Source organism: Drosophila albomicans, chromosome 2R (genome assembly GCF_009650485.2).
Source record: "Drosophila albomicans strain 15112-1751.03 chromosome 2R, ASM965048v2, whole genome shotgun sequence".
NCBI lineage: Eukaryota > Metazoa > Arthropoda > Insecta > Diptera > Drosophilidae > Drosophila > Drosophila albomicans.
In genome coordinates, this window is record NC_047631.2 from 21965126 (window position 1) to 22090190 (window position 125065).

The 125065-nt window shown below is 38.9% G+C and overlaps 5 protein-coding genes across 25 annotated transcripts; all 5 read left to right on the plus strand.

Annotated features, from left to right (window-relative positions):
* The first annotated feature begins 10424 nt into the window (after nt 1-10424).
* LOC117574809 (uncharacterized) lies at nt 10425-11307 on the plus strand. 3 transcript variants are annotated; one of them, XM_034258774.2, is made up of 3 exons: nt 10425-10583; nt 10659-11052; nt 11119-11302. In XM_034258774.2, exons 1-3 carry the CDS (start codon nt 10514-10516, stop codon nt 11123-11125), a joined length of 471 nt encoding a protein of 156 aa, XP_034114665.1. In that variant the 5' UTR covers nt 10425-10513; the 3' UTR covers nt 11126-11302. The 3 variants fall into 3 exon arrangements, with proteins under 3 accessions (XP_034114665.1, XP_034114667.1, XP_034114664.1); XM_034258776.2 differs by having other exon boundaries at nt 10432-10583; nt 10656-11052; nt 11122-11307; XM_034258773.2 differs by having other exon boundaries at nt 10433-10583; nt 10656-11052; nt 11119-11306.
* Nucleotides 11308-23771: 12464 nt separating this feature from the next.
* LOC117574364 (probable palmitoyltransferase ZDHHC24) lies at nt 23772-24713 on the plus strand. Its single transcript, XM_034258198.1, has one exon. It carries the CDS (start codon nt 23772-23774, stop codon nt 24711-24713), a length of 942 nt encoding a protein of 313 aa, XP_034114089.1.
* Nucleotides 24714-49674: 24961 nt separating this feature from the next.
* On the plus strand, nt 49675-71969 carry LOC117574244 (very low-density lipoprotein receptor). 11 transcript variants are annotated; one of them, XM_034257971.2, is made up of 12 exons: nt 52005-52497; nt 56999-57139; nt 63705-63824; nt 63938-64054; nt 64858-64980; nt 66170-66396; nt 66814-68211; nt 68317-68515; nt 68655-68792; nt 70951-71084; nt 71149-71307; nt 71368-71969. In XM_034257971.2, exons 1-12 carry the CDS (start codon nt 52107-52109, stop codon nt 71398-71400), a joined length of 3180 nt encoding a protein of 1059 aa, XP_034113862.1. In that variant the 5' UTR covers nt 52005-52106; the 3' UTR covers nt 71401-71969. The 11 variants fall into 11 exon arrangements, with proteins under 11 accessions (XP_034113860.1, XP_034113862.1, XP_034113855.1 ...); XM_034257969.2 differs by lacking the exons at nt 52005-52497; nt 63938-64054 and adding an exon at nt 49675-49988 and having other exon boundaries at nt 71368-71968; XM_034257964.2 differs by lacking the exon at nt 63938-64054.
* A 1003-nt stretch (nt 71970-72972) lies between these two features.
* On the plus strand, nt 72973-121346 carry LOC117574242 (low-density lipoprotein receptor-like). 7 transcript variants are annotated; one of them, XM_034257963.2, is made up of 13 exons: nt 72973-73142; nt 74482-75151; nt 82991-83131; nt 105141-105260; nt 105334-105453; nt 109568-109690; nt 110363-110586; nt 111426-112823; nt 112886-113084; nt 113309-113461; nt 118598-118737; nt 118834-118989; nt 121159-121346. In XM_034257963.2, the coding sequence occupies exons 2-13, from the start codon at nt 74548-74550 to the stop codon at nt 121192-121194; spliced, it is 3414 nt and encodes a 1137-aa protein (XP_034113854.1). In that variant the 5' UTR covers nt 72973-73142; nt 74482-74547; the 3' UTR covers nt 121195-121346. The 7 variants fall into 7 exon arrangements, with proteins under 7 accessions (XP_034113854.1, XP_034113848.1, XP_034113847.1 ...); XM_034257957.2 differs by lacking the exon at nt 109568-109690; XM_034257956.2 differs by lacking the exon at nt 105334-105453.
* LOC117574247 (uncharacterized) lies at nt 89926-99645 on the plus strand. Of its 3 annotated transcripts, XM_052006581.1 has the most exons (3): nt 89931-90352; nt 99258-99300; nt 99344-99643. In XM_052006581.1, the coding sequence occupies exons 1-3, from the start codon at nt 90124-90126 to the stop codon at nt 99447-99449; spliced, it is 378 nt and encodes a 125-aa protein (XP_051862541.1). In that variant the 5' UTR covers nt 89931-90123; the 3' UTR covers nt 99450-99643. The 3 variants fall into 3 exon arrangements, with proteins under 3 accessions (XP_051862542.1, XP_051862541.1, XP_051862543.1); XM_052006582.1 differs by lacking the exons at nt 99258-99300; nt 99344-99643 and adding an exon at nt 90396-90647 and having other exon boundaries at nt 89926-90352; XM_052006583.1 differs by lacking the exon at nt 99258-99300 and having other exon boundaries at nt 99344-99645.
* Nucleotides 121347-125065: the final 3719 nt, after the last annotated feature.

Genomic DNA, 125065 nt, shown 5'->3' on the forward strand with positions numbered 1-125065 from the left:
TAAGTCAAAAATTAAGTTAAAATTGTTTCAGTTTCAGTTTCAGTTGGAGCTTCAGCTATTGTTGCTGGCTGCTGGCATCTTGAGCATGTCGGTGCACATGTCTGGTGAAGGCATTCAATCAACAAGCTGCCAGGTGTCGCTCTTTGTTAAGCTCATTTGCATGCAAGCTTCTTGCAACAATGTAGTTGCTTCATAAATTATGCACTTTGTCAAATGACTTTTGCTCCCTCCCTCTTTCGCTCTTTCCCTCAATTCCCCATTCTCAAGCTGTCATCTTTCCTTTTCTTGCATTTTTTTTCTCTCATGCGCGTCGTATTCACACTTTTCCTTGTGTGTTATAATCACACAAAACTGTCAACAATTTGCAGCTGTCATCAGTCTCTGACACACTCCACGTCAAATTTCTATCAAAATCTCATTAGCATCATCCGGTGTGTGTGTGTGTGTGTGTGTGTGTGTGTGAGTTTAGGGCGTGTCCTTAAACCCTGCCCTGCATTTGTACATTTGTACAGCGAAAAGCAGCGCGGCAACGAAAAGCTTCTCTAATTAGTTCAACGGTCTCGCGTTTTCATTTAAACAAGCGCAAAATGCCGCACCCTGTATTGTCCGACAAGTTGTAATTTCGATTCTAATTGCAGTTACCACCAAATCGTGGCTATTCAATTGAATTTCTATTACTGGTGCTTCACACTTTCATTGCATTTGAATTACTGCTGATTTTGGGTGTGTTTATGCTTCAGGCTATTGTTTGTATACCTGCTACCTTTAGAAGAGTAGAGTATTACCAATTTGTGCCTCTATGAAATGTGTGTAACAGGCAGAAGAAGGCTTCTGCGACCCCATAATGTATATATATATATATTCTTGATCTGCGTCAACAGCCATGATGATACAGCCATGTCCGTCTATCCATCCGTATCTGGATCTCAGAGACAATAAGACAAAGAGACATCATTTTGGACAGCATGCAGATCAACTTTGTTTCAAATTTTTGCCACGCCCCTGCCGCATCGATAAAATTCAAATAACAACAACAAATATTATAGTAACTACAGTATTAAAGATTTCTGAAAAATTTGTTGCAATCAGATAAAAAATGTAGAAGTTATTTAAGAAATTATTTTTATGGGAAAAACGCCTAATTGCTACGGGTCGTAGTTACTTTGGCTGACATTCTGATATTTCTTTCACTCTTTGGTATATTTTTAATGTAGTAATCATTAGCTTTTTATATAATTTCAATATTTCTGCGGTATATTATTTTGGTATTTTTTCAACATTGTGTTTGCTTTTGTTGCATATTTACATATTTAACATTAGATTTTCTTTTCTGAAAGCTGTGTTTCAACTTATAACTAAAGATAACCATATTGATTTAAATTCTTATAACATAAATATTTGAATTACTCCTGCTTCTAGATGTGTTTTTGCTACTGACTATTAATTTTCATAAGTAGTTTTTGGTTTACTTTTGTTTGACTTTATGTAGAAGCTCTGTTTATACCTATAGCAAATAAGAAGATTTTCCATTAGTAAACATTATTTATAAGACATTTGTGTAAGATTTGCCGATTAGTGTGGGTAAATGAAAATTTAAAAATTCAACAAAAGTAGCTGGCTGGCTGTTAAATGTCCATTCTCGTTGATTGTTGTGGCTAACTGTTGGATAGAAAACACGTGCTCTTCTGTGCTGTGCTCCCCATTCTCTGATGGCACTGTCTGTGATAGCATTTTTATTATGCGAAACGAAATTAAAAATTAAATTTTGCTGTTCGCCTGTGGGAAATGTTGATGCTGATGCTGATCTTTTAGCAGGTTCCAGTGCCTGGTCTTAACTACAGCAAATAATAGAAGGAGAAGCAGACGAAGACGGAGAAGAAGATGGTTGAAGGTGGAGACGGAGGTGGAGGTGGAGGAGCAAACAGAAACAGAAACAACAGCAACATAAGAGGCGCCATGGCATCCCCTTGAGCTCTGCGCAATTTGCGAGCCGCAAAATGCCTAAGGTAATCACTTGCCACAAATTGTTGTTGTTACTGCTTCTGCTGCTGCTGCATAGCGTTCTGCTCCTGCCCCAGTGTAACCCCTCGGAATTCAAGTTCAACTCGAGAGCTGTGTGTTCTTCCTTAACTTTTTCGTATTATTATTGTGCATTATACGGGAAATTGACAAAGAAACTTTTTGGCTGGAAAATAGCAAAGAAAACACACCACGAGCAGTGGAAATTCGCCTTGCCGAATGCCACTTGAGAATTTAATAAAAGTACCTAAAAATACGAAATGCGAGAGGAAGAGGCGGTTCCTTCATGAAGGTAGCGAATAGGAGGAGGAGTACAAGGACAACAAACGAATGGCAACTGGAATTGTTGTGCACAAGTGCCGGTTAAATATTTTAGGCAAATGCCTGCCCTTTAGCCCTCCACCTTATTCCATATCAGCTGGCCTCACTCTTGGGGATGACTTTGCTGGGGTAAAAATAAATCAGCTGGGGCGTAGGCACTTGAGTTGATTTATGGGCCAAGGGAATGGCAACAGCAATAGCAACAGCCAAACTCAAACTGAAAAGCGAAAGCAAAAGCAATGCCAGGTAAGGAAAGGCCATTCTAGTGACAGTATTTCCTCTGCATAATACAAAACCAAATTGCTTGAGCAAAGCAAAAGCTCTGGAGACGGGCCTTGGGGCGACAGCAATTGACAGCAGACAGCAGAATCACAAAGAGAGAGAGAGAGAGAGAGATAGAAAGTGGGGGGCTCAAGTTGTTTTGAAATTTGAGGCGAGAGCAGCTGAACATAAAGAAATCCAGAAAACTCTTTGTGACAGCTGCAGTTCATCAGCAAGTCAGCAATTCAGACAGTTAGACACTCAGTCAGTCTGGCAGTTAGTCTGACAGTCTGGTTTGCCTTTGTGACAGTTAGTCAATCGAGGCTCATGCTGAACCACTTGAAGCCAAAATTGCGACTAAAATCTTCAAAGTATCCGTACCAAGTTTCACCGTGATATGCTCCGGGATCGACATTGGCTGCTGTCTCTTACCTTTGGCACCTAACGCTGTCCGCGTTTTAATTACAAAGCCATTCAAAAGCAAAATTAATTCCCTAGCGCAGCGCAATGGGTGGCCAGCTAAGCTCACAAGCTGCTGTCGGCACGTGGCTGCCAATTGAAGCCCGACTAGAACAGACAATAGCAGAAACACATGCAATGAATAGCTGATGCTCTATGATAAAAAAATCAAATTTACTTAGAAGAGAAAATAAAAAATTGTCAACAAAAATACAAAGCAAGCAAATAAATCTCAGAAAAAATAATCTTTCAACATAATCATAATAAATCCTTATTTAAGACCTCGCATATTCCCCAACTGAAGTTAGCGTATACGTAATATTTATGGGCGCAATTAAAGTTGAATGTTTGCTGGGGCAGCCAAAAAGTAGGCAACACATTTTAATGAGCCATGCGGTAGACAAGAAAAACATAATTAAAACAAGTGAGATAATGTCCTAAGTAGATGCTCAAAAGCTTATTAAATTGATAATATTTAGGCAAACCAAGGTGCTTTGGCCATAAGCGCACTCTTCGACTTCAGCAGGAGTAATAGCAACAGCAGCAGCAGCAGCCACAATTCAGCTGACAAAGCCAACCACAATGATTGGCATGGTGCAAACAGTGTGAGAAAGAGAGAGAAAAAAAATTTCATTAGACTAATGTGTTGCATGTCACATCAACGTCAGTCGCAGTGTAACAAGCAAATGTGAAAATCCCAAACAAACAGATGCAGCTGCCCAGGATGCCAGCAAACCATACCCATAGTGACTACCAGGATACAAACTCACATACACGCTGCACTTGCATGCAGGACACGCTATATTCCTCTATATGTATGTGTGTGTGGGGGTGTGTGTGTGTCTTTCAGTTACAATTTCTCTCGACTTGTTGTCACTGCCACATGCCTCCCATTTCCATCTCTTCTTTTGCTGTGTGTTGCCAGTCATGCATCTTCGTCATCTCGTAGCACTTGTCAGGCTCGCAATACGATGCAAAATGGCTGCTGTACACAGGCTACTCTCGACTCGAGTCAGCTTCATGCATTCCAATACCAATTCGTGATCCACAACTCCGAACTGCATCATCGGCAGGTCCCCAAAGTGATGCATTGTTGTGAGTGCTACTTTTGCATCATTTGTAATCGAATGAAAAATTAGGCACTTGAGCGAACACAACTTACTCTTTGTCGATGTCAACATTATTATGTGTTATGTCTGTTCAGCAATACATATGTATATTTCAATTGCTAGAACGAGAATTGACATTCTTGCAGCTGGGGAATTAAAGTGACTTAAACTCTCCTTTTAAACTCAATAAACATTTATTTGAATTTAGGCAAGCAGTTTATCATATCAGATGAGAGAGCTGCAAATGAAATCTTTATTTTTACAACGCAATCTTTATTTTTCTCACATTTGTTAAATAAAAATAGTTTCAGTTGCCAGCAAAATATTTGCTATATGCAAATTCTCTTGGCTAAAAATATTTAGAATAAAACAAGCAACGATTTAATCGGCTCTCAGAGTTTAGGAGAATTTTGCACAAAAGCAGAGATAAACTATAAGTTTTTTTTCAACTACCTAGTCTCGAATATCTACACAATAAATATGAAATGGAATCTCTTGCCAATTAGCAGGTGCACTTAAACCAACTTAAAGTTTAGAAATTGCAACTAAAACAATTTGAAATAGACACTTGCTACACAGCTGCGAGTGTGCGAGTTCGAGTACGAAATGCGTTGCCTACAATATCAGTTCTAACCTGCTGCAGGTGGTGAGCAAAACCAGCCAATTGAAAACCAAACCAAAACTGACCGCAACAGCCAGCGCCACCACAACCGTTGACTCAACGGCAACAGCAGCAGCACCAACAACAACAGCACCAGGAGTAACCACAGAAGTAGTGTCTGTGGGGCACGTGGCGCCTTACCTTAGTTTGCTGGCTGTTATTTCGGGGCCAGAGCCACTTGAAGCCACGTGCACATGTTCCTGGCAGCCTGTGCCCCCGGGCCAGAGGTTCAATTGAAGCTGCTCTACTGTCTGTACGGATGGGCTGCTCACTGGATGGGAAATTCATGGCCACTTAAATACTATAAAATAGACCAAACGGCCGGCACTAAAATCCAAAAGTTGCGCCACGCTCTGAAACTTTACCTTAGCTTTGGTGTCTATTCTCTTGCCAAATACACATACTCCCTTACACACATACACTCGAACGTGCACACACACAGTCTCACACACACACACACACAGACACACCTTGTGCGCTTTTATGGTTCATCATTTTTTGGGTCAGTCATAAAAAGCATCAAAGTTAAAGTTGAACTTTTTTTTCGAGTTTTCTTTCGAGCGGTAAATCAGTTTTTATTATGCATAAATTAAAAATGTTCAATTAAAAGGGTTACGTGGGGGAACGCGGGTGGATTGAAAAAGGTGGTTGAGTCTCATGTGCACGTAAAAACTGTTTCGTTGGCTTTGCCATTAAACGAAACTTTAATTAAACAAATCGAAGGTGAAGCAAGTTCACTTCAGTTTCAAATTACGTCAAAAGTTTGCGGGTTCATTTAAAAATTGCTTTTGAAGTGACATGGGGCGTATGGGTTATATGCGTATACTTGTTATGTGTATTGGCAGCAGCATAAGTATAAAATGCGCATGCAATTATTTATGCATTTTATGCACATTAATGAATTAATTATTGTGTATTAATAATGCTAGGTAAATAAAAATAAAGTGTTCCATTTAAATTCTTCACGTTTTGTTTGATTTCTGTTAAATAACAATTGAGCGCAACAATTGATGTATTCGCGAAACATATTCATTATTAATTTGTGTGTGTTGTTCAACTGTAACAGCAATTTATTGCTCATTTTTTATGCTATATATTACGTATACGTATTTGTTGTTGCTGATGTTGTATATTCATTATGGTTTCATTTCTGTTTATTAAATGGCAAATGTGCGAAGAATAAATATTGATGTTATTTATTTATTAACAAGCGTGTGAAGTGAAACACGACACGGGATCTTTGCTATATTAATTTTTCAATGTAATAAAACCCCTCGAGGCATGCAAAATGCCAAAGAATTGTTAACAGATTGCTGGGAATGACAATAGACAAGCGCATTTAAATACTTTGCGAAAAAATGGCAATTTAAATTAACATTTTTACAATATGAGCGGTGTAATATCCTTTAGGCGTTTGTAAATTAATATAATAAAAGGAACTCTTTTAAATATTTTCTCTACAATGTCAAACTCAGTTTTGTTTTCAGTTATTTGCGTGGTATTACAAAAATTGAATAACATGTAAATTGCAAAGCGCTTGGTGAGGAAAGTTATTATTTAATTACAGTCCAGAGACATGACAAATATTTCACTAAAATATTTACTTATTATTAAGTGGCAGTATTTTATTACAATAAACGATTTTATTAACAGCTTTAAATATTTGTTTGTAACTACACTAAACAAATAGAAGACGATTAAGTTGGTGTGTTTGTGTATGAAGCGGAAAACCAACAACACTGTCGATATGCCAAAACTTTTGACACTTCTTTGACAACGAGAGCAACAACGACAGCTGGAGCAACAAATAGTCAAAGTACAAACTGAAAGGCAGCGTGTGTGTGTGTTGGTGTGTGTGAGTGTGTCAGTCAAACGCATGTCCCAAGGCGATAAAAATCAATTTCCCTATCCCAGACATGCAAACAACTGCAATGACAACGGAGGCAGCAACTTTGACAGAGGGACATCTCGGGGGAGATGTGCAAGCTGAAAAATTAAGAGACACATGCCAAGGCGCACGCAAAGTGCAGCGAGGCGAGAACTACGACAACGACATGACAGCGGAAGACTGTCGACGGGAGACAGGAGACAGTCGAAGGAGACAGTTGAATGGAGCCAAAGGAGTGCCAACAACAGCAGCAGTCGGAGCAGCGGGATGGCGGGAGCATGAGCCACATAGCTAAAGGAATGCAATGCAAACAGATTTAAATGCATTTGACGATGCTGTGATTTGATTTCGATATCCTTGATGCCACCTTCACCACCTTTCCCCGCATCTTCTTCAACCCACTTTCTCTTGCTTGCTGCTGTTGACTTTCAATTTCTGTTTGCGCGCAGTTTTCTGATTATAATTCCAATGTTGACGCGACCCTGTTGGCGCCAACGAACATTTTCTTGCTTCATTTTTACCATCATCATATTTTTTTTCTCCTTGCACATAGAGTATATATTTTGTATGCGCAAATTTCGATTTGAAGTTGGCAAAATGCTTCGCTGCAATTGAGGCATCTCGTGCAATTTTCCATGTTGTCCTTGAAAGCTGTCAGTCTTCGATTGATTGTCGTCTGCATTGAGGAGTAATGCGTATTTGGTTGAGCTGCTTGAGCTGCTGCTTTGCTGATTGCAGTTTGCGTCCAATGCGGCGTATGCGTAATGTTGCCCTGTCTTCGTCAAACGTGTGCAACTTAAACATCTTAATGCGTTTTTCGTCCATCCCCAAAAAGTGTGTCACCGACTCGCTTGCGGTAGAACAAAAAGAGGGAAAAAAGTGGAACTTTGTTAATTTTCGCCCGTGCATGCAATAAAGCAACGCAGGCAGCGTCACGTGCGCATTTAAGTTGCAAGTTACAACGGCAACGTGCGGCACTCACACACACACACACACACACAGACAGGCAAACACATACAGCTAGTTAGCGCATGTCAGCGTAAATTTAACACACAACGAAACCTGACGCCGCATACAAAACTAAACGTGGAGTAGAAGATAAAGACAGACGACTACCAATTCAACTGATCTCCTTTTCCCCACTTTGTCTCTCTCTCTCTTTCTCTTTCTCTCCACACACCTGAGCAACGTTGCTGCCTCTCTTACATTTTGTGGTTTATTTTTGCGCTCACGAGTGCAATAAAAAGATACCTAGGCGAAAAAGGAAGTCGCGGCAAGTTTTTGGCATCCACATTGCGCTCTGGCATAACTAACTGAGGCAGCAGCAGCAGCAACAGCAACAGCAGCGAATGTGGCATAAGCAGCGCTGCATAATCAGCAAACGCAACTGCAAAGGCGACAACGACAATGACAACGACACCAACAGCATCAGTAACAGTTACAGTAGCAACAACAAGAAGAGCGACAGCGACAACGACACTGACAACATTTATCATACGAAATGCACGTGCCAAGCGTTTGCCATGGTTGCTTCCGTTACAGCATGAACTGGATGCCCGATAAGTCAGCTAGCTTTGAGATATATTCTAGCGCTGGGATATGAACGAGTGCGAGGGTCGCCATGGCAAATTCAGCAATCAAATTTTGATATCAAATTGCATAAAGTGCGTAAATTTTTATTGACTTCCTCTGTGTGTGTGTGTTTCCTAGTTTATGATGTGCACAATATTTGAAACAGAAAAATCGCATAAATGTTATGGTAATGCTTCGGCTGGATTTAAAAGTTTTTACTAAAAATAAGATATTGGTTTGTTATTTGAAGTGTGTATAATTCTTAACAAAAAAAGAGAAAAATTGGGAACATTTTTTTGATATACTACTTGGTACTTATAAAAATAACTAGAGTATATAATTTCTGAATATTTGGTTGTCATTAGATAAAAATTAAAAAGTTAATAAAGAAACAATTCTCTATGGCAAAATCCCAATGACGCAGTTGACTTGGTTGACAATCTGGTGTATTTTATACTCTATAGTATATTTTGAATGTAAAAGTATATCGACATACCAAATATAATATTCGGAATATATTAGTATGTTTGTATATACGGTATATTTTGGAGAAAAAAAATGGATAAAATGGATAAGTGAAAATAATAAAAACTATATCAATGCGCTAGGTTGACAATATAGTATATTTTATACTATATGGAATATTTTCAATGCAATGGTATATAGATATACCAAATATAGCCCTCGGAATGATTTAGTATTTTTGAATATAAATACCAATACGTACATTTATATTTTATTTAATAGCTAATTCATTCCATTTAATAGTCCCACTTTATTGGCAACTTTTAAGCACCAACCTCGTTGAGCACACACACGTATGTGTTTAGGTGTTGTACAATATATTTACAGTCTGTGTTGCTACTGTTTGCCAATGCATAATTAGAATGGGTAAACTGTATGCACTTAGTTTAAATTTCAATGCATTAGCCAATGCACGGCTCGGCTAGTTGAGTTCTGTTATGAATAAAGTGGATCAAGACCATAACACCATATGAATAGTTCTTAAGCTCCTTGGCGTAGAATGACTATAGAGCAGCCAGCAGCCCGCAGCCAACAGCTAGCACTTTCGACTGGCTTTGACTGATTGCACAAATACGTTCGAATGCGAGAGCGAGCGCAAGTGCAAGTGCGAGTGCTCGACAATCGGTGGCAACAGACGGTGGCAAGTAAATGCTGCATAAACTTTGCTCCGCACACAAATTGCATTCTGCTGTCATGAAAGTTTCTACACCTTCAACCCAATGCAATTCAAGTGGCACATCGTTGTCGTAGTCGTTGTCGTTGTCGATGTCGATGCTGTTGTTGTTTGAGCTGCTTAAGTGCCATGCATTGAGTTGTTTTCCTTACACCCTCAACGCTTCAGTTGCTGTGTCTTGTGGGACGCGGCCCCATTCGCTTTAGAAAATCGATGCCCGGAGCGCATTGTTTTTGCAGCCGCACTTCAACTTGAAATTGTTTTGATAAACTAGCTGGCTATGCAAAGCAGCAAATAGAGAAAGATGCTCCCATCCCAAGGAACCCAAAGAACGAGCAAAAAGAAAGGGCAAGCGGAAACCTTAAGTAAACCCAAGGCGAAACTTTAAGCCAAATGCCAGTCAGCTGCAACAATAGCACAAAATTTGCAGGCAGCACTTGTCAAAACGCTTGAGTACCGAATACACACAAAAAAAATAAAATAAAAACCAACAAAATACCTCAAGAAACGAGCTTAACTAACGGACGAATAATAAATACACTTTACACGCAGTTGTTTCTTTTTTCTAACACATTGAAATGCAACGCGATATCTCCGCAAATACTTTCTTAAACTACTTGAACTGCCACTAAAACTGCTTCAGCCAATCCTTAAAGTGCATAGAACCCACTTTTAGAGTAAGATAAACACTGAAGTGGCGTTGGAAAACTTGTGACACTCGATGCAACTCGGACAACTGTCGAAAAACAAGTAGAATAAAATTGGTAAAACAATTGTCAATGCGTCAATTTAAATGGATTTACTTGAGCTGCAACAACAACAAGAAGAACCGAAAACAACGAAAATAAAATTCACAAGCGTAGCAAGTTGTTTTGACAAAACTTGCAACAAATTTGATCAGAGCAAAAAGTTTTTGGCAAGTAGCAAAAAGCAAGAACAAATTGTTTGAAGTAGCCTTTGAAATAATCAGACGACATTTACGACTACTCAAACAATTCACAAAAGTATCCGAAATCGAGCTCATCATGAAGTTGAATTTCAAACTAAACCTGATGATATTCTGCAGCTGGTGGGTGATCATCAGCAACTGTTTGGGTAAGTGCAAGCAAGCAAACAACTGCATCGCATAGTCAGCTCAATAGTTGTGTGTGTGTGTGTTTCACTCAGCAGTATGCGAAATTGGCGCTTATTGCCTTAGAGAGATGCCGAGGGCAGCGAAGGCGAACAGCGGCAGTAGAACACGCCACATGTGGCAGCCGCGGCATCCCACCGGCTTGGTGGCTCCTGCTGATGCTGCTGCTGCTGCTGAGACTGGCAGCTGCAATCGACCAACAACTTTGCGGCCGGCAACTGACAGCAATGTGGCAGCGTCCCAGCAGCTCAATGGCATTGGCAATGCAACAATCCAAGCAGCAGCAGCGGCAGCAGCATCTCCTGCGGTGACCCTGGCCAATTATGTCTATCAATGTGCCGCCAAGCGTGCGTCGAGTTCATCTAATTCTTGTGCCAGCAACAGCAATGACAACATATCTCAACTGGAGCAACAGTTGACTGTCTTGCAGTCGTGAGTTTGAATAAATTTCACGCTTTATACTATATATATTTTATTATTAAATGTTATTGATTCCAGAAGTTGAAGCTGTATAATCTGATTGTTTTATTGACTGAGTGACAGCAAAAAGCTGTTTGGAAGTTTCCAATGGCTGAGCACAATGCGTGGCTTATCGAACGCTCAACATTCGCAAATTAAATGTATTTGGGGCGAAATCCCTTTAAGCGCATAAGCTGCGAATATTCATGCCAATTATTAGCAATTGGATTTTACATAATAAATAGAATATAATATTTTTATTAACTAGATTATATTACATCATTTCAGTTCTCTTTGAAGAAATAGTTGTAACTGAATTTACTTGGGTGCTAAAATGCGGGATTTTTCTTTTCTGTGGTAGCAGACATCAGTTACATTTGAGTTAATTATTCTGAAACATGCGCGCTGCTAAATGACCTTCTAATGAAGTGAATTTTTGCTTAGAACGCGGCCATTTTTCATGAGCTACACATAACGTGCATATTTCAATTAGACAAGCTAATAAAACATAAAAGATGCTTAGTCTGGCAGCCAGGCAGCCACGCCGCAGGCATTTAGAGTGCGCTGTAAAAGCCGCAGCCAGTGGCAGCAACTGTAGCTGTAACAGTGGCAGTAGCAGTGGCAGTGGCAAGTAGATGTGGCAGTGGCAGCTGCCCTTTTGAATTATTAACAGAGCAAAGCGTGGTGCAAAATAATTCCGCAACACATTCAGCGGGGCAAACAAAAGCGCAACATATTTAGCCAACATGCCTTTTGATACAACCAACAAAGAGCAGGAGAGAAAGAGAGAGAGCGAAGAGAGAGAGAGAGAGTCAGAGAAAGGGAGAGAGAGCGAGGCTAGACGAAATAGTAACACATTTTTTGAATTGTTTGGCATTTTGAATGAATGAAAAGCCAACTGGGAGCTTGGTATGAATAGAAAGAATTTGCTGACGTGTTGCTGCTGCGATGTGTATGCGTATATATGTGTGTGTGTGTGGGTGTATGCGTATATATGTGTGTGTGTGTGTGTGTGCACACGCTCTAACGGTCTTTTGACTTTAGCTTAATTAAAACTTTGGTGTGCGCGAAATGCGCGCAAAGCAGTTGGAAAATTAACAAAATTGCTGCTTTGGGAGTTCGGGGAATGAAGCGGGGGCAGCAGGCAGTGGAGGTTTTCTGCATTGAAATTGCAGCTTAAGTCGTAACGCCATTAGGCTAAGCTGTGGCCCATTTCGAATTGCCTGGCTTATGCATTCATAGGCAGGCAGCAGCGAGGCAGAGAACGAAGCATGCTGCAGCTAAAACATTTTGCAAATCGCATCTAAGCTAAATGTTTTCTGTGTCGGTATATCGCTAATATATGTATGTATGCATATGACTATGCTTAGGTAAGCAGTTCTGGCTGCTGTTGCAACAAAAGGTGTCGCACATTAAAAGCAACGCCCAACATTTTATTGTCTATCAACTCAGCTTCTACTTTTAGTTTTTTTGTGAGTATATCCTGCGGGCACAAAAATAGAGCAAACTCACATACATAAACAATGTATTTAGTGTATTGACATATCGTGCATTCGTTTTGCCTTGAAAGTCAAAAATTCCATCTCTCTCTCTCTCTCTCTCTCTCTCTCTCTCTCTGTGTCGAATTTTAATTAACACATTTCTATTTCAGACATCTCTCTGGTTTCCAAGAATTTTTTGGTGTGGATTCTATGGTTAAAATAAATTGGCACAAAGCAAATAGAAAAGCAAAAACCCCACAAGCTGAAAACTAGAACTGTCTATGCAACTTTTGCTATTTTCATGAAGAGAACTGAGAAGCAAAGCATGTTTGTAAATAATAAACATCTCCAGGCCAAAATTGGACATTGTTTAATTATTCACAGACCGTAAGACAATATTGTGTGTTTATTTATTTGTCAATTTAGAATTTCATATTTTTAATTAAATTTGCTTATGTCTATGTCTTGTTGCTGCATCAGTTGTTAATCTTAATAAAGGCGAACCGACAATTTGTGGCCGAAACAGCAAAATCGAGTAAAAATATTAAAAAAGTTCACTCGAGTCGCTGAGTCATGGCCAAGATTTATATTCTTAATCCAAATAATGTCAAAAAGCCACAAACAAGCGACAGGCGCATAAAACAACTCAGCAAATGAGCACACACACACATACATACACACACCCCTAGACTAGGAGAAAAAACCGAAGAAAAATGTTATTTATTGTTATTACGAAAATAAATAAGCAACAAGAGCAACGAACAGAATAAGGGGCGTGCCACACCCACCCATCTATCTAGAAATGCAACAGAGAAAATGTGGCAAAATAAAAGCATAGAAATTAAACAACTGGACACACTGGCAAATAAACCAACAAGAACATACACACACAAAAAAAAAAACGAAGCACACATACACAAGTAAATGCCAACGGCAGCCATTTTATATGCCATTACAGTGTAAATAAAGTATTGTTTATGTGTGTATGTGTGTTGGCAAGCTGTGCCAGTTACATTTACTTAATAACCTGTGTCAAAGTTGTACTTTTATAGGTCAAGCAGTGAGAGAGTAACCGCCCCCATGGTCATTATCCGTTTCGAACTACCCAACAATAGGCCTCAGCACTTAAACAATGGGACAACAATAAAAATGTCCGCAAATTATTTATTGGTTTGATTTTACGAACATTTGCGCACAACCGAAATCTAATTACGGATTACCTTTAACGTCTCGCAAGTATTTACTTCGTCTGCTGAAAGTAGGTTCGACAAATATCCCCTTCTCAATTTTCTTTTTTACAGGATATACACATAATTGAGTTTTCATTTCAAACCACATGTGCGTATACTTGTTATTATTAAGCTAACTATTGTGTAGTGGAATACGAAATGAAATTCAACAGCTCCTAAAATTATGCAACACTTTTTACAAATCGTTGTCGTATTAAAGCAATTTTTTGCTGCATACTTTTACGGGCCTTTTGCGGTCGATTGACAGTCAAGCTGCTAAAATTGTAATTAATCTGGCCAACAGCGATGCCTGATGCCGGGTTATCAAGCCGATGCCTCGGTCAAGTGTGAGTAATTACGGCAGTTAGACAAGTTGAAAGCTAAGCACTGAGTATGTGTAGGTAGATATCTATGTATGTGGGTTGGTCTCTATCCTCTCATAGCTCGTCTATGAAATTTCCATGAGAGCCGAGTGCAGAGATTCTCGGGCTACACTACACTAAAAATAGCAGTCACCGGAGTTTTCATTTTTGCTGCCGCAGTTGTTGCTGTTGTTGTTGTATTTGTTGCCTTCATAGTTGGCAATGTGGTTGTTGTCGTCGTGATTGCATTGAGGCAAAGGGCAAGCTGCCAGAGAGCTGCCGCCGGCGCCTGGTGAGGTCAGCTACAGTTGACTAAACATTTTCATTTCGGTTAAGTGTAGAAGTTCGTATACTCATGCGCGTCTGTGTGTGTGTGTGTGTGCGTGTGTGTGTGAGCTTGTGTCGGAGCTGCCACAAGTCAATGAGTTGTGCCACATGGCGTATACTTGATATTGGCTGAGAGCGTTGCGTGCATGCCTCAACATTAGCTAAATGATTTCATTAAGTGTGAGCTCAAACAAGCTCAACAATCGATAAACCTATCGACCGTTTTCGACATCACAAAAACTTTTTAATCATGCCACTTGCTGCTTGACACTTGACACTTGAGGCATGATGACACGCCCAATGCGCCCACTGCGAATATGGCATAATTAGCTGTTGCTTTCTGCCGAGTTATTTACGCACATAATGTTCGCATTAAGCTCTAATTGAAAACAGATATTTGCATTTTAATTAATTCTCTAAGACGTCGCAAGACTTACAAATTTTTGTGCCAGAGCAACTTTGCTGAGAGTCCGAAAGCCAAACAAAGCCAAAAACGACCTCTGGCCCCTCTGGCACTCGTTGTGAGGCGTCAATGACATGACCAAAGCAATACAATTCCATACTTATAATAAAACTGAAATAGACAAAAGCAACGTTGAGAGAGAGATAGAGACAGAGAGAGAAGTGACTAAACAAAGGCAAAAGCAGAAGCAAAATCAAGCTGCAGCCCGCAGCGTGATGATGATGATGATGCGAGAGAGAGAGAGAGAGAGAGGGAGAGCGCAGACCTCCTGACATTTAATGAAAAGCAAACAAAGCATTCTTTTAGGCGCTCTCAAGCTGTTCAACTGTCTAAGTGTGTATGCGGACGTGTGTAAATGTATGTGTGTGAGTGACAGCCAAGTGTTGTACTCGTAGTATGTGTGAATCGAAACGTCCAAACAGCTGGAAAGTTCAAAGAACGCGGCACAAAATTAAAACGGATTAGTCTGGGGCAGAGAAAATGAGAGAAGACCACGCATCGGGACATGTGGCGCGAAAGGGTTAGATGCTCAAATTGCATTAAGTATTGGGGCGATTGGTGGGCGTGGCATCAAATGCGCAATAGATAAAACCCATTTGAAGGCTTATTGATCATTTATTACTGTTCAAACGAGTATGAAACGAGAGTTGTCTCAATACTCGATATGTGTTTGTGTCAATCAAGTGGCACTTGGAAATAAATTGAAATGTAACTTAAGTTAGTTATTTTAATCAATTGCATTTCAATGTAATCAAACTGAGCAATGATTGGCATGCGAGTATTGCTTGTATCAAATTAAATGTTTACTTCATCAAACTGTTTGCATTAACTGAAGATGAACTTTAATTAACAAACAACATTAATAAAGAGCTGTGTTTGCAACATATGTACATATGTGCATAATTGCCGTAGTAAAATATGCTAAGAATTTAACAAGATTTTGTATTTATTTTTAGATTGTGTCGTACTTCACATACGAAGCCGAAGGTAGGGAAAAAGTTATAGCATATTTCATATTAAAAACACAATATTTATTTATTCCACCCATCATGAGCTCATAATCTGTAAACTGGATTCCTACGAAAAATCAAGTTCTTAAAAATATTAAAGCTCATACTACTGAGAGAAATTTACTGCCCCGTTGAGGCGACTATTTTGCAATGGCAGACACTGTAATTGAAGTAAAGTTGTGTGCACTTAAAGCTTTCATTACCCCCGAAAATTTGTATGCAGTTTGCTTATCTTTAAATACATTTGCAATTTCATAAGCAATTACTACTTTTGCTTGAACAAAAGATTTAAGCAAAAGCAACAGCAATCAATTAAGAGCAACTGAATAAGAGCACACACAGTTTGTGCTCTCATCATCATTGGGCAGTTGCTGCTCTGAGCAGGCTGCACAAAAGCTTTGGCGAGAGCTTGCGTGCTCTCAGCACTCAAAAGGGATGCTGAGCGGAATTGAGTGAGTTCTCACAGCTCAGCCACCCTTAATCTCTCTCTCTCTCTCTTGCTCTCGCAGACTTTGAAACTCTCACGCTCAAAAGCTGAGTTGAGTGTGGACCACATGGCAAACTTTGTCGCATTGAGTGGCCATTGAGTCAAGTACACGCACTTGATTTGCCATTGCTTTCGCCTTTGCCTATGCTTCCTGCCACTCGTGGGACACAGCATTGCTTTTGTTGTTGTTGTTGCTTCTATTGTTGTTGCTGTTCAATTCGACTTGCTCTTGAAGACGAGGCCTTGTGTCCATAATATTAGCTCGCACATTTTCGTTCTCTCCTCTTCTCTTCTTATTTTATTTTAGGTTCGTTCGTTTTTTTTTGTTGTGTCGTCGCCACTTCATTTTGGCCCACACACACTTTCCATTTTTGCTTTGTTTTTATCATTTGGCATTACTCTGTTTGCCCTGCTCAACGGATTCCTCGCTCTTTGCTTATCTCTAGCGTTCCTTTTTTTTGTTGCTATTTTTGCCCTGCGTTTTTATTGAACAGCGTTTTCATTGTTTGATTTTTGTCAACGCTTCTTTATTTCGTTTCGTTTCTTTGCTTCCTTTTTTTCTAGAGCTCTCCCCTTTGTTGTTTCTTTGTTTAGAGCTGGGCGCTTCATCTTACTTACTTACATAAGTGGCTTGGGCATTGCTGGACGCTAACAGCAGAGGAGGAGCAAGGAGGGGAGGGAGAAGGATTGGGTGGACGAAAAGCTTCGCCATTTGTTTCTCCATTTTGCGTGTTTGATTTTTATTTTTATTTGGCATTGTTCATTTTTCGGTTAGTTGGTCTTTTAATCGTCTTTGCTTACTTGTCTCTCTACTCTCTGATGATTCCGTTGATTTTTATCGTCGTTCTTGTTCTTGTTGTCGTATTGCTTTGGCTTTTCAGCTTTAGGTCGTCTCCCAGTTTCAATTAGTTGAGCGTTGTTTAAGTGTCTACAAAGTCGGTCCGGCTGTGTTGTACTCGTAGTTAAGCGCTTTTTAGTCACAATTCCATTCGATAGTCATTTAATTGACATTCTGCAATTGAGAAGTTTTTTGCTAAGTTTTTTGCTAAGAATCTTGGCCATTCAATGCCTTTGCATGTTCCTTTCAAATGCAACTAATCTGGAATTTTACACAAGAAAAGGGTAAAATAGAGAAAGGTTACAAGGATTGTCTTAACTACTTTCACTTAGTGAAAGATTGCGTATTGATCACAATTTAATTTGCTTATCAGTATATGTATTGATTTCTATTTAATTAATATAACCTCATAATTCGCATTAACTTTTTCTAAACACTTCAGCGTGTAATCTAATTATTTGCTCGACCTTCTCTGGCGTGTTTGCAAATATATTTAGTAAAATAATACTCTAATCAAGTGTAATACCAACACCTTTTTCTCTCTCACGACGTGTTTTCCTACTCACACTTTCGTTCTATGCTCATTTCCAAATATTTTTTCAACTAATCTGTGTGTTGTTCATCGCAGCTCCCCTAGCTATTGATCCAGCTGATGTGCGCCTTTGTAACGCTATTGATACGCTAATTAGTTGCGATAATTTATCAAAAGCACCCACACACACACAGAGAGAGAGAGAGAGAGAGAACCTCCCACATACGTGTCGCTAACTACTGAAAATTCTGCTGCAGTAGCAAAAATTGCTACTTAATTACACGGCATTGGCATCCGCATGGCACAGTCACCTCGCCATCGCCTTCGCCTCAGCAAACACCTACAGCTAGCTACACAAGCTACACTAACACCTACACTCATAGATTTACCCCCCTCACTTCGCACCTCAACTTTGGCAGCCACCATTAGCTGCGCAAGCTATCCGCATTCTCATCCGCAGCGTCGTCAATGTCACAAGTGCTGCAGCGTAGCAACTTCCATTTCCTGCCAGTGCCTCGGGTAACTTCACAATTAACTACTAATTGCTCATACGCGACGTTGGCTGGCGACACTAGAACAAAGTCAGTCCACCCCATCTCTCTCTCTCTCTCTCCGCTCTCTCGTTTTCTCAGCCCCCTTTCAGTGTCTTGGCCGCCTCATTTCTGTCGTTGCCTTTTGCTCTAATTATCCGCCTTGTCACCCACCACCTGGCATTGCTGTTGCCGTTGTTGTCCTCTCTCGCCCAGGTATTTACTGAATTAAGTTTTAAATTTTTATTAAATGCTTTGCGCATTTTTGCGTGCTTCACCCCAAACCACAAACTGAACTTAATTCACCTCAATTTTCTGTCGCTTTTCGCTGCCGCATTTTCTTTTTGTTGCTGTTGTTCTTGTTGTTGTTGTTCCTACTTATGTGGAGGCTACTGTAATTAGTTTTTAATTGCTTTTCAGTTGGCAACTATGCGACCCGCGTCCTGTAAATAGTTGTGTCGCCTTTGTGAATTTCTCACTCGCCACTTTCCTCTTGGCTCTCTCCACTTTTCATTTGAACTTTTTTTGCCTTCCGAACTCAATCAGCAATTGAGCTTGGCCAACATCACAGGCATGTTAAATATGCCGAGGCATTGGCACCGAAAAAATATGAGAAAAAAAGAAAAGTAATCACAAAACTTTTGCAATAAATCTATGAATATAATGAAAAACACAAAAACCTAGCACTGGCTTCGCATACGACACGCCCACACAGCTAAAACGCCCATGCTCTTTGCGACTACAATTTCAATTTAACACACACATACTCACACACACACATAGACGTTGACACACTCACGACACAGACAGCACTATGAAATAGTGTGACATTTAAATGTTTCACATTTAAAAAAATCAATTGAACTAGAAAACCGCTCACAAAAATACAAAAAGAAAAATTCGATGATTGAATGCTCTTTAGAAAGATAAATTGGTGGGAATTCTAAAGCTGGCACAAAAACATGTTTTCGATCGATTGTCGCCATGCAGACTATCCACAAAAATGGGGACTGCATAAGATAAAATTAGTGAATAGCTTCTTTAACTTAACATATTAGTATATATTTCTTTTAGTAAATATTTAATTTTAACATAAGCATCTTTTAGCATAATTAACTAGTTCTATTATCAATCTGCAAAATCTGCTCGAAAAATAAAATAGAAAAATTTGATGATTGAATGCTCTTTAGAAAGATACATCGTTGGGAAATTCTATAGCAGACATAAAAACATATTTTCGATTGATTGTCACCCAGAAACTATCTACACAAAATTGAGAACAATATTAAGAAAAATGCATGACTAGCTTTTCGAAATAATAAATATATATAAATCTATACTTCTGACTTCAAGGTGATGTAAAATCTTAATTAATATATATTTTATCCAAAAATCTTTATTAATTTGTGTTATACTATATATAAAAGAAGCACATAATCAAATAACAAGTTGTATACAAGCATAATTAACTATTTTATTATCAGCAAACTAAAAGAAAACTTTTTAATTATAAGGTGAAACTTTGTTTTAGCATTTATCGTATCACATTTCATTGAAGTGTTACCGATATGATGTTCTTTCAGCTTAATCTGAATAACAAATGAAGTATGCCCACTTCAAAATCTAAAATACACTTCACGTTTAAGGGTATCAATCAACTGCAGTCGTCTCATTCTCCTCATCATTGCCAGCAACGTGCCGCACACACCTCTCATGCAAATGTCAAACACATGTCGAAGGCGCAATACACGAGAGCAAAATGAAAAATTTATGAAAAACAAAAAATGGAAACAAGCGTGCCACACACACACACACACACATACACTCATATAGACACACACACAAACACACGGCAGCATACTCCAAGTTGGGGAAGAAATATGCCGCGAATCGGTAAAAATATGTCGCACCCCGCAAAAGAAGATGAAAAGTGTGAACATTTCAAAACAAGGGAGGAGAAAAAAACTTTCGAGCACAAATGACGAACCATTTTGTTTGGCAAGTGGCAAATGTTTAGCATTCTCAACATATTTGATGGAGCGGCAGCAACAGCAGGAGCAACAGCAGCAGATGGTTTTGCTATAGAAAATCGCTCATACGCAACGTTGGCTGGCGTGTGCATTGAGCAGCCAGCAATTGCCGTTTGATGGTTCGTTAAAATTTCAATGGTATGCTGCATCAATCGACCAGTCGAGCACAATAAATCGAGTAGCAGATGTCGAGCATTCGTATTCGCATTCACATTCACATTCGCATATATTCAAATAAATGTATGCGGCATGCAGCTGGAGATGCTGCTGCAGCCTTTGAGCTATGACCTTCTGCCAAGCAATTAATATTCGCTACTGGCTTAAATAAATGCCAAAATAAATTCCAGCATAATAAGAAGTTTGTTTAAAGCTACACATTTCTGCCTGCACTCTAATTACCAGCACACACACACATCTCAGTCTCAAGTAGCTCTGAACCTAAAAAATAATAATAATAATAACAGAAACTGGCAGACAGCTAAAGACACGTGTTATGAGCACTCGTAAGGCGTGCTGAAATATCCTGCGAAACGTACAAATGTGCAAGAAGTAGCTGTGTGTTTATTCGTTTAATTATATAAAAGATAAAATGAATTGTTTGAATGCGCAAGAAGTTGTTGTGTGTTGATTCATTAAACTAATGTTGTCTTAATCTTAAAATGTATAAAAAGCAACTTGAATTTGTTGCCTCAATTTCCTTTCCAGATTTTTATTCGTCTAACCTTTATTCACCTGCCAATTCCTTGATTATTATTTATTTCTATACGGTTTCTTACAAATATTCTTTAATTTCAAATCTCATCTTTAATCAAATTCTTTGTTTTAATCTTAAAATGTATAAAAAGCAACTTAAATTTGTTGCCTCAATTTCCTTTCTAGGTTTTTTTCGGCTAACCTTTATTCACCTACCAATTCCTTGATTATTATTTATTTCTATACAGTTTCTTACAAATATTCTTTAATTTCAAATCTAAACTTTAATCAAATTCATTGTCTAAATTTATAGGGTATATTCAAGGCAAATCTTCATTTATTTTCAAATTCCTTTTCTTTTTATTAATTTGTATGCGGCACACGGAGCAAAGGCGCCTGTTACGCATTCTTTTTTTTTTTTTGTGTGTTAGCCTGATATCTAATTTTAAACATTTTTCAAACTCAATTACATGAGGAGCGCGACCATGAGCAAGTTCAGCCTCGCGGGTGGCAGGATTCGCTCAGGTAATTGCTTGGAAATGAGATACAGTGTGATTCTCGCCGCGCACCTTGATAAGACAAGAAGGCGCGTAAAACTTTCAGTTTTCTTCTCACATTTCGCATGGCTAATGAAATCAAACAAAGACACGAAAGTCGCATGAGGAGAAAGATTTGGAGTTTTGGCTTAAATTAGCAGCAAACGTTGCAATTATGCGAGAAGTTGGCCAAAAACAGCCAGTTGGCAACTTACTTTCGAGTGAATGTTAATGACTGTCAAGTGGGGCACAGTGAAAAAGTCAACGGCAAAGAAAATGCCAACGAAAAGAATGCCACAGGTTGACAAACATTGTGTTCAGTCCACAGTTCATCCCACGACTTTTCTTCTTCCAACTCAATTCCGAGTGTCGTCAGCTCACAGCTCGCAGCTTTTAAATGCCGGAAATAGCGAAACAACACGCGAGAGCGAAAGCAAAAGAGAGAGCGGCACAAGCTAAAATGGCTGTTTGTTTGCTTCCGGTGTGTGCAAATAACGCGCAAGCACATTACGCATCAAGTGGGTAACCGGCCACCCTCGATCTGAAAGCCAATTCTCTGCTCCCCCCTCAATGCAAATACAAACTTTATGCAAAAGCAAAAGCTGGAGAAAAAAATGAAGAAAAACAGGTAAAAAGCCACTGACATCTGAGTTTCCCACAAACTCTGTGAAATGGTAAACCGTGTGCTGCGCATTCCGAATACTTAGTTCATCTTAATAATTCATAAAAATTTATGCGAAATAGACAACATTTGTGTGCTTACTCGGTGTCAGTTTGCACACACATATAACACAGAGAGAGAGAGGGAGAGAGAGAGAGAACGAGAAAGCAAGTTCCTCTTCCTCTTTTTTGACTCTTGCCGTGCTCTAACTGGCCTCATATTGTTGTTTGCCTCGGCATCTGTTTCTGTTTATATTTCGAAAACAAGCATCAAGCTGCACATTTTATTATACCCTATATGCCATAAAATGCTTAACAAAGGGTATAACTTGAAAGAGCCTTTTACCAACGAAGCTGCAAATAATAGGCTCTTCATGTCCATAATCATCTCTTTATATTTTTTTACTGCCCAAGGCATTTTAAGTTCACATAGAATTTATACTTTGCAAATCGCACTTAACATAAAAAGCTTAACGAGCAATCTTTTCAGCTATTTGCAGGGTATCTTTTAAGTGAACAAACTCTGCTAGACAACTTAGATTTGTTTCCTTTTCAGAAGCTAATGTAGAACAACAGGCAGCTGCCATTTCTACTGCTGAAGCATTTGCATATGCATATCATGTGCTCTGTGGTTCATTGTTTTCCATGCGGTTCACCTATTTTGCAATTTGAAATGAGACGTGTGTGTTTTTATTTTAATGAAATTGTTAATTTAAATTTAAAAAATATACTGAGAACTAAGTCTTTATTCTATACTTATCATTCAATTATTTTGTAGATTTAAAAAACATTTATAAGAAACATTTAATTTAAAACAACTTTCAACGTTCAACTGAAAGTGCAAAAAATGACTTTTATTAATTTGTTTAAAAATTGTTAATTTATTCTCTATTCTATTCTATCCTCTATTCGATACTTATCATTTAATTATTTTGAAGATTTCAAAAACATTTATAAGAAACATTTATAAAGCAACTTTTTCGGTTCAACTGCAAGTGCAAAAAATGTTTGATATTTTATGGAAATTGTTAATTTAAATTTTAAAAAATACTGAACACTAACTCTCTTTAATATATTAAATTTTTCTTCATTTGTTTAATTTGAAGTTGTATACAATATTTCGACTTTTCAAAAGAAGTAATTTCACCTTTTTTTTTCAAATGAAAGAACATAAATTAAATTTGCTTTATTTTTAAGGAACTCGCAAATTTATATTTAAAAAAATACTGAAACCTAACTCTCTTTTCTATATTTTCCGATCCATTTGCATAATTTGAATTTTTAAAAAACATTTCGACTTTTCTAAGAAAGTAATTTAATTTTAAGCGGCTTTTTCTTTTCAACTGAAAGCACATAAATCTAATTTCGATTAGTTTGCCATTTAGACTGATGCGATTATCAGAAGCCATCAAATGAACCCTTCGAATTCAGTCAGTTTATTCAAATCAAATTAAACAACTTAAACAAATAGTCACAATCCGTCTACAATTCTTTCTCCATTCTCGAACCAAAGAATGGTTAAATTTCATGTATTACTCAGACGATGTTTGCGTCAAGTCTTCATCTCATCAGAGGCATTCGTATTGCGTTGCATCAAACATCATCGCCGGAAGATTGTCTATTCACTGCATCCAATCTCGGCCATCGTATTGCTGCTCGTTGTGGGACTCTACACATGGTATGAACTGCACTTTATCTTGCCGGAATTGTGTCAGAGGAATGACAAGTTCTATAAAGTGAATTGTGTACTGGCCATCTACATGCTGCACAATATCCTTGGCAATTTGATTTGTTGCTGGCACACGGATACGAGTTTTTTAGCTGTGGCCAAGGCGCGCCAACAGCCACTCGCCTCGGAGGCACATCTGTGGCATCTGTGCACCCACTGTCAAATGTTGGTGCCACCGCGCGCGTGGCACTGTCGACTGTGCAACACGTGCATGCTGAAGCGGGATCATCATTGCAATATTACGGCCAACTGCATTGGTCATGCCAATCAACGCTACTTTATCGCCTTGCTCGCCCATCTGACGCTCGGCAATTTGTTTGTGTTCGCCTACAACTTTGCGTACGTCTTCAAAATTCGTCTGCCCGTCTTCAGTGATCCGCTCATCTTCTTGGGCGTCGATCCGGTGAAATTGCTCGATTCATTCAAAGAAGATCCCAATTGGTTAATTATCAACGGAGCTGTGCTCAAAATAAGTGTCTTCAGCTTGGCTTTTGTTGCCTCCCAGCTGGGTTTTCAGTTGTATATGATCAGTAGGGGAAGTTGCATGTATTACTTTCAGGATCGCAGCTACGATTTGGGTTTCTGGAGCAACTGGCGTTTGGTGCTCGGCAAACGCATGTTCTGGACTTGGCTATCGCCGCTCATCAGCAGCCCTCAGGCCAGTGATGGCACCCAGTGGATGGTTACTGCGCACAAAGAGCCCAAAGAGTCCAAGAAGCCAGCATAAAACCCAGTCACGTGACTTCTTCTCATTCCATTCATTGAATTACATTTGCAGAATAAATACATATTCAATACAATTGTACGTTTGCAACCCAAAATCAGGTTTAACGCTTCATTTAATCAGGCGATTTCCATTCTTATTGCCAGCACTAATTACAAGCAACCCAACCACCAAGGACAATTCGCTGATAACATTGGTTAGGGTAAGTAAAGTATTAGCCAACTGCCTGGAAATGGGATAATATTCATTACAAAGCAGTGTGAATAAGAGTGTTGGAACTTCGTCTTAGATTTGGACACTTGTAATAGGCCGCTTGTCGTAGCTAAGCCTAAAAGTATGCAACATTTTTTTTCTTATTTTTCTGTACACATACATATTTATACCTATTATTTATTATATTATTTATTTATATGTTTATTGTCCTAGTTAATTTGTATTATTTAATTTGTTTAGTTGTATAAAATAATTTGTAATCTGAGAAAATGGTACTCAATGTCTTGTCATGTTTTGTGCTGAGAAGCGGAACTTTATTTACAATTGAGACTGAAAGCTCCAAAAATAGCGCCATCTATTGGTGGACCACGATACCTGCAAGCATGAATTGCTAGATCAGCTGATCGTGTTAAGTCCAGACCAAAATAGACAAGCGATTACCTTTTTGAGTAGGATTAATTGTCAAATTTCCGAAAAAAAAGGTTTTTGTTGTTGGTTTTGGTTGGAAGAAATGGTTAGCAGGTTATGTGCAGAACCTGAAAAAAATAGTGGAAAAGTGCATGTGCTTTAATAGAAAAAAAAGTACATCAGTGAAGTGGTTGGTGTAGTCAGATGCATAAAACGTACTTTGCACCTTGCCGTCCACTTGTAGCTGTTTGTCCACTATAGGAATTTGCCAACTGGCGTAAATAAACCAAGTGCCGTTTTCCAGATTAGGATTCGGCACTTCGTCATAAATTATAATAACCCAATCCTAATTTATATAATAACCCAGTGTGTAAATTATAATAACCAAGTGGTAGAATTTTAAATTAATTTAAAATGAAACTTCAACACACACAACTGCTTGATTAACGGCCAACCACCAAAAGCTCCAAGTCGCAGCTGTGCTGGACACATCAGCTGTCTGGGCCACGCAATCATATGAGCTGTTGCTAGCTGCAGACGCTCATTGAGCACAGGAGAATTGCTTCCCAGCAGGTGGTGTTTCTACTGCAAAACACCTGCGTCCGGCAGCCTTGCGATCTCCGTTGGCTATTTGCTCCGCACTTGTGGTGGCATCGAGGCCGAGTATCTGCGTCACCCAGGAGGAAGGCGAACGGCTGACTAACCGCTTATTTTTTTTTTTTTTGTTTGTTTATTAATGTTAATTTACATTATGTTGTTTAACTATGCATCAATAAGTGATAGTCCATCAATGTTGTAAGTGTAATATGATGTGGCGAGAAAGTTGAACCAACAACTTTTCTGGGTCCTTCATACTACAAGTACCACTGTACTATTGTATAAAATAGAAATGGCAATTATTTAAGAATGCATGTAAGGCAACCCCTATAGGCAAATTATCTTTGTAAAATTGAATTTAGTTATAAAAATTAATGTTTTTGTATTGCCTGAAAAGCATGTAAAACCATACTTGCATACATTTGTATGTATGCATGTTTGTTTTGATCGACGCTACCGGTCATAGCAGTCAGCTTTCATGCAGGCGCAAAAGCTCGCAATTATTATTATTCCCCACAGATACACCACAGACAGGCACCAACACAAGGAAAGATCTTTCTGCGTGGGAGTCTCTAATGTATGTAAGTCTGTTTCACTCTAACTAATTAATAATACATGAGCTATAGCTAAAGCTTCCCTTTTGCTGGTGGTCCATCGGACCATAGCGCTGCTACAGCTGTCTGCAGTCCCAGCGGTCAGTGACCTTGCGAGACTGGCAATAGCAAAACATTTCACTGAGTGACAGCCATCAGCTGATCCTCAATTTTACTTGCATCTAGTGTTTGCCTATATTCGGTGTGATGGTCTAACATTGCATTCCTAAATGAACCAAAACTAGTTCATTTTAGCTCATTTTTTCCTTCTCTTAATTTATTCAACATTTAAAGGCAAAAATAATTATTTATATTATAATTATGCTAGATCATATTTTATATTTATAGGTTAATTATTTTTAGTTTTTCTTTATTTATTCTTTTTTTTTTTTTTTTGCCTTATTTAATTAATTCCGCCTCATACACACTTAATATGTTTGTCCGTTAAATTATTTATTTATTTATTTTTCTTGTCATTTCGTTTGTAATGTTAAAATTCAAATCACTTTTCTTATATGTTAATAAATTAAGTATGTCCGCTTAATTGTTCACTTTTATTTGGAACCATGCCTAACGAAGCAGGAGTAGGTTAGCCGAACCACTTCTTTTAGGGATCCTGCCAACTTTTTAGTTTTTGGCATTTGAATGCAGGATCACGGTAGGGTGGGCGTCTGCACACAATAACAGCTGTGTTGCGTTAGAGAGTGGCTCCGTCTTCTTTGTTAACCTACCTTCCTCTCCTTCCCTTTCTCTTCTCTTTCACTATTGTTTCATGTAACCTTCCCATTGCACTCCTTCTCTGTTTTCCCATATGTACGCGAATTTTAAATGTATTATTGTTATAAGTGGTGCGTCCTATTAGTTGGCCCTTTCCTTGAACCCCATGCTATCTGAGCAAAGCCCGGAGAAGCCAGCGCGTACGCCACACTAGTAAACCTTCCACCAGCACCCGACGAATACTACTCTAGTGATTCGTTACAGATATAATTATAATTCAATAATATATTTTGGCGCCCAATCGTGTGGCCTGTTTTTTGGATAGAATCTAAACATGGCCTTTAAAAATATTATATATGCTCTAGAATCAATAACATCTAGTGATTCAAGTCTTTTTGTTGTCCTTATCCATATTTGTGTACTGGGTTAGTCTCTTTGTGTCTGTGTTGTTATCGAGGAAGTAATACCTCATAAGACCAGGGCAAAAGAACTTAATCAAGACGGTAGTGGTTGACGTTTTCGAAAATAATAGCTTTAACATGGCTTTATACTCAAACGATCAAACTGTCTACTGTCATTTATATGCTGTCGTATTTCTTTAGGTGTAGAGCTTACTTTGAAAAAGTTCGTGGACCAGATCTGCCTCTTGCGGTAAGCAAAACACCTAATGAAAACGATGGAAATAAATTAGTACTACAAAATTAATTCAGCAATGGACAACTAAATTCATTGACTGGGGTTGCATAGTCCCGTGGTGGCGCAAGTCAGCTTAATGTGTTTAGTATTGTTTATTGTCCGTCTTCATCAATCATAAAAGTTTAAAATGTAATATTACTAATTAGGCGATCTATTATCGACCGAGTATGGTTTGCATGCGCTATTACGCTATACTGGGTTTTGAAATAATTGCTCTTAAAGTTGGTATTATTAACATGAAGGAGCTTTATGAATGCTTATATTTTCCCCAATTTCTGTTCTTCCCTTTTAGTGGCTGTTAAGGCATTCACATTTCAATTAGTGTTTGAAACGGATCGTGGCTCAGAGCTGCTTTCTCGTCATACTAATTGAAGGTATGCTTATCTAGCATCTAGTCCTATCCATTCAGGTGGGTTAATTAGAAAATATGGAGGCTAACTTACACTCTGTGAAGTTTTGCATGGTTTCCAAATATCTTATGAATCGTGTTTGATTATCAGTTTTGTTGAAATTTGCATTTGTATTATTATTTATTTATCTATTTAGTTGTTCAGTTATTTTTGTGTGTTAATTATTATTTGGTATTTGTTTATTTATTTATTTATTTCATTTTTCTCTTATTTATTTAAATCTTTATTTATTTATATATTATTTTTTCCCATTATTATTATTTATTTATACAGTTGTTTGTAGAAAAATTTTTTTTTCCTTCATTAGCAGAAATTCTGAAGATTAGGTCTTACATATCATGCCAGGTCCAATAATTCAAGGTGAAACCATTTGTTGTGTTTGCACTCAGGAGGTCGAACATCCTGCTCAATTGTTAGCTACAAGGTGCAATCATTATTTTCACCACGCCTGCTTTAATACTCGCACTGACAATAGGAATTTGTGTCCAGTTTGCCGAACTGTGTTAACAAGATCTTCTGTGAATCTTGCTGAAGAATTGGAAGCAGCCAGTTCAAGTGCAAATATGAGAACTAGAGGGCAAGCGAAAGCCGCGGCGACGGTCGCATCTGCAAATCCCAATGTAGAAAATTCTACTGATATTGGTAGCAGATCTAGCTCGCAGCCAAGGCAGCCGACGCTAAGTCCACAAGCTCCGCAACCGGTTGTAGTCCAGACTCCAATAGCTCAGCCAGTGGCAAGTGCTATGGGTCAAGAGATACAACAGACAATTGCGGCTGCGATATCAGCAGCATTAGTACAGCAGACGCAGATACTATCGCAGGTGATGGAAAATGGTTTTCAGAGATTAGTTCAGCAACAGCTAGCTGTCAATTCTGAACCAATTCAATCTATTCCAAGACCTTCTCCACCAAGTCCACAGCATCAAAGCTTTGAAGAGTTGTTTGGATTACCAAATCGGCTAGAAACGAATCCGTTGGTAAATCCGAGAGCGCCGCAAGTTGGTGCCAACTCTTCGCCATTAGGTTCTCAATTGAGTAATACTCTACGACCCGACAGGATTAGTCAGATAATTGCTAATTGGAAACTAAGATATTCTGGACACTCGTCTATGTCTATAGAAGATTTTCTCTATCGAGTAGAGTCATTGACTCGACAAACTCTGGACGGAGACTTTGAGTTGCTAGCAAGATATGCGAGTAACTTGTTTGATGGTAGAGGGAGTGAATTTTTCTGGAGGTACCACAAAAGTGTGACAGAAGTTCGTTGGGCAGACTTATGCAAGGCATTGAAAAATCAGTTTACGGATGGCAGAACTGATTGGGAGATTCGAACAGCTATTTCGCAACGAAAGCAGAAAGCCAACGAGTCGTTCGATCAGTTCTACGAAGCCATTGTGGCATTAGTAGATTGTTTGAACAGCCCAATGAGTGAGCAGTCCATACTGGAGGTCTTGCGAGCCAATTTGCTCTCGGATATTCAGCACGAATTATTATATGTGCCAATATTCAGCGTTGAGCAGTTGCGTCACACTGTTCGTACGCGAGAGAGGTTTTTGAAAACTATTTCAATGCCATCAACCGTTCCCAGGGGTTTACCGAGACGGCATGTAAGTGAAGTCACGGTTCAAGCCACAATGGACGAAGAGGATGATGTTGAAGAATCAGAGAATCTGGAGGTAGATGCTCTAACACTTTCTTGTTGGAATTGTGGGAAAAGTGGTCATAGATACCAAGATTGTGTAGCCGTACGTAAAGTATTTTGTTATGGTTGTGGTAAGCGTGACACTTATCGACCCAGTTGCACGAAGTGTGCAATTCCAACTAGACCTGTAGGTGCGTGCACCGTTAACAAGTGCACGCAAACAAGTCTCAAAGGGTACCAACCCCGAGTATGTGAAGATAACAGTTTATCCAACATAGTTTCTGAAATTCAAATAAACCCGGCCAGATCTATTAGTTCGGATGTAGAGAATGTTTGCAATTCAGGTGTTCGCAATAAACAGCGGAAGGGGAATTGCATAATAAGCAATAAGGAGGAAAAGAGAGCTGTATTAGCGTCAATAGTAGACATCACTGGTGATCCTCGTCCTTATGCCCAAGTCAAGATGCTAGGCAAAACGATAACTGGGTTAATGGACACTGGCGCTAGTATTAACTGCATTGGTGGGAAGTTAGCTGAGGAAATACTAGCAAACAACACCGAATATACGCAACTATTGTCATCGGTGAAAACTGCTGATGGAAATAGGCAGCGAATTTGTGGGAAGTTGAGTGTTCCTGTCCAATTTAAGGGCAAGATACAAGCACAACGATTTTATATCGTACCGACTTTGTCGCAAGATGTATATTTGGGTATTGAGTTTTGGAGAGATTTCAAGCTATTGCCAATATGTTTGATGCACCCGGCTGACACTGACAGCATTGCCTCAATTACCTTTGACCATTCGCAGCAACTCGAGTTGACATCGGAGCAACAAACAGAACTGGCAAATTTCATGCGAAGGACCTTAAGCAATAATAGTGTATCTTCGCACCAGTGCTATTAAGCTACCTCCAAGCGGGTATCCCACTTTGTCGTTACAACGACTAAGTGTGATTTTGCCAGGGGGATGTGTAATAGGCCGCTTGTCGTAGCTAAGCCTAAAAGTATGCAACATTTTTTTTCTTATTTTTCTGTACACATACATATTTATACCTATTATTTATTATATTATTTATTTATATGTTTATTGTCCTAGTTAATTTGTATTATTTAATTTGTTTAGTTGTATAAAATAATTTGTAATCTGAGAAAATGGTACTCAATGTCTTGTCATGTTTTGTGCTGAGAAGCGGAGCTTTATTTACAATTGAGACTGAAAGCTCCAAAAATAGCGCCATCTATTGGTGGACCACGATACCTGCAAGCATGAATTGCTAGATCAGCTGATCGTGTTAAGTCCAGACCAAAATAGACAAGCGATTACCTTTTTGAGTAGGATTAATTGTCAAATTTCCGAAAAAAAAGGTTTTTGTTGTTGGTTTTGGTTGGAAGAAATGGTTAGCAGGTTATGTGCAGAACCTGAAAAAAATAGTGGAAAAGTGCATGTGCTTTAATAGAAAAAAAAGTACATCAGTGAAGTGGTTGGTGTAGTCAGATGCATAAAACGTACTTTGCACCTTGCCGTCCACTTGTAGCTGTTTGTCCACTATAGGAATTTGCCAACTGGCGTAAATAAACCAAGTGCCGTTTTCCAGATTAGGATTCGGCACTTCGTCATAAATTATAATAACCCAATCCTAATTTATATAATAACCCAGTGTGTAAATTATAATAACCAAGTGGTAGAATTTTAAATTAATTTAAAATGAAACTTCAACACACACAACTGCTTGATTAACGGCCAACCACCAAAAGCTCCAAGTCGCAGCTGTGCTGGACACATCAGCTGTCTGGGCCACGCAATCATATGAGCTGTTGCTAGCTGCAGACGCTCATTGAGCACAGGAGAATTGCTTCCCAGCAGGTGGTGTTTCTACTGCAAAACACCTGCGTCCGGCAGCCTTGCGATCTCCGTTGGCTATTTGCTCCGCACTTGTGGTGGCATCGAGGCCGAGTATCTGCGTCACCCAGGAGGAAGGCGAACGGCTGACTAACCGCTTATTTTTTTTTTTTTTTTTTTTTGTTTGTTTATTAATGTTAATTTACATTATGTTGTTTAACTATGCATCAATAAGTGATAGTCCATCAATGTTGTAAGTGTAATATGATGTGGCGAGAAAGTTGAACCAACAACTTTTCTGGGTCCTTCATACTACAAGTACCACTGTACTATTGTATAAAATAGAAATGGCAATTATTTAAGAATGCATGTAAGGCAACCCCTATAGGCAAATTATCTTTGTAAAATTGAATTTAGTTATAAAAATTAATGTTTTTGTATTGCCTGAAAAGCATGTAAAACCATACTTGCATACATTTGTATGTATGCATGTTTGTTTTGATCGACGCTACCGGTCATAGCAGTCAGCTTTCATGCAGGCGCAAAAGCTCGCAATTATTATTATTCCCCACAGATACACCACAGACAGGCACCAACACAAGGAAAGATCTTTCTGCGTGGGAGTCTCTAATGTATGTAAGTCTGTTTCACTCTTACTAATTAATAATACATGAGCTATAGCTAAAGCTTCCCTTTTGCTGGTGGTCCATCGGACCATAGCGCTGCTACAGCTGTCTGCAGTCCCAGCGGTCAGTGACCTTGCGAGACTGGCAATAGCAAAACATTTCACTGAGTGACAGCCATCAGCTGATCCTCAATTTTACTTGCATCTAGTGTTTGCCTATATTCGGTGTGATGGTCTAACATTGCATTCCTAAATGAACCAAAACTAGTTCATTTTAGCTCATTTTTTCCTTCTCTTAATTTATTCAACATTTAAAGGCAAAAATAATTATTTATATTATAATTATGCTAGATCATATTTTATATTTATAGGTTAATTATTTTTAGTTTTTCTTTATTTATTCTTTTTTTTTTTTTTTTTTGCCTTATTTAATTAATTCCGCCTCATACACACTTAATATGTTTGTCCGTTAAATTATTTATTTATTTATTTTTCTTGTCATTTCGTTTGTAATGTTAAAATTCAAATCACTTTTCTTATATGTTAATAAATTAAGTATGTCCGCTTAATTGTTCACTTTTATTTGGAACCATGCCTAACGAAGCAGGAGTAGGTTAGCCGAACCACTTCTTTTAGGGATCCTGCCAACTTTTTAGTTTTTGGCATTTGAATGCAGGATCACGGTAGGGTGGGCGTCTGCACACAATAACAGCTGTGTTGCGTTAGAGAGTGGCTCCGTCTTCTTTGTTAACCTACCTTCCTCTCCTTCCCTTTCTCTTCTCTTTCACTATTGTTTCATGTAACCTTCCCATTGCACTCCTTCTCTGTTTTCCCATATGTACGCGAATTTTAAATGTATTATTGTTATAAGTGGTGCGTCCTATTAGTTGGCCCTTTCCTTGAACCCCATGCTATCTGAGCAAAGCCCGGAGAAGCCAGCGCGTACGCCACACTAGTAAACCTTCCACCAGCACCCGACGAATACTACTCTAGTGATTCGTTACACACTTTTAAATGCCGTCATCTGCATAAAAATTTCAAAGTGAAGCAGTAAAGGCGGAAGACAGATTGATAAAGGACCTTTTTTGTTAGATATTTGTCCTTGTTGTTGTTGTTGTTGGACATCCCGTGGGTTTGGCTGCACCTTTAGCCACCTTTTTTTTGTGTTTTGATTTTTTGTTTTGGTGGCCGCAGTCGGAAACACTTGTCAAATGTCAAAAAATGCCGAGAAATGGTTGAAAAATGACAGGCGACAGTTTGGAGATTCGGCCATTGGGAAGACGAGTGAGTAGAATTAATGACGCTCCATGTCACCGACAAGCCTCGAAACATGAAATCACTCTGTCTCTCTCGCTCTTTGTCTGACGTTCTCGGTGCCAGTTCTGTGAAAAATGTTCGAGGTGTGAAATCTGTGCGAGCTTCTAAACAACATAATTGCCAAATAAAAAAGTCGCCGCCGGCTGCGTTGTCCATGCGGCTTTAAGCTTCAACCATTAATCAAAATTGCGGCCAAACAGCAGCGGGCAAAATGTGCCTTGAAAAATGTTCATAACAACAACAACAACATCGAGGAAAAAACAACTGCTTCTGGCTATCAACTGAAGTCCAACTTCGACTGCGGCACTCCAAACAGAATTCAGTTGAAAAATGCGATGTCAACACTTTTGGCCAATCATCAAGCTGGCTGGAGACAGAGACTCTTCCATCTGCCACCGTTCCTCTGTGAGTGGCTTTGGCCTAAACAGCGTTTAGCGTTCATTGCCCGCTTATATTCGTGAGTTTAATCCTACTCCAACGCCGCCTCTTCCACTGACCTCACAATATGCCAAGCGCTGATTGCAGCGTTGTCAATTGAGCGACTTCCGTTTGCTGCTTCCGTTGACTCCTCATCTTCGTCTGCTACGTGGTGTATTTGCAATAGTTGCAACTTTAAAATGGAAACAAAGAGTTGACCAGCAGCAGCACATGCCACTAACCACAAACTGTCCGAGAAGTGCCCTCACATTAGCAGTCAAATAATCATACGCCGCATTGTTCCAGGCCTCTTCTTCTATTCTGTGTTGTGTTGTGGATATTTGAGTGTGCCGTCAACATCGTCCACGTTTACTTTCACGTTCACGTCCATATCCAAAATCCAAAAAGGAAAACGTTGCATATCAGAAATGTGGAAGAGAACTTTAAACTGCGGGTCCTTTGCCCCAAAGTAGAGAGGAGAGGAGAGCACTCACTCACTGCTCTACAGTTGTGGCAGATGGCAACAACCCAGGGATGAAGTGAGGCATGAGCTTGCCTGGCTGGCAGGTTGGATGGTTGGATGTTTGGTTGCCTGCTTCGTCGGTATCAGCCTCTTTTTTGGTTCGCTTTGGGTTTGCAGTGCAAAATTTACCGCTAAGCATTTGCCAACAGCGGCTGCGACTGCACAAAGGACATGACAAACAGACTGAGACTCGGACTCCGACTCTGACTGCGACTGTGACTACGACGATTGTGAATGAGAATGCGAATGTGACTGGCACTGTGATGCTGGCCGGGATCATGGGGGTCATTGTAATCATAACGGTAATGTTGACGTTCCCTCGTCCTGTGTCGAGTGTATCCTTTTTACCAAGTGAAACAGAGAAGGGAATAGAAGGGAACGCATTTTAAAAACCAAAATTAAACGCAGAAAAAGAAGAGCTGAAGCTGAAATGGCGCCAAATTAGTCAAATCGTGTTTTAGGACATACAGGGTGCTTCAGTTATTGGAGCATATCTCAGGCAATTCTCAACTGTTTCGAATATGAACTCAATTCCTTTGCTCTTCCTCTTCCCCATTCCCAATCTCAATGTGAATCGCATTCTCAATTCAAGCCAACAATTTTGGCAGACAAACAAAAGCAAAAGCAATTGACTGAACTTGCTGCCAGTTGTCGCTGCTTTTGCTGCTGCTGCTGCTGTGTCTTTCTCTGCTGCTGCTGTAGGTCCATCTAAGAAGCTACGACGCTGACTGCGCTGCTGCGTCGCTGCCTTTGTTTGGTCGCTGGTCTCTGCTCTGAGCTGATGGACAGAAAAATGGCAACACAAAGTGAGCAACTAAACAGCTCGCGACAGTTTTTATGATTTCTCGTTTCATGTTTGGTTTTCTTTTGTTTGATTTGCAATTATTTCCCCTGTGGAATGTATGTAAGTGTAGCATTTTAACAGTACCATTAACAGTAACAGCAACAGACACTGTTAATGTTAATGTCTGATGTGATGGCTATAATCGAATCCACACTCAGTTGCCACACATTTGGATTTGCCGAGAGTTGTCACTTTTGGTTTTTGGCAAATTCTTTTGCCATTTGCCTTTGAAACTCAATATCTTTTGCTACACTTTCAAATTTGCATGTGAAATTTACCATTTATGCTGTATTAACGATGTGCTTTCTGCTTTTTCCGTAGCTTGCCCCATATAAGTGAGTAACTTTACGGGAAGAAAGGGGAAAAAGAGGGAGCAAGGGTTGGGGTATAATTTTATTTGGCCCCATTTGCTGCACCTTTAAGGGAATTCGCATCAAAGTAAATTTTGCTCATGTTTTTATTTGCATTTATATGTGCATATCTCGTATCTGTATCTCTGTATCTCTGTGTGTGTATGGATGAGAGTGTGTGTGCAGCACCCCTTAAGTGCCTTGCCACGTTCAACTCCCATCAGCTTTATTTGCATTGCACTTCACACCCCACCGCACTTAGCTCTCTCCCCTCTCACATCCACTCGTCGCCCCGTTCGCCTTTTGCGGTCATTTAACCAATGTTTCTATCTAGCTGAGGTCCTTGGGCAGCCAGCAACCAGCTCCTGTTGCCGCCAGCATCGAGGCAGGCAAATGCTGAAATCGTGCGAAAAATTAAATAAATGACCGACTGCACAATTTCCATTCGACTTCCACAGCCAGTTTGTTGCTTTTGCTTGCGCTTTTGCCATTTTCAACCTTTTTTTATTTATATCTTTAATATGCCATAATTTTTGCATTGATTTCATTTGTCCGTATTTCGTTTGCCACTTGTAAGAGTACCTCAGAGATATTTTTTATATATAGTACATATATATACACGTATTTATTCAGGAGAGAAGCTGTATCAAATGTGCCCGTTGGCTGCCTTGAAATGCCTTTCATAACGTCAATTCCTCTCGCAATTTCCGCGCCAATTAAAAAATGTTCGGGATTGAGGGCATTTTGCATGCGCAGCACGCACAGCAAACTGCTGACGGGGATGGCGGGGGGTGTGAATGTGCCCTTTGGCGTGGCCTTTGTTCTCCATAAATAAATACTGTTAATTTTTCAATTGTCCGGCAAGCGTTTAACGGCCTTGTCCAGGATGTATGTAAGTGAAGGGAAGGGAAGGGCAGGCGAAGAAGGCGTAAATGCGTTGCGTTAGGGCCAACGCCAAATTGATTGACAGAGGATTGGGAAATGAATGCACGTACAGCGACCATATGCGAACCAAAAGAAAAAAATAATGGGAATATGTTGGTCGAAAGTTTTTCGGGAGCAGCGAACGTGGCGAAGATTGACAGCAACCGAATAGCAACAGCGGCTGGGCCAATAAAGTTGACAGCATTGCAAAAGGCAAACGTGACAGTTGCGTGTCTGTAGATGGGCCTGTCTATAGCTCTGTTCAGCTGTTCAGTTTGTTGCCATAGCTCCATCCGCACGTGTCGTCGTCGTCGTCGTCTAGTCGACAAAGTTGGCACCGGCGTCGCACCGGATATCAAACTGTTGGCAGTTTGTTAGCGGCAAAAAGCGTCATTGCCTAATATACAAATACGAAATGTTCGCTTGTCCCGCGAGCTTGCCACATGCCACACACACACACAAACACACTCACAGAACAGGCGATCGACCGCACACAGATGCCGCACAGCTGCTGCCACTTTTGCCGCTGTCTGAGGCGGAACTTGATGAGCAGCTGCCATTTTAATTTTCGGTGACTCTTCAGTTGACTTCTATAAATCTGTCAAGCGCGACAGAGTCAATACTTCCTCAGCCTCCGTCTCCTCCTCCTCCACTTTTTTGGCAATTGGAATTTCTAATCGAAGCAAATTGAATCACATGTCCCTCTGACGCGACAAGGCGCAACGGGGTGCCAAACAGCAGCGGGAACAGCAACAAAACAATGGCAAACTGGAGAGCCAAGAGCAACGACAGCAACGGCAGGATATCATCCGGAAAAGGTTCTGTTGGGCGCCTTGTTAAGGCGGCATATGGAAAATCAGGCGTGCAGCGAGGCATAAATCAGCTTTCTGGCAAAGTGGCTGCTGCCTAAAACGAGCCTTCACAGTTGCCCGTTGCCCGGGGAGACATGACACAAACGACAAAAGATAAACGATTTCCGTGCCCACACTCACACATACTGCACTCATATTCATACTTATTCACATTCACATTCACACACTCACTCTTCTCTACATTGACGACAATGGTTGCCATGGCAAAACCACAAACAATTGCAATATGTTTATTGCATTTTAAAGCACAAGAAATTAGACAAATTATTTCCTTGCATATTTATTGTTAAACTACTTTAGTTGCCCCCAATTGTGATGATCAATTTGAAAATCCGTTTAACATTATTTTAGTGCACACTTAAATTGTGAAGCAAAAGTTTCTGTAGTCAGTCAACATAATATTACATGTATATTCACTATTAAATACTGCTTTGTTCTTATTGTTCTCATAATTATTTAATTGAAATGTATTTCTAAAGTTGCTTTGAGTAAAGAAAAGAAAAGATAACAATATCTTAGACTTTAAAATGTTTTTAAATCTACTTCTTAAAAAGTATCTTTAAATTTAAGCTATCTTTTGGTTGTGATCAGGTAAAAATTGTGTAAGTTATTTAAAAAACAATTGTATATAGCAAACAAGTAAGAAAGTTACAGTCGAGTGTGCTCGACTGTGACATACCCGCTACCCATTTTTAATAAAGGCAAAATATTGCGGTATTATTTTCCAAATATACCGAAAATACCAAAAATACTAAAAATATACCAAATGGTATGCTTGGTATATCGATATAGTACACCATTCAAAATATACCATAGACGGCTCAACATACCAGATTGTCAGCCAAAGCAATTAAGACCCCTGGTAAGTGGGCGTTTTTGCCGATACAAAAGTATTTCTTTAATAACTTCCACAATTTTTATCTGATCGCAACCAAATCATAACTACTATAGTAGTTATTGTATACACAAAACTCTTCGCAACTCTAGCTTTAAAATTACGCTTGTTATTCGATTTTTTGATTTGCGGGGGCGTAAGTAGGCGTGGCAAAAATTTGAAACAAACTTGATCTGCGTGCAAACAAAACAAATGCTCGTATAGTCTCTGATATCCAGTGTTTCATTCGGACAGACAGACTGACAGACAGACAGACGGACAGACATACAGACGGACAGACGGACATGGCTAGATAGTCTCGGCTGTTGACGCTGATCAAGAATATATATACTTTATAGGGTCGGAGATGCCTCCTTCTACCTGTTACATACATTTCATGCCGGCACAAAGATATAATACCCTTCTACCCAATGGGTAGCGAGTATAAAAAGCAGCTGTTGACAATTCGGTATATTTTTTATTTTAATGGTATATTTTAAATTTATAAATATATTGCTATCCGATAGTCAATTATAGTCTTTGGTAAATTCATTTGGTATATTTTTAGAGTAATATCGGCATCGGCACAAACTTACGTTTACTGAAATTGGGTAGTATCTCAAAGTCAAGCACACTTGACTGTAACATTCTTCCTTGGTTTTATAAATTATTACGTTCTATTGTTGTAACTGACTTTAACTACAATATTTAATGCACATCTTTTGTGAAATGTTCTAACATATGAAACATATTTGGTTTAATTTAATTTACAAATATTTTGCGTTGTTGTTACTACTTAAAAAGTTTCATCAAATAATTCAAGCAATAATTAGAATCCCCTTATTTAACATATGGCCATATTTTGTCTATTGTTTGACATCAACTAAATACTTTTGCTAAATTATTCATGAAACGTTATTTTGTGCAATTTAATTTGCCAAATATTTTGCGCCATATTTCAATTCGGCCAAAAGTATTGTATTTCTTTAATTTCAATTCGATGGAGATGTTAAAAGTGGAATGTAAACGATGCAAATAAGTACAATAATAAATCAGCAGGATTATCGAAATACACACACTCATGAAAACTGACGACTTGTTAAGCTGCCCCAAATGTAAAGCCATTAAATTATTGCAATTTTTTGCGAACGATTCGCAAATGGAAATTAGTTTGGCATTGGGTAAATAAATATTATTAATGAATGCGAAAAATCGTTGAAAATTTATAGAGCAAAAATGGTAAATGTAACAAACATTTGTATTGTAATATACATAATTCGTATTTTAATTTTGTGGACACATTTCATTTGCCAGTTGTTGATGTTCAAAATTCGCACATTTAATTCGTTGTCGACCTTTGGCCTTTGAGGCAGCTTCTGCTTATCCAATTCAAGACTGTCAGACGAATAGAGAAAGGGAGGCAGAAGGGAGCTGAAGGGAGGACAGCAACCTGTCCGGACCCCGCATAATGCTCGTAATTTGTATCCGCGCTGTGTTTTCGGGGCGAGTGAAATTAATTTACGAGGTGAAACTTATTTGCCGAACAACAACCCTTTAGGTTTTGGCTGTGTGTGTGTGTGTGTGTCCGTGTGCACTCGATGCCAGGTCCCCGTTGAGTCCATTGAAGCGTTTAAATTGCTGTCAACAAAAGGCAAACAAATAAATAAAAGCCAAGGCAATTGGGTGAGTGTATGTGGGGGGGGGGTCGCACAACAAATGTGTCTACAAATGTCACAAGCTCTCTGTGTGTGTGTGAGAGAGAGTAAAAGGAGGAAGAGGTCAACAAATGACCCATGGCAAACCAGAGCGAAACGTGCGCCAAGGCCAAATGATTAACACGTCTCCAAAGTAAAGCGGGAGCACAAAGAGGGAGAGATAGGGAAGTTAGAAGCTTGGAGAGCTGCCTCAAGATAACTGGACCGCAAGAAGGAAACCCGAGTAGGGCTTTAATTATTATTATAGTTTGCAGTAGGGAGGCGAGTCAACAAATCAGATAGAAATCTGCAAGTGAAAACACGTGCCACGGCATTTTCATGACGATGACTATGACGATGACGTGGCAGGCACACAAATGGCCAGAAATCAACGAGAGGAGGAGCAAATTCGCCAAAAAGCGAAAAAGCAAAAGCAGATGAAAAGGTTGCAAGCAAACAGAACAGACATTAGACAATCATGTGGCAGGTGAGTGTGTACAAAAAGGTTGCTCAATTGGTTGGCTATAAATAGACTTAGCTTTGGCTTAGCCATTGCTCTCTGCATGCAAATGGCCAATAAAGCAATGATGGCCGACACGGCCAGTCATCATTTATAATGCATTCAAAAGCCGCAGCTACCAGATTCGAGTTACAGATACAGATGCAGATACCGCCACAGATACAGATACTCTTAGCGCCGATGATGACTGTTGATATGTCAACTAATCCGTCGCCGGCACTTTCACGCTGGGCAATTGAGTGCCAGCTAGGACGTAATCGCTTGTTGATCCTTTATAAATACTTGAGAGCCAAAAAAGGCGCCTGCGAGCCAAAAATGCTTTTCGGCCAACAGCTGGCTGTCCAAAAAGGCCGAGTGCCACGACCGGGTGACATAATCAAATCAATAATTTATGAGTTCACTTTGCTTTAAGCGGATTTACATTGCCTGCACTTCAGCCAGCTCACAGGGGTTGGCATGCGAAGCGGGTGCGGGTGCGGGTGCGGGATTGGGGGAAGCAGCAAAGTTTTTGCAACCGAAACTGAAACTGAAACTGATATCAATTAGGTGGAAAGTGATAAGTTCTTTGGCTCTCGCCTGGGACTGTCAGTTGTTTGTCTAACTTTCAACTAGGTTTGTGTGGAGTGTGAGGCGAAGAGGTTAAAGGGCAGGGCTCAAGGAAGAAGTGCTTGCCGGGGCGATGCGCACACTCCACGCACTGTGGAAGACGTTCACGACCGTGTGGATGATAATGCTCGTAACTAATGCGGCTCAGCGAAGCGTGGAATCTGGCAGGGGGAGGAAACAGCAGCAGCAACAACGGCAGCCACAATGTCAGTTAACAGCAACCCTCATGACGGCCTCTGTTATTTGCCCCGCTCACGGTCCACAGGGGAAATAATTGCAAAGCAAACAAAAGAAAACCAAACATGAAACGAGAAATCATAAAAACTGTCGCGAGCTGTTTAGTTGCTCACTTTGTGTTGCCATTTTTCTGTCCATCAGGCCAGAGCAGAGACCAGCAACCAAAGCAAGGCAGCGACGCAGCAGCGCAGTCAGCGTCGCAGCTTCTTAGATGGACCAACAGCAGCAGCAGCAGAGGAAGAAGCAGCAGCAGAAGCAAAGGCAGCGACAACTGGCAGCAAGTTCAGTCAATTGCTTTTGCTTTTGTTTGTCTGCCAAAATTGTTGGCTTGGATTGAGAATGCGATTCAGATTGAGATTGGGATTGGGGAAGGGGAAGAGGAAGAGCAAAGGAATTGAGTTCATATTCGAAACAGTTGACAATTGCCTGAGATATGCTCTAATAACTGAAGCACCCTGTATGTCCTATAACACGATTTGACTAATTTGGCGCCATTTCAGCTTCAGCTCTTCTTTTTCTGCGTTTAATTTTGGTTTTTAAAATGCGTTCCCTTCTATTCCCTTCTCTGTCTCACTTGGTAAAAAGGATACACTCGACATAGGACGAGGGAACGTCAACATTACCGTTATGATTACAATGACCCCCATGATCCCGGCCAGCATCACAGTGCCAGTCACATTCGCATTCTCATTCACAAACGTCGTAGTCACAGTCGCAGTCAGAGTCGGAGTCCGAGTCTCAGTCTCAGTCTGTTTGTCATGTCCTTTCTGCAGTCGCAGCCGCTGTTGGCAAATGCTTAGCGGTAAATTTTGCACTGCAAACCCAAAGCGAACCAAAAAGGAGGCTGATACCAACGAAGCAGGCAACCAACCATCCATCCAACCTGCCAACCAGGCAAGCTTATGCCTCACTTCATCCCTGGGTTGTTGCTATCTGCCACAACTGTAGAACAGTGAGTGAGTGCTCTCCTCTCCTCTCTACTTTGTGGAAAAGGACCCGCAGTTTAAAGTTCTCTTCCACATTTCTGATATGCAACGTTTTCCTTTTTGGATTTTGGATGTGGACGTGAACGTGAACGTAAACGTGGACGATGTTGACGGCACACTCAAATATCCACAACACAACACAGAATAGAAGAAGAGGCCTGGAACAATGCGGCGTATGATTATTTGACTGCTAATGTGAGGGCACTTCTCGGACAGTTTGTGGTTAGTGGCATCTGCTGCTGCTGGTCAACTCTTTGTTTCCATTTTAAAGTTGCAACTATTGCAAATACACCACGTAGCAGACGAAGATGAGGAGTCAACGGAAGCAGCAAACGGAAGTCGCTCAATTGACAACGCTGCAATCAGTGCTTAGCTTTTCTATAAGAAGAGGAATAAAAGAACTAACTAAAAAAGTAAATTCTCAAGACGAAACCGGTAATGAAAGTTAAACGCTGCTTAGCCACTCCCTTGAAAGGTGACAGATGGGAAACTCCTCGAAGTCAGGCGACCTGCTGATTGGCCAAAAAGTGTTGACAACGCATTTCGCAGCATCGCGATTGCTGCCTAACGAGGAAGCAGGGAAAGGAAGATGCCACAAGCTTGGTGCGTGGCTGGGCGGCAGTTTGCTTGTCAATATTTCATGCTGTAGCCGAGGGCTTCTGGCCACAATATGCTGATTAATGGACTGTCCTTAAGCCGACGGCGTATTGTGTTTATTGTGCGATGACACAAGTCAATTTACCATTTATAATAATGATTATGTACTCTTCAATTCGACAAAAGATTTTACAAATTACGCAAATGGTGGAAGTGAACGACTGCGAGTTACCTTAAGTACCAAATGAAAGTAGAATTAATGATCAAATTGTTGAACACGAAAGAAAAGAAAAAGCAGGGGAATACGTGTAAAATTAAAGTTTTATTCAACATATTTTGTACAATTATTTACATACGTAATCAATGCCCAATATTTAAAATTAAATTACAAATTCAACAAAGTTATATTTATCCAACAGATTTGCAATCTAATAAACGTTTCTGTATGTTTTACTCGATTTAAATGAATTGGGAATAACGAGGTCAACGCTAATATCATAATACTAGCTTAATACAAACAATGTTTTGAATATTTAAATGCTTCAGTATCGTTTCAATTATTGCATTTACGCATTAAAAGTGAAACAGTCCATGGGGCATGGAGAATGAGGCATGAGGCATGTGGCACATGCGATATTCGTATGTATGTTATATGCATGAAATCTCAGTGCAGAAAGAGTTAAACTGCGAGAGAAACCTTTGCACAAATTCATCATACGCCGCATTGGCCGCAGTCAGCGGCAATCCCCAATCTCCCAAAAATGGCGGCGGCGGCGGGGTCACTGTCGGCGCGGCATGCGAATCATGTGGCTGCGGAATGTGAAGCACTCTGGGGCACAGACGACAGTTGTTGTTGTTGTTGTTGTTGCAACTGCTGCTGTTGTTGTGGTTGTTGCTTTTTGTGCACAATTGGCGATGTGGCCAGGCGCGTTACATTCTGGTCGATTTATAGCAGAGAATATTTTGCGCTGCTTATTGAAATGCAGGCGAGGCATGGCCAACCTGCCCCCTTTCACTTGCTTGCCACTTGCCACACACACATACACACACACAAACAACTACAACTGGTAAACGTGATGCCGTCGGGCAAAGCAAATAGTAGCACTTGGAGCACAGCTTCGTCCGTCTTCATCTTCAACCCCATCTCCATTCTTAGTTTGCTCTTCTACTTCCGCTTCTCGCATTGTTGTTGCTGTTGCCCTGCAGCGACCGCAACGCGACCGCCTCCTGCTACAACTTTTGGCTGCCACACTATAAATATAACATTAATTTTTATGTTTTCATATTTAGCAACGCTTCAGTAAACACACACACACACATTCAAACTCTCATACACACACTTACAGTTGCTGCCTTATTGCTGTAGTTAGATAGAGCCATTGAATGACGTTTATGAGCGATATCGCTGACTTTGCTGCCAACGTTGACGTCGACAGCGACAGCGACGGCGACGCTGAAGCTTGCGCTGGGAAAACGTTTGCTGTTATAGTTCGCTAACAGCGCGCTGTTAACGGCAGCATCCACAACTGTTAATGCGTCGCTGCTGCTGCTGCTGTTGCTGCTGCTGCGACGACCGCGACTGCGACGTCGGCAGCAACAAACGCGACGCGTCGACTGCGTTGTGTCTGCTCTTTCTATTGTCATTTGGCACATGTGAAATTTACCGTTACTTCTTGGCCGGCGCTTCATTCATTCATTCGCTGTTTACATTTCGCTTGTGTCCGTTGCACGTTTTTTTTGCGTCTCTCTCTGTTTTGTTCGGCCCACGGTGCGGATCGTTTCACGTGTTGTTCGGTTGAATGTTATTATTGAAGGTGTGTGAAACTGCAAAAGGATCAAAGAGAAAGTATAACGAAGGAATAAATAAATACCACACAAAAAACTTACTTATCGATTTAAAACATTCAAAACTCTTTGCATAAAAATTATCTGAAGATCATTGATAATCTTATATATTACAAAATTATTTAATATTTAAAAATATAAAACTTCAAATGAAAAACAAAAAAAAAATAATTATGAAATAAAACGATAAAGCTTTTATAGTTGTAAGAAAACACAAATTTAAGATCAGTGCACATTAATAACCAATTTTAAATAAAAATACTAAAAATACTAATACTATAACCGATTTTTATACTGATTTGTGCACTTTCATAAGCAGTAAAAACTATAAATACAATAAGTACGCCGTTTAAATGTTTATTAATTATTTTGAAGTGTAAAATTCCAATCATCAAGTGTCAATATCATGCTGATTAATTTTGAAAGTGTTTGCCAATCTCTAAGGATCTTTATCAGTGAAAGACTATCAAACATTCTTACTTTCAAGCAATTCAATAATGTGTAACGTGCAACGAGAAGAAGCACAAGGCGACAGGGCTATCGGCATTTGCGGGGCACGCTTTAGAGTCCGGCTCTAGCTCGTCGGCTTTGGGGGTGGTGGTCTTGCTTATGCCAATACCCCTTTCTTCGCTGCTCATTATTATTAATTTAAGATCAGAAATTGAGCGTGCTGCGACGAAGAAGGGATTGCTAGAAAACTAGCCGGAAAGAGAAGAAAGATCCAAAAATGTCTCAAAAAAATAGAAAAAACAAACAAAGAGAGAATAAGAGAGAGAGAGAGAGAGACAGAAAGAGAGAGAAAGAAAGAGCGAGAATTGAGGCAGGCCATCACAGCTGTTAAGTGATGAAGTCCCCTCCCAACCTATGATCACAGCATCAGAGCATGGCTCTGGTGATCCCTTTTAACCCTACGACAGTGGTGTCGCTGGCTTGTTTCGGCTAAATAAAAAGTAAATTATTTCATGGTATACAATATTTAATTAATGATAGATATTAAACAATATGGCATCATAAATAAAAATAGTACAAAATGATCAATAATACTACAAGAGGATAGTTGCAATATTTCTTTTAAAGTTTCTTTTAAATATATAATGTATTTTAATTTCAGTGCTTTGTATTATTTCATGTACCAAATTTTAAACTTTGATCTAATTTTGTAATTTATCTTCAAACATTTTTTTTTATAATATTTAATAGTTTTTAATTTTTTTTTCGTATGCTTTTCTATAAATTTATATTTCGTGTTTGTACAATGTAAATCGAGGTGAAAGTATAAAGGGTGTGTTTCGCAATAAAAAAAAAAACTCACCAACAGAACTCCTGCGGCGGCGATCGATCTCCGACGAAGGTGTGCTGGAACAGTGCTAAATTAAATAAAAAAATACAACTTTCACCGAAACACTTCATATTGTACCCACGCGAAACTGGTACTAGTTATTCAATATAATTTGCATACGTTTTAATTTTTGTTTTAATTTTGATATTTCATAACTTGGCACTGATTTTCATAACTTATTTGTTTAATTTAATTTAATATAATAATTTCCGTTTAGGCATTTTGCCTTCTAAGCTTTTAGCTGTTTTGTTTTATATTTTAAATTTTTTTTGTAACTTGTGCACTTCACATTCAACAATTGTTTTAAATTCTAAATTCTCATGGCTCTACAATTTCTTATTTAATTTCAACTATTTCATTAAATTGGTACATTTGTTTTACTCTTGTAGCGCTTCACCTTTTTAACTTGTTGTTTTACAATATTTTAGCGCTTTTATTTCGAATTGAATGTGGCACAATACATGTTCTAATTTTAACATTTTTATTTTTTTTTTTTATATCAACAAAACAGCTGCGCTAATTTCTTTTGATTTTAAATCATTTTTCCCCTTTTAACTTTTTAACTTAACTTTTAACTTTTATTTTCTTTTTTTGTGCAATTTTGAAATTCTGCAATTGCAGTAGCGCTTTTAAAATTAATGTGAATTTCAACTATTTTTTTGTGAACAAATGAACTTTCAATTTTTTTATAATTGTTCAACTTTTAACTTTTTAGCGTATTCATTTTTTTAACAATTTTAACTAAATTAAATTAAATTAAATTATTTTAATTTTTAATATTTCTGTGCAATTTTTGCGATTTTGCTATACTGAATTTTTCTCAACATGTTTCATTTTAACTTGTGCTGAGCGGCGCTACACTGTTGGGCTTTTAATCTATCATATTGTTTCACTATTTTTTTGTTTTAAACAGTGTAGCGCATCATTTTAAACTTTTCTGATTTGGGTTTTAATTTCTCATAAATTCACTTTAACACACACACACTATATTTGTACAAGCGATCTGGTCGCTGATAATCAGGAGTAACGATGAGATGAGATGATAAAGATGAGATGAGATGATAAAAGATGAGATGAGATGATGAAAAAGATGCTGGTGATGATTAAAGTTGAGGTCGACGACGCAGATGCTGGCCAAGAAGTCGCAGGGGTGCTGCGCTGGCGGCTCGAGCAGAGATGCGCTCGCTGGTGCTTTGCTGGCCGCTAGTGCGGCAGCCAAGATGGCGCTCAGTGGCGCTCCGCTGGCCGCTGACGCGGTAGCCAAGAAGACGCGCACTGGCGCTCCGCTGGCCGCTATGCGGCGGCAAAGGTGGCGCTAAGGGCGCTCCGCTGGCCGCTATGCGGCGGCAAAGGTGGCGCTAAGGGCGCTCCGCTGGCCGCTATGCGGCGGCAAAGGTGGCGCTAAGGGCGCTCCGCTGGCCGCTATGCGGCGGCAAAGGTGGCGCTAAGGGCGCTCCGCTGGCCGTTATGCGGCGGCAAGGGTTGCGCAACGGGCGCTCCGCTGGCCGCTATGCACGCAACGGCGGCGCTAAGGGTGCTCCGCTGGCCACTATGCGCGCAAAGGTGGCGCTAAGGACGCTTAGCTAGCTGCTATGTGCCGCAATGAGAGCACTTTGGCGCGCTTTACTGGCCGCTAGGGCGGCGACAAAGATGGCGCTTAGTAGCGCTCCGCCGGCCGCTAGCTTAGGCACTGTCACGCTCAAAAAGAGCCAAACCAAAAGCAGAAAATTTCGAAAACGACCTGTGTAAACGACAACAATAAGTAAAGAACACCTACCAGAATCTATTACTATTTATTCTTACCAAGTATCAAATGCACTAAGAGAATTCTAACCTCTAGTGTCTTGTGGTATAAATTTTTACACCAACCAATATGCGTCTATGCACGCTGCCGGTCACCAGAAAAGTGCTTTGACCGGAACCAGCCTAGCTTAAGCTAGCTGCGCATGCGCGTGGTGACACAAACGTCAAAGCTGAGCTTCCCAGTGCAACTCGCTAAACGTCAAATGAGCTTTTCAGCGCAGCTGATGCACTACTTAAAGCTCGGCTTTACAGCGCAGCTGATGCACTTAAAGCTGCGCCCTTGGTTGAAATTTAACTTGCATACTTTTAGGAGCTACTTGCAACAACATGAACCTTGGCTTAAACTCAGCAGACTTTTAGGCCGAATTCAATACATGTTGCTGTAGGCGCCGTTACAAATGGAACTGCAATGTTATAATATCTGCAAAATATATTAGTGTTGTTGTGCTATTAAAAAACATCTTATAAATATTAGCTTGGTAGAACTTTAAATATATATGAATATTAATTCCTTAATTAAGAATTCAAATGTCATGATCGATCATAATTAAACGGAAGTTACTTCTATGAAAAAGTGACTAACATTCAATTAGCTGGCTTTTCAACTTATTGTTGTGTAGATCACAAGCTCTTAAGAACTCATTATCAATCTGCAAACATAACGATATCAGGAAAACCCCCACGAATTATTTGCTGATGATTCATGTTCCTGTAATTGCATTACTCTTGACTCTGTTGATGATTGTAATTGGCACATCGACGCATTTCGACCTTGTCTAATGGCTATCTGCAGCCGTATCTGTGGCTATGTTTATCAATCTGACCATAGATAGATGTGATTTTCTGGCCGATAACCCTCAATATCTGTCAAAGACAAGACCACTCGACGCACGCAGTATCAATGGGGTGGGATTTCAACTTGAACACACGTCCACAGCGATAAACTGCAGTTTGTTAAAGTGTCAAACACACGGGGGAGGAAGGGGGATGTGAAAAGGTAGTCGTTTTGCCATTAATATAATTGCTCGCGATTTGCAAGCGATTTTTAACGCCTGCAATTAGAAACGCCCGCAAATTGAAAACTAAACAGGGAACGAGAGAAAGAGAGAGATGGTCATCTGTCATTGGCAAGCACACACTCTGTTGCAGTGGTTCAACTTCAAAAATGATTTACACACGAAAATCATAAATTATGGTTTTCAAGTGGCCCAGCGACAAATGCAGATGCCAATGACGACGATGGGCGGATGTTGTTTGGCGTCGACGACAACGACGACGATGACGATGGCGATAATCAAAAAGTAATCGGCACGGTTCCGACCATTGTCTATAGTTATCCACCACCAATAGGCAATTTGGCCATTATCACACAACAGTCGTCACATTTGAGTTAACAATTCTCGCCGCAGAAGTCAACCTTCAATGCTAATAATTTGGCTACGTTTCAGTTCGCGTCGGTCGTTGCTGCAGATCGCACCTATATCGTCTATCCACCCTAAACTTTATTCGCAACAATAAACCTTGACGGGAATTCATGGATCTAGTCTCTCTATACGTACTTCCCTTTAAGTGTATATCTGGCTGCAAGATTATCACTTATCCGGTTGCAAAGTGTTTGGCTTTAATTAAATATATTTGCAAACTGATCGAAAGCAGCAGCAGCGTGTCCGATAAATCCTCTCTATACACAGATATAGCTACGATTTTCGTATTCGCTTATCGATTACAATGCATTTAAGTGATTCTCTTTTGTTGAAATATATTTTCATAGTGATTTCCTGTGCTCAAGGTTGGTATAAAGACAAATAACATTTAGTTTGCACGATCGTTTAGGTTATTGACAGTGCAGCACTTCAGACGTAAAGGATTAAACCATTTGATAACGCCAATTAAAGTGTATCAAACTGATTTAATGCCTTCGAGTGCTGATTTTGTTGATTTCATCACGATCAACTTGAATTTAGATTTAACTTTCTTTTGATTTCAACACAAGCAGCAGAAAATTTGATTTGACGTTCTTGTTGATTTCAACACGATCGTTAAAAAGTCGGTTTTATATCTTTAGAGTTTTATCACAATTGAATCCTTCCACTGAATTCATACATTACTATCAGCATTTCATACGATCGCCAAACAAATTTATTTCAACTTGTTGATTTTAATACGATCACTCAATTTCTTTGGAGGTTTATCGTAATTGAATCCTTTCATTCAATTCATATGCCATTTACTATCAGCATTTCATTCACAAAACTGATAAGCGAACTCATAAACTGCGTCACTTGCTTTTACTAATAACATTTTTATCAGATCTTGGGCTTTATCTAATTTAATTGAATACAAACTGAACTTTCTTGAAGTTGCCAACAGTTTCCAGCTTCGTTTCAACTGCAAATTCAACTTCACCTCACCGAAAAATTCACCTCACTTAAGAGCTGTAGATAAAATCTGATCTGCAAAGAGCAAAATGCGGGCATCACTTAAGAGAGAGATGGCAACGATAAATATCGATTGCTCTCTTTTTCCGTTGATGTAGTTCGAAGTGGTTCCGCTAGATCGGTTCAATTGAGATTAGTTCAATTCTTTGGTTTTTGATAAGACGATCAGCGAGCCGCCTTGAAGGTTGTGCAAAATGAAATACAAATTGAGCACTTTAAGCATGTGAGCAGCATGCGCAGCTCGCTCGCAGACGCAAAAACGAACGTGTTGATTGGTGGATGAGGAAGGTGTGTTGTGGGGTGGGGGGAGGGGGAAGACCGGCTATTGTTGGATGACAATTCGCTTAAATGTGCTGGCGAATTCTCAAGACGAATTCAGTTAAAAAACGCGCGTTGTACGAGGCGGCATCGTTATTTTATTTTTGCTGAGAGAGCACACTAAATACGCAAAAAGCAATACAAACTATTTTCAAATACAACTGAAAAGTGTAAATATAGCAGCAACAACAACAACAGCAACAACAACGTGTACAGCACGTGCCAAATGATATTTTCTCAGAGGCGCGCGCCTTGAAATCGCGTATAATTTTTGTGATAAGACAATCAAAGTGTTTGTTTTTATTATTATGCCTCGTTGTGATTCCTTATTTCTTTTTATCACCAAGCAGAAAACGCGTGCTGAAAATAATATATAGTAATTTTAATTAATTGATATGCGATAAAAAATAAATAAAATAAAAAAAATAGTGAGGAAAGGGAAATAGCTGCGCGATCGTTGAAGACTTTTATCGCGATTCTTTTTGACGACAAATTTGAATAATTGCTACGTCAACAGAAATTTGGTGCGTTTGTTTTTGTTTTCGTTTTCGTTTTCGTGTGTGTGTTTTCACCTTATTTCTTTCTCTCTGTTGTCTCCAATCTTTAACTGCGAGTTTAAAACATAGTTGTTGTTATTGTGTGCGTGGATCGTATGATTTTTAACCAGTTTGCGTTTATTTTTGTTGCATTTTTCGGCCATTCGACGCGTTTTATTTTTCAATCTATCTGTGCTTTGCTCTTCTCTCTCGCGCGCGATTTTTGTCGCTCGCCTTGCTGAGTGCGTGTGTTAGTGTGTGTGTGTGAGTGTGAGTGTGCTTATTTTGGCAACAATTTTCAATGTTGTCGTCGCGATTTTTCTAGCGGTGTCATTTATTTTTAAAACAGCGGCGAACAGCAGACTGTCTGACTGATTAGATAATGCAAGCAGATCCAATGCTTCCTGCTTGATTATTGATCGAATGACTTTCTATTCCATAGTTTAGCCTCTAACCCCAAAGAAGACAAACATTAAATGCATATATAGTACTTTTATATATATGCATACTCACATAGTGCAGTGTAAAACGAACTAAAAACGAAGCTAAGAAAGAGTGAGAGAGACGAGTGAGAAACCACAAAGTAAACAGCAAAAACTAAACAAAGTTCATACCATGGCCATAGAGTTACGCTCTACGAGCACTGTAAGTGATAGCACAACAACAAATAATACCACAACAACAACAACAACAACTGTAACAAACTGCAACATCAACAACAACAAAAACAACAACAACATCGACAACTGTCAACGACGCGCCCAACAGCTGTTTAGTTGCGTCTGCGTCAATTTAAATCTTCTTCTGCTCACATTGATGCTAACGCTGAGCAAATGCTGCACTGCCACGCCCACAACATCACCGCTAGCCGCAACGAATAATGAGCAAATGCTGCCACACATAGATGGCGCCACTCTGACCAAACAATTCGATGGCAAAGGCATTCTCAACATGGGCTTCAAGTTCCTCAATGTATCCGGCAAGATCGGCACGCCACTGGACATAGGTGAGAAACAGGCCAGGAAAACAGAAAGAGTGCAGGAGGTGGGGTGGGGGAATGCAGTTTGTTTTTAGCCAGACTGTGCTAATTTTAGACTGCAAACCAGATGCAAACAGCAACAGGTGTTGCAAACACACTCTCAAAGTCTTAACCCCAGCTGAACCAGCAAACATTTCAGCTTAGTTACATAATCTAAACTTATCTCAAAAAGTCTATGAATATTTCTAAATTGTATTTGAACTTTATTTAAATTGTCAATTTGACCTTGGTTTTGCCCTTTTCATTTCATTTCATTTTGGCAAACTTTTTTTTCGTTCGTTCATATCCGGAGTTTGCATTTCATTGGGTTTGCTTACGTCTTCTTCTAGTCGAGTGTCTTTTGTCTGTCTTGCGATTTGATAAGAACTTTACGTGGCTAACGTCTTTTGTCTATTACCTTTGGGGGTATTTCCGAGTCGTAAATTTCTTTAAATCAGTCCACCTGCTTGCGTTCGTTCAGGATTTACTGTACTTAGATTATCTTATCGTTGCGCACTTTTATGATTTGTTTTTATTACATTTTCACTGGGATGTAGCAATTGAATAATATCATTCAATCACTTTGATTTTTCTGAAGGTTGCGTGCTCTCTTTCCTCAAAGACAATTTAAACTTGATTTAAACTTGACAACGCAGTTTCAATTACACACACTTATTTAGTTCAAAGATTGAGAAATTAAACTCAACTTAATCAATATTTCTTTGAATTTACATCAGCTTAATGAGCTCATTAAAAACGCTTAGCGACTCTTGAGACATCTTTAATTAATCAAGATTGAACTTTCAGCTTTCCTTTCTAATGCTTAATTACATTTTTAATTGTAACGTTTCCATTCTTCAATTTCTCACTTTTTTATTCTGTCAATTGTATATTTGCAAAAACAAAAACAATTATTTTTGCACCTATTTTGAAATATATTTTTAGCCTAGAAATGCTAAAAAACAAGAGATCAATTTTTGTACTTTGCTCCTTGAATTTTGGACTTTAGTCGAGCATTTAAAAGATCGTAAATAAAATTCTTTACACTTGGCGCCAGAGAAAAATACGTAGGAAGATCGCATTGACGTAGTCCGTAGGACATAGCTTATAGATCAGCGAAATGAACTGCAAAGTTGAGTGCAATAAGCCAAAAAGCAAAAATACTTGATCTATTACCAAACCCAAATAAAAGATACAAAAAGAGAAAAAGCCGTCAGAGCGACGAGCCCCTTTTTTGTAGTTATTTTCAAAGCAGATTTTGTGTACCTAAAAATCAAGTTTTCGAACGCATTTTCATTTTTCATATTTTCATTGCACGCTTTACATGCTGATTTATTAGCTGTTCCTTTTCAGTTCACATACTTGTTCAAACACACACACACACACATTTATGTTCTATAGTATAGTAGACAAATTGTTAGCACTCGGCTAGATTCCCGTCAGATAAATTAACATATGCCTTGTGTATAGCACGATGCAAGGTCGGCAAGCAAAAATGTATTCGCTCTCTTGATTATATACATTAGCTGGCGATACCCTGTACTTAAAGCGAGCTAGAAAGGGGTATGCCAGAGAAATGTTATTCTCTGTTTTTGTTTGTCTGCATCGGTATCTTATCTGGCTTAATAGAGAGAACAACTAAAACACAAACTTAAATGGGAACAGCTCTTATAACTACCTCAAAATTATCATAATGAGATAAGATAACAAATACACGGAAGCCAACTTTTATGATCTGTCTACTGGGTATCTCTAAGTTGGGCGCGCTCTCTCTGTGTTTATTTATTTAATTTGTTGGCTCATTTGATTTTTATGCCGTTTCATTTCGGTTTTAATTTGTTTGCGCTGCCAACAGATTTTTCTAGCATATCAACTAGTTTTGTGCCAACATCAACAACAATAACAACAACAAGCATATGAACAAGCTTAAATGGTGGGCGTGTTGACTGCCCTCTTGACGTTTGCATTTTATATAAAAAAAAAAATAAAACAGAAAAATGAACCTGATGCTGTCTCCTTAAATTGATTTGTTTTTGTGCAAAAACTAGAAAATCAACAACAATTATTCAGAAGTTGCATTGATTGTTTACTCGCAAAAAGAGGCGTGTTCATCTCTGCTATATAACAAATGCATGAATACGTAGTACGTAGAGTATCTTTCCAATTGAGCGTTTGATTCATTGGAAGCGATCACCCCACGCGAATTTCTAATCGAAAAAATCGCAATTATTTAATTGAAACTGACATTGAACTTGACTTTCAATGCGATAAGCAGAGCAAACTTAATAACAATATTAATGTTTGTGATTCATATTAATTAGCACCTCAGGTTATGGTCCAAATTTTCACATCATTTTGTGTGTGTTAATCGCTGTGAGCATAAGTTGTATTATATGCATTATCAGTCCACAATTATTTGGTATGTTTCTCAGCCTTGGATTATTACTCAAAACATTTGCTTATCATGCTTCGTCTAAGCTTTGAGGGCTTCTTATCAGCTAAAGGGAATTTAAATGTCTGAGAATCGCAAAAGTTTCGTAAATGGGAATTTGTTTTATTGAAATGGCACACACGTAATTATAATCATAACATTGATAACACTAATCATGATGCAAGTTGGCTTTTGTGTCATCAGTTTGACGCAGCAAAGCGAATACTCGCTTTAGGCCAACCAGTTGTTGACTGTGTTAAACACGTTTTAACTTAGGCTTTTTTTTTGTCCATAACATTCGATATGTTAAACAGTTTTTTGTTTTTTTTTTTTTTTTGTTTAGCGCAGTTTGCTTTTATTAACCGCAGACAAAGTGGAGGCATCGAGTAACCTGATATAGATCATATTGTTTGAAATTTATAATATAATGCAGGAAGAGTTGCCAAACTCTGCAAATGTTGCAACTTTACTAGAAATGTGATATGCAGGAAACTACAAAAAATAATCAATTAAACTATTTTAATGGTGTTTCAATTGTAATTGAATTTAAAATATTATAATTTTTTATTGAAATTTATAATATCAAATTAATGCAGGAGGTGTTAACAAAGTCTGTAAACTTTACTAGAAATATGATATGAAGGAAACTAAAACTAAAATCAATAAACAATTTTTATGTTATTTCAAAAAGCAACTCAATGCTTTAATGTAATTGGAATTATATTAATTTAAAGTATATTAAAATTTATAATATCAAATTAATGCAGAAAGAGTACCAAAGTTTTTAAACCTTACTAGAAATAAGATATATTGGAAATGCCAAATAAATTAAGCGAATTAAATAGTGTTCTTAAGAATTAAATGTCATTGAATATGAAGAAGAATATTCATCACAAAAACTTTAGCACATTTTACAACTATCATTCATAACATGTAAGTAAAGTAACGTAAACATGCTATTTAAAATGAATATTGATTAAATTCTGCCATCATTCATAATTGAAAACAATTCTCAGGCAGCGTGGCGACATCGACAAATTGATTTGACCTTATTGATTGACAGCATTTGGTAAAAATTCTTTCTCAACACTCAACAACATTTTTCTGTGCTGTGCTCTGCTGTGTTTCAATTTCAATTACAACAATTACAATATGCAAAAATGGTTCTGTGCAAATTATTTATGCCAAAGTTTTGATTAAACGAGTCGTTTTTTTTTTTTCATTTGCTGCGAATATATTTTTTCTCATATTCGGAGTGAAGTGAACCTAGAACCAGCTGTCAAGTGCAGCGACAACAACGTCCGTCGTTGACCAGGAAACCCTTCTCAAAATTGATCCCCACTCACTGTGTGTGTGTTTGTGGGTGTGTGTGAGTGCATGCTTGTTTACGCAGGACATTGGCAATCCATAACTTTTTCACTTGTCACATTTTCTATTATGTATCAAGAGCTGTTGACATTTTTCGGGTCCCTGTTTTATTTCTATTATAATTTCCCATACATCTTTATGAGGGCGAATGATGCATGTGGCAAGGCGGCGCCTAGAAGTAACCGCAACTTGAAACGGAAGTTCTACCGAAAAATTGTCGAGTTCTTTTCGAAGGGGTGCCCAAGAGGGGAAGGGGATACCGTCAAAGTTTTTGCCGCATTCAACGCCATTTTGTTTGTGTGCGTGCGTCTTATTTCAAGGCATTTTTGTTGATTAAAACTCCATGACGATAAAAGGGAGACGTCTCGCATTATGTTTGTATTGTATGCAAATGATTTGAGCACGCACACATATGAGTACTCAGTGTGTGCGTGTGTCTGCTCTTGATTGTTTTGAAGTTTTAAGCCCTAATCAATTTGGGCTTTTGTGCCACCTACAAATGGCACTTTGTCTGCCTGTTTTTTCGGTTCTGTTCGCTTTTCGGTTTTCCGTTTCGTTTTTCGCTTTTTTAATGAGAAAACTTTTACCAGCTTAAGATGAGCAGCAGCAGTTACAGCAACATCAACAACAACAAAAAATATAATTAGCTTTAATCATTTGTTTACTCTATCTCTCTCTGTCTGTTTACAGCTCAAGCTCTGTACACGAAATGCGATGAGAAGCAATTCCAATGTCGAAATGGTGATTGTATTCCCATACGCTTCGTTTGCGATGGCGATGCTGACTGCAAGGATCACAGCGATGAACAGGTCACGAGCTGCAAATTTCTCGGTGAGTTTTGTTTCATTTTCCATTGCATACTTTTAGGCTGTGATGCTAAGTGCATACGTTACAGTGACGTCCATCACATTGAGTGATGCTTCGTTTGCTGTCGTTTTTAGGCGAATCAATCAAAATGCGAAACTAGTTTGCCACATTTACCCCGTTGCATGGTGGCAGACGGAGGGGGGTGTTGTCAGACTCTGTGTGTGTGTGTGTGTGCATTTGGACTGACTGCTGACCAAAACTGTGCCATGGCAGTGCGCTCATTAAGTCGCTAAACATCGGCGCAAACTGTAAATGCAACGCAATTTCGCTGCTGACTGTGGCATGCAACGTTGTTGCATCAGCAATTTATCATCAAGCGCCCGCGCGCGAATTCGTCGCACGAGACTTTTGCGTCGCTATTCGACATAAAAGGAAACTATGTGAGGTCGTCTGCGCTATATTATCACAATATTTGTGCCAGACACCAAAAAACAGCAACAAAAAAATAGCGCAGTGAAAGAAAAAATGACAATAAAAGAGATAAAAAACCGAAGAAGAAGAAGATGAGAAGCGCACTAGTTGCAAAGTTGCTACTGTTTACTGTTGTTGCTGCATGCATAACGAAATTGTTATATAATTTTGCTGAAGGGCAAATTACAAGCAGTGAAATTGATAATGAGCCCTCAGAGGACACAAGAAACCAGCAGTTGAACCGTGGCATAAAGAGTTGCAGGTGAAATTTCTGCTAAATAATGAGCGAAATGGGATATTATGTTTGAGGGCACGCCAAAAAGAGATGCAAAATGAAATTGAAATGCATCAAAAAGAGTTGAAATGTCAATGGGGAATTGTTAAAGGAGCTGTTAAATTAACATAAAGTGAAAACACAAATGCATGACCTTTTGCCTCGGTTAAATGAACAACAAAGATGCAGAATTGTTCGTTTCCAAAATTTATGAAATGCAGCAACAAATTCTTTAAATGTTTTGAATAAAATAATAGAGCTTGCCTTGGCATGAATGAATGCTTTACTTTCTTCTATGAAATTCATGACTTTGCTATTTAGTATTAAATTTTCCATTTTATATATTAGCTAATATTTTGATTACATTCAATTTAATGAAAGTTATGAATAAAGAGTTTAATATCAAACAAGTTTATTTCATTTTCTTACAAAAAACTCTTTCGAAAGTACAAATTCCTTTACTTTACTCATTAATATTAAATGTTATATTTCATATTATTATTAATTAAACTTTTCTCATACTTGAAGGATTTTTATAATACTTTAAATCCACTGAAATGTCTAATTTAATGAAGCAAACAACATAAAATAAGGTTGCTTCTTTCAAATTTATTTTTGAAGGGGAAATTATTTTACCTTATTACACATTTTACCTTATTACTTTTACGTATTTATTTCATATATCATCTTTAATTTGTGCACATTTTTGCTTCACATTTTACAAATTCCAATTTCTTTACTTTACTGTGCCTTATTTATAATTAAACATAATATATTTCCCCTTTTAAAAATTTTCTTAAATCTCTGTCTCATATTTTAAGCCTTAAAGTTAAATGCTGATGAAATGTTTAAGAATATTTCATGTGATTTAACAAACATGTTGCTGGCCATAACTGAATTGGTGAATGCCTTAACTTAACTATGCTCAAACTCAAACGATTTCATTTTCACTAGAATGTTGTCAATGCTGCTCAAGCACCCTCCATTCTCTCCCTCTACCCAAAGTTTGTGAGTATCCAGCTTCAACACTCACAACAAAACTCAGTTCAGCACTCACAACTCGAGATAAGACTCACTCAATGTTTGCACTCGACACGCAGCTGGTTTTGGGTTGGTTTGAGCGAAAGCTTCGACTGAGATGCGAGAGATGCTGCAAAAGCAAGTTTTTGGGCAGATGTTTTTAAGGATTGGCGCTCTGCAGCTGTAAACTCAGTTGTCGGCGAACTTTTCAAGCAAACGGACGGGACGAATCCGCAGAAAATTGAAAACGCGTTGAGTGAAAAATAAAAGGCAAAACATTAAATGAGAAGCAACTACATATAGAAAAATCGAAGAATAAAAACAGAGAAAAACAGTGTGCGAAATGTAAGCAACGAATGAAAAAGGACGTTGAAATGTGTGCCAAGTGAAAGAGTTTTTTTTGTTCCATGAGGAATTAAATACATTAATATGTCCTCGAAATGCCAGACTGCCAAGAGAGTTTTCCTGTTCACGCTACACACGTTTTGCTACCGAGTCCTTTGATGTTATGCAAAGTGCTTTGACAAAATGCCAGCGTCAGGCCAAGGAACCCAAAAAGAAAAAAATGAAAGAAAAGCTTGTGCCGTGTGCCTTAAAGATATGACTTTGCCAATGGAAATTTGGTTTGCTCTTTTTTCACATTTTTCTTTTTCTTGTGGTCCTTTTCTACTTCCTTGTGAAGAAAAGTCGCCGCCGCCGTTGCCGTTGTTGTTGTTGTTGTCAGGCTAATCGGCAATGTCCATCTGTGGCATTTTGTGGGCCTAGGCGAATGGAGACTACTTATTTCGAATTCAGATACGACTCTCGTCTGATTTTTGTCGTCGTTACACTTATCATTTATCATTTAGTTTTCGAGGGGGGAACCGCATTAAATGTGTGTTTCCTCAATTTCCCACAAAATTGCTCAATGTTGTCGTCCAACAGTCCAGCAGTCAGTTATAAACAACTCTGGGCCATACAGATATATTCATTTCGTTGACTTTTGACAGTTGTCCTTATTGCTGTTTGACCATTATGAACTTGAAAACGGAAATTATGCAATCAATTTGTGCAACTTGGCTGACTCAAATATGCCACAAAGGCAGGCGTCACAATTGAGCTGACAACAAGGCAATTGGCCCCCAGGCAATTTGATTAGTCGCAGCATTTCGAGAGCATATCAAGTGACAGTGTTATGTGTTATGTGCATAAATCATTAAACCCAAAATATATATCTATATATTAATAGATTTTAATAGCGATCAAGTTACTTAAAGACATCAATAAATAAGACAATATATATTACGTGTGTGTTTGTGGATTCCACTTAAGACTCAAGATGGGGCACATTTGGTGTTTGCTGTTTGTGACGAGTTTGCTGCACACACAAAGCCACAGTTTGGGCGCAATTGTGCCGGATAAAGGTATGAAATGAATGCTAAAACTAAACTATTATTTATTCTTATACTCCTATCAATGGAGCAATGAATACATTATTAATTATGAGTGTGTTTACCTAGTTTCCAATTTCACATTCACAACAAATCCACTAAATTATGCATTGCATACTTTTTGGCTCGTTAGCAAATTAAATTTATGATTCAAAAAGCGGGCCAAACACATTAAATACCGAAAATGTTGGATATTAGTGGCGCAAAGTTTTGTATTCACACACAATCAATACAACAATTCATACACAAGTACTTCAACTTTTTGCTTGCTCTTCTCCATTCAATCAACTCAACTATTCAGGAACAACAATTCGCAAAAGTATGCCGGAAAACACCTTTAAAGTTGAATTAAACATGACAAAATCGCAAACATGCATTCACTTGCCTCCGAGCCAAGTTACGACTGTCGACCGTCGACTGTCGACGCCATGTGGCACATGCAACAGAATATTTTGCACACGCCACTTGGCATTTGCATACAAATTGCCAGACGCTACTGTCAAGGGCCAAAGTTTTTTAATCAACTGAAAAGCCGTTTAAAGTTAGTTAAAAAAAAAGTAGTGTGGCATATAACAAATTATGCTGCAACGCAGTTGGCAATTTGCCGCACACAGTTTTATCAATTGCAACATGCATAAATGCAATCAATCGCAACGGGTTTTTGTTTCCTCCTTTTGCGGCAAATAATAAATTGAATTTGATTTTTAATTGGCGCCTGAAGTGACATCAAAGGTACAAGAATACCCCAAAAAAAAAAAAACTGAAACTGGAAAATGAAAATAAAAATAACATTAACAAGTAAGAAAGTTACAGTCGAGTGTGCTCGACTGTGAGATACCCGCTACCCATTTTTAATAAAGGCAAAATATTGCGGTATCATTTTCAAAATATACCGAAAATACTAAAAAATACTAAAAAATATACCAAATGGTATGTTTGGTATATCGATGTAGTACACCATTCAAAATATACCATAAACGGCACAATGTGCCAGATTGTCGGCCAAAGCAACTAAGACCCCTAGTAAGTAGGCGTTTTTGCCCATACAAAAGTATTTCTTTAATAACATCCACAATTTTTATCTGAAAATTTTCAGGAATCATAACTATTACAGTAATTATTATATATACCAAAATTCGTAGCTCTAGCTTTAAAATTACACTTGTTATTCGATTTTTTTGATTTGCGGGGGCGGAAGTGGGCGTGGCAAAAATTTGAAACAAACTTGATCTGCGTGCAAACATAACAAATGCTGTCGAAAAAAAATTATAGCTCTATCTCTTATAGTCTCTGAGATCTAGGTGTTCATACGGACGGACGGACAGACGGACAGACGGACAGACAGACAGACGGACATGGCTATATCGTCTCGGCTGTTGACGCTGATCAAGAATATATATACTTTATAGGGTCGGAGATGCCTCCTTCTACCTGTTACATACATTTCCTGCCGGCACAAAGTTATAATACCCTTCTACCCTATGGGTAGCGGGTATAAAAATATGTAAAATATGTATGTAAATACTACATGTTAAATGCGCAGAAAATTGCCCAGGGGACAGAGTTTACACACTCATTTCGCATGCATACACATCAGCGTACATATTAGCAATAATAAAATATGTACTTACAAAACTACATAAAAAGAAATCGAATCACATCACATCGAATCGAACTGCGGGCAATTGAAAGAAGAACAACAGCGAAATGTGTCGCACAAAAAGCCAAGAGACATTAATGCTCTTAATGCTGCTGCTGTTTAAATACCCTACAATTGTTGCCTACTTTTAGGCGCAGCATTTAATGTGAAGGAATGAAAATGTTTGGACATGTAATGCTCGAAGTTGAGGTCCCAAATGTTATGTTGGTTATGTAGATAACCTTTGATTGTTTAATGTATTGATTGATAATACAAATGTGTATACGTATAGATCAATTAACTTTTATAAACCTGCTTCCATTTGTTTCTGTTCTACTTTTGGCGACTGATCATCTACTTCACACTACTGCTGATCTACTTCTTATGACTGCTAGCTTTCGACAGTTTCGTGCCTATCGACTTGCTAAACCTTGCCAACCGATACCGATAGGGACTATCTACTAGCCTCCACCTCTGTTACATACATAGTCCGATTGGCATGCCATTAAATTAATATTCTCCCCAGAGACGCTGCGCAATTTGTGTGAAGCTCTCAAGAGTCCCGAGTGTGTAGAGTATAAAATGAAACATTTGAAAATTTGGTTTGTTTGTTGGCATGCACATGTGACCATTTTTTATTGTTCAATGTTTTCGGGAAACTGGTATTTATATTTGTTTTTATTTTCGTTTTTGTTGTATTTTCGCTTTTCTTTTTCACAAATATTGGTTGCTGTTTTGCCGTCGTTTTCGTTTTTCCACGGAATAGAACACAAGTTTCTCCAGTTTTTGTGTGCTACTGCTTTTCCCCGTTTTTCATGCTACATTTCATCTGACTGAAGCGACAAAATGGGCACACTGAGCATTCGACCGGAGAGTTGTGCCCCATAAAAAGTTTAGAAAAGTAATCATATTAAATGTTATTGATATGGCAACTTGTGCGTTTGCCGTATAACACAGCAGCCAGCGAAAAAACCTTCAGTTTCAGTTCTTCTATGCCGCATTAAAATTGATTAAAATTAATGCTTGTTTCATCCTCATCCGCATCCTCATCTTCTTTATTTTTTATTTTTATTTTTATGAATGGGTCGCAGATTTGCATTAGCGTAAGCCAAAAAGTTGAGACGCAATCGTAGCTCGAGCTTAATGGAGATTATCGACCTTTGAGGTGAACAGGTGTTGGCACTTGATGTGAAATTTTGCGTGCAATTTTCGGGATTATTTCTTAAAGTATGCCAAACAAATAACAGTTGCCATAAGAAGTATGCATTAATTTCTTTGCTTTCAGTTCATAATTAAAGTTGCAACTCTTTTGCGAAGAAAGTTAAATTCTTTTGTTTAAAAACTTTGTCAGCTGACATTGAAAATTTGTATTCAAAATTCAGCGTGCAACAATTTTATTTGTACGTACGTATATTCAGCTTTTTATTTGTATTCATTTATATTTTCTCGTTGAATTTTTCCTGCAATTTTTGTGGAGTATTTTCTTTGCACAGCACGTGCTCAAGCGCCTGTAAATAAACACACAAACACAGACATACACAGTTATTTGAACATATGAGTATAAGTACAAGCTGGTTGGCAGCTTTTGTTGGCTTTTGTTTTTGATACGGGTCCAGGGCAGCAGAGTTCAAAGGCAGCCACAACCACACACACACACACATACAATCTGACAAAAGTAAAATACAAAAAAATAAAAAAATAAGGACACTCGATTTAACATGTTTGGTTTGCATTGTTTTGTTTTGCTCTTTGCAGAGGCCACTTGCTCATCAGACCATTTCCGCTGCTCAAATGGCAATTGCATACCGAACAAATGGCGATGCGATCAGGAGAACGATTGTGCCGATGCCTCCGATGAATCAAAGGAATTGTGCAGTAAGTGTGTGTGTGATATGAATTTTCCCATTGCTGATTACATACTATGTATAAATATGTACAATATTTGGAATACTATCTACATATATAAATTGTATTGTCGATATACACAGTGAATGCCTGTCCCAACAATGAGTTCAAATGCAAGACCGTTGACCAGTGCATACCCCGTAATTGGCTCTGCGATGGCAGCAATGACTGTCGCGATAAATCCGATGAGGCGCATTGTAGTAAGCAAAAAATAAAAATAAATATAGCTAAAGCATATATACGCATATATGTATGTGTATAACAAGCTTGCGCTCTCGCTCTCTCTCTCTCGCTCTAGCTATATATCTATCTCTATCACTAGCTCATAGCTCTTTGTCCTGTCTGTGCTCATAACTCACAACTCACTTGCATTTAATAAAGTGTTGCGCATAATTTGAAAACTACGCTCATATGTGTCCCATATCCCCATACAGTTTAATCAAGTCGTTGAAGAGCAACGTTGCATTCAAGTGTATATAAAGCTAACCATAAACACATGCGAGTCTCCCTCTTCTCCTCCTCCTCACACACACATACACACATTCTAACACACACAATGGGGACACACAGACGCATGACATAACACGCATACGCAGCGTTAGCTGCCCGACAACGCCTGGCAACAGCGCATAAAGTGCTTAGCCCATAATGCTCACTCACACACACTCACACACACAAGCATATGAGTATTACATGCCCCCTCGAGCACATACTAACAACACACACACACACACACACTCTCATACTCACAACAACCCTTGGCCTTGGCTGTTGGCTGGATATTCGATAGGATTATATAATGGCTTTCTCGCCACAAACAAAAAAATGAAGAAGAGAATCAAACTAGAGAAAGGGGCAGCTGGTTCCTTCAGCGGAAAATAAATGTATTTAATATCCCCAATGAAATTTATTAGCTGCAGTTTACTTCTCACTCAACTGAACTCAACTCAACTCGACTTGCGTCTTATTTCTTCTTCCTCATCTTCTTCCATCCAAATCGCAGAGGCACGCACCTGTTCGCCGGAAGAGTACAGCTGCAAAAGCGGCGAAGGTGAATGCGTTCCTTTGGCCTGGATGTGCGATCAGAGCAAGGATTGCAGCGATGGCTCCGATGAGCATGCCTGCAGTAAGCACATCCACCTTCAAATGATTTTCAAATATCTTTTGATTTGTAGTGACAATTAATTTGAAATTCCTCTTGATTTTAATTAAAATCCCTTTTTGAGTCCGAATAGATATTTATAGGCCACTTCCTTCTTCCTTCGTTACATCCGTTCACTGTTCACCTGGCATCCAAAAACTGAGCTGCAACTTTTTGACATCTATGCAAGCATTGAGCGTTTATTTACTAGCATTTAGCAAAGTCAATTATGTTGTTTACCAAACTTTATACGCCAAAACAAACATCATAAATATATTTTGCCTCGCAGCGACATTTTATTTGCGCTTCAATTGAAATACAAAAAAGGCAAAAATATCCTGTTTGTTTGACAATAAAATATTTAAGACTATTTAATGCTAGATTCACACTGTAGAGCATAATAAAATTGCATTTCATTTTGTACAACGAGTTTCAGTTAGATTTTTAATAGAATTAAGCATAGTTTGAAATTTATTTATTTAACTAAAAAGCAAGTAAATATTTTTGCTAAGTTAATTAAAAATTCACAACTGACAAATATTGTATATAATTTATTTCAATTGAATTTATTTGGCTACCTTTTTGAATGTTCAACATATTTAATTTATTTATTGCTAAAATACGTCACTGTGAAAACAAGTGAAGTCAAATAATTAATTGTGTTTTGTTAAGGCAGCATTTAACAAAATTAGTTTACTTAAGCTTAACACTTCAGTTCATTGCAAATTTTGTCGTAAATTATTTCAATTAAACTTATGAGAGCTACCTTTTATAAATGTATTTGATTTGTAAAGTAAACTATTCTATTTATTTATTGCCAAAAATACATCAAGTAAATGAAACAAATTTGATTTATTATTTGTTAATGCAGCATTTATTGGAATTAGTCAGTTTAAGAAGCCTTTGTTTGAAATCAATTTATTTGAGCAAAATATATTCCCTCTTTAACTATTCAGTTGCCTTACTTAACTCGAAATTCTTTTGCATTTTTATCAGCCAATGCCAGAGTTATTCCGCCTACCATTTTCCTTTTGCTAACTCACTGGTCACATCCCCATTCATCAAGCGGTCCGCTTTGTGCTTAATTTTCTTTTTTGGTTTATGTCGCACATTGTGCACAGAGATTTGTTTGTTATTGTGCTAATCCTTTGTCGGTTCGCATTCGTTCACATAGACCAAACGTGCCGCTCCGATGAGTTTACATGCGGCAACGGGCGTTGCATACAGAAGCGTTGGGTCTGCGATCACGACAACGACTGCGGCGATGGCAGCGATGAGCTCAACTGTCCCGTTGTTCCCTGCGATGCCATCGCGGAGCACACCTGCGCCAATGGCGCCTGCATTGCCAAGCGTTGGGTCTGTGACGGTGATCCGGATTGCCCAGATGCCTCCGATGAACGGGTAAGTGCACACTGAATGCCAGCCAGCCAGACTGCCTCATAAATTCCCATTTTTGTGTCGTTGGTAAAGTGGCAAAATGTTTGTAGTTGCCACGCCCTCGCCTCCGCCTCCGCCTGCCACCAAGTTTTTGTCTCTGTGTGTGTTAGGCGAAAGGCGGCAAGCATATAAATTACAGACAAGTTGCGCATAACTCAACGCTGCCAGCTTTGGCAGCTTTTGTTGTCAACGCATAGTACGCATAAAATTGCATTTTGGGCTGCGAAGTGTGGGCGTTGCACTTGCAACATAATTTCGTGTGTAAGCAACTAAAAGTATGCAATGAAAAGTTTTTGCCAAACTTCTAGCAAGGCAACGTCGCATAACTTTTCTCAACTCCCTTCTCTCAATGCCTCCTTTTGCCTTTTCCCTCAATCTCAGGCCTGCACGAATGTCACCAAGCAAGTAACGCCCTGTCTGCCTCATGAATATCAATGCAAGGATCGCATCACCTGCCTACATCACAGTTGGCTCTGCGACGGCGATCGCGATTGTCCCGATGGCGATGATGAGTTCACCAACTGCAAGAACATCACCTGCCGACCAGATCAATTCCAGTGCCACGATCGCAGCTGCATTGCCGGTCATCTGGCCTGCAATGGCGAATCCGACTGCAAGGATGGCAGCGATGAACGCGATTGCCGATTGGCAGCCGAGTCCAAGAGCTGCAACGCAACCAATCAATTCGATTGCGGTGGTGGTCAGTGTATTCCCCTGTCCAAGGTCTGTGATCAGCGCAAGGATTGCCCCGATGGCGAGGATGAGCCGGCGGGCAAGTGCAAAGTCAATGAATGCTCTGTCAAAAATGGCAACTGCATGCATCGCTGTGTCGATCAGCCTGTGGGCTACGTCTGCGACTGTCATCAGGGCTATCAACTGTCCTCAGATGGCCACACGTGTGTGGACATCAATGAGTGCGAAGAGCCCGGCATCTGTTCCCAGCTGTGCGTCAACGAGATTGGCGGCTTCAAGTGCGAGTGCCAAACAGGTTACATGCGGGATCCGCGTAATCACACGCGTTGCAAGGCCACAGAAGGTCACGCTTCACTGTTGCTGGCGCGTCGTCATGATATTCGGAAGATAGCTTTAGATCACATGGAGATGACTTCGATTGTAAATAGCACCAAGTCAGCCACAGCTTTAGATTTTGTCTTTCGCACTGGCATGATCTTCTGGAGTGATGTGACCACACAGAGCATCTACAAGGCTCCCATCGATGAGGGCAACGAAAAGACAGTTGTGCTCAAGCAATCATCTGTGACTTCAGATGGTCTGGCTGTGGATTGGATCTACAATCATGTGTACTACACGGATACACAGAAGTGCACCATTGAGCTGACCAACTTTGATGGCAATATGGGCACAGTGTTGATCAAGGATTCGCTAGATATTCCACGCTCCATTGCTCTGGATCCCATTGATGGCTGGATGTATTGGTCCGACTGGGGAGCATCGCCTAGGATTGAACGCGCTGGCATGGATGGCTCGCATCGCACCACGATTATCAACTATGATGTGAAGTGGCCCAATGGCATCACTCTCGATATGGTGCGAAAGCGCATCTACTGGGTGGATGGCAAACTGAATGTTATTTCCTCAGCCAACTACGATGGTTCACAGCGCAGACAGATTTTGTACTCGACGGAGTATCTGCGACATCCGTTCTCCATCACCACCTTTGAGGATTACATCTACTGGACGGACTGGGACAAGCAGACCGTCTTCAAGGCCAACAAGTTCACCGGCGAAGGTGTTGAGCCCATTACAGCCGTGCACATGGTGAGCAGCCGGCATCCGGCATCCGCTGTCAGCCATCAGCTGGCATGTGCCCAACGGCTTGCTGACGTATACTTAATATTTGCATATCTTTATTTGCCTTTGCAGTTGCAGCATCCCATGGTTATTCATGTCTACCATCCTTATCGCCAGCCAGATGGCGTAAATCGCTGCGAATCGGTTAATGGCCACTGCTCACATCTCTGCCTGCCCGCGCCGCGTATCAACGAGAAGAGTCCGCCCATTTCGTGTGCGTGTCCCACGGGTCTTAAGCTCATGGCCGATGGCCTCATGTGTGTGGAGGATCGTAAGTAGCTTCAAGATATTAATAGTATTTTCTTTTATAATTTTCCTTTTGCATGCGATTCAATATTAACACGCTTCCCTTATTTTTTTTTTATTTAATTAACAATTATTTTTGAACCTGTGCATGATGATGCATGCAGCCCTTTATAGAGTTGTTACCAAACCCCCGCGTGTCCACAGATATAAGAGCAAAACGAAACCGAAGCCGCGAATTCCGCACACTAATGATGTGCCTGTCAAAATTGAAACGCATCAGGCAATCATCATACGCCCCTTTGGTATGCTTGGCAACTCTGTTTTCTTTATTTGTGCCGTCTATGTGTTTGTCTGTTGTTTAAAATTTGATTTAGTCTTTAGTAATATTTATACAGTAATGGTATATTTGTGTAACTTGTCAATTCTTTCTATTGGGATTTTAATTAATACTTGAAGTGAAGAACTTTTTATATTTTAAATCTACATATTTAATTTTATCGCTCAGCCACTCACTATTAAGTTTCCTTCTCGGTTGAGTTTTTTACGATTGTGTGGCAACACTCTTAATTTGTATATTTCCCAGTTTCGACCTCTTCAACCGCAGTTTGATGTATGTTTCAACCCTCTTTCGAGGCTGTCCACTCTCTCCGAAAAGCTTGTCAACTCTGTTTTCTTTATATGTGGCGTCTGTGTGTTTGTCTTTCCTTTAAAATATGATTTAATCTTGAATATTATTTACTGTGTTTTTGTAAAGTAATTGTATATATTTGTGACCTGTTAACCCTTTCTATTGGGATTTTAATTAACACTTGAAGTGAAGAACTTTTTATATTTTAAATCTACATATTTAATTTTATAACCCAGCCACTCACTATTAAGTTTTCTTCTCGGTTGAGTGAGTTTTTTACGATTGTGTGGCAACCCTCTTAAATTGTATATTTCCCAGTTTCGACCTCGTCAACCGCAGCTTGATGTATGTTTAAGACTGTGTCAACCCTCTTTCGGTGCTGTCCACTCTCTCCAAAGTGTCACTTAAGAGCTTGTCAACTCTGTGCTGTTGACGTAGTTTCGCAGTTTCAGTCTGCCATTAGTTTGTGTTTAAAGTGTTGAAACTCGAACTTAAAGCAAGCAAATTAATCACGAAATTTTTCACTGAATGCACTGAACTGTTGCCACACTCGACAGCTCTCTCTCTCTCTTTCTCTGCTCCCTTTGGATATTTTTCTCTTTGTATGTGTGTGTGTGGCTTATGTTGGTGAGTGGGGAGCGAGTGAATTTTCGAGGGAAAGCACTTCATTTTGCCACACTCGGGCATAACATTTGCTTTGTCATGGATCGCATTAATCATCATCAAAGCCAAACTCAGCCCATCCATCCTTGACAGTTTCATAAACGCCATCGAGAGCCACTTGCAGCGCAGTGGCAACCGCAAGTAGGCAGCAAAATGGGCGAACGTTGCAACTGATACCAGGGCAGGCTTGGACCTGGCCAGACAAGCCAACATCCACCACCCACCACCCACCAAGAAGCCACCCTGAATGGGCGCCAACCAGCTAACCGCTAAGTATGAGGTTAATATTGCGCTGCTTCTACGGTTTGTTTCATGGCTTGCTTCTTTGGCGCTTGCCACTTGCCGCCTGCCGCCTGCCGCCTGCTGATGTTGGCTGCTTGTTGGCTCTTTAAAGTGAAATTCAAGATAATGTTGATAGCTTTTGCCGTTTGATTTGATTTAAGCGTTGAACAAGATCCGCGACAACAGCACACTCGAATCAGCTGAGAGCGAGATTCCGAATCAGAATCCATTAAATGCGTTGCGTTAACGATGTCATTACGCATCCTACGCCATTTGAGTTTCCCTGCTGTTACATCACGACACAACAGTCTCCTACATCCCCCCATCATACACACCATAGGGGGTGGCAGAGTCGCCGCCATCTTTAGATCTTCATCCCTTGGTGGTATAAAAGTTTAGCCCATCAAAGGCGCGAGCGCGTTTAAGTGTTTATTTGCGCCTAAATGCGCACTTTGAACGATTTGATTGAAAATTCTTTTGCCAGCTCAAGAAAAGTGGCGAAGCTTTCTGGTCGGGGAATGCAGATAGGAATGGAAGTTGGAGATTGGGATGGGGATGGTGAAGTAAAAGCAACATTCGAGTACATCCCAAATGGCCTGCACCATTTTTCCAGCGTGGGATTTGGCTCGTACATTAAACACAATTCTTTTTGTTTTCTCTTCTCTTTTTTTTCATTTTGCGCGTTTTATTGCTGTGATTTTTATGCCTGTCGCATTTTGTACTTGTTATTTTTTTGCTGTGGTGTTATTTTTTTTGTTTTTGTTGCTTTCTTTTCGTTGTCTCTGTGTTTTATGTTTTGTCTTTTGTTTGCGTTTCGGGTTGCTTATTCGATTTACATGAGAATGCATCTAACTTTCCAACCACTGTCAATCCATTCCACCAAACAGTCGCCGACCATCGACCAGTGAAGAACCAAACACACAACGATCAGACCAAAGCAAGCAGCCCGCAACCGGACTCGGGCTTCATAGCGCTCGTCGTGATTGCCAGTCTCAGTGGCTGTGCAGGTCTCCTCTCGGTGGTAAGTTCATCCAAAAACTGTGTTTAGGACATAAATTAATAATATTTGTTTTCCATTGTGTCAGCTTCTATTTGTGGGCTATCGCTACTGCAGTAAGCGACGCATCAATTCCATGAACTTTGAGAATCCCATTTACCGCAAGACAACCACAGAGGATCACTTTAGTCTGCGTAAGAATCTGCCAGCGCGTATCTATGATCACACCAGCGTTATGGATGAGGAGGTAACCCAATCAAAACTCTTAACCCTTCACAATTTATATTAAATGAAATTCCCTTTGCAGTACTCACCTGTCATAGGCATATCGTCGTATTAGAGCTTTGGGGTTTTATTTTTTGGCAACTAAGCTAAATACTGAATGGCCTGGGCAGAACCAATGAGTAACCCACAGCAGACACGCCTAAAGACTGAGCAAATCGTATGTGTAAATTATTTTAAAAACTTATTTTAAACAGCAGGTCATTTCGAAGGGAGCGAAGCAAGGGGAGAATCCTTAAAGGATTGCTGTACAAATATGTCGCAGAGTTCTAACCTAAACACTAAACTAAACGAAACTAAATTAATGCTAAACTAAACTAAACTAAAACGTAAACTAAACTCAACTGAACTAAACTGAATAAATGAAATAATGAAAACTCTAATGATAATTCAAATAGTTCCAAACTGTATATAGCTGTAAGTGTGCATTACGTAATTTTAAAGCAAAACAAATAATTATTATACTTATTATGCTCTTGATAATTAGAGAAAAGTTGACAAATTTATTTCTGTTTAATGTGCAAAAACGTTTATTATTATTATTATTACATTATTATTAATAATCTTACATGCTATTATTAAGTGTACATATGTTTACGAGCAAAGATGATTGAATAAATGCAGATATATGTGTAGTACTCAATTGGTTTAAATATATTACAACAGTTGATAGGATTTTGAATTTCAGCTCAAATGGATTCAGTCCATATAATTATGGGTTAGTATGTTATACTTGAAAAGTAAGTATAAGTTAAATAGAACGCTATGCCTTGAAATGTTGTATACAGACTTCGCGAAGTCGGTCGTGTTTCAAGAAACTGCCTTCTTTCAAAATACTCAAATTGATTTATTCAATATGTAAATTTATGCACCGATTCCAGGAAAAATCTGTTAGCCAATAGGTGAGGTGTCTTTTAGTGGCATGTTAATTTTTTGTTTTATTTACTCTTGGAGAATTTTGTTTTAAAATGAGTAAAATTATCTGATGTATTGTATACGTAAAAACTTATTTAAATAGTGTGTATTCATGGAACATGGAACTTGTTCAATTGTCTATCAAAATCAAAGCTCAAAATGTTATATCATTTGATACCGTAGCAATTAACAAGTGCATGTCATGGTCTCTGACCTAGGCCAAGAATAAATTTAGGGCAACAACTTTTCAAATTATTGAGTAAAATAATTGTTAGGCATTCAATTATTGAACACACCTCCCCATAGCAATTGATTGTTTGAAGTGGTGAATCGTATAATAATAATTTCAGTTGATACTCTCTTTTAAAAGAGCAACAAATTCCACCAATAATATGTTGGAGTTAAGATAAAATAACTTAAGAGAGTGCAGCGTATTCCAACAACCTGTTGCTCTTGACGATCTCTCGCTCTCTTTCCCTCTTCCTCATGCGTCATCAGAGCATTGGTCACACTCACTCACTTGCGCTCTTTGTTATTCTCTCTCTACTCTCTCTTACTGGTCTTTAAGCACTCACACAATTCGTTGCAAACACAGGTAGGTATGCAATACGTCACTATTGTGCTGTCGTGGCGATCATTCGTTCGCGCACACTTTGGATACGAGCCGAACTCCAATCGGCTATCGTCTGGCATTGGCCGGTCAGTCGTTAATTGTCGTGCTTTGCGCGCAGTCGTGTTGTTGAGCATATTACGAGCCGTTACGCAGACGTCGTATTTTCACATCCGAAAACCAATAAGAAAAGTTTAAATTGCAAAGAGCCATAACACACACACAATAATACAACGGAATATACATGCGTCCATCATTAAGTGATAATTGAAAATGTATGAAAATATTTAGATAGTTGCGAAACTTTCATAATCGTACGGCATATATCGGATATATAATAGCTAACACGTGTGGTTCGAGGTCGCTTGCATTTTATGCTAACTTTGCCGAAAATGTTTTTAGTGTTTTCTGTCAACGTCGCAAGTTTCTTTTATCTGTTCTCTTCTCACTAAAATTAGAATTGTATGCGGCAAAGATTTTCGCTATAATGTACGAAAAAAAATCCATTGAGAAATTCGAGCGGTGAAACTAAACAATCATATGACTCTTCAGTTCGAGTGTCGGTAGCGCCAATAATCTGAAGAAGAAACATATTTGACAACCTCATGAAGATAACATAAATAAAAAAAAAAAAAATTATCTATCACTTACTTTCCAGTGAAGCTATGAATGCGATCTATTCATTTACAATTCAATCATCATGACATGTGTTTCTGTTAGGGTTTAACTTTGTACACGATACAAAAACCGTTCAAGTTGACCCCCGGTGGTGTCTTTCCATGCAAATTTGTCCACACTACATAACTATATAAATATGTATAACAGTTTTGCATACAATGCACTTAGAAGTCCAAAAGTATTGTTTTTACATTTACTGCACTTCCTTATTTTTAATTAAAAAAAACTGCACTACTGTGAAACAAACATTCCCAATACGAAGCCAAAAAAACATCGCAGCGTATTTTGAAGTTCAGCATGCTGTAGCATATTTATATATCTTCGTTTTGTTCGTTTTTCTGCAAAATCGTACGATATTTTTTCATCTTTTTTATCTCTGCTGTTTCGCTTGTTTCTCATGCTTTGTGACATTCTCTTCACATTTTGTTATGTGCTCACCCGAGTTTCGATACAATTGCCGAAATAAATATTCAAGAGTTTCTGTTTCTTTTCTGTTCTGTTCTTTCTTTCACGCCAAATTGTTTTTTTTCTTTCTTTTGTTTCGCTCTCTTGTGTTAAATATTTTCTCATCAAGCTCTTAAGTTTTTTGGGTTCAAAACTCCAAAACTGACGCCATCTTAAGTTCAAGCACTTTGTGTTTTTACGAGTGAAGTAGCGAATATAAATGTATAAAAAGTGGCTCGAATATATATTGTGATCTAGCTTCGGTCACAGGGCATCTCGCTGGCGAGCACTCTCTTCGTTTATATTTGTTGGTTGCCGCTAAAACAGCTGACACAGTCTTTGACATCGCTGCCCGGGGCAGACATCATGCTATTATTTAATATTGAATAATATGAAAAATACTATATTGTACATTTTTGTGCGTGTGAAAAATGAAGAAAAAAGTGTTTTGAAAAACGTGAAAATTAAAGTGAAAATTTTTATTTCTTGCAGTTTTTAAAAGCAAAATCCATAACCAAAATCCATACAAATTGATAAATTACACAACATAGTCGTAAAATGGATGCGTCGCTCGTAGTATTAGCTACAAACACAACAGCAGCAGCAACAACATCGGAAGCAGCCAACAGCAACAGCAGCAGCAGCAACAGCAGCAGCAACAACTCCAGCAGCAGCAGCAGCAACAACAGCAGCAACAACTCCAGCAGCAGCAACAGTGTCATCCATCAAGAGGAACCACACAAAATTAGCGCCTTCTTCAGCAGCAGCTGCAACTATCAGAGTCGGATCCAGCAGCTGATCAGCTTCAGCTTCACCTCGTCGTTTCACCTCATCTTCATAACATGCATATTGAGCATCAGTAAATTCTGCAATGCTGCCGCCGTGAATGCAGCACAGGTTACAGCCTCGGCTCCCAGTGCCAGCCTAATAATCTCAAATCTGAGCGGATCAGCATTGCTAGAAAAGATTCGAATGACAACGCTGGGTCCGCAGATAGATAAACTGAAGAGTTTCACACCTGCCGTGGCCAATAGTTTAAGCACGGGCAACAGCATAGGCAACTCAATTGGTGCATCGCTCTTCAACAGTAAACCGATCAACTTTAACATGGAATTCGAATTTCTAAATGTGTCCGGCAAGGTTGGCACAGCGCTGGATATATGTAAGTACCACCCGCAGTTTATGAATTTCATACTTTTGTTATCAAATAATATACAATGCATGCAATTTCTATTGAAACTCAGCATTCGCTGACTTAGCAACCAAAGGCAAACGTATGCGTGTCAAATTTCTCATTGCTGTGTTGATCATGCCACCTAGCTCGAGACGCGAAGCATCGACTCGTATTTTATTTATGCCAGTTTTTAGTTTTAGTTTTCGAAGTAACTGGCAATGCGGCTTGGCAACCCAATGCATTGGGCAAACGCATTCCACACTCCACACAACATCACATTTCTTTGCCTTTTACTTTCCTCAGCCGCAGTCGCAGCCGCAGTCCAATGCTCTCCATCTCTTGCCTGTTCTGTTTCCATTGTGTGCTTCCTCTTCTACCGGCCGGCATCTGCTCTCAAAGAGCGAAAAACTCCACTTCGGAGAGCAACAGCAACAAGTGTTTCGGTTTCTTTTTGTGCTGAAGTTCCCGTTTTTTTCTGGTTTTCTTTTTTTTTTTTGAAGTTTCAGTTGAGTTGTTGCTCTTTGCACGTTTTCAAGTCAGCACAGTGGTTTGAGTATGCAGTAAAATGCAATGAAACATAGTTTATGAGAATAAGCTAAATGTTCAACTAGATTCTGCGTTGATCGACACTTACAGTAACTGTGTGTAACGAGTTGCAGCTTCCTCAGTTATTTAATACAATACAATAATAGTATACTATGCGATTGTTATGAAATTGTCAAGGTAGCAATATGATATGGCAAACGCCTACAATGCTAACAAGTGCATTTGATATTCTGTAAACTATTTTCAGTGATTCACTTGCTACCCAAATTTGGATTAAATTAGTCATTTATTGACAGACATAATATATTATTTATTGGGCTAACAGGAAAAACAGTTTCAACTATGTCATTTGGCTAACCGTTTAAGTTAATTAATAACTTGGCCTTAATACATACTTTTTATAGCTTTTCACTTTGGTATTCATATTCGCTAAACTGAAAACAAAACCTTCAGCATGTCGAAACAGAAAAAGGGTTAAAGCAAAACACATCAAAATGTTGAAATTTTTGGGCCAAAGGTTAAGGTAAAAGTTTATTAGTTATTTAAAGCTTATGTTCATAATAATCTCGAGCATAAGCTCAATAATTCCCTGAATGAAATGTGTAAAGAGAATGCATTTGCCATGTAACTGTGACAAGTGGCTAATGAATGGAGCTTAAAAATAGACGAGTTCAAGACAATCAAGGCAATGGCAATTGTCAGTTCATTCGACAGCATTAAAAATAGTTCACTGATAAGTCCAAATATTGCTGTTAATTGTATCAACTACATTTTGACTGACAATGGAAAAATTATTTGCAATTTCTTCAATTTTCCCACTAAGAGGGAGCAACATTTGAAGGTTTGCCGTAATGAGAAGAAGCAACTGGAAACGAACGAACAGCAGCTTTTGGCCCACTAATTGCCAAATGAAAATTGTCAACTGCTATTTTTGGGTAGCTCTCACGAATTTGGACCGCAGTCGCAATCGAAGTTCTCGGCACGTTCATGACAGCCTAATGAATGTCAGATTCAGATTCAAAAACAAAAATGAAGCTGCAACCAGGCAATGTTGCCAGTAAAATCAGAAGAAGGACAAGAAGCTGGAGCTGAAGCTTGAAGCTCGAGGCAACGATGATTTATTTTAAAATCGAAATTAAACAAGTTTTGGCCGGAGCTGAGCGCCATAAAAACTGTCATGCGAGAGCATGAGAGGCAAAAGCAGGGCCCGCAACAACTCATCGCTCGTCCAGACTTTTGTAATTAACTTGGCTAATTATGCTAGAAATTTGCACGTGCGTCGGATTCTGATTGGAAACTTGTCCTGCGCCAGACTGTACTCTCGTAATTGGCCGCATGTCATCGGCGGTTGCATTGTTTCCGTTTTGCGCCTTAATTACAAAGGCATTTTACCTTTTGTATAATTATGAGCACATAAACTGGTTACAACCTGAAACAACTTTCAGTGATGAAGCCGAAAAAGTGTAACAACAACAACAATAACAACAACAACAGCAGTAGCAGCAACATGCAATTGTTTGAGCATTTTGTTTACGAGTTTCAGCCACAAGCATTCAGACGAACTCAAATTCAACCTCTTAGCATGTCTGTGACATATTTGGCAATTTTGTAACTAGCCGCAAAACAATCATTTGTATTTATGCTTTAAAAGATTTCAATGTTGAAGCACATACATACATTGTATCAGTAACCAAAATATTTAAATTTCATTCAAGTTAGTCACATCTTTATTACACAATTCTATCACAACAGAACTAATACTTATCTCCAAAAAAAAAAAAAAAACAACAAGAAAGCTACAGTCGAGTGTGCTCGACTGTGAGATACCCGATAACCATTTTAAATAAAAGCAGAACAGTGAGGTAATCGTTTTAAAATATACCACAAAAATACTGAAAATATACCAAGTGATATTCTTTATAGCGTTATAGGATTCTGCCTGTTACAATGTTATAACACCCTTCTACCCTGTGGGTAGCGGGTATGTAAACGAATTATCTTATCTAATAGGAAAAACACCTGATAACACGCGTGTGACGAAACAAATTACTTGAATATGAAATCACGAAAATTCTAATTAAATTCAAATGAGAATGTTACGACACAATAAATCGAACGCTTAAAAGAAGACAGTCTAGCATACCCAATTTATTTAAACAATATGTTGAGAAGATTTTCAAATGAGCATTTGTTACAAATTGGCACTTTCTCTTAATTAGGCGCCAATTTTTGTTGTGTGCTCATTTGCTACAAGCAGATGTCCGTAAATACATTTGTACTCACATCAATATTACGCATACGCCATGTTTTCGCGGCGATGGCCGCATTTCGCCAAAATGGGGGTAAAAAGGTGGCGTGATTTTGTTTTTTTGGCAAGCAGTTTAAGCATGCGCATGACTTAGCAACATTAGCTACTATATAGAAAGCAACAACGCATATTTCCCACACATGCAAATTGTATTTTTAAAAACACAGACTAATTGTATGCAAAGAGCGTGTCAGCGTTTAATTAGAATTCATTCAAATTGTTTCTAGTGACGTGGTGCAGCAACTTTTGACGATTGAATTGAATTCATGAATTACTCGCACATTATTTGATCATTCAAAAATGGGATAACTGATGAATACGCTTAATACTGTAGTAATGATTCATTCATTTCGTTCAGCCAAATCGGGCAAAAACATGTGAGCAACTGTTTATTTTTGTGTTTGTTATTACTGTGTTTATTGTTGGTTTGTATGACGACACCGATCATGCCACTTTTTCATACCCTATACCGGGGGTCTTTAAATACTTGGAAATCGGGTATAATGACTCTCTATTCATCTATTCACATGCTTGACACACTTAAAGCCAAACAACCGCAAAGTGTTTAGAGGCAAGATAAATTACAACGTATCTGCGAGTCGAGCACTCTCTCACGCTCTTTCATAACGCTTTTTCAAACAAGCGCCAGCGGTAATTAAACATTTGCTTCACTCTCGCGAGAGACCGGACTTAAGAGCGGCTCAAATACTCACGCCTTCTCTTAAATTTATCTTTGACGTAATTACCCGCAAATTGTGAATAATTATAGAGACGCCAGTTTTCAATCTACGAATGCATTCAAAAACGTCTAACAACACCATTATTCTCTATATACATTTCAGGTTTTTTTTTATCATAATTGCAGAAAAAAGTTTTATCAGTTGCTGGAATTATCGCAAAAGTCACACACACAAAATTAACGTAATTAACTGATAAATGATAAAACGCGGAAAATCATTTGAAGAGTCTAGCGAAAAAAACGAAATGTATCCAACTAAAATGGGTTTGTGCAACTAATAAACATTGCCATTAGTCAAATGTTTTCATACATTAAATTGTCATTTCGCCATTATCTAAACAAATAACATTAATTTATAATGACTCTATGAAAGTTTAAAAACAAAAGGGAATCATATGAATCATTAATAAAAGAATATAAATTACCAGGAAATAACTGTAATTTGTGCTAAGTTTAGAATAATTGCTAAATCACTATTGATAATGCAAAAATAACGTACTAAAGTGAAGCACCCTATTCCTGAAATCATAACAGATTATATAGAAGTGTGTTTACAACAGATAAACAGAGCTTCTGGTTATACTTTCTGCTGATTCAACAAAACTAGTCGCAACTAAAATCGATAACAACTATCAAGTTTAACCTTGGTCGTAGTAATTATTAGACTCCATCGACCAACATGTAGTACTGATAATTACAGCTATCTCTTAAAGTTGGCTTAACGAGCTATCAGTAATGTTTCCATAAAAATATAAAATATATATGTATGTATATAAAAATAAATTTATGATAAAGTCCTGTCCACACGCAAAATTATTGAATAATGCTCATAATAATCTAAGCTTATCAATTTTTGTGTTTTGAACTGGTGATTGGAGCAAAGTTCGCATAATTGTTTTTATCAAATTTCATGACTAATTCTATCAGGTAATTCTCGAAGTTCCTAAGGAAATGCTGAGCAATGTTGCACCAAAGAAATATGGGATAAAATCAAAAATGTAAAAGGAGCTCAGAGCTGTGTGAGCTGCCAACGACATCTATTAATAAAGCATTTATATTGATTTGACCATTGATTGACTTTTGCGCTGATTTCTGTTTATTATTTCGCCCTTTTTGCGTTAACCATTCCATGTTATTGCCCCCTGACCTGGACACCCTCGCTCTCCCTGTCTCTCTCTCTCTCTCTGTCGGTGCCATCACAATGCTGTCATTGAATTAATGGTGCGAATTTTCATGAGAGAATCATTGGAGCAACTCAGATCCGCCCTGAGGGGTCCGTCCAGTGATTGATTTCTGAGCTTTACGAGCCGGCAAAACTGTTCAATGAACCTAGCAACACGCATTTAATTGGCCAATACCGACACAACGCCTCTGATGCTGTTGCTATTGCTGTTGCTGTTGCTGCTGCTGATCAGATATTCTGTCAATCAAATTGTCAGTTCTTGCTGCCATTTGCTGTGGTCTCGTCCTCCTGCTCGTCTCTGATTTTATCTATTTCTTTGCATTGTGGTTTGTGTTAAGTTAAGTTAAATTATTGGTCCAGTAATTTAATTTATTCAACTGACACAAGTCGATAAGGGCGACATTGGCATGTTATCCAATGAATCGATAAATGAAAGTTTGAGTGATTTCAAGGCCATGAAACCTTGAATTCAATTCACAGACTTTTACTTACATATCTGCATATCAATCTTAATTTAAATCATTTCAATTGCCATCAAAATGTCATAAATCTTTCAGAGCATTACGAACAACATTTTTAAAAAAGGGCGTAACTACTTTTATATTATTTATTTCTTTTTTGTATACAATGTTCACTCAGAATTTTCTATCAAAAGTATTTGTAATGCTTAATTTTTAATACGAGTACAATTAGCAACATTTTTAATATTCACAAAAATAGCATTTAATTTTCTAATTGAATTGAATACACTTAAATATCTCGTTTTAATTCAACTAAATTAAATATGTATGACATTCAGCATAAACCGAAAGAATGGCAAACGTGTTAATAATTTGATTTCACATTCTTTGCCTTTAAAAGGCATAATTCAATTCTTGAGTAAGTAAAATTTCCCATTGGAGTTTTACTGCAAATATTTGTGGAATTGATTGTAGTTGAAAATTGAGAAATATTTTTTGTTTTAAATCAAAATTTTCTCTTTTCATTCACGTAGAAATGCAATGACCACAATATAATATTTTGCATAGAAATTAATTTGAATTTCAGCTTTAAACTGCAAATTGAACTTTAAATGTGTGCCTTTCAATTGTATAACAACAATACACAACATTTACATAAGATAGGCAACGCCGGAATTAGTTTCAAGTATCTCGATTAACCCAATTTGGGATACTTTATTATAAATCTAATATCTTTCACACTACGTGACACACAATTTGTGTGTCTCTCTAAATATGCATCTCGATATTGTATAGGTCTTTCAATTAAGCGTTTAAACGACTCACTTAAAATGCAAATTGCGTAGCACTCACATCCAGATTCATGCATTGACAACAGTAAATGAAATATATTTGTATCGCACACAAACATTTTCACATAAATTGCAATATATACAAAACTCTTTTCATATCATATTAAAACTGAGATTTTTTCTCACAAAGAAATCAAGACAAAATAAATGGAAAATTTTATTGCAATTTTAGATACTCTGTAAATCACATAACAAATATTTTGCTGACAAAAAAGCTACCTTTTGTTGACAATTAAAGGGTATATAACAAATTTTCCATTTTCCAACATTCGCCCGCTTCTTTTAAATAATTGAAAAGCTCACGGTGGAGTTTTGTTCGTGAATATAGAATATACATATAAATATTTCAAACTAACAATTGCAAAATTCAAGGCTTTATAACTGACACAAGCTCTTAAAGTCAATACTTTGGCAAAAACTAATATTTAACACCTGTAAGAATCAGCGAACATTATTAAATTATTAAAACTTAACGAAATTAATTAGTTTACTGCAATTCCTTTGCAAAATAAATTCGCATTCGTATATAAATATTTCTGTTTAAATTTCAAAAGCAGTAATAATTATAAATCAAAATGAAAAGTTAAGCAAAGTTAATTTTGTAGCTGCATGCCAAGAATTTCCCACGATAATGAAGTGCTTACTTCTTCTCTCTGTGTGTGTGTGTGCAAGTACGAACATAGTAATGCTAGTCATGTCTGCGAATTGTAATTAAATGTTTATGTGTGCGTGTGCCCTATGACTGTCTGTCTGTCTGTCTGACTGTGTGATGAACTCGTGCGTATGTCTGCCATGCTGTCTAAGCAATTGTCAATTTGTGTTAAATGCGCACAATTAAACGACAAATGGGACACGGATTGACTCGATTCTCGGAACTCTCAGCCTAATCGTAGCATATTAGCAAAACTTTGAACTTCAAGAAGCATACGCTCACACACAGTCTGATACAGATGTTAATGCTAATTGAGAAGTCATATTATACACACACACACACACACTCACGGAGACACCTCTTAAACCTTTGCCAGATCCGCTGGAATCGTAAGCCATTTTATAGCTAAGCGGAAATGCGGCTGATGCCATTTTGTTTACAAGTGAGTTTGTCAGTAAGCCCTTAGCAAATGCCATAAACGATTGATGAGTCCCTTTTGCAAAACTTGACGGCCCCTCCCTCCCCCTCTCCCTCTGTCCATCCCCTTCCATTCATCCTGAGCACAAACACAGTGAGCGCACACACACAGAAATACGCTAACAATTTTGCTTATTAATTTCAAAAATTTCACCCTTTTGTTTATAGCGCCGACCTTGTCGCATATTTCGTTTGCGGTTTACCCTTTCAAATACACACACACCGACACACACACACACACACACAAGCATTAAGAGACGCATACACCCTTCCACTTTATTATTTACAACTTTTTGTTTATTGTCAGTTTTGCCATGGCCTTAAAAAGGGCTTAAAGCTTGTCAACGCTGCCGCTGTCGCAGTTGCTTTCCCAAGAAGGAATCCCAACCTCAGACATTCCCCCTTTCCACATCCCTCCGCCCACGAATTTAATGCAGCATTGTGTGGCTCACTTTGTTAACGACCCAAAGTTTTCAACTTAAATGTTAGTTATGAATTTTATTAGGCCTGTTTGTTGTTTAATTACAGTCTTGGGGTACAAAATAACCGCAGAATTTCAACATAATTAATTAATATGTATTTGATTTTTGTATTCTCTTCTCTCTTGCAGCCAACTCAATGCCCAACTACTGTGAGGAGAAGCAATTTCGTTGCAACAGCGGCGAATGCATATCAGTGAGATTTGTCTGTGATGGCGCCGCTGATTGCAAGGATCAGAGTGATGAACAGCGGGAGCAATGCAAGTTTCCAGGTGAGTCAAAGCAACTCGAACAATGGTTTATCAAACTCTTAACTTACAATATGAGACTCTTCTTCTTTATTTGGGTGAGTTCTCGCCTCATTGTGGCACACAGCTCAAGGCTCAGCTCGAGTCGATTCGACTGGGCTTGACTGTTTGAGGTTTTTATGCCAGCTGCCACTTCAACTGTTGCCTCTTTTTACACAAATGAGTTTTGTTCAAATCCCCAACTTCAAACACTTGAAGCAAAGGTTTTTTTTTTGGCCATTTCACAAAAAGAAATGTTGATTCTCTAGCATCGGCTCTTGAATGAAACTTTTGTTGATGTGCCTGTGTATAGTATCTCTCTCTTTTCGCTTTTCGTGTCTCTGGCATGCCGATGCCGATGCCTGGCCAAAGTCAAGGAGTACTGGATTTGGAGTATTGGTCTCGGGATTCGGGTTGAATGAATGGACACAGCTGTGTGTGTGCTACGTGCGCTCACTCACTCACTCTAATCTGTTGTCATTCATTTGTAGTTTTTCAATTTAGAAAATGTCACAGAACTAACCATTTACTTAGTTGCTTCATGTATTTCTCTCTTTCGCTCTGGATCTCTCTCTCTGTGTCGGTGTGTTAATGTGCCTGGGTGTGTGTGAGTGTGCGAGTGTGTTTGCTTTTGTATTGGTTTTGGTGTTTGGCTATTTGTTTGGCCACGTTGTTGGGTAAGTAACAACTGGCTGTTTATTTAGTGTCATGTTAGGGCCTCTGCAAAATGCCAACTGCCCTGTCGAATTTATTTTCATTTAATTTTTAGTCTGTGTAGGTGCGCGCGTTTATGTGTGTGTGTGAGTGTGTGAGTATGTGTTGGTGTCTGTGAGTATATTTTATTAGCCCATGCATTTAATTTAAGTTTGTTGGTTCACACTGAATGAACGGACTGAGCCGCCATTTGACAACAGTTTGAAAATTTTGTTGCCTACTTTTAGGGTGGCCACTTAAACACTGCTATGCTACAGTGTGACTCGCAAATATTGAGCACACCTCAAATAAGCATTTTATTTTGCATTTTTCTGTGTATTCTGTTTTACAATTCGGTACGTTTGCTGGAGTTGAGATAAACTAAGCGACTAATTTGTAATTACAAGTGTTGGGCATAAACAACATTGAGCCGCAGCCGGAGCGGAGTTGTCAGAAAAAACATGTGGCCAAGAGCACTTGCTGGAGCTAAGCACAAGCTGAGTCTTATTTAGCGAGTGTTTAAGGCAAGTCAAGCGCAATCTAACTAAGCCATTGCATCACGCTCAAAGCGCGCACTGCAAAAGAGCTTAACAACAAAAACTACGTAGATTAAGAAAGCAAGGGAAAGCTCAACTTGTTTGATTGTCGTTTAAGTACAGACTGACTGTTTGTTCTGCGAGCGCTTATGAAGTTGGGTTCAGTGAGGTTACAGACCATCCAAAAAGAGATTGAATTATGGAGAAATGAAATGGATTAGCGGAGAAATTTGTGAGTCATATATCACGCGAATATTAAATAATGATAATGAACCAAAGAAGAATTTATTATTGTTATTTTAAAACTCAGTCCAGATTAAGATTGTAACATTCATTTCATTAAAACAAATAACAACACACAAAGACATTAAACTATTCCGCGGATTCCGGTCACAACAAATAAACATTTAGTGCGTAGTAAATCTGATAACAATTTGCTGACAAATTATTGTCTATAGCAAACTAATTGAAGGGAAGTCGCGAGGTCAACTATTGTTTTGCTGATAAAACACTTTAGCCAGCCAGTTATTCTATATGTTTTACAACTTATCTCTTACTGCGACTTAAGGGGTTTTATTAAATTTTAGGAACTACACTGCGACGTAAAATAAAGCGGTTCAAACTTGACATAAATACTCTTCTTAGAGTGCATATAATCTAATAGTCTATATACTAATTGCCATGGATTTCCTAGTACTGTGCGACTTATCAACAACAAGCACTATCTACTGGGGAATTCTTTTTAATGCGACTTACGCTAATAATACAGTGAAAAAAGTCAACAATTAACATTTTTTTATTGTGCTTGTTATGAAGTGTTCGAGATCACAAAGCTCAAATATATAATACATATTCTAGATGTTTGTTGTTGACTTAGTGATGACTAGACTGCGGCTGATAAGGCACACTAAATAATAAATACCTCTTCCTACACAACGTTACGTATGAGCAATTTCGCCTATACAAACTAAACTCACTCAAAAACGTATAATACACTCACCAAATTGAGCAGTGAGTGTAACCCAAACGAAGCGAGAGTATGAGTGAGAGTGTAGCATTCGTGAGTAGAAACTCTTATCAGTTTGAGTGCAAGCTGTTTGCGAATGCTTTCGGATGCTGGCTGCGTTTTGTATTTTTAAGATTCGCAGCGTCGCACTCAAAACTCAGTTAGCATCGAACTTTTAATTTAAACGGACGTGTGTGTGCAACAGGACGATTATCAAATAAACATTCAAACAGGAGCATAGCCCGAGGCGGCAAAAAACAGTCGAGTGTAAAATATCAAATTTGAAAAATAAACGCATTTCAAAGTAAGAGGAAAAGTAAATAATAAAAAATTAAAGGATTCTTATTTTGTGTCGTGTAAATAATAAAATTTCAAATATTAAAATAATAATAATAAATTCAAAAATATATAAATCGAAGGTGTAAAGTGACTGTGTGTGTTTTCTGTGTTGCTCTGTGTGTTCTCGTTGTCGCATTGGCGCCAACTTCATCCAAAATCAGCAGCAAACTCACAAACGGAAGCTTTTACAGCGTCTGTTTTTCCTTTTTCCTTTGGCTTTTCCGATTGCCTTTCACGCTTCTGCGCGTCGCCTGGCGCGTTTTTGTGACTTTTGCCTCTCTTATGAGCTGCTCTTACGTTTCGTCGTCGCTCGTCGCTTTGGCTACAGTAAAAACCAAAAACCAAAAACGAAAACACAACGCATCAATTTTTCATTTGATTTGATTTTGCCTTGCAGCTGCATTTGACTTTGTGTTTTGGTATTTGGTGTTGGATTACATGAACTTGACACAATACTCGCCCCTCGCATGTGTCCACGTCAATTGTCAGTGACATTTACGGCTTCTGAGATTTCAGTCGAAGCTCTTAATCTTTGCGCATCCTGCAAATTGCGATAAGGCGTATTAACTTCTCATAATTAACAATTAAATTTCATAATCCACAACAAACAGTTCAACTATTTAAATGAGTGTGTGCGAGTGCGCGTGCAAAAGTTGAATATCTTTTATTTGACTTAAAATAATTGAAATGAAATGCAAACAAACACAGAATTTTCATATGCTGATTAAAACCAAAGCGTATAAATGATAAATAATAATTATAAATAAGGCGCTTAATTAAAACGTTTAATATATGCGAAACAAACAAAAGAGTAAAAACAATTAAATTTACGGTGCCATTGAAAAAGTGCTATTAATAAAAAGTATTTCAATAAAAACAATGGCAAAATGTACTTTAATCAACAACAAGAATGCAGCAATTTATTTGCTTAAATTAACTTCAACGCAAACACAAAATCCCGAAATATTATTTATAATATTAGCCATCCTATTATGCGATATTAATAAAAATAAAAACACGTGCTATATTTTGCCTGAAATTAATAACAATAAAAAATAATTTTACACATCTGCCGTATAAATAAAATAAATAATAATACTTGTATTTACGAAAGTAAATAGCCTACAAAATAATGAACAAAAAGTGTTGCCTACTTTTCAGCAGCAATTTGCAGTAATTTTACAAGTTGAAAAAGAAACGCCATTTAAAATAATTACAAAAATATATTATAACAACGACAGCAACAAACAACAACGACAGTGACAATATAATTGAATAATTCAAACACGCACTTAGGCCACATTATAATATAATATAATTTAACGTTGTGCCCTGTGTAAATTCACAGGCAAGTTACCAACATGGGATTAATACGCAGCTTCCTGGTTTGCCAGCTGCTGCTCATCAGCGGATTATTACAGCACGTCCAACGACACCAGGCCTTAAAGACATATGCGACGTCCATTGATACGGGTATGAGAATATATAGTATAATACTGTCCCATTAGCCAAACCATAATCGTGTATGCTAAACACCTTCAAACTCAGGGGAACACTTGCCAAATTAAAGCAGGGGAATAGAGAAGAGGGCGGAGAGCGGATGGTGTCAAAAAGCTTTGTCGTGTTTTCAACCGAAAGTTTAATGTTAGTTTTAAGTTTTGTTGAATATTAAAATAACATGCGTTGCTTAATGCTAGTTTGAAGAGAACTTCGGGGTAATTAAGTCAATGATCATCAGGTTGTTTACTTGCCTTCTGCAGATGTTTACATTCTTGGCAAAGTTTAGCTTACATCAATACGGACTTGGCTCCATTTTCGATTCATCCCATCTTGAAGTCCATTTGAGGCTATTAAGATTAGAGACACGAGAATGACAAAGCCATTTGAAGTCATATTGGTAACGAGAGACATCGCATGAACTGCTTTAAGTGTAGTTCAATTTACTGTTATTGACTGCTCAATGCCGTTTGTTGTGCCTTTTATCTTTTATGCTTGGGCGTGGAACGACAGCAACAACAGCAACAACAACAAAACAAAAAAGAAGAAGACGCAAAATAAAAATAAAGTAGAAATAATGTCAACTGCCAAAGCAAGAAGAGTCTGTGGGTATAGGAATAAATAACTTATAGACAACTAAACGGGGGCGACCATTAAGAGCAGCAGAAGCAGCAGCAGTAAGTTTCAAGCTGCGTTAAGTGGCTGCCGCGTTGCGCATACGCCGCGTAAATAGCCAAATACAACGACAACCACAGCGACAGCAACGACAGCGACAAAAGGCGTCGCAATACGCTTCTCGACTTTTAAACAGCTTTTACACATGTGCTCAATATATATTTCTATATGTATATCATATAGTGTGAGTATAGCTCCCCCGTTCAATATCAAGCGCATAAATATTCATGCAACACATTTGCAAAATATATGTATGTAAAAAAAAACGCCAAGCAAAAAGAAAAGACAGCTGATAAGCTTCACCAGACTTCAGGAGCTACTTGCAGGATGTTGTAACGTGCAACGAGAAGAAGCACAAGGCGACAGGGCTATCGGCATTTGCGGGGCACGCTTTAGAGTCCGGCTCTAGCTCGTCGGCTTTGGGGGTGGTGGTCTTGCTTATGCCAATAGCCCTTTCTTCGCTGCTCATTATTATTAATTTAAGATCAGAAATTGAGCGTGCTGCGACGAAGAAGAGATTGCTAGAAAACTAGCCGGAAAGAGAAGGAAGATCCAAAAATGTCTCAAAAAATAGAAAAAAAAACCAAGAGAGAACCAGAGAGAGAGAGAGAGACAGAAAGAGAGAGAAAGAAAGAGCGAGAATTGAGGCAGGCCATCACAGCTGTTAAGTGATGAAGTCCCCTCCCAACCTATGATCACAGCATCAGAGCATGGCTCTGGTGATCCCTTTTAACCCTGCGACAGTGGTGTCGCTGGCTGGTTTCGGCTAAATGAAAAGTAAATTATTTCATGGTATACAATATTTAATTAATGATAGATATTAAACAATATGGCATTATAAATAAAAATAGTACAAAATGATCAATAATACTACAAGAGGATAGTTGCAATATTTCTTTTAAAGTTTCTTTTAAATATATAATGTATTTTAATTTCAGTGCTTTGTATTATTTCATGTATCAAATTTTAAACTTTAATTTAATTTTGTAATTTATTTTCAAACATTTTTTTTTATAATATTTAATAGTTTTAATTTTTTTTCGTATGCTTTTCTATAAATTTATATTTCGTGTTTGTACAATGTAAATCGAGGTGAAAGTATAAAGTGTGTGTTTCGCAATAAAAAAACTCACCAACAGAACTCCTGCGGCGGCGATCGATCTCCGACGAAGGTGTGCTGGAACAGTGCTAAATTAAATAAAAAAAAAATACAACTTTCACCGAAACACTTCATATTGTACCTACGCGAAACTGCTACTAGTTATTCAATATAATTTGCATACGTTTTAATTTTTGTTTTAATTTTTGATATTTCATAACTTGGCACTGATTTTCATAACTTATTTGTTTAATTTAATTTAATATAATAATTTTCGTTTAGGCATTTTGCCTTCTAAGCTTTTAGCTGTTTTGTTTTATATTTTAAATTTTTTGTAACTTGTGCACTTCACATTCAACAATTGTTTTAAATTCTAAATTCTCATGGCTCTACAATTTCTTATTTAATTTCAACTATTTCATTTATATTTGTACATTTGTTTTGTTTAATTCTTGTAGCGCTTCAATTTTTTTAATTTGTTATTTTACAATATTTTAGCGCTTTTAATTTTAATTGAATGTGGCACAATACAAGTTCTAATTTTAACTTTTCAATTTTTATTTTTTTTTTATCAACAAAACAGCTGCGCTAATTCCTTTTGATTTTAAATCATTTTATCTTTTAACTTTTGAACTTAACTTTTAACTTTTATTTTCTTTTTTGTGCAATTTTGAAATTCTGCAATTGCAGTAGCGCTTTTAAAATTAATGTGAATTTTAACTATTTTTTGTGAACAAATGAACTTTCAATTTTTTTTATAATTGTTCAACTTTTAACTTTTTAGCGTATTCATTTTTTTAAACAATTTTAACTAAATTAAATTAAATTTAATTATTTTAATTTTTAATATTTCTGTGCAATTTTTGCGATTTTTGCTATACTAAATTTTTCTCAACATGTTTCATTCTAACTAGTGCTGAGCGGCGCTACACTATTGAGCTTTACTCTATCATATTGTTTCACTGTTTTTTTTTTTTGTTTTATACAATGTAGCGCATCATTTTAAACTTTTCAGATTTGGTTTTAATTTCTCATAAATTCACTTCAACACACACACACACTATATATGTAAGCGATCTAGTCGCTGATAATCAGGAGTAAAGATGAGATGAGATGATAAAGATGAGATGAGATGATGAAAAAGATACTGGTGATGATTAAAGTTGAGGTTGACGACGCAGATGCAGGCCAAGAAGTCGCAGGGGTGCTGCGCTGGCGGCTCGAGCAGAGATGTGCTCGCTGGTGCTTTGCTGGCCGCTACTGCGGCAGCCAAGATGGCGCTCAGTGGCGCTCCGCTGGCCGCTATGCGGCGGCAAAGGTGGCGCTAAGGGCGCTCCGCTGGCCGCTATGCGGCGGCAAAGGTGGCGCTAAGGGCGCTCCGCTGGCCGTTATGCGGCGGCAAAGGTTGCGCAACGGGCGCTCCGCTGGCCGCTATGCACGCAACGGCGGCGCTAAGGGTGCTCCGCTGGCCACTATGCGCGCAAAGGTGGCGCTAAGGACGCTTAGCTAGCTGCTATGTGCCGCAATGAGAGCACTTTGGCGCGCTTTACTGGCCGCTAGGGCGGCGACAAAGATGGCGCTTAGTAGCGCTCCGCCGGCTGCTAGCTTAGGCACTGTCACGCTCAAAAAGAGCCAAACCAAAAGCAGAAAATTTCGGAAACGACCTGTGTAAACGACAACAATAAGTAAAGTACACCTACCAGAATCTATTACTATTTATTCTTACCAAGTATCAAATGCACTAAGAGAATTCTAACCTCTAGTGTCTTGTGGTATAAATTTTTATACCAACCAATATGCGTCTATGCACGCTGCCGGTCACCAGAAAAGTGCTTTGACCGGAACCAGCCTAGCTTAAGCTAGCTGCGCATGCGCGTGGTGACACAAACGTCAAAGCTGAGCTTTCCAGTGCAACTCGCTAAACGTCAAATGAGCTTTTCAGCGCAGCTGAGGCACTACTAAAAGCTCGGCTTTACAGCGCAGCTGATGCACTTAAAGCCGCGCCCTTGGTTGAAATTTAACTTGCATACTTTTAGGAGCTACTTGCAACAACATGAACCTTGGCTTAAACTCAGCAGACTTTTAGGCCGAATTCAATACATGTTGCTGTAGGCGCCGTTACAAAACCCCCCCGCTACAATCAGACTAGGGTATTCCTTTTCAATAGATACCCTAGACTGATACCGCCGGAAGCAACATCATTGTCGAATGTCCTTGACATGATAATTGCCTAGCAAATGGCCTTGTAAATCTTCGAGCTCATAATTCGAATTGCCGAGTTTTCTACGAACTCGCGCCTTTAGAAATGCGGGACCAAACTTTGCATTATAACCAGTCTGGAAGCAACTTTGCTTGAAATTTCGACGGAACACTTCTTGTCCTGGCGCGAAAGTTATTATTCTTGACCGCAAATTGTAACGTTTCTCGTTCACATCATGCTTAAGTTGCATCAGCTTACATGCATTCTTACGGATCAAATCAAAAGAGTCCTGTCGATTAAATACTAATGATCGATCATCCAGCATGTTTAGCTTTCTAAGCAATGCATATGTTGACCCCGACGTAATCATGTGCTGGCCGAAAGCCATGTAATATGGAGAAGTACCGATGCTCGAATGCACGGACGATCTCAAAGCACAGCATATTTTGCTTAAGCTTTCGTCCCAATCCTTCTGATCTGGACGCAAGTAAGCTCTTATTCCCGAAATTACCGAGCGATTAACTCGTTCAGATGCATTCGCTTGAGGGGAATGAACAGCGGTGAACATTTGATTTACTCCATACTGTTTCAAGAGCTTTTGAAACGCCTCAGAGCGAAACTGCGATCCATTGTCAGAGACAATAGTTTCTGGAACGCCGAAAGTCATGAATAATTCTCCTTCCAGATATTTAATTACGAGAGCCGCGTTTATTTTTTTTACTGGCTTAAGGAAAACATATTTTGAGAAATGGTCGAGTACTATAAATATTCCAATATTTCCACTCCTTGATCGGGGATACGGTCCAAGAAAGTCAATAAAAAGGCGTTGGAAAAACCGCTGACTTTCAGGAGCTTTACCCAAAGGAGGTCTCAGAGCATGATTTGGTGCTTTCGTAGTTTTACAAACTTCACAAGCGTTGATGTAAGCTTTAACATCAGAAACGAGACCAGGCCAGAAATAATATCTCCTCACTCTTTCGATGGTTTTGTGGATACCCCCATGTGAGCACAAAGGACTGTCATGTGACTGGAAAAGAATTTCAGGGACCAATTCTTTTGGTATCCAGAGTTTCCAGGCATACTCGTCGTGTATCTGCTCTCCTGTCAAATGCTCAGCCTTACGATACACGTAGCCACTATCAACTTTTAAATCCGGAAAATTTGTACTATTAGCTTTTACGCTATCGAGCAACTCCAAGTACTCTTGAGACTTGAAATGTGGCGAGTCTAAATCCACAATTAAACCCTGTCGTAAGTCTATGGCAGCCACGCCATCTTCATTCACTCTCGACAGAGAATCTGGTACCACATTCATCGAGCCTTTCCGATGTTCTATTTTAAAACGATACCTTTGTAACGATAATGCCCAACGAGCTAGACGTGAATTTAAATCATGGTTGGACATCAGCCATTTTAATGAAGCATGATCAGTCACAATGGTGAACTCGTGTCCTTCCACGTAAGCACGAAAATTCTTCAGTGCTACAATCGCTGCTAAACACTCTTGCTCGGTGACAGTGTAATTGCTTTGAGCTTTGTTGAGTTTTTTCGAAATGAAAGCCACTGGACGTTCATCTCCGTTCTCATTCAATTGAACTAACACTGCCCCAACGCCAGATTTACTAGCATCGCAATGTATTGCGAATGGCTTAGTAAAATCAGGGCTGCATAACACGGGAGCTTCACTAAGGCGTGATTTCAACACGTCGAATGCTGTGCATGCTTCCGGTGTCATACTAAATCTTCGTTTAGTGGTCATTAAATCAGTTAAAGGTGAAGCTAACGAGGCAAAATTCGGAACGAACTTGCGATACCAACCGCACAAACCCATGAAGCTTCGCAAACCTCGTAATGTTTTCGGAAGTGGAAAATCTTTTATGGCTCTGACTTTCTCTGGGTCAGTCTTAATTCCACCGTCTCCGATTATGTGGCCCAAATAGTGCACACGGCGCATGCAGAAATGACTTTTGCCAATGTTGATTGTCAGACCTGCACGCTCAATGTGGAGAGCTATCTCTCTCAACACCTCCAAATGGCCATTGAAGCTAGATGAGACTATAAGCAAATCGTCTAAATATACAAATACTTCATTTCTAAGATGGGCCGGTACTACCTTGTCCATCAATCGCGACATAGTGCTAGTCGCGTTACACAATCCAAAAGGCATAACCTTAAATTGATATAACGGCCTACCAGGGACAGTGAAAGCCGTTTTATCTCGGGCTTGAACCTCGAGAGGCACTTGCCAATACGCATCCTTTAAATCTAAGCTGGTGATGAACTCAGCTTTAGGTAGTCTACTCAAAATGCCGTTAATTTGAGGAAGTGGATACGCATCTTTCTCCGTGAAGCTGTTTACTTTACGGCAGTCTAAACAGATTCGCACTTTGCCTGGTTTTGTTACCATAACGATTGGGGAAGACCAGGCGCTTTCTGACTCTTCTATCACTCCCAGTTCCAGCATCCTGTCTATTTCAGCATACATCGCCTTTTCTACAGCAGGCGAGACTGGGAAATGTCGCTGCTTAATAGGCTTAGCGCCGCCCACATCTATAGAATGCGAAATTAAATTCGTCTTCCCTAATCCCTTTCGAGCAAATGAAGGAAAACACTCTATCACAAGAGCTAGCTTGGCCCTGTCACTGCTCGATAATTCATGTTGGTCCTCATCTTCAACTTTGGTGTTAAAATCTTCGACACTGGCTACTGCTAGATTTTTCGGAAGAAGATCGTAAAGCTTCCAGAAATCAATACCCAAATACAGGTCTTGTTTCAGGGATGGAACAATATAAACTTCTAAGAGTTTTTCAAGATTAGCGTACTCTACCTTAACTTTCATCCGCCCTACAACTTGCTGAAGTCTTCCATCGGCAGTGGTTGCGCTTTTCTTAATTTCTTTAAATGCGATTTTATTCTCAATAATTTCTTTTGCTAGCGCTCCTCCGCAACAACTTATTGAAGCCCCTGAATCCAGCAGACCGTACACAGTGCGATTGAGAATTCGAACGGACAAAAATGGTCGAGGATCGCTAGATCCAGGTGAGAGTGTGCCTATGTGTTCTAACCCTAGCACACACTTTTTGACCTGCTGCCAAAACGATTTAATGCGCTTTGTGCTTCGAGTTTTGGATCTCGTAAAATCTGGTGAAAAATCATTTGTAAGAACGGTTTTCTCTTTCAATATTGGTATTTTTTGATGTAGTAATAAACTGACATCGTTCTGTAAGTCCGGTAAAATTTTCACATTTGGTAATGTGTATGGTGGAAGTTGTGAGACTTCCGTCACTCGTCTGTCATTGTCGCTTGGCTTCTTGAGGCACTCGAAGTCTTCGGTTTGTACGCTGACTTCGATGTGCCGGGCTTGGAGTTTTTTTGAGCACTTGCCACAACTCGGCTTGTACGTGTTAGCTGCTCCACATCCATAACAAAAGACTCTTCGGTCTGATACGCAATCCTGGTATCGGTGTCCTTCCTTACGGCAATTCCAACATACCAAGGATAGAGCTTCTATGTCTAACTCGCTTTCGCATTCTGACTCAATACTCTGAGTTTGACAATCTACAACCTCTGCGACTTCACGTCTAAATGGTGTCCTTTTTACGTAGCCGTGAGACTTTTGGACATCGTCCAAAAAGGTTTCGCGTCGACGGCATATCTCCCTCAAATCTGACACAGTTTTTACGTCTACATTTAACAGCTCATGCCGTATTTCAGGCCTTAAATTGTTTTTAAGGACGCGAACGACCTTCAGAGTAGACCACGGCACTTCTAACTGATCTATTAACACAGATAAGCCTTCGTAAAAACTGTCAAACGACTCATTCGGTTTCTGTTTTCTGTTCCTAATAAGCTCCTCTATGTCACAATCGTCTCGTGCGATTTTGAACTGTGATCGCAAGGCTGCGCACAATTCTTCCCATTTCACATCATAGACGCTTTTGTGGTAACGCCAATAGAATTCGAGGGCCTTGCCTTCGAAAAGTACGCTAGCATGCTTACATAGAACAACAAAATTCCCGCCTAAGGTCTGATGTGTGAGTGCCTCTGCTCTATATATAAAATTGTCAACGGATACTCCTGTTCCAGAGAATTTCATTTTCCAACCATTTAATACTTGCACTACCTTGTCTGGCCTATTTAATAGGTCGGATACATGCGACATTGGAGTGCCAGAATTGATCCTTGCAGAGTCAGCATTGAAGTTTTGCTCTCTGACATACTCAGGCCTACTTTCCATTCTCTGCCCTGTTGGAGGTGTGCTGGTTCTAGCATCGCTATTTGCTGGAGTCGCGATCAACCTTTGCACACTATCTACGACCGAACTCTGAATTAGTTCGGCCATCCTCTCGGAGAGAGTAGTGAGCAATCTTCTCTCCATAGCGAGCAAGGAAAGAGCATTCACGGATTCAGGATTCTCTGAATCACTTACGCGTATGTTCGATCTCATTTGCGATGTGCTAGCAACGTCATCCGTCACTGAATCGCTATTCCGCTCTTCTGCCTGACGGCTTTTAGACTGTGAGCGAGTTTGCAACCCTTGAGTATTCGATGGCTCAACTGGCCTGGATTGCACTTGACAAACTGGGCATTTGTCCTTCGTTTTAAAATGCAATTCTATGCACTTTTTGTGAAACTCGTGGTTGCATGCGGTTCTATACGCCTCTGCAACGGACTTAATTTCCTTTTTGCATAAAGGACATGAAGCGATAGGCAAGCCCATTGCTCCCTTGTTCGGCGATCGAGCAACACTCATTTTTCAAAGGGAACGAAACAAACTATAGAGCTAATAAATGTTTCCAGAGTCGATCTTAATCGAAAATTATCAACAGAAGAAAAAACCAAAAATTTACTAACCAACGAACAATGTATATAAAAAAAAAAAAAAAATAATAAATAAATAAATAATAAAAATTAAAAAAAAAAATACAAAAATGGTACTATTCAAAGGAACCAAAAATAACGTAGAGATATAAAGAAATAATTCATAAATATTTTTAGCCGATAACAAAGCCTGACAACCACATATCGTAGGGTAATTTCATTCACTACCAAAATTCTCAAAAAAAAAAAGAAAGAAATAGAAATAGTGTATTAAATGTATTTTCCATCAAAATTAGACCTGATTTACGGACAACAAAGCAGTTTACAATACTTTTGTTGTATTCCAGCAAATCAGAGAAGCCTAATTCCTAAGAAGAAGAATTTCAAATTTAGGTATTCCTCAGTCATTCGTGGTTGTAGCATTTTCCAATTAAAATGTCTACATATTCCAAGCCGTCTGACATAAAGAACATTAAAATTTGAACCGTTTCACCAATAATTAGAAACGAAAATTCGAAAGAAGAAGAATTCAATTTTGGATATTCTTCAGTCATTCTAGGTTGCAAAATTTTGTAAACAAAATATTTACACATTCCATTCGACTGACATGAAGAACATCAAAATTTGTGCTGTTTCACCAATACTGAAAATCAATTTAAATGGGCCAAAATAATCTACCGTAGTTGAATTATTTTGTATTTCCTCATAAAAATAAATACTCCATTATTGGCAAGTACAAGAATTACAAGAGAAAATTCCTACACAACTTTTTCTTTTTGGCCTGCTTCACCAATGATGAAAAATAATTTAAATGGGCCAAAATAATCTACCGTAGTTGAATTTATTTTGTATTCCTCATAAAAATATATACTCCATCATTGGCAAATACAAAAATTAAAAGGGGAAAATTCCAATCCAACTTTTTCTTTTTGGCCAAAAAGGAACTGATTGTGTATTGTTGTAATCCATAACAAATTTGAGATAAAGTCGAATTTTTAAAAAAAAATGAATGAAAAAGAAAATGAATGAAAAGAAGATGAAAAGATTTTAGAGTACGATATTTGAATTTATCCGAGAGTCTTAATGAGTATTCACTGTACTCACTAAGGCCCTACACGTTGGGCGCCACTTTTTTTTAATTAATAATAATTAATTAAAACTGTAACGTGCAACGAGAAGAAGCACAAGGCGACAGGGCTATCGGCATTTGCGGGGCACGCTTTAGAGTCCGGCTCTAGCTCGTCGGCTTTGGGGGTGGTGGTCTTGCTTATGCCAATAGCCCTTTCTTCGCTGCTCATTATTATTAATTTAAGATCAGAAATTGAGCGTGCTGCGACGAAGAAGAGATTGCTAGAAAACTAGCCGGAAAGAGAAGGAAGATCCAAAAATGTCTCAAAAAATAGAAAAAAAAACCAAGAGAGAACCAGAGAGAGAGAGAGAGACAGAAAGAGAGAGAAAGAAAGAGCGAGAATTGAGGCAGGCCATCACAGCTGTTAAGTGATGAAGTCCCCTCCCAACCTATGATCACAGCATCAGAGCATGGCTCTGGTGATCCCTTTTAACCCTGCGACAGTGGTGTCGCTGGCTGGTTTCGGCTAAATGAAAAGTAAATTATTTCATGGTATACAATATTTAATTAATGATAGATATTAAACAATATGGCATTATAAATAAAAATAGTACAAAATGATCAATAATACTACAAGAGGATAGTTGCAATATTTCTTTTAAAGTTTCTTTTAAATATATAATGTATTTTAATTTCAGTGCTTTGTATTATTTCATGTATCAAATTTTAAACTTTAATTTAATTTTGTAATTTATTTTCAAACATTTTTTTTTATAATATTTAATAGTTTTAATTTTTTTCGTATGCTTTTCTATAAATTTATATTTCGTGTTTGTACAATGTAAATCGAGGTGAAAGTATAAAGTGTGTGTTTCGCAATAAAAAAACTCACCAACAGAACTCCTGCGGCGGCGATCGATCTCCGACGAAGGTGTGCTGGAACAGTGCTAAATTAAATAAAAAAAAAAATACAACTTTCACCGAAACACTTCATATTGTACCTACGCGAAACTGCTACTAGTTATTCAATATAATTTGCATACGTTTTAATTTTTGTTTTAATTTTTGATATTTCATAACTTGGCACTGATTTTCATAACTTATTTGTTTAATTTAATTTAATATAATAATTTTCGTTTAGGCATTTTGCCTTCTAAGCTTTTAGCTGTTTTGTTTTATATTTTAAATTTTTTGTAACTTGTGCACTTCACATTCAACAATTGTTTTAAATTCTAAATTCTCATGGCTCTACAATTTCTTATTTAATTTCAACTATTTCATTTATATTTGTACATTTGTTTTGTTTAATTCTTGTAGCGCTTCAATTTTTTTAATTTGTTATTTTACAATATTTTAGCGCTTTTAATTTTAATTGAATGTGGCACAATACAAGTTCTAATTTTAACTTTTCAATTTTATTTTTTTTTTATCAACAAAACAGCTGCGCTAATTCCTTTTGATTTTAAATCATTTTATCTTTTAACTTTTGAACTTAACTTTTAACTTTTATTTTCTTTTTTGTGCAATTTTGAAATTCTGCAATTGCAGTAGCGCTTTTAAAATTAATGTGAATTTTAACTATTTTTTGTGAACAAATGAACTTTCAATTTTTTTTATAATTGTTCAACTTTTAACTTTTTAGCGTATTCATTTTTTTAAACAATTTTAACTAAATTAAATTAAATTTAATTATTTTAATTTTTAATATTTCTGTGCAATTTTTGCGATTTTTGCTATACTAAATTTTTCTCAACATGTTTCATTCTAACTAGTGCTGAGCGGCGCTACACTATTGAGCTTTACTCTATCATATTGTTTCACTGTTTTTTTTTTTTGTTTTATACAATGTAGCGCATCATTTTAAACTTTTCAGATTTGGTTTTAATTTCTCATAAATTCACTTCAACACACACACACACTATATATGTAAGCGATCTAGTCGCTGATAATCAGGAGTAAAGATGAGATGAGATGATAAAGATGAGATGAGATGATGAAAAAGATACTGGTGATGATTAAAGTTGAGGTTGACGACGCAGATGCAGGCCAAGAAGTCGCAGGGGTGCTGCGCTGGCGGCTCGAGCAGAGATGTGCTCGCTGGTGCTTTGCTGGCCGCTACTGCGGCAGCCAAGATGGCGCTCAGTGGCGCTCCGCTGGCCGCTATGCGGCGGCAAAGGTGGCGCTAAGGGCGCTCCGCTGGCCGCTATGCGGCGGCAAAGGTGGCGCTAAGGGCGCTCCGCTGGCCGTTATGCGGCGGCAAAGGTTGCGCAACGGGCGCTCCGCTGGCCGCTATGCACGCAACGGCGGCGCTAAGGGTGCTCCGCTGGCCACTATGCGCGCAAAGGTGGCGCTAAGGACGCTTAGCTAGCTGCTATGTGCCGCAATGAGAGCACTTTGGCGCGCTTTACTGGCCGCTAGGGCGGCGACAAAGATGGCGCTTAGTAGCGCTCCGCCGGCTGCTAGCTTAGGCACTGTCACGCTCAAAAAGAGCCAAACCAAAAGCAGAAAATTTCGGAAACGACCTGTGTAAACGACAACAATAAGTAAAGTACACCTACCAGAATCTATTACTATTTATTCTTACCAAGTATCAAATGCACTAAGAGAATTCTAACCTCTAGTGTCTTGTGGTATAAATTTTTATACCAACCAATATGCGTCTATGCACGCTGCCGGTCACCAGAAAAGTGCTTTGACCGGAACCAGCCTAGCTTAAGCTAGCTGCGCATGCGCGTGGTGACACAAACGTCAAAGCTGAGCTTTCCAGTGCAACTCGCTAAACGTCAAATGAGCTTTTCAGCGCAGCTGAGGCACTACTAAAAGCTCGGCTTTACAGCGCAGCTGATGCACTTAAAGCCGCGCCCTTGGTTGAAATTTAACTTGCATACTTTTAGGAGCTACTTGCAACAACATGAACCTTGGCTTAAACTCAGCAGACTTTTAGGCCGAATTCAATACATGTTGCTGTAGGCGCCGTTACAATGTAATGTAAAAAAAAAAGAAAAGAAATCTAAAAAAAATAAGAGAAAAATTCATGTATGTCTGTGCGTTGACTGCAAACCTTAGATAAATTTAGTCACATATCCTTGGCCCGACGCTGCCTTATAAGCCATAAATTATGCATGGCTCACTTTTGAACAGCCGCTGCCGCTGCCATTGACTCAGTTGAACGTTTGAGCGTCAGTGAATGTGGTAAGCTCTGGCTTCTAGTTATTTTTCCGTCTCAAATCTTCCTTTGCTCTGACTCTCGCTTAAATAGAGCAATATCATCGCAATTCCAATACAGTTTACAGTGCCTTTTTTGCCTTGTCAAGCTTGTACTCTGCTTACAGATTCACTTCAAGATCAGCATTATTGCAAAAGCCTATAAATAATTTACCATCAAGACTGGCGCACGACTTTAAAATAAACAACGTTTGCGTTCAGCTTTCAACTCAATTCAATTTACCTCACACTCTCCATGGAGTTCTTGCGTAGCTTTATTTAACATATAAATTGCCTGGCATTTAAAATGCAATTTTAACGGACTTTGCGTTTGCCAATGGCTGACCATTTGTTTTGTCCATTCAACAGTTGAACTTCCTCCCCGTCCTCGTCCCGATACCAGCATTCTCTGCTAAATTTTCGTTGAGCCAAAAAAAGGAAACCAGCATATGTAAAAAGTTTGTCTCATTAGGCGGCAGCTCTCGAAAGCAAACGCCATGCAACTCTTCAAATGATTTATGACGCGCCTTTTGTATATAGTCCCTTAACCCGAATTCTCCACACTGCCATTTCCACATCCTGTGCTTCCGTTTTTTTCTTTTTTTTTATTATTGAAATACTTGAAGTAAAAGACAAAGCACAGCCCACAACTCCAATAAAGTGAAAAAGGTGCCATAAACAACAAGCGGGGGCGATGTTTGTCAGTGCCTTTCTCCCTTTCCTTTCCTTCACTTCTCTTCCGTTCTCTTTTTTTTTATGTATTTGCCGAGGGGACAGCCTGCTGTGCAAAAGATGTTACCTACCAGAAGAGCAGAAGAGCACGAGGAGGAAAATGAGATAGAAAGTGAAAAAAACACAATTGTAAACAATGAAAAGGAAAATCTTCCTAACTGCGGCACAAATTTTTCATTTATTTATTGAGACGAACGAGAAGGCGAGCCGAAAGCAAAAGTGGATAAAGTGCGAGACGAAAAAAAAAATTGAAATTTGTGCACGTTTGCTTCCTTTTTCCGCTTTTTAAATGAAACGGACAATTCAATTTATGTTTGCCCCAACAGAAACAGCAACAGCAACAACAACAGCAAATAGCAATAACAGCAGACAAACTTCATTAGAAGAATGATAGAATGGGGAAGGCTGGCGAATTCATTGGATGAACATTTCTCATTTTAATACCCTAAAATAAAAAAGAGATTCGAAACCAAACCCAAAATCCCAGGCATGCAACTGATGAAACCCCTTTAGAATTTCACAGTCTGTCAAAAATTAAAGCACGAAATTCAAGTCAAGAGATGCACAAAGAATTTCAAATTATTTTAAGAATTTATTAAATTCAAAAATTCAAGGGTATTTAAATTTCATACATATTCATTTAGGATTTTTTCGTTCCAATTTTCGTTTCGTATCCATTTTTTTAAGTATTTCTTTAAATACAATTGTTGTCAGCTTTTTGGGGAAGAAAAGCTGGCCACAAAACGTTACAAATGGCAAATGGTAAATGGCAAACGGCAAATAGAAAATGGAAAATGTGGAAACTGGCAAATATCAGAAAAGTTTTAATGCGCTAAATCGATGGATGACCGCAAAAAGTTTGTCCAATGCCTGTGGACACTTGAGCAGCCCCACAGATAACTTTTTGTGCTTTAAGCTGGCGCTGTAAATGAGCTTAGGGAGACGATTACGAAAGAGACAGACCGGATGCAGCATCGCCTTCGAAGGGAGGGAGGGGAGGAGGCAGTTGAGTTGCATTGTGACAAACTTTTGGCATGTGTGGGTGTAAAACTTTTCATGTTATACTTATTTTTTGTTTGGCTTTGGCTTCGGCTTCGTCTGCTGACTTTGTCGATAAGTTTTGAGGCTGTTGGCAACCTTGAGCTCAGGCTAAAGCACAGCTGCAGTGATAACCCGCCGTGCAATGCACTTGTGGCAAATCAAAGCCAAAAAACGATAAGCGACCCAGTTCAGCACCTTGAACACCTTTTGGGAGGTGTAAAGTGCAATTCATTATCACACAAAGGTGGCAGCCAAATGCGCCAACGAAATGAATTGCATAAAATGCATGAGAATGCATGTTAGTTACTTTTCTGCTTGTTGTTGCTGTGGGAATTAAAAGGTTGCTGCCCCCTAATGTCAGCCCTCCTCTGCTTTACGTTCAACGTTCAAGTGCCACATAATCCTTGTACTTGCTGTTGTTGTTGCTGTTGTTGTTGTTGTTGTTGGTGTCCTCGTCGCGACGCGTCAGACTGTAAATAATGAAGTTTGCACCTGGGAGCCGCAGTAGCAGTGATTTGCGTTGGGCGTTGGTGGGCGTGGCAAATGGCAAAGCAGCAGGGGAGAGTAGAGGAGCAGCAAGAATAGCAAAATGTGTGGCATGCTTTTAGCAAACGGTCGCAAAACCGCAAAAAAAGAGACATACAATAAATATGCGTAACAAAAATGTTGCACAAACAACAAGCACAAATTTATGAGCTTTGTTGGAGTATAAGAAGCGCCACAAATGTAAACAAAATGAAAGCGAGCGAGACACGACAACAAGGACACAAGCAAAACGACACACAGAGAGAGAGAGAGAGTGCGAGTGAGAGCAAAGACTGTTTGTTTATGCATTGAACGACACACCGAATGTCATTTGGCTATGTGACATTTTGAGGCCTCAGCTGTCAGCCTATTAAGTCATAAATAAATAATTATGCAAAAAAAGATAGATGAGAATATTCCGATGCTCTAGAGAAACAAAGCTTTAACACACAGCTGTGAATACCCGTTGTTATGTCTATGTTTTGTGCAGGGTATAAAATCTCAGAAATTGAGCAACGGCGACTTTGGCATATGTAAACAGAATTTATTACACAGCAGACAGCATACACAGAAAGAGAGAGAGTGTGTGTGTGTGTTTGTACAAAGCGAGAGCGAGACAGAGAGATGACAAACAGTCTAGCCTGTTGTGTCGTCCTTAATCTGCAATTTTATTTTTCATCCACAGGGCAAGCTGTACATCAATTTACATTGCTGTTTGTTTACATACTCTGGCTATCGAAAATATGAGCAATGCAGTTTATTGGAGATTTACAAATATTGCGAATTTATATTTTCATAGCACAGTTAAAGCTGCACTAAATTTAGATGAATTTCATGGCTGTAACTCATCGTGTAATGTTGATTCATTAAAGCTAGACAAGTTCTGGGTATGACTCCTGGCACTGGCTCCTTTCTTGTTTAATGTCGGCGCTAAATGCCGCTGCTAGGTAAACACGGAACATTCTGGTACGTTTCTAGTCCCCAAACGCAAAACGTGATGCGCATTTTTCGCAGTGCGCTAGAAGCACATACAAAAACTTGCTTCAAACTTTATGGCTGGCCCCATGTCTGTGCATAGAGGCCAGAGGGTATCCTCTCAAAACACGCAGCAACTTGCCGCAGCAGTCGTGTCGGGGCCGTGGCAAGAGTTGTGGCAGCTGCAAGTTGACTGACTCGCTCTCTTCCTCTGACGCGTCTTCCAAGTCTGTTTGATGAAACCCGCGTTGCGACTTAAAGCACCAAGCGCCAAGCAAAAATTTCAGATGTCAGTCAGCGATGCATTCATTTGCGAGTTACGCGTTAAATTGAGTGCGAGTGCAGCTTCAGCTAAAAAGGTGCAACATTTCTGAGGTGCAGCAAATGCAAATGAAAGAGATGTGCATTAAGTTGTCGAAATTGTAACGACCTGCTGCTGGGGAGCTTCGGGAGGGGGGCAAGAAAAACTTGTGCAAAACGACTCAACAGAAATTGCGAGCTCAAGTTGTTTTCTAGCAAATGTCTCTCTAACCGGAAAGTTGACTAAATTACGAGTATCTGCGCAAAAGCTTTTAACAAATTTCCACAATGGCAACGCAACTTTGTTGCACTTTTCGCCAAGTTCTTTGCACCATTATCACTTATGCTAATGGATATTATGTGCTTAGAGAGCACACGATGGTCTACAATTAATTATGCCAGATCCTAATCCAGAGAGCTTTCACATTAATGATGCACAAAACAAAGCCAAGAAAATGCAGACTTTAAATGGAATTTTTATTAAAACGGAATTTATCAATTTTCTAGAATTTTGCTGGTTTCTTTTTGTCATGTTAAGATTTTTGTCACTTAAGATTTTCTTATAACTTACCACAACTTTGACACACCTAATGCTTGTCAGCAATTACAAAAGCTTGTACAACCATTTACTGTCATATTTTAATTGCATTTCTATCATTTACATCGCAGACCAGAGCCAACAACTCTAATTGATAGTTGGTCTGAGGGGAGAGAGAGACAAAAATGCAAATTCTGTTTGAACTCTGGGATAATTCAAAAGCTTTAAGCTTCAGCAAAAGTAAATTTCGTTTTGGGAAACGAGCAAAGTCATAAAATAAAATGACCATAAAATGCCAGAAACTAAACTATTTTTCCAATGATGGCATGTAAAACAAAAGCCATTGCCACAGAGAGCGAGAGAGAGAGAAGAGGAAAAGCAACACAGCTGCGAACCCAACTGAAAGTGGCAAGTTTTTGTAGCCGGAAGCTTCGACGCTCACACAGCCCACAACATAAAAATCACATTTATTTTTGACACAGAAAACTATTGAAGCATAAAAAGTGGATTTTTCTGTGGCCTCATATTCTCTCATATTTTTTACTATCAACTATTATTAGTATAACTCTGGCCTGTAAATAAGTAAAATGAGAAGAGTTTTTCCTTTGTAATACTTGCAGGGTATTTTCTATTCTATTCGTTTCTTTTTCACATCCCCACCGAACTATGCTAAATTGAATTCCAAAGATTTCAAATATTTACTTTAACTTTGAATTTTATTTTATTTTCTTTTATTTAACACAGAGGCAACATGCCCGGCCGACCAATTCCGCTGCGGCAATGGCAATTGCATACCGAAGTTATGGCGCTGTGATAATGAGAATGACTGTGCGGATGGTTCCGATGAAGCCCCTGGCACATGCAGTAAGTATTCCTCCAGCTACGCACAGATGCACAATTTGTTGCTCACTTTATAGCCCTTTCGAAATCGCAATAGTAATGTCATGCCTGCTCGGCTTCGAGTTCAAGTGCCGAAATGGCGAACAGTGTTTGCCAGCCCAGTGGATGTGTGATGGCGCTCCCGATTGTCGCGATGGTTCCGATGAACTTGATTGTCGTAAGCAAACCAGATTAAAGTTCAAAAACAAACATTTCGACTACTACTAACCCGGAGGATTCACACAACTACTAAAACTGAAATGAAGAGGGAATTCATAACTTAAAGAACCGCATTTAAGCATGATATTTATTTCAATGCATGCTGGGCAAAAACTAAGCTCCATCTTCCATCTATCTTTGACTTTATGACTTGGGCGCGCCTAAAAGTTGGCCTCGGTTCTCCATAAATTAACGTCACCAGGCTCGAGCACAATATCGCGACGAGAGCATCAAAAATGCCGCCACCAGCGGAACTAATTTGTATTTATGCATTAGTCCTCGACCCTCCCGCCAGCTGTTACTTGTCTCCCCCCGATCCATAAACTTACTTTGCATAATACGCTGTAAGCATAAAGCAGTGCCATTCGCATATGCAAATTTATGTAGTAGATGATGATTTACAGGGTGTTCGCTAGTCTAGTACTCGTACTCTCCATGAGAAGCTGTCGCACAATTTTCGGGCAACTTATTCGGCAGTTTATAGTCTGTTTCACATTTGGCTAACTATATGCCACAACAACAAATTTTCCTTTTGCTTTTCTTTTCTGTTTTTATTTTATTCCTTCACGCTGTAATTGAAAAAAGCAAAAGCTGTAGCAAGAAGCAGAAATGATGAGATTTTTATGATGTTATCCACTCGTAACTCATCAGCAGGACGACGGCGAAATAAAAACTGGGTAATCAAAAACGAAAAGAGAGAGCGCGCGCCCAAATTGAGCCTGTGGTTTATTTTCTTCTTCTGCCAAACGACTGGCGGCAGGACACGGCTCAGCAAATTTTACACCATTTACAGCTTGCACAGGATTCGCATTCAGTTCTCTCACTCTCTCTTTACATCAAACACGTGTGACACTTTATGGCTTTTATGCACAGCAGTCGAATAAATAAAACAAACAAGTTGAATGTTAATTGAAGTTTAACGTGCGACAAAGAGTATGCAAAACATTTTTTAATAAATTTCATTAAATTTAACAACATTTGCAATTAAATGCTAAAATAGAACATAAAAAGAAAAATGAGACATTTCGAAATAAATTCTGTCGAGTGTGCTCGACTGTAAGATAGCCGCCATCATGCCATTTTGAATAGAAGCTAAACTATGCAGTATTATTCTTAAAATATGTCAAATTAATATACATAACTTATTTGGTATACATTCCAAATATACTATAGTGGTCAAAATATACAAGATTGTCAGCCAAAGCAGCTAAGACCCTAGGCATATTTTGCCATACAAAAATATTTCTTAAATCCGTAATTTTTACCCCATCGCTATCAAGTTCTCACTATATTTAATATTGTCTATTCTAAGTCGCGCTTGTTATTTGATTTTTGTCCATTTGCGGGAGCGGAAGTGAAAGTGCCAAAAATCTGAAACAAATCTGCGTGCAAACATAAAAAGTGCTGTCGACAAAAAAATTATATTTCTTTCTATTATAGTCTCTGAGATATAGACAGACAGACTATATATATTGTATGGGGTCGGGCACTTCCTTCTGCCTGTTACATACATTACTCGCATTCACAAAGTTACAATACCCTTCTACCCTATGGGTAGCGGGTATACAAACAACAGTGTTGCAAACATGTTGTTGTTTACGACAAAAAAAAAACTTGACTGCAAGGCAGAGAAACTGCAGAAGTAAAACTATTTCACAATGGCATCAATCTTCATTGGCTTTGATGCCTTTCAAGTGTGTTTGTGTCAGCTCCTCTTTATCCTTCCCCTTGACAAGATGCACGTTTGACACGTATACTAAAAGCATTTTAAATAAAATTAAAATCAAATTGTTACCGCCCCTTGGCAGATAACAGGAGAATGCTATTGAATACAGCACAAAACTTATGTGCGATTCAGCCTGTGTGTGTGTGTGTGTATGTGTGTGTGGCTGTGCGTGTGCCATTCTTTGTAGCCAGCAAATTGATTTTGCTATGGCTTACACGTTGAAGCTCAACAAAGGCTGGCCTGCCACAGGACATGTCGCTGCTTGTCCACTTTTACGAGACTAGCAACGACAACGACAGCAAAAGAGTAGAGGAAGCTGCTCCTAATAAATTTTACTAAAGTCATAAAAGCGATGTTGCGTATACGCAATATTGCAAATAGGCGCATAATTAACTTTTTAAATCTGCCATCAATTATGGTTATGGAAATGTTCAGCTGCAATAAAATGCTGCTAAATTTCTCTAAATTGTAGCTCTAATAATATTAAAATATTAATGACTGTGTGTGCAATTAAATTGAGTTGCATTTAAATACATTTAATTGCTGTCAGTCAAGTTGTCGTTTAAGATGCGTAATTATGCATAATAATAAGCTTATACATTTCTTAATTAGTTGGACAATGATTGGATTTTCGGTCTCAACAAATATTTTGATTATTAAATATTCGGCTTTATCGTTTCTTTGTTAACAAGACACACACACACACAAACGCACGCGCGCACACTGCAATAAATTCCAATTTAAGTCACATCACGCATACGACGCGCTGTACATGCAAAATATCAAGCAGCAAAGCGTAAAATAATAATAAATTAATTTATTTGCAACGATGCTTAAGCTGCTCACGGCAAATAGGAATGAAATGCCAAACATTGCTGCGCATAGGTGCACGCAAATAATGGTAAACAGAAGCGGAGAGAAGGGATGGGAAAAAGAGACGAAAGCGAGCGGCATGTCAAAAGGCATATTTAAATATGTGTGCCTGGCGTTATGTGCCTTTATTGCCTGTAGCACACACACACACACACATACTCCCACACACAACAAACAACACGAATTACATAATCTTATCAGGCAAAATCAAGCATGGCCAGGACTCAAACAAAGGCCAGCATTCATTTTGCACGTAACAACAAAAGCACAGAAAAAAATATACATGGAAAATAACACGCATTAAGGGTTAAACACAAGCGTTTTTATGCCGCACACACACACACATCCGCATGTGTGTGGGCGTGTCAAATGTGTGTGTGTATGTGTGTGGTGTATGTTGTCAGCTTTGTTTAACGTCCGTCGCTCGCTCTCTAAATAGGCAACTGGCGAAACTTCAATGAAAGTTTCAGGCAACAAGACTGCGTCCCATTAGTGTTAGCCTGAAAGTGTGTGTGTGTGTGTGATAATTGCTTTAATGCGTACGCATGTGTGCGTTTTAACTTTATGGAGTGTTGGCTGATAATGTCTTAATTACTGCCTAGATAAAATGCCGCCTGCTTAGCCCCAAGCAGCATTTGCAGTTTCACTGTTGCCCTATATATTTATAGCCGCCTTCGCTTCTCTCCCTTTCCTCCTCTTCTCCTTCTCTCACTCTCTCTCTCTCTTCTTACTCCATTGCGTGTGTTTGTGCTTAGTGTTGGCACGACAACTATGTTTATTACTTGCCAGGCATGTGCGCCACAATTGGACTTCGACTTCAATTCCAAGGCAGCTGCTTATAAACTTAATTACAATGCGAGCAACACACACAAGACTATAGAAAAGTCTGTTGCATGCTTCAAGGCGTCAAGACGAAACGCCTTCAATGGAAACCAAAATGCTGCAGCAGCAGCAGTATAATCAAAGATTTAACTAAGCATCACCATTAGCCAGACAGTTAGTAGCTACTCGACGCACATACTGTACTCAGGCATCAGCAGTAAAAGTTTTACGCATCGAGATAAACATCTGAAGGCAGCTTTGATTTGCTGCGATATGCGTTGTTTGGCAATATGCTGAATTAGATACTCAAATCTAAGCTTAATCTCAAAAGTCATTGTGGCAAGACTGTGCTGTATTTTATATAGATTGTATTTTCTTTTTCAGAGATCAACATATTTATTTTTAGACAAATATATTCATTCTCTTTGACGAACACCAAAGACTATAGAATACAAATGTGCTATGTGCCCATAGAAATGCTATTAAAAAAACATAAAAATAAAGTAAACGTAATAATTCTCAATGAGTCTAGACTGTCGAATGAGTTTATCTTCTCATTTAACTTAAAAAGTGCGAAGAACCCGCCATGGAACGATATAATCTAAATTATTTTTCTCACACTCATTGCAATGAAAATTCTTGTGTATTACAGAAATAAAGGCGTGTTCATCAGAAGAGTTCACCTGTAAGAATGGCATCGGCGAGTGCATCCCACTCACCTGGATGTGTGATGGCAACAAGGATTGCAGAGATGGTAGCGATGAGGCGTCGTGCAGTAAGAGACATCTAAAATCAAATCTAACTTTGTGCTACTCGCATTCTACTTCGTACTAGCTTTGTAGCTGTAGCTTTCTAGTTATTTATACTTGCACACACATACTATAACTACTGTGTGTGGGTGTGTGTGTGTTGTGTTGTGTTTCAACTTGTATCCCATAAGTATGCTACACATAGCTGCTGGAATTGTGTAATACTTATCTAAACATTACATATACAATAAAGCACAAATATTTACGCACACATCCATACACAGTGAACACTTTAGTGTGCAATGCTCTTATTACATATTTGTTGTAGTTACAGTAGTTATTGTTGCTCTCATTGTTGTTGTAACTACAAATCTCTTTTGGCTTTCATCCCCCTTAGCGTGGTGGCGGTGGCGTTGCTTTTCTTTTTGCTTTCACTATTTTGCTTTGTTTGCAGCAAATTTTTATAATGGTGTTGGTTTTTTGTTGAGTTATGTCTCGCATATTTCAGCTTCTTATGTTGTTACTCTCTCTCTCTTTGTGTTGTTTACCTAACTCTATGTTACACTATACTTAACCACAGCTTCTCATACTTAAGTAAACACAACATTCTCACAACAAATCCTCCGCCTGCACACACAAACACACTCAATCAACATTGTCTTCTAACATGGAATCTCACTTTTAACGCACATATTTAGATACCACCTGCCGCACGGATGAATTCACCTGCGGCAACGGTCGCTGCATACAGAAGCGTTGGGTCTGCGATCACGACAACGATTGCGGCGATGGCACCGATGAGCACGATTGCCATAATATCGGATGCCCAGCCGATGCCTTCACCTGCGGCGATGGCATGTGCATACGCAAGAGTTGGATGTGCGATGGCGATCAGGATTGCTACGATGGCAGCGATGAGAAAGTAAGTAGATAGTAGATATAACGATATGACAACCAATTATGAGTGTCTGGCAAATGCTCAACTGTAAAGTTTAAGTGAAATCTTCGATAAACTTGTGCGAAATTAAATGAAAGTTTGCGCAAGTCATTTGGCCAAGTTTTTCATACCAACCTCGTGCATATATACGTATATATACTATATATGTATGTTTTTATGGTGCATGCTAGAAAAGCATAAATTATGCAACACGCGCGCATTATTCAAAACTGACGACGACGACGACGGCGTCGACGTCAACGATGGCGTCGTTGGCAACTGCTGCCATAAACATTTATGTGTATGACGTTCAGCTTTTGTTGTCAGACAAGGGAGCAGTAAGGAGCAACAGCAACAGCAACAGCACCAGCAGCGTCTGAAACTGCTTCAAGTCCCCCCCCCCCCCAAAAAAAAAAGAATAAAAGAAAATAAACTATAAAAAATGTGAAGAATTTTCGCTAGCAGCCCCCCAAAAAAAAAAAAAATTATGCTACAAAACAGATATGCAAGCAATGGCCAGCGACAAGCGTCTGTCTATACACATACATATAAAATGTGTATGTGTGTGTGTGTGTGTGTGCATGTCTTAGCTGCCAGCACAGTGGCTGCCACTTAGCAGCACGGCACGTTGTGGATGCTGCTTTATGGCATTTTTGAAGCAAACTTCCTTGCCAACATCCTTTTGACAGGCGCTGCAAAAATGCATTTCAAATAAAGTATACGCACAGTAGACAGGCAATTTCATTGACTCTCCTTCTCCGCTTTCACTCACTCACTCACTCACTTATTCTCCTTCTCTAACTCCTTCTTATGTCGCTCTGCAGGATTGTGCCGCATCTGTTAGACCACTTTCATGCAGCACAAACGAGTTTCTGTGCAAGGATCGCATTACCTGCATCTCAAAGTCGTGGCTCTGCGACGGCGATCGCGATTGTCCCAGTGGCGAGGATGAAGATTTGTCGAACTGTCCGAATATCACCTGCCGAGTAGATCAATTCCAGTGCCACGATCGCAGCTGCATTGCCGGCCATCTGGCCTGCAATGGCGAATCTGACTGCAAGGATGGAAGCGATGAACGCGACTGCAGATTGGCTGCGAAGCGACAGAGCTGCAATGCAACGATTGAATTCGACTGCGGCGGTGGACAATGCATTCCCTTGTCCAAGGTCTGTGACCAGCGCAAGGATTGCCCCGATGGCGAGGATGAGCCAGCGGGCAAGTGCAAAATCAACGAATGCGCAACCAAGAATGGCAACTGCATGCATCGCTGTGTCGATCAACAGATTGGCTACCACTGCGAGTGTCGATCGGGTTATAAACTATCTTTAGATGGCCACACGTGTGTGGATATCAATGAGTGTGAGGAGCCGGGCGCCTGCTCACAGATCTGCATCAATGAGATGGGAGGCTACAAGTGCAAGTGCCACGAGGGATACATGAAAGATCCCAGCAATCACACGCGTTGCAAAGCCACCGAGGGTCATGCTTCACTGCTGCTGGCGCGTCGTCACGATATTCGAAAGATTGCGCTGGATCACATGGAGATCACATCGATTGTGAACAACACAAAGTCAGCCACAGCTCTGGATTTTGTCTTCCGCACTGGCATGATCTTCTGGAGCGATGTGACCACACAGAGCATCTACAAGGCGCCCATCGATGAGGGCAACGAAAAGACCGTTGTGCTCAAGCAATCATCAGTCACTTCAGATGGTCTGGCTGTGGATTGGGTTTACAATCATGTGTACTACACGGACACGAGCAAATGCACGATAGAAATGACCAACTTTGACGGCAACATGGGCGCGGTCTTGATCAAGGATTCTCTTGATATACCGCGCTCCATTGCACTCGATCCCATCGACGGCTGGATGTATTGGTCTGACTGGGGAGCATCTCCTCGCATTGAACGCGCTGGCATGGATGGCTCGCATCGCACCACGATTATCAACTATGATGTAAAGTGGCCCAATGGCATCACTCTCGATATGGTGCGAAAGCGCATCTACTGGGTGGATGGCAAACTGAATGTCATCTCCTCAGCCAACTACGATGGCTCACAGCGCAGACAGATTCTCTACTCGACGGAGTATCTGCGACATCCGTTCTCCATCACCACCTTTGAGGATTACATCTACTGGACGGACTGGGACAAGCAGACCGTCTTCAAGGCCAACAAGTTCACCGGCGAAGGTGTCGAGCCCATTACAGCCGTGCACATGGTGAGCATACTCTTTGCATACTACTACGAAACACTTCTTTAAACCCTTTACACTCTTTGCAGTTGCAGCATCCGATGGTTATTCATGTGTATCATGCATACCGCCAACCAGATGGCGTTAATCACTGCCAATCGGTCAATGGCCACTGTTCACATCTCTGCCTCCCCGCGCCGCGCATCAACGAGAAGAGTCCGCGCATTTCGTGTGCGTGTCCCGCGGGTCTGAAACTGATGGCCGATGGCCTTATGTGCGTCGAAGATCGTAAGTAGCTTTTGTCATCTGCTCGATTTAAAAATGCCATTCAATGCAGTTTGCTGTTGCACGAGTTCTTGTTGCGGTTGCGGCATTTAACGCTGCAATCGACTGCGATTAACCGTCTGCTTTATGGTTATTTTGTTTGGCTTACATTTTGATTTAATTTTCTGTTGTTTGCCGCTTGATTAAAACATTATTTTTATCCAATTGACTGCGCTACACACACGCAGATATCTCAGCGCGAAACACAACTCGTGTTAAGCCAAGCAGTCGGCCTTCAGTAAACAGTTCAGTTGCGTTGCCAACGCCGTCAAGCACAGCAACAACAGTAACAACAGCACCCCCGAAACTACCTCAAGATGCACCAACGAGTGCAATGCCTGGTATGAGATTGATACGATACAATACAATAGTATACATATGTATATCGGTGGAAGGCTTTTCGTAGTTGGTGTTTGGCTGTCACGAAACTCTTCGTGTCTTCTAATTACTTGTGTCTAACCATAACTTTAATGCTTAGTCTGTCTAACAGTTTTTGCTATTTATAGCTTACACATTTGTATGTAAATGCTTTTCCACCTGAGAGCTGAGAGCTTCTCGCTACTCGCTTTTAATTTCGTCTGCCATTTGTCACGCCAATTTCTTACACATGCATACAACATACAACGCGCACATGTCATCATCATAAATCAACATCAATGATATCGACATAATCACTCAAAAAACACACACACGTGCACACACACACACACACACATATGCACACACAGCTATACATGACAATTTTGCGGGCTGCCATGCGAAAGCAGACAGCAGAGCAAAGAGAGAGCACGAAAAACCGCCAAAAGGAAGCGCTACTGACATGTTTAATGGCAACAATGGTAACAGCGTCGCGACAATCTCCCACTCATCCCCCACCTCCCCCCACCCCACAAGTGTGTGCTGGGCTTAAGCGACAACCCTATGACACTTACTCCATCGAATTTGGCTGCATGCAATTTGTGCCCAACTCTGTCAGAAGCGATGACAATGCGGATACGGATGTGGATGTGGATGCGGATGCGAGTGCGGATGATGAACGGCTGACAGCCGCAGAGGCAGCTGCCGAGCGCTGTTCTCGAGAACGAGAACGAGAAGAACGAACGAACGGACAGACAGACAGACAGACGGACAGACAGTCAAACTGATATATCAGCAACAAGCAGAAAGTGAGAAGCGCTGCGCTGTCGACAACAAATCGCCATGAAATTAAATTGTACACAAAACGACATGGCCAAGAGAAAGAGAGAGCATACACACACACACATATGTGGGCGCTCAAGAGGAGGGCGTGGTGTGTCAGTGTCGGGGCAGGGCAAATAGCAAATAGTTTAACCACAAATTCATCATCCACATGAGCCGCACACACATTCAGCCACATCCATCAGCAGCAAAATTGGCGCTGTCAACACCTCATGGCTGCATCACAATTATTGCCATGGATGCTGGCATTTTGGCATTTTGTCGCGCTTTGACACAGTCTCCCCCAAAAATATGTGACACACTCTCGCAAATGTGGCAAATATTTCGGCAAACGCTATCCTGATTGTTTGTTGCAAAGTCAGCCAAATGATTGCAATTCCCCCTTTCGCGACGCCATTGTGAGATGCGCCTAAAAGCACGCTTTGATCTTTGATCTATTGAAAGCAAGAAAATAAATTAGCACGTTTTCAGCATAGCCCACAACAACAAAGCAAGCACACATAGAAAGCTGATGAGACGACTGTGTAGCCATCTAAGTTGAAGGACATTTCAAAAGAGCACATAAGGTTCTTAAGTTTTCCATAGAAACGCCCACGCAATTTGCTGCGGCTTCGGCTGCTGCTGCTTCTTGTTATCATTTCTGGGAAGAGACATTGAATGGAACATGACAAACACGCTCGCATTATTATTATTATTTATAGCAGCTGGAGCGAACACGCGCTAGTTTTTGGCCCAGCTAATTCCGTCAAAGAAAAAAAATTAGCCACGCACTAAAATTAGTTTCATCATCAAAATATTTTCGTATTTCACGTGCTTTATCTAATTATGATATTTGTAATATTTCTTCGCATTTCACACATAAATCATTACGAAATTTCAATTCATTCACTTCATTTGAAGACATTTCTACACTTCTTTTAAATATAAAAATTACTTACATTGTATGTCCACTTCAAGAAGCTCTTTAATCACTTTGTTAAACTGTAAAGTCCTCTTTAAATTGTTATTTTTTTTTATTGCCCATTTGTGCTGTCGGTGAAACCTAGAGCAAGCGTTGCTATGCCTACCCAAATCAAGAGCTTGGGGAGAGAGGAGCAGCTTAGCTGTGTGAGGCCACACAAATGCGCCTAATTACGTCAATTTAAAAAGTAAAAGAATAAAAGGAATGAATATAAAATAAGAAAACGTTAAGCGGCTCAAGCAAATACCGTTACATTGCCACAACCTGACTGACCGACAAAATAAATGGACAAACGGACAGACGTAGAGACTGACCCAAGCAAACTCAAATGCTGCACTATATTTCTAAGAAAACGACAAACTCGCTAAGGACTACACAGCAACGATAATGATGATGTTTGCTAATGATGATGATGATCACGACTTGGACCAAGTGGGTGCTTGAAAAAGAGAGAGAGAGAGATAGAAATTGTGAGCTTAGGCAAAAGTTTGCACAGTTCGCGCGACCAGATGAGCAGATGGTGGTCTGACCCCCCAAAAACCAGAGACGGGGGGGATGAGTGGATGATGGGCCAAGTAAATAACTATAAACTAGTTAAGGACTATTTCAATTAGATGACCAAGCCGGCAAACGGGAATACGCCATAACTGCAATTTCAATTAGCGGTTTGTGCTACTTTTTCTATGGCCTTGCTTGGCCGCCCTTGATTGCCACCCACGCGGCAGCCGCACTTCAAATTGCTTAATTAAGCGCAGGCAAAGTTTCGCAAATACGCCAGAGACAAACAGCAAAAAAATGACAGAGCGACAGACGGCGACTGCGATTCCGACTGCGATTGCGATTGCGACTGCGGCTGTGAGCTTGGAAGCGTCATAAACTTTGAGCCTTCGAAGTAACGATTGCATTTTTAATAGCCAAACACATAAAGTAGCATAGAAGAGGGAAGTAGTGGGGAGAGAGGAGGCACGGGTGGTTATGGGTCAACAGCTGCTCCAGTGTTGTTTGCAAATTTTATGACTTTCAGTTGGGCTGCAGTTGTTGGTCAGCTCAGCGCCAGTTTACCATTGTCTCGCACTTTACTGCATATTGTGTGGCATTAAATAGCAACATGCTGTCAGCCGCTGCCACACGCCACACACACACACACACACACACACAAACTCGCACACGCACAAACATTTTATTTTTCTATACATTGAGATACGGTATATATCCCGGAAAAGTTTTCAACTTTGTTTATCTAATCTGGTCACAAAAAAAAAGGTGACATCGCCGTCGGCAACGTAAAGCATTTTATGCGTTTTTATTTCATTTGCGATTTCCCCCGCTTGCCGCTTGCTCCGCTCTCGCTAGCCACAGGAGCACACAGGAACAGGAGCAGGAGCATGTCGCGAAATTTTTATGGCATATTCGTTAGGGGTGCTACGAGAAATACACCTGGTCTGGTCTGGTCTGGTAGGGAATGGTCTGGAGTATGGTAGCAGAGCCATTCGCTGTCTTTAAAAAAACATATAAAACACATGTGCAGGATTATAAACAGAACAGAATGCGAACAAAAAAAATGGGGGAACATTACATTGTTTGTTGTGCTGTGCCTGGGAGCTGGCAAATTGCATTTGCTATAGATTAGGGACCCGCAATAATATATGACATTTATGGCAGTACATAAAATATGGCCCAACAAGAGGGGAAGACAAACAGCCAGCAAGTTGGAGTATGTTCCAAAATACTTCAACTCAGTGGGAAACTTAAAGTTGCAAAAGATGAAAAAAAGATAAAGAAAAGTGCACTATAAAATAAACTAGGAAATAGAAGTATCATTAGTTAGTTCCACCTTTCTACCTAATTTCTGTTGAATTAAGAAAAACCCTTTTTAGTAGACTAATATATAAGCAAAAACCCCTCTCTAAATTAAGCTTACTCTATCCATCCTATCTCTCTTTCAATGTGTAATTAATTTCGCATTAGACAACCTTAAAATACTAAAAGTAAATTGATTTAAAATGCAGCGATAACCGTTTGAGGAACACCCTTAACGCACAACAACCTTTTTTAACTGCTATGTGGGGAAGAACCTTTAAATGATAGCAAAGAAGTCTGCGCCCTGCCCCCAAAAATACAATTTGAAAGAAGCTTATTTTGTATCACACACACACTAATACACACGAACACAGCTTGCAATTAATGTGGCAAGTATGCGTAGAGCTTTTCAACTGCTTTTCTTTTGCCACTTGACTGTCTGTTAATGCCGCAAATAAATTGCTAAGAACCTGCTCCCCGGTTGGCGCTGACAATCGATGCTGTGCAGCTGTTGCCGCTGCCAACTTTTAATGATAATTCCGGTTGCTGCCGTTGCCGCTGCCATATGCGGCACATTCTCATGCTGATCCGTCCAGTTCATGGAAATTACGACAAGCCGTAGACCAAAAATTAATACTAACAACACAAAAAGAATAAGAATAATGACAAAGAAGCAGACAGGCTTGTATAAGATGAAGAAGATGGAGAAAACAACAAGAAGAACAATAAGTAGAACAAGAGGCGACAGTTCGTGCAATGCTGTTAAATGCGGCACATCCTTTGCCAGACGAACGCGTCCTGTGCTTAACTTTTGAACAAATTCTAAACGGAAAATATGAAAACGAATTATGTTGACAGCGGAAAAATCCTACAACTTCCTGCCGCACAGACAACAACGTCACCAGCAACAAAAAAAAAAACACAAAAAAAAACCAAAAAGCGTGACATAAAAAGTTGACAGCGTAACGGCACAGCGGAGCAAGGAACATGAGAGACACTAGGAAGAGAGAGGGGATAGGGGGGCAGGAATTGGAGACGGAAACATTCGCCACTGGATGCCGTCGACTTTTGGCAGTTCCCAAAAATAATGAAATATTTTAATTATGCTTCAACCTGACCAGAACACAAGAATCCTCATAAACTCGACGGAATTTTTGATTAAAACAATATATTTATAGAACTATTATCAAATAATGCACATGCTGCGCTGACTTTGATGCCTAAAATACTCTTGTAGTTAAGTAAACATTCTTTGAATAACTAATTTGCCCATTTCCTTGCTTTGCGTTGATAAATTGCCTTGCGGCAGCTTTTAATAAAAAATAATTAGACTCGCTTGCTTTACTCTTTGAATTTCCTTTTTTTTTATAATAATGGTGAAGGATTTCTTCGTGCTTTACTTTCTTCTGCTCGTAAATATTGAATTTCAATTTTGGTTTTGGTTTTGGTTTTCAATATCCATTTTAATCACAGCTAACTAAGAGAGTATTATATGTTGTATGTATTCACTTCTTAGCAGACAAAGTGCCCGCCGGAAATGCGACACACAAGGATGACAAACTCTTGGACTCGTCGCAGACTGAAGAGCAGAGCTCAACATGGGCAACAGCAGTGCTCGTTGTCGGCTCCATTGTGGGAGTAATAGTTCTTGTGGGCGTAAGTACTGCAAAATTATTTGTATGCCAATGAATTTTGGGCCGGTAACTAAGCAATCAATTTATTTACGGTTACTATGTTTTATATATTTTACAGACATGCTATTTATTCATAAAGCGTTACCCGAAGAGAGGAAATTCCATGAATTTTGTGAATCCCACGTACAATAAGACCACAGAGGATACGTTCAGTTTGGAGAAGAATGCGCCCATCGATGCAAGCAGTAAATATGCCCCAGCATTGGAGGAAGAGGTAAGCGGGTCGATGGTGACGTCAACGGCAAATCCAAATGATTTTAGCTATGTGAGATTTTAAATTTGCCAGGCTAAATCTAAGCTAGAACTAATCTTAAATTAAATGTTGTACATAGATGGATACATATGTATTTAGTCAGATTATATATCGTAAGTCGTAAGCTATATCAGTTGGTAACCTACAAAATAAGTTGAGTACAAGTTGGGAGAGCCCCGTGCTGAAAGAGTAACATAACATATAAATGTAAAAATAAGTATGTACTCTATTGTATATCCGAGTGTTTATTCTCACTAACTAACAGAACCACGCGAACAACAATTTATCATATTTCCAAATGCATTCTTAAGTGTTAAAATAGCATATAGAACAAGCAACTTTTAAGTGTTTTACCAAATAATAGATAACGTATTTATATGTGTGCTTATGTGTTTTCGGAACCAAGAGGTTTTATTTTTTAAATCCTCAACAAGTTGTGACAATTTTTATATACAAAACACTTGAAAAACAGTTAACTAGCCACAAATGTCAAATAACTAAGAATATTTTATTTTGAACAATCAATTTATATATTTAATGAAATAATATGTGTTCACTTTCGAAGCCTAATTACAGTAGATAATTTCTTTAAAGAAAAATGAATATAAATATTTAAAAATAATAGAATTTCATAGCTGATTGAGTACTTGACATTTGGCGTTAGTTTTCATAGTTAAATTGAAAAGAGTTTGGTGCTCAATACATTACAAACTTTACAGATTAATATTCTATGAAGTTAAAACTTGGCTTTCTAAAAGAAACAGACACACTTTCCGATATATACTGAATAAAAGATTTATTTTCAATGTCTGTCTGCTTCTTTCCCTTTCTTTGGAAACACAAATTCGTAAATTTATAAAATTCACATCACTTAATTTAAAAATCTAATTCTGAAAGAGTATTTAAGCCTCGGCCTGCCAACTTTTAAGTTAGCTTTTCCTTTCTGTATCTGAAAATCAGCACAAGCAACACAGTTTCAAGTTTAGCAAATATTTAGTTAAGACCAATGTGTATGCAAACATTAAACAGTTGCACACACACACACACACACATGACTTGGCAGGATTTTAACGAAATTTGTTTATCAACTTTGCACGCTGCGAGCGAAAACGCAAAACCCAAAGCTAGATATCCATTAGCAAATAGAAGGTAAGTCGTGGTCATGCATAATAAATTGTTGCATTCGAAATTGTCATTATTATAATTATTATGATTATTATTACACTGAGTACACATAATTTAATTGGCATTTTATTGGTATATGATTTAATTTATTAGCCATTTATAAATCGATCTAAATGCCGCCGCAATGCCACCAGATTGCCATCGATTCTATTGTGTGAGAACATTGTGAAAATTGTTGAAAACTCTCGTTGACACGACACGGCATTAGAGCAGCCCTCAGGGCCGCACCTTTCGTAATTTCGTAATTGTAATGCAATGCAATGCAATCAAAACGTGCATATCCATTGGCCAATTAAACATAAAGGCCAATTAAAAAGCGTCAATGGAGCGTCAAAATGTCCTTTTTTCTGTCTGTCGCAGTCCAACAGCAGCTGCTGCATTTTCATATAATTTACTAAAATATTTAAATTAAATTGAATTTTGCATTTCGGCAAATGCCTGCTGCTATTTTTAATTAGCACGCTAAATTTTCAACTGCACCAACAAAAAAAACAAATGAAAAACACAGCGAAAGAACAACAACTACATAGATAATTATGCCTATTTAAGCAAAATATCATTAAGCCTGATTTTCAGTGCGGTCAGCTGGCATAGAAATTTGCATTTGCATTTCACGAATAGACAAGGACGACGATTTACGCATTGTTATCATTGGAACATTTTACGATGTTTGTATTTATAATATTTCGAATTATGCAATCAATAGGGGTTCCGGTAATATCGCCATCAACATTCCCGCCGGATTATGGAAAATATCCCATTATATTTTCATTCAATTTATAGTTGTTTAAAGCTTAATTTATATTTAATGGGGCAGACTTTTAATTTTACATTAAACATAACAGTTGATTACGTACCCACTTTTATCATTTTTACACTTTGCCTTAATGTGTTAAGCGTACATATTTGAAAACAGCTTTTAATATTTGATTACATTTTTTCCAGGAACCCTTACGCGCTGAGGTGATAGAATGTGTTTGAAATGAGAGCATAGGAAAGCCATACACAACAAAAAGAAAAAAACAAAAGACATATCCAAACAGACTGCGGTTTATCGGCAGAAGCTAAGGCAACAACAAGAAGAAAGAGCAAAACAAGAAGAAAAAAAAACTCCTATTATGAAGTCCTTTAAGTTTAAGGCACCTAACTCAAAGAAACAAAAAGTAAAACTTTTGTTTAGCAAGTATAAAGAAGCATGCCAAAAAAGACAACAACAACTACAACAACAAGAACATTAACAAGATGGTAACCACAAGAAAGAGAATTCAATCACAACAATAAGAAGAGAACCACAACAATTAAATATTATCATGGGGAAAACAAAATACTCAACAAATTTAATTTGTTGCCTAGTTTACAATTTAATTTAAATTCAACATCAAAACTCATGAAACACGCCTCCATTCAAATACGCCCACAAACTAATACGCAACTTTTGCGACGGCAGGGCAAAACCTTTTGAGATCAACCAACAGCATCAACACACACACACTCTCATATACACGCACATTTGTATGTACACTCACACAATCGCACACACGCATATCCATACTCATAAGAACACACACACACACACAAACATACACGCAGGGAGCGAGCCACAAGGACACAATTCAGAGCCGAAATTCAACCTTTCGTTTTAAGTGAATGAAATAAATTGTAAAAAGTTGAAAATGTGCAAAATAATTTGTTGGAATTTCAACAAAAAACTAAGAAATTCCTCTGTTGATTTGCTCAATTGTGATAGAATTTATTACTTAAATGTAAATTAAATATCAAACTGCATTTGATTTCTATCTGCCACTACACATGTAATTAAAAAAAAAAGAAATAAGTTCAGTTTCTATCACAATCGACCAAATCGACGGAGCAATGAAATTGAAAATCGTTCAAATATGAAATGTTAGCATATGAAACAATAATAATGAATATTATTACGAATCATAGTAATTTAGATATTTTTTGTTATGAATAAAAATGGAAAAATCAAGAAAAGAAAAATGGAGAAAATAATGTATTTAGCACAAATATTTAGATCAAATTTAGTGAATACTTCATGTACATTTTGCAATGTAAATACATTTTTGGAAAAAGGGGAAATCAATGAGAATACAAAACACAAAAAAGATGGTCGAATATATTAAACGAAAGCTAAACATCATTATACAACAATATTTAATTCACATTATTTCTTTGTACACATTTTTCGCTCGTTCTCTTTGGGTATTCAGAACAATATGCTGTGATCAGTTTAAAGAAAATATATATGTATATGTATCATACATTTATTTTAAATTATTATAATTCCTTTAAAAATTTCTCATTTATTTAGTTTTTATTCATTTAGCATATGTAGAAGTTGCACTTTTAATTTATTTCAAAAGTAAAATGAAATATGTTCTGGGAAATTCGAAATGTGTTTGAATTTTATATTTTAATGCAATTCTGTTTGAAACTAATTAGCTAACAGAGAAATGGTACATGTCAACAACTAATTAATATTATTAATATTAATGCAAATAATGTAAAATAAGATTTATTCAAAAATAAAGTACATTTAAAAACATATACACATTTTAAATTTGTATATTCTAGAAGTTGGATTATTTCTCTCTAGCTAGCAATGTTCCTTTGGCATATTAAAGCGCTGAGTCATACACTGAGATTTGGCCGTGAATCTGCCTCGAAGCAAAGCATCAGCAACAGACTCTGCCATGTTAATCTGGGCTCGCAATTGAGTCCACAACTTAATAGCCTTGACGTGGATAGCAGTAGCAACACCAACACACACACACAGACACAGACACATGAATTATTAAACGCCATTGGACAACTGCGCCAATTATTTCACATGAGGGCACATCAATTCGTAAAGAAGACAACGTTGGCCAGAGCAGCGCGGGCGGCTATCAATAACCATGGCAAAGTTCGCACATCGGAGGCCAAAATTAACAGATTGCATAGTTGAGGCAAAAGCAAAAGCGGGAGCTGAATCTGAAACTGAACTGAAACTCAACCCGCACTCACTAATGGCCATAACACACAAAGCAATTTTGGAATGGACTGCACACACACACACACACAGACACGCACATACATATTGGGCAGTATTTTTAATTTTACCCGTGTGGCCCCGGAGCAACCAATCGGAAGTCAATTCGCTGGCCGTTGAATAGTGGCCATATTTGACCTCACGCATGAGAATGTCATGCCTACTATGTGCTGGTGCCTGTGTATGTGTGTGGTTGAGTAGTGTGCGGGCTAAACTTTTGGTTAATTTATGGACGCAAATTATCAGGGTGCCTTCGGGGCAAAGTCAGACGCAGCGATTTTCGTGCCCAAATGGCGAATAAATGCCATTTTTTATGCCTTTCGGTGTCTTTATTGTTATAATTTATGTGTCGCGCCTAAAAGCAGGCAACACATTATTCGTATTTATTGTTCGACAGACGACAGGCGACTGTCAGCGACAAGTAAAGCATAAGCATAAGCCGCTTATCCCGCACCCAAAATACGCTAAGCGTTTTCAATTGTATCGATTTCGTCAGCCATATTCTCCACACTCCGCCTGTGATAATTTCCATAGGCTGCTTAGCAGTTTAAGCTAAGTATGATTGTGTGCAGGGCCAGGGAAGGGGGGTAGAGGATGAAAATGCAACCATTCCTAAATTGCAGTGATATACAAGGAAGGCACACGTGTGTGCAGCACTGTGGCCGGACTCATCTGACTAAATCTGCAATTCAGCCGGAACAACATACATTTTGGTCATTTTGCTGCCGCAGGCCAGCCGGCACAACAAGCGAGACCAAGTCCATGGACTAGTTGAGTGCAGCTGCCTGCCTCCCACTTCACTTCACTTCACTTCTCCCTCCTCCTCCTTCTGGCCAATGAGGCAAAACATCTGGCACTTTTGTGACTGTGGCAAAGAATGTGGCAAACGGCAACAGCGGCAACGGTGCGGTTGACTTTTGTGCAGCATGCTCTTGCCACGCTGTGTGACTTATGATGCTAGCCGCATGGACCATGCCCGTGGCAAAAGTGGAATGCATTCAGTTTTTCGTTTTGATGGCCACTCTGCGATAACAAGTTAACTGACAGTTGAAAAGTCCAATGCAGAGTCCATTTATAGCATTTATCAAGGCCTCAAAGCTCTGGCCAACTAATATAGACAGCTACGTTAGCGTTCAGCGACGAAAATGTTGTTATCAAAATTTAAACGTAGCGTAGAGTTCTATCTTTTTATATGTCACCGTCAATCGATAGCACTATATAGGACAATATAATCAGGTTGATGTCATCTCATATCAAAACATATGAGATGTAAATGTTTTGATATGAATTTGGTCGATTAGTTGCCCTGGCTGGGAAGATTCTAATTAGTGAATTTCCAGACAGCTTTTATAGTGTAGTTTGTGGCGCTTAAGGCAGCCAACTGACCACCAAAGCTATCAAAGTCTTCTTCAATGCAACTGGTCAAGTGTAGTGCAGTCATGTATTGCTCTCTGGAATTGTTGTTTTTGTCAGCACTGAGCCTGAAGCTAGTTGCATGCCTCTTGCACACAAGGTTATGCAAGTTCATACGCCAAATATGCTGAGGCCACATGATGGCCGACTATGAATGTGTATGTGTGGGTGTATGGGTGTGTGGATTAGTGTGTGAATGGGTAAGAGGATCGACGGGTGGTTTGTTGCGTCGTCTTACACGTAGCCACGTTGTTGGCTTGTCGGTCGAGTTGTTTGCACCACGTTCTGAATAATGGATACGTTTCGTGCCACATTGAATGCCCAGCAGTGAGTGACATTACACGAGTTTTGGCCGCCACATGCGGCACATGCTTCCAAATGTTTTTG

What these genes read in the sequence shown, in the direction of transcription:
- LOC117574809 (XM_034258773.2), top strand. Translation starts at nt 10,514, where the DNA reads ATGAAGTTGAATTTCAAACTAAACCTGATGATATTCTGCAGCTGGTGG. An exon ending in GATCATCAGCAACTGTTTGG is followed by an intron (nt 10,584 to 10,655) that starts GTAAGTGCAAGC and finishes TGTTTCACTCAG; the next exon opens with CAGTATGCGAAATTGGCGCT.
- LOC117574364 (XM_034258198.1), top strand. Translation starts at nt 23,772, where the DNA reads ATGGTTAAATTTCATGTATTACTCAGACGATGTTTGCGTCAAGTCTTC.
- LOC117574244 (XM_034257971.2), top strand. Translation starts at nt 52,107, where the DNA reads ATGGCCATAGAGTTACGCTCTACGAGCACTGTAAGTGATAGCACAACA. An exon ending in CAGATGCCTCCGATGAACGG is followed by an intron (nt 66,397 to 66,813) that starts GTAAGTGCACAC and finishes CCTCAATCTCAG; the next exon opens with GCCTGCACGAATGTCACCAA. An exon ending in CCATTACAGCCGTGCACATG is followed by an intron (nt 68,212 to 68,316) that starts GTGAGCAGCCGG and finishes TTGCCTTTGCAG; the next exon opens with TTGCAGCATCCCATGGTTAT.
- LOC117574242 (XM_034257963.2), top strand. Translation starts at nt 74,548, where the DNA reads ATGGATGCGTCGCTCGTAGTATTAGCTACAAACACAACAGCAGCAGCA. An exon ending in TTCCGATGAACTTGATTGTC is followed by an intron (nt 105,454 to 109,567) that starts GTAAGCAAACCA and finishes TGTGTATTACAG; the next exon opens with AAATAAAGGCGTGTTCATCA. An exon ending in CCATTACAGCCGTGCACATG is followed by an intron (nt 112,824 to 112,885) that starts GTGAGCATACTC and finishes CACTCTTTGCAG; the next exon opens with TTGCAGCATCCGATGGTTAT.
- LOC117574247 (XM_052006581.1), top strand. Translation starts at nt 90,124, where the DNA reads ATGATGAAAAAGATACTGGTGATGATTAAAGTTGAGGTTGACGACGCA. An exon ending in GCCGCTATGCGGCGGCAAAG is followed by an intron (nt 90,353 to 99,257) that starts GTGGCGCTAAGG and finishes GCGGCGGCAAAG; the next exon opens with GTGGCGCTAAGGGCGCTCCG. An exon ending in GCCGCTATGCGGCGGCAAAG is followed by an intron (nt 99,301 to 99,343) that starts GTGGCGCTAAGG and finishes GCGGCGGCAAAG; the next exon opens with GTTGCGCAACGGGCGCTCCG.